This window comes from the organism of the source record quoted next, unplaced genomic scaffold, assembly GCF_019419815.1.
Source record: "Pyrus x bretschneideri cultivar Hongxiangsu unplaced genomic scaffold, Pyrus_bretschneideri_v1 Contig20, whole genome shotgun sequence".
NCBI classification, from domain to species: Eukaryota; Viridiplantae; Streptophyta; class Magnoliopsida; order Rosales; family Rosaceae; genus Pyrus; species Pyrus x bretschneideri.
Window position 1 is genome coordinate 3,280,136 of NW_025999502.1, and position 114,089 is coordinate 3,394,224.

The 114,089-nt window shown below is 36.8% G+C and overlaps 10 protein-coding genes across 25 annotated transcripts; 3 read left to right on the forward strand and 7 right to left on the reverse strand.

The window, feature by feature from the left end:
- Positions 1-14,989: 14,989 nt before the first annotated feature.
- Positions 14,990-16,586, reverse strand: LOC103940388 (glyoxylase I 4). 2 transcript variants are annotated; one of them, XM_048583707.1, is made up of 4 exons: positions 16,488-16,586; positions 16,222-16,407; positions 15,978-16,083; positions 14,990-15,392 (listed from the first exon to the last, which is right to left on the reverse strand). In XM_048583707.1, the coding sequence occupies exons 2-4, from the start codon at positions 16,374-16,376 to the stop codon at positions 15,135-15,137; spliced, it is 519 nt and encodes a 172-aa protein (XP_048439664.1). In that variant the 5' UTR covers positions 16,377-16,407; positions 16,488-16,586; the 3' UTR covers positions 14,990-15,134. The 2 variants fall into 2 exon arrangements, with proteins under 2 accessions (XP_048439664.1, XP_009348777.2); XM_009350502.3 differs by having other exon boundaries at positions 16,222-16,559.
- Positions 16,587-40,730: 24,144 nt separating this feature from the next.
- Positions 40,731-43,262, forward strand: LOC103940387 (uncharacterized protein At2g34160). The gene is made up of 5 exons (XM_009350501.3): positions 40,731-40,903; positions 41,073-41,121; positions 42,081-42,143; positions 42,230-42,294; positions 43,006-43,262. The coding sequence occupies exons 1-5, from the start codon at positions 40,781-40,783 to the stop codon at positions 43,099-43,101; spliced, it is 396 nt and encodes a 131-aa protein (XP_009348776.1). The 5' UTR covers positions 40,731-40,780; the 3' UTR covers positions 43,102-43,262.
- Positions 43,263-45,603: 2,341 nt separating this feature from the next.
- Positions 45,604-48,363, forward strand: LOC103952621 (pentatricopeptide repeat-containing protein At1g52640, mitochondrial). Of its 2 annotated transcripts, XR_007258266.1 has the most exons (3): positions 45,604-47,438; positions 47,735-47,783; positions 48,195-48,363. XR_007258266.1 is itself a non-coding variant. In XM_048583771.1 (2 exons), the coding sequence occupies exon 1, from the start codon at positions 45,827-45,829 to the stop codon at positions 47,402-47,404; it is 1,578 nt and encodes a 525-aa protein (XP_048439728.1). In that variant the 5' UTR covers positions 45,604-45,826; the 3' UTR covers positions 47,405-47,438; positions 47,735-48,024. The 2 variants fall into 2 exon arrangements, 1 of the variants encoding a protein (XP_048439728.1); XM_048583771.1 differs by lacking the exon at positions 48,195-48,363 and having other exon boundaries at positions 47,735-48,024.
- An 850-nt stretch (positions 48,364-49,213) lies between these two features.
- Positions 49,214-53,185, forward strand: LOC103940385 (O-fucosyltransferase 13). Of its 2 annotated transcripts, none has more exons than XM_009350498.3 (6): positions 49,214-49,504; positions 49,864-49,943; positions 50,278-50,348; positions 50,445-50,533; positions 50,807-51,028; positions 52,337-53,185. In XM_009350498.3, the coding sequence occupies exons 1-6, from the start codon at positions 49,374-49,376 to the stop codon at positions 53,067-53,069; spliced, it is 1,326 nt and encodes a 441-aa protein (XP_009348773.2). In that variant the 5' UTR covers positions 49,214-49,373; the 3' UTR covers positions 53,070-53,185. The 2 variants fall into 2 exon arrangements, with proteins under 2 accessions (XP_009348773.2, XP_009348774.2); XM_009350499.2 differs by having other exon boundaries at positions 49,443-49,504; positions 50,255-50,348.
- An 8,566-nt stretch (positions 53,186-61,751) lies between these two features.
- LOC103931500 lies at positions 61,752-62,771 on the reverse strand. Its single transcript, XM_009341012.2, has one exon. The coding sequence runs from the start codon at positions 62,769-62,771 to the stop codon at positions 61,752-61,754; it is 1,020 nt and encodes a 339-aa protein (XP_009339287.2).
- Positions 62,772-70,617: 7,846 nt separating this feature from the next.
- LOC103940384 (pentatricopeptide repeat-containing protein At1g52620) lies at positions 70,618-74,882 on the reverse strand. Its single transcript, XM_009350495.3, is given in 5 exon segments — positions 70,618-71,314; positions 71,437-71,558; positions 71,660-71,775; positions 71,884-72,619; positions 72,621-74,882. Coding segments are annotated over 2 exon segments (2,454 nt in total). The 5' UTR covers positions 74,534-74,882; the 3' UTR covers positions 70,618-71,314; positions 71,437-71,558; positions 71,660-71,775; positions 71,884-72,078.
- A 533-nt stretch (positions 74,883-75,415) lies between these two features.
- On the reverse strand, positions 75,416-79,393 carry LOC103931482 (pentatricopeptide repeat-containing protein At1g80150, mitochondrial-like). Of its 12 annotated transcripts, none has more exons than XM_048584065.1 (5): positions 79,130-79,393; positions 77,484-78,960; positions 77,305-77,376; positions 76,041-76,093; positions 75,416-75,816 (listed from the first exon to the last, which is right to left on the reverse strand). In XM_048584065.1, the coding sequence occupies exon 2, from the start codon at positions 78,906-78,908 to the stop codon at positions 77,709-77,711; it is 1,200 nt and encodes a 399-aa protein (XP_048440022.1). In that variant the 5' UTR covers positions 78,909-78,960; positions 79,130-79,393; the 3' UTR covers positions 75,416-75,816; positions 76,041-76,093; positions 77,305-77,376; positions 77,484-77,708. The 12 variants fall into 12 exon arrangements, with proteins under 12 accessions (XP_048440022.1, XP_048440023.1, XP_048440025.1 ...); XM_048584066.1 differs by having other exon boundaries at positions 79,096-79,393; XM_048584068.1 differs by adding an exon at positions 76,980-77,047 and having other exon boundaries at positions 77,484-79,393.
- On the reverse strand, positions 79,059-81,125 carry LOC125477009. Its single transcript, XM_048583744.1, has 3 exons — positions 81,030-81,125; positions 80,042-80,513; positions 79,059-79,129 (listed from the first exon to the last, which is right to left on the reverse strand). Exons 1-3 carry the CDS (start codon positions 81,123-81,125, stop codon positions 79,059-79,061), a joined length of 639 nt encoding a protein of 212 aa, XP_048439701.1.
- LOC103931483 (signal peptidase complex catalytic subunit SEC11C-like) lies at positions 80,900-83,952 on the reverse strand. 2 transcript variants are annotated; one of them, XM_048583767.1, is made up of 8 exons: positions 83,771-83,952; positions 83,147-83,259; positions 82,832-82,903; positions 82,456-82,491; positions 81,973-82,018; positions 81,667-81,754; positions 81,275-81,332; positions 80,900-81,176 (listed from the first exon to the last, which is right to left on the reverse strand). In XM_048583767.1, exons 1-8 carry the CDS (start codon positions 83,847-83,849, stop codon positions 81,126-81,128), a joined length of 543 nt encoding a protein of 180 aa, XP_048439724.1. In that variant the 5' UTR covers positions 83,850-83,952; the 3' UTR covers positions 80,900-81,125. The 2 variants fall into 2 exon arrangements, with proteins under 2 accessions (XP_048439724.1, XP_009339269.1); XM_009340994.3 differs by lacking the exon at positions 83,771-83,952 and adding an exon at positions 83,534-83,736.
- Positions 83,953-106,803: 22,851 nt separating this feature from the next.
- On the reverse strand, positions 106,804-108,051 carry LOC125477082. Its single transcript, XM_048583893.1, has 2 exons — positions 107,595-108,051; positions 106,804-107,341 (listed from the first exon to the last, which is right to left on the reverse strand). The coding sequence occupies exons 1-2, from the start codon at positions 107,749-107,751 to the stop codon at positions 107,160-107,162; spliced, it is 339 nt and encodes a 112-aa protein (XP_048439850.1). The 5' UTR covers positions 107,752-108,051; the 3' UTR covers positions 106,804-107,159.
- Between the last annotated feature and the right edge of the window lie 6,038 nt (positions 108,052-114,089).

The following is a 114,089-nucleotide window of genomic DNA, read 5'->3' on the forward strand; positions in this document are numbered from 1 at the left end:
ACAAGAAACCTTAGTCAATTTAGGGACAGCCCTCCGCCAAAATTGCATCCAATTACTTATCTAAACATCCTAATAGTAGCTAAGCATTAAGATATAGAGACAGTTTAAAGCACAATGATTAATAATTCAAAGTATGCATGCATAATATCATAAGCAATTAAATAAAAACTACATATTCATGCTAAGGCTCAAGGCATCGCCCTAGCAAACGAAACTAGTTACTAACAACCATAAAACAAAATATTATTAAGAATATGGATAGAAAACACCTTGAAAATAAACTTGAATTGTTAAAAGCTCCCCCCCCCCAAAACAACAAAAAAACTAACCTAATGGCTAAAAAGCCTTATTTATACTACTACAAAATAAAATCCTTCCTAGAAAAGGTCTTAGAGTAAAACTAGGAAACATAATAAAATAGAAAATAAAAGGTTTCCTATTTAAACTAAAATTCGGACTTCTCAGAAAATCACACTTTTGACTTACCAAATCAACTCCGATTTGGTCCCAAAAGGTTTTTTTTATTTTTTATTTTTTATTTTTTTTATATTTTTAAGCTGAAGACGTCCCCTACAAATTTTCAAAAGGAATCTTCCTCAAAATACGCCATCTTAATCTCCAAAATACCCAAAATGTCTAGAAACGTCAATCTAGGAAAATTGTGTGCTGGGCCTTAATTTCACCATCACGGTCAAACAGCTTGGTAGAAAAATCTGGAATTTTGATACAATCATCTTGAAAGGCACACAAACATCCTCCAATTGGAATCACTCCAATATTCATCTGTTTGATGACTTTTTGCTTTAGAGGAAGTCGAATGTTCTACATTGAAAATATAATCCAAATTATCAAAATTCTACCAAAATAACCTATAAATTAATACTAAGATTAGGGAAAAATATGTAGTATAACATGGACTCATCACTCTGGTTCTCCGATTTGAGGTTCGAGTTTAGGGTCTGGGACTCTGGGTTCTAGTTTTGTGTTTGGTGTGAGGTTGGGACGAGGATGGTGGTGATTTGGTGTTCGAAGTCGTCAGAGAACGAGGTGGCTATGTTGCTTAGGGAAAAGTGAGCCAAGAGAGAGAAGAGAAGGATGAGGGACAGAGGGAGAAATAAAGGAGAGAGAAGCGAGGGAGTTTGACAGAGAGCAGAATGAGAACGTGAGAAGAGGAACCGGGGGAGAAGGGAGAGGGGTGTGGGTCCACTAGGCACACACTCCAACTCCAAAAATTTAATGACAGATAATTTCAAAAAATGTGAAGAGAGAGTGGCTGGTTACTTTAATTTGTTAATGATCACAAGTATATATCTTGTGTTCTCTTGATTAAAACACACACACACACACACACATATATATATATATGTATGCCATAGCAAGACTTGCTCAAAGAGCAAGTATGGCCAGACTATATACGTGGAATTCCGCTTCCTCACCCTTAAGAGCAACTTAAGTGTTGTAAAGGTCCCCTTGGGCAACTCACTATTGAATCCACCAAGTAAACAATAACTGCATTTTGCATCTCCACCCTTAAACTGAATAGTCATAGCAATATGCAATAAAATATTAGTATTTTTTCCTCACCCAATCCATCATACATCCCCATCACCTTTTCCCTTTTTCCCCTCATTTGACTGATTCTCTCTCTCTCTCTCTCTCTCTCTCTTCCTTTTTCTTTCTTTCTCTCCCTCTTTTCCAGCTCACTCTCGTGAGCTCTCTTCCTCCTTCCTCTTCTAACCTTCAACAAATCAAGCTCAAAAATAATATTTTTGGAATCCCTGTAACTCAAGGAACCTAACCATGGTCTTGCATGCAGCATCGGTGCATGGTGCGAGGTCCTACCATTGAAGCTGAGAGCTTGAGCTTTCAATCTCGAACCTAGGTGATATTTCTATCACTATCTTGTTTTCTTGAGCTTTAAACCCTGTTATGTTGGAATTCTTGTGGTTTAATTCGAGGGCTTAATTCCCTGCATGCATCACATTCTTTTTCCAGATTCCGACAAAGAAAAATGGACAAATTCGAGCCGGTCACCCTGACGTTAGCCACACATAACACAGCCCTCAGGCTCTTGGGCTACCAATTCGAGCCGAGCCTCTCGCTTGGACCCCCCCCTTTAGCCCATGCGCTCGCATGGGCTGGAGCATGCAGCTGGGGCTATTGGGATGGGGAAGTTGCCGGTCTATAGGACTAATGGTCCCTGTGGAGTTGCTCTAATCAAATCTCATCTAGGTCCCATTATTAACAAAACTAATAAATAAAATTTAAATGTAAAATAACATATTCTCTCTTCCTCACCTCTCCTCTGCACTCTTTTTCTTCTTGATGGACGGAGAGCCAAAAAATCAAGAATTCTTAAATTTTTTGTTGGTTTGTGGACTCTTATTCAAATAAATTTTGACTCCATAATTTTTTCAAGAACTAATCCAGTTGATAAAGCCCTATAATTTGACAACAGAAAGGATCGAATAAGAAAATAAATTTAGAAAACATCCGTTTGATCCAAGCAGTGGATCCGCCAGGTGATGGTGATGAAGCGTGTGTGTGTGGGGCACCTTGATCAATAAAAACTAATACTAAAATATGATTTGTGTCCAGACTAGTGAAGGAAGACATGAACATTGTGCCTATAAAAGCAAATAATTTAAATATATTAAAATAGAGGGCATGGAAATATTTTTTGTGTTTTTGTAAATTAAAAAAAAAATTAGAATTACAGATATCCATAAATAGTGACACAAACTTTTGTGTTCAAATTTTAATAGGCACCAATACACTTTTGTTTAGACACAAACTAATGTGCTTTTTTTTTTTTGTTGTTCAAAAAGCACATTTGTGATAGGGTTTAGGCTGCCCATTTGTGATAGTTTTGTGTTCATTGACATCTAAGAGCACCAATACATATTTGTGAAATTAAAAATGGCACAAATCAATTGTGTTCTTAGACCATATTTTTTATAGTGTTAAGCTACTCATTGTATGACTTAGTTGAATTTGACGTACTAAAAAAAAAAAAATGGTCGATATAATCAATATATATTTCTTTTGGTTTTAAATTCAATATCACTTTGACTTGACAGCAAAGTTATGAGTGTCAAGGCTTTTTGGACGCTGCAGCAAATGACCTTTTCGTTCTCATTATCGTTGCCGACATCCAATTTGAGACGAGGGTGAACGAGGAGTGTTCTCATCAGGAGTATCTAGGGATATCTTGGCATATTTTTTAGGATTAAATATTATCTTATTAAAGTTGTAATCCTATTAGGATAAGGAATTAATCTTCCATACTACTATAAATAAAGGCATAATGAGGTAGAATAAAACACACCTTACAATTACACATTTATCTCTTTTTTTCTACTATTGCCGCACCCTCTCTCTGTCCTTTATATGATTCAGTAAATTAGGCCTACAACAAAACCTTATTTCTTTGCAATCTTTGATCAAGGTCCTAAGGTTTTAATGAATGTCATTATTTCAATAATAAAATATTTACATATTAGCATAATTAAATAAATTTCTAAAATATATTAATTTAGTATTAGAAATGTTACATTTGGTATATTTATATTTATGGCTATACTTTGTATCATATATTTTTATTTTTAGTTTGTAACCAATTTTAATTTGGAACCCTTTTTTAAATTTGTACTAAATTTCCTTTTAGTTTTAGATTGTACCCATATATTAATTTCTTTTTGTGCCATTTTCTTAAAAGATCTGTTTGCAGTCTAGTTTATTTTTATTTTTATTTGTACCCATAATTTATCCATAATGTAATCATTCTACTTTATAAATGTACCACTTCTTCATATGTAAAATGTACCAATTTTTTTTTTTTTAAATGTGAAATGAACTCTTTTTTAATGTAAAATCTACAAATGTACCCCTTTTTCAATTTCAAATGTACCCTTGTTTAAAAATATAAAATAAAACTTTTTATTTCGTGAAAAACTAAAAAAATCTGATAAGTGTAAGATGAATTATCAATCTTTGTAAGATAATAGGGAGAAATTAATACTAAAATTTAATATTTTATCTTTCAATTAAAGTATTCAAATTAATAAAATTTTAGACCAAAATTTTATTCTAAGATTTTGGTACAATAAAATTTAAATCAAAATAACGTATCCATATGGTTGTAGGCATAATTTAGGCCATCTCCAACTAAGGGCTGGCCAGATGGCTCGTTTTAGCCCTCTGGCCCTCCAAGATATTAATATTTTAATGAACAATTCAGGGTCATATTTGCCTCCATCCCCAACCAAGGGCCAAAGGTTCATAGGGCTCGTTTTAGCCCTGTCACAAAAAACCGTCTGAGGGCTATAGGACCAAACATAATTTATTATTTAAATTTAAAAACAACAACTTAAATTTAAAAACTACAACTTAAATTTAAAAACGACAAATAAATTTAAAAACTACAAATTAATGGTGTAGGAATGGTGAAAATTTTGTGAGGAATGATGAATGAGTAGTTTAGATATTTATAGGAAAAAAAATAGAATTTTTAAGAATTAAAAAAAAAAAAATTGGCCCTAAAGAAAAAAAAAAAATTTGAATCCAACGGCTAGCTGACTAGCCGTTGGATTCAAATTTTAGTTTAAGCATTCCAGTCGGTTATAACTGACAGGAATACATTTATATTAAATAATACAAATCTATTCCTGTCGGTTATATCCAACAGGATTGGTGTATTTTCTGGCCAGCTAGCAAGCCTTCAGCCCTTTGGCCCTTTTAGATTTCGTGGGGCCCTCTCAGATTCCATGAGCTCTCTGACCTAGCCTTCGGTTGGAGATGATTTTTGGACTATTTTCAGCCATCTAGACCCTTCGGTTGGAGATGACCTTACTGAACAGTTGTGGAGGCCAGAGAGAAAGGGAAGTGCGACATATAGTGAGAGAAGAGAGAGATGTGTAATTGTGAGGTGTGTTCTATTCCACCCCATTGTGCCTTTATTTATAGTATTAGGGAAGGTTAATTCCTTACCCTTTTAGGATTATAGTTCTAATAGGATATTAACTACTAAATGGAATATTCAAAGATATCCTTAGATACAATAAGATTTATACAATCACATTCTTAATCTAATAGGATTGTAATATTCCCCCTTGAGTGTGTAAATACTCAAGTGAATGGCGCATTAGGTCTTCAGCGATAAAGTAAGTACAGTTGATGAAGTCATCGGCACAATGAGCGAATGTGAGTCTCAGATCAAAGGAAGAATGCATAAAAAGGTATAAAACTCACAAAACCTTGCTATGGTAAAACCCAAGGTAGGATAAAAACCCATAGACTAAAGAGAAAAGTGAGAAGTTGCATTAAGTCAAAACTATACGTCCTCTGGACGCAAGTAGAAGAGCTCACAAGGGTATGATTAGCCCAGGATGGGTGCCTCATCAAAACCTAGTTAGGTAGCAAAAACCCAATTGGAAAAATGCTCCTAATCATAGGGAAAATAGTACATTAAGATTAAGTGAGTATACTTCCGAATACTTCCCCTGAGGTTGACATAACTTCCAAATGAGAACTACAAGCATTGCATATGAATAATTAGGCATACTAATTCCTTGGACAAACTTTTGGAAGGTTGACTTCGGCAATGACGTCGTGTAGAGGTCGGCAAGGTTGTTTGGGATTGGTTTGCATGACTTTAATCTCCTGATACTTTGCTGATGTAGATGAAGACACAATATGTCTTGGTGTTGACTTTATTGATGTATAATGGCTTGGTCAAGTCGATATATATGGCATAATCTTCATGGATCAGGAACTCAACGATGGATGAAAAACAGCAAGTACTTCGAATATGCTCAACGCATGTCTCACTTGTGGCATAGTGAAGTAAGGTGAATCTTGAACAATTTGAAGATTTCACAACTAAGGTCATATCATGGACCTCCAAGATATTGCGATATTCCTAACCGTAAAGACATAAGCTGTTGGGGATTTTGCCTTGTGCGAGTTTGATAAGTAACCAGTGTCAGCATAATAACAAGGCAAGCACCATTCCGAGGATCAAGGGGTTAGATCTGCTCTAGATGGATTAGGATTTGCCTAAATTCGTAGTACCTTCAGGGTACGACATTAATACCAATTTGGTGGTTACGTGTAGGCACGGTGCTGCATCTTTACCAATAGATCAACATCGAAGGAGATGTCTTATTTAATACAACGAGCTAAGTACAACGAAGCGTAAAGTTGAACTTAGATATGGAATTTCGGATTCCATAACTTCTTTAAGGGTCTCATTTGCATATAACGTATGGACGATCATAGGTATACTCAAAAGTAACACCATTGGTGTGTGGTTCGACTGGTTAACCAAAAGATCGTCAAAACAACACTTCAACTTCAGGTCAAGGTATAAATGAGTTTTCCCAAGATCCTTCATGTCAAATTCCATCTTCAGGTGCGAGGCAGTTTTCTCAAGTTCTTCCAGAGTTTTAGTGAGATTTGTGTCAATGATGTAAACTACAACTCTAACAATTCGGAATAAGACTTCATAGTTTAACACGCAAGGGCATTCATTTATATCCCTGACTTATCAAATAATCACTTAGACGGGTATACCACATCTGTCAGATTGTTTTAATCCGTAAGTGAACGCCTCAAACGAGTTGAGAGAGAACTTACATGTAAATTTTCGTATCTATATCCCCATGGATAAAACACTAACCATATTTCATAATGCTGCCATCAATCACATGACGTTTTAAGAGAAACCTTGTGCCGTAAGGCGTGCATCATATCGCACTGTTTCATTCTTCTCATTACGCTTCCTTTCCCACTTCTAACACATTAGGGTTACCTTAGGCAATGTAGGAACGATAGGTCCAAAACACACTTTGGTAAGGAATTTGACCTAAATTGTAATTTTGGTTGTCCAATCAGTTCTACGTTGTCACTTAATCAACGGAACACGGTTCAATATTGTCGCTTTTTATTTATGTCGATAGCTACCATATAAGTGAAAACATCATCGATGGTAACCTCATTTCAATTCCATTAACTCATCCAAACTAGCATATTGGACCAAGAACTTCAAGTCTCGGGAGTAATTCGGATTAATCTCATAAGATGGAAATGATTTAAGACAGTGATCAAGTATAGATTCATAGTTGTGTTGTGTCTTCCTCTTTTAGGGAAGTAAATCCTATGAATCGAGTGATATGTTATGCTCCAGGCCAAGACAGATTGATTGGCTATCCGCCGGTGTACCGTACCATCCAACAAGGGCTTCCAAACCGTCCAATATGGGCAGCACACCCTTCGAGGATATTGACTCGACGTCCGTTAAGTACGTTTATCATTGCAGGCATGTTTGCTACTGGTATGTGATCTCATAACTTTAGCTAGATCAGAGGAATGCATCTGGAGCAATATTCTGAAAGTTAGAATTCATCACACTTACTTATCATACTTGTGCGGTATGGGGATCGAGATGATGCATAGTGGGCAACAGCCACAAAAATTTGGGTCGTTATATAGGAACATTGACGTTCTTATCTCCCCCTAACGACATGAAGACTATCTTATTAAAGTGATAACCTGCAAATGAGTGGTAAAGAGATCGCATGCTAGGGCTTTGAGAGAGAGCTAGTGTGAAGGAGAATCATAATCGACAAAGATTCACTTTCTTCTTTGAGGATCCATATTGGTACGTTCCGGCGACACAACTTGGCACATGGAATGCATACCCAAATAAGTAAATGCAAAAAACGTCAGGTTCATACCCAGTAACCAACTGTAACGTCAAAATGGTTGGGTGGCAATGGGCCTTAAGGCGGACCAACGTAACTGCGTACAAGATTGCATAGCCTTGGGCAGAAACCTAAAGCTTCATACGTTCACCAAGGTTTGGGCGATCATTTAAATTGCGTTTTATGTTCACTAGGCGAGGGTATTTAGGGTGAACGTTTGCCAAGGTCCGGTTGATCATTTAAATTGCGTTTTATGATCACTAGGCGAGGGTATTTAGGATGAACATGGGAATTCGATGTTCAATTATAAACCCAAAATACATGCAATACTTTATCAAAAACCATCAATATAAACTCTTTGTCATTATCCAGTCTCCTAGACTTTAAGGGATAACTAGGGTGGTGAACCCTTAATCGGCCAGGAGGTTTAGCAGCAATGTGTGTGGACAAACATGTGACCAGTTTGTTGATTCATCAAACAAAACCATAAGTATGTATATGGTCCGCATTTTGGTTGGATTAAACCACATAGATTCCCTTGAATCCACTGTGAAAAAGGGTGATTTCGTATCTTTGCGAGGAATGATATGGAAAATCAATTTCCCTAATGAGCAGGCTTGGCAAAGTGTGTTTGTAGACACAAGATCCTTCCTTTGGGTAAAGAGATGCGTTGTAGCATCATTGTTCGACCTAAGTGTCCTAAATAGTCGTGCGAAAGCAAGTAAACTGCTCAATCACCAGGCTCCAGGCCGGCCACATGTGGTGTGTTCCCAGTTGGGAGACAACCCATTGGCCCAAATCAAAGCTTTAGGCTCATTTTTGGAGGTGGTACAAATATAGTTCACTCTATTTTCTTCAGTGGTTTCATTCATGATCATTGTCATCTCGAATATCCTTAAGAAAACTCAACGACGTTCTTCTGGAACATATAGAGTCTAAGGTCTCTGACATGGTAATTCAGTACCATTCATACAACGAGGAGCGTGCCAATGCTCTTAATCAAGTTGGATAGACCTGAAGTCATTGCTAGAGATGTGATTTAGGTGTAAAGTTAGTGTGCGTAGTGTTGCATGCATCCAGACAACTAACTTTCCCACATTCTTACCTAATCACATGTTTAATTGAATTTGGTCACATTATACAAGAAACATGATTCAATTAACTCTTATTTGAGGACAATATCAATAAGATTATCTATAATGAAAACAAACACCAAACATGAATTTGAACATAGAAAAATGGTCATAAAGTAAATCTTTTACTGAGTGGATTCAGCCAACAAGGTCGTCCATGTCAAAATTCTACTCTTTCAACGATGTTTGTTGGAGCAAAATCAATCTCACATACTGACTACAAGAATGGTACTCCTCAACAACATTGGTAGGGGCACGAACATGTGCATAACCAATGATCTATTCCATCGAGACGGAAGTAGATTATGTAGGGTTGAGGTTCGGAAATAATATCCCTTATTCTTGAAGTTTTAGGCCTTAGGTGCCAAGGATCACGCTTCGGGCATGATGCCACACCTTGGCAGACTTTGATTCTACCATATGTTGTAAAAACAAACTCGAAATTGGATTGTGAGATAGATAGACCCATAATTGGGTTCGATAGGCTCCAACCGAAGCTAAAGTTTGGTAGGTCTTTGCCAAAGTAAAGAAGTACCGTTCGGTAGACTCCATCCAAACTGAGTTTATACCGTTCAGTAGACTCCAGCAGAAACTGGGTCTAGACCTTTCTCTCACATTTGTGGTAGTAATTAGATCCGAGAATTTGGTAAACTTCCACTTTTTACACTGCTGTTTCAGGGGCGAGTTAGAAATATGGAAGGACGAGAAAAGTATTCTCTAGTCAAAATTCGATCGGATTTATAAACTTCAGAATTATACTCATTCATGGACCTAATCATGGTGTGCTTCAGGCAATGCCTTTCAAGATTGGATAGTCCATAGAAGCGAGCCAAAGAGCCATGGAATCCTTGTTCGGGAAGTACTTCTGCTTGTAATGCTTTGGGCATAAGTCTTCGAATGACGATCATGGCAGAGGCTTATTCAACTCTTCCTTGCCATTGTTAGCTTCAATGGTGTCTCAACTTCCTTGATTGTCAAGTGGAGATTTACGTCATGTATCATGGAAAATTAAACTGTGACGGTTCGACAATCCACTGAATTAGAGGGAACAAGATTATGATTAGTGTTATGGGAATGAATCATCCATAATCACCAAAGTTAGAACATTCAAGTTCTAAGACATGGTTTTCATGATAAAAATCGGATTTTCATAGGTGTATTTATTTTATGAAAACTTCTGGCTTCAAAGACACTGAATTTGAAACTACAGGTTCAATTTAGTTTGCGTTTAGTTCATAAAAGAGAGGTTTCTGCAAGAAACACAGAATGCAATATGCTAATTTAGGTGGAGTGTATTTGAGTTTCTTTGGGAACTCAAGTGTGAGAACTTCGGGACTACGAAAAGATGCCAATGGTTCAAAGTATACATATAAATTATTGAATCAATAATGTGCAAAAGTGATCTCAAGTTAATAATTTTAGATTAATTATCAGATTAATGGATTGCAGGTCACTTTTAATTAATTCAATAGATCGGGACCATACATGGTCGATTGTGGAAGCAAAACTAATAAAAACATGCGAGTTACAATTATTTAAAACGCCAAAAAATAGCATTGGATTCGAAAACCATAGCCCAAAAGGGTTTGGGCTAGTGTGCTATAAGCAGGGCAAAGCCCTAGAGGCTTGGGTTAGCTACAAAAGCAGCCCAAAAGTGGCAATAGGTCATGAGCCGAGACCAACGTGGGAAGCAAGCCCAGCCGAAGCTGGCTTATGGGTCAGCTCACTGGAGGCCTAGCGAAGCTAGGGTCGTGGGACAAGCCCAACCTGCAGGGTTGGCTGTGGTAGCAACAGGCCGGGGCTTTCTCAAGCCCAGCAAGCAAAAGCTTGCGAGTTGTGGGCTCAGGATGGTCTAGGTGTTTGTTCGACACCGTTTCCTCCACACGGCTGGGCTTCAGGCCAGTGTCGTAGTGCTATGGTGGTGCGGCGGTGATGCCACAAAAATCCCAATTTTCCCTTCTTTTTAAATCCATTTTTTTAAACAAATGGTATTATTTACAATATGCTGAATCTTGTTAATATTGAGAAATTAAATGAAAACAACTTCAAAATTTGGAAGCAACCAGTTGAGATGAATTAGGCCTATTGGAATTCAATATTGCTTTCAAACTTCCTCAACCATCAACACTTAACACTGTACAAGATTGGGAAAATTTTGCAAAGTAGGAAAGAGCAAATCAAATGTCTCTTCTCATTATGCATAAAGCAATGGGGTACATATTGAACATATCCGAGGAGGCATACCTAGTTGTGGTTTGGCCAATGATTACATGACTAAGATTGAAGAAAAGTTTAAGAAGTCTAACAAGACAAAAATTAGAGCATATCTTTCGGCACTTATCAACACCAAACATGGTGGAACCAGCAGTGTTAGAGAGCATTTGCTAAAACTTGTTAACATTTCAAACAAGTTGAATGCCTTGACATGTAAACCCTAATGGACTTAAGGAATGTATTGACTGTTTTAAGGACAAGACCACCAACTCAACTAATAAAACCAAACGCCAAAACAAGCAATGGTCTCTTAGAGATCATTCAGAGGGATTGATGCAAGGCGCAGCAGGTAGAAACGAAATAAAATGACATATAGGATTGATAGGTAGGGTCCACTATCTCCTAGTGCGAGGAGAGGTCTAAGAACCCTATAAACTTTAGTTCTAGTACCAGCTTACAACGTAGACACTAGAAAGAACAAAGATGCAGACTCTTAAACAAGAGAAAGGCACATAAAAGCGAGCTTACAACTCAAATATCAATATGATAATTCAAACAACTTAAAGTGAAAAATATGAAAAGACATAAAAAATAAAGGGTCTACAATATAACTCCTAAAAAACTAAAAGATTTCATAAAATGTCATTAACCTAGGAATTCCATAAGCCACAAATTTAAAGCTAGATACATGAATTATAAGTCTAAAAATGCATGTATTATATTACAAAACTTAAATCCCAGCTGCCAGTAATTTTATGTAATAATGCATTTAGTCCTTTGCCTGCATCAGTAATGTATGTGGACCATTTTCAACAAGAATAATATGTGGAATTTCTTATTTTCTTCCCTTCATTGATTATTGTTCAAGGTATACTTGTTTTTTATTTTTGAAAAATCACAATTTTGAATTGTTTACTTGAAGTTCAAAAACATTGAAAAACTATTTAAATTTCCAACTCTCAATGAAAGCACTACTTGTTGAAGTCAAATTCATGCACAACCGTTGGTACACGAACAATCGCCGGAAAGCATACAAGTTAACACAAAAAGATTGTAAGAACCTAGGCATCGGTGAGTTACCAGCCAAAGACTTTCCAACGATCAAAGTCAGAACAATATTTTAAACTTCAAGCAGTAGGCTGAGCATATAGAATGTGATACCTTTACTTTGAACTATAGGGGCGTGTTGTAGTATTCGAAGAGATTCTTTATAGGGACAGAATACGTATTAAAGGGAGTATTTTTGCTCACCATCATTTAGTGTGATGTATGCTCACCACTCTATTTATCACCGTTAGATGAGTTTGAATGTCGAGATTTGTGTAGTAAATAGGAATAAATCTCAAAATTCAAATCATCTAATGTTGATAAATAAGATGATAAGCATACACCACACTAAATGGTGGTGAGCAAAAATACACTCTGTATTAAAGCTAAAAGAATCTTAATAGGAAATCTGGCAAAATATGTTTTTCCTATTAAGTGTGTAAGTACTTGCAAGTGACCTTTATCAGGAATTCTCAAAATTCATACACATATAAATGCATAAAAAGTACAAAAAGTCTCCACGGAGTCGATTGCATATGGGCTATAGTGTGTAGAAGATTCTTGATGTTCAAGTGACCAAAAGCTTTATTAGTTACACTGTTCTAAAAGTTTCTGTCTAGCGCCTAGGTTACCGCCCCAATTAGTCTGTAGGTGTTTGAAAATTAAGAAAGTGCACCTAAGCACCCGTCTAAACTTGCCTAGGCACACACCTAGGTCGCGACTCTCACTTAAGCAGAAAATCAATTACTTTTATTTTGCATTTTATTTTTACAATAAAACGTACGAGACTTATTGAATACTATGATGAACACTCATTATATGTTTGTTCCTCACATTTTCAATATGTTCTAGTACTGTATAATCTATATATAGTTTATTTTGCAATATACTATTATGAGTTTTTAAGTATAAATAGACACTTATTTACATAACATATAATAAATTTACTGAAATTTACTTAATCTGCCTAAACCCTTGCCTAGCCACCTTTGTGATGAAACAATAAAAAGATCGCAAGCACAAAACAAATTTTTCTAGCAATATGATATGCACATGAACTCCCTAAAAAACGGTTTTACACCCATAAAATATTTTCTCTCTAAAGCATATGTGATTTCACTGTGTACACCTTTCACGGCAACACACTAAACTACACATAATATTTCATGCGTAAATCCTAGCACCAAAAACTTCAAGTCCCATGGGCTTTATTTCCAAAGCCTTATCCTGTCACTTATTCCACTACTAAATTGCGGCTAAATCAAATCAGACCCCAATTATAGATTCCATACAGCATGGGATTGAAATGACACTTCAAAACTCTATGCGCAGAAGAGTTTTTTTTTTTTTTTTTTTTTTTTTTTTAAACAATGATATTATCCACGTAAAAGGTGATAGAAGTAGGTTAAATTTTATAATAGGTTAATAATAATGTAGTTTATATTCGTCTTTGATAAAAATTAAACTAAGACTTCTCAGTTAAAAATAAAGAAAAATATCACTAAACTATAATACTAAGTACCACTACGACCATCTCCAACCCTTGACCAAAAACCTAAAAATTTTTAGCCCAGAAAATTTAGGTTTTAACTTAGAAACAGCTTTTCTGCTCCAACCCTTCTAGCCTAAAATTTTAGCCCCAGATTATTAAAGAATGAATTTAGACTAATTTTTTTTCTTAAAGTAACTTTTTTAAAATAAAAAAATTATATTTTAATTTTATTTTATGAACATTTTAACCTAAAAATATTTAGATTCTGACAAATACTGATAAATCACTAACCGACACTGTGAAACTCGTTAAACACTATGAAAAAAATATGAAACAAATGAAAGATTTTTTTTTAATCACTTTAGCCGTTATATTTAAATTTGGACCGCTAATTTTTTTTTTTTTTTACGATTAAATTTCATCAAATTAGATCTTAACCGTTGGATTCAATGAACTTATAATATATAAAACTAAATAAAATATGCACATATGATGCGTCAGTCCCACTACATATTTGAGTTTTAGCCCATGATTGAAGAAGGCCTAATGGCACTGGCAAACCAACTAAGAATGCAGGTAGGGTCTCTTACGTCTCGCCCCAATCTTTATAAATTAAGATTGTCGCTTAGCTATTGTAGAGCAACGATCATCCGCTAAGCTTAATCGATCCTAACATCTAATAGGTCTTAATTTACCTACTATTTTTAATTTTTTACAAGTAATACTATTCATATCATATTTTTGTATCATATTTTCATACCATTTTAGACGGTATTTGATGTGGACAACCATATCATTTGAATTAATCAGATTTTTAAATTTAGTTTATTATTTGATAAACTAATAATTAAGAAAAACTAGTTAATTAAATAATGATTATGATATACGAAGAGTCTTTCTTTATTTTCTTGGATTTTGCAAATTTTTCAAATGATGTGACTGTCCACATCAAATGTCACTTAAAATAATATAAAATTATAGTACAAAAACATGATATGAATAGTATTACTTATTTTTTTACTTTTCAAGTCTTTTCTTGGAAGTTGAAAGAGAAGTTTCGATGGCAAAAATAATAAATAAATAAATTTCAATATTTCACATAAAGAAGTGAGGTTTTCTCTTTGTACTTTTACGGTCTGATCGATCGCAACAAGTGTCGCACTAGGGCCAAGTTGAGCAATAGAAAAATTGATTTAATAAATAAATATGAATGTATAGCTTGATCTGATGATGCAATCACCTTAAAATAATTCAAATTTTGCACCCAAATCAATCCATATCACCATCTGCAACTCTCAACACACAAAGAAAACGAAAAGAGCAAAGAAACAAAAGCAGTGATGTATTGGTCTCACAATATGCTGGCCAGCTCAGAAGATTCCCACACCTGACACAGCTACTAAAATAACCATTTTCAATTAATTAATGTCTTGTTACAAAAACCCACATAATAGTAATACATAGAGCACAAAACAACTAGTAGTACATGGTAGTAGTAGTAGTAGATCTTGCTTCCTCTCATGAATCTTATTGCCACACAATTACTTACTGCTGAATCACTCTTATCTGCGGCTGCTGCGGTTGCTGCAACATAGGCAGGTTGACAAGGGAACATGCCCGTGCCATCCCGCCGGCGATAGGAACCACGGGGAGATTGTCGCAGTCACATATTTCAATCATGAAGCCATCCGGGTCATGGAAGAACAACTGATCAACGTGAATGCCACCTTCTTCCACCATGGATCGCTTGTATTTCAGTTCCATCTCCTTCAGCTTCTTCTCAACGGCTCCCATGCTCTCACACTAAACGCCAAGACCCAAGAAAAAAGTTACAAACTTTAGCCACCAACTTATACAGTCTGATAAGAAAGGAAGGAGTCAATTTCAATTTGCCTTTTCTTCTCTCATTCTACCAAAGTCCTAGGCAACCTCTTTATAACTTCTTACCTTTGTAGTTTCTTTGTTATTTAATTAAATTTCTTGATAATTTTTTTTTATAATTATTAAGTTGTTGAACTGTCAATTGGACAAAGATTAACTTATTTTATTTCGACTTCAGGCATATTAGTAACGTTAAACTGCAGATTTTACTTGTTAGGTATAACTAGCTTAGCTTTCTTGTCTTTGTCTACATCTTTTCGTTCTTGCTTCTCGTTAAGATATAATAAGGCTTAAATTTGAAAATTTCATTAACCAAAAAAAATTAGTAATCTTCTATTCTTCTTGAACTATTTGAAAAGGACAACCTCCACATCCAAAGATTAGCAAGCAAATTAAGCAAAAAGGTGAACGTCGAAAAAAAAAATTAAGCAGCAAGAACAATTCAATCCAAGAAGAATTCAAAGCATAAAGAGGAGAGACAATAGAATCTAATTCAAAATTAATTACCTGAAAAGAAATATGATTATCCTTAGGATTAATCTCAGTTTTCCTGGGCATGTTCTCTGGATCCTCAGATTGCAAAAGATGTATTCCAATTCCATACCCAAATAACCTACAACACATCATATGCAGCACATTCATCATAACCTCATAAAAATATTAATTTCTTGAAAGAAAATTCCCAAGAAACCAATCTTATTCAAAGTGGGAATTAATTAATTTTCTATTTTTTATTTTTTAGGAAAAGTACCATGCCCCATCAAAATCAAAGGAGCCAGGCCTCCTAATTGGTACAAAGCCGAGGACATTCTGGTAAAAGTTTATTGATTCCTCAACTGATCGGCAGATGAGGGAGATGTGGTTCAAAGATTTCAGATGTAGAGGGTTTGCCATGCTTTCCTTCATGATCGATGCTGCTGATCAACGTGGCTTCAAACTACGAAATCAGAAAATGAATCAAAAAGCGAAAGAACTGAACAGGATGCAAAGTTAGAAGTGGAGAGATGGAGGGAGCACAGGAATTTGGAAAATATATGAGGAGGAAGTTGCCGAGGCTGCCACGGCAAAAACACTGGACGATGTTTATAGGAAGAAATGGGAAGCTCTTTATATAGAGGGCTGATAGAGCTTCATGGCTGCCATGTGGCCCTCTCATGCAACGTGTCGGATAGTTATGACTCTGACACGTAGATTCGACGTTGCTGATGACTAGGAGAGGGAGCACCAGCGATGATCAATTTTTTTTTTTTTTTAATTATACATTTTGAAAACAATGTTCATGTGTAAGTTGTCTATAACTTATATGATTAGGAGTGTTTGTGTTTATATTTAAAATTCTATGTTCGAATCTCTCTCTTTACAACTTAATATAAATTTATCTTTTCGTTTCTCAAAATAATGTTATGCCGTTATTTAGCTCCAAAATATATCAACCATTTTGTTTGACATTTATAAAAGTGCCCTTTTTATTCAAGATAGTTATATATATATATATATATATATATATATATATATATATTAAAGTACGACAATATATTAGTTCTAGAAACTAATAATTTAAATCAAAACAACCTCTAGGACTCACTGATTGTAAGTAAGTTTACAAGTGTCATTAAATAAATAAAAATTGACACACCCCGACCCAGAAAGTTCACTTGGACTCTGAATGGAGCTGTGCTGGCTGACACCTGGAAGGTGACGAAGCCATAAAATGTGATAGAGTGTAGAAAAATGTGAATAATTTGAACCTAAATTTTTTTTTTAATACCAGAGTGCATTGTGAGCGTGAGTGAACCCATTTCACGCACGATGTCAAAGCATAAGTAAGGTACAGGAGTGTGGGTAAGAATCATACCCTCAGAAATATCCATCAATACTAAGATTCGCCACAAATCCTTGTCGATACAAACTCAGCAGCTAAAACCTAGAGGGCACCAAACAGAGAGTGTAAGTAAGCAATAAAACCAAGCTTCCCAAAGTTATTACCTCTCTAAAAGTAATGCCCCTAAATGTAAAACTCATATCGTTTTCCATAAGACAATACAACATATATACATATATCCAAACCATACCCAGAAATGGCCAGAATCACGGTTTGCCATCAGCTCCACCATGCAATAATAAGTATGCCAAATGAACTTAATCAATACAAAATGATATATCAGTCGGAGTCATCTAATATGACATGTACAACTTATCCATATCTCATCAATCATGGCTAGCATATAAGTCGGAGTCACCTATAGTGACCTGTACGACTTATCCATATCTCATCAATCATGGCTAGCATATAAGTCGGAGTCAACTATAGTGACCTGTACGACTTATTCATATCTCATCAATCATGGCTAGCATATAAGTCGGAGTCACCTATAGTGACCTCTACGACTTATCCATATCTCATCAATCCTGGCTAGCATATAAGTCGGAGTCAACTATAGTGTACGACTTATCCATATCTCATCAATCATGGCTAGCATATAAGTCGGAGTCACCTATAGTGACCTGTACGGCTTATCCATATCTCATCAATCATGGCTAGCCAATAGCTTAATAAGTATACTTGCACACGAGTCGGAACCACCTAAAGTGGTTTGTACGACAAGACTGGGTGTAAATAAATACGCTCAAGTGCTACGATCACGTGAAGACTATGCGAATAATCGCGGGTCACCTACGAGTCGGTACCACCTAAAGTGGTCTGTACGACAGAACTGTGCACCTACCTTGGATCCAAGGTGATCGTAAGGTGCGGAAGGTGAACATCACGTGAAGGACTGTGCCCTGGCAACGGGCTGGAGCACTAACACCGGGATACAGGTTTATGAGCTATATTATATCTCAACACAATCATACTCACTAACATCACTAACATCAACATGTACTCACCTGAGACTTACCTAGGCGTCTGCGGCGTCATATAGCACTTCAAAGCATTCACAATAGTCAGGTCCAGGTAATGTCCATATGAATATGCCATGATGCAATCTAAACCCAAACATTTCATGATATTCCCAAAATATATATAATACGGCGTAACATGTACAATCAATAACACCCTACTCCCAAACTATTTACTTTTGAGAGTAATCATTAATGATAAGCCCAATTAGACCCTAGTTACATTAACTATCATACTTACCTTTCCTTACTTCAATTTACCTTTCCTTACTTCAATTTCTTGATTCTTCACGCATTGATTTATGATCAACATTTAATCACCAAATCATGAAGCTAAATCTCACAATTCCCACCAATGTCCCTCACATTGCTCAATTCACTAAACAAGGCTATTGTCTCAATTATTTAATCTCATTTATTATATGGCTGCATCTAACGTCTTGTTAGACTGCCTACGTATCCTAAACAGGGATCAAACTATTCGTAGTTCGAAATGATTAATTGTAGGTAACAATCATAGATCACTATAGAAGTGCTTGTGGAACTATCAATTATATGCCTATGAAAAAAAAAAGGCCCACTCACCTGGAGTCCACGCTATGATTATCTTGCACGCATATCGAGACATCACGATTTATCGTCGCCTGCGACCAATTATCAACTCACGTCTCAAAGTTTTTACCGATAGAATACATAATTTACATAAAACATATCCTCAAGGACCTTCAAGAATAATTTGAGACCCATTGACCAAAAGTCAACTGTCGATCAAAGATCGACGGTAGGGTCTACAACCCTGTATAGCTCGATTTGGAAGATCCACATATCAGATTTCCAATCTGCAACTCCCAACAATCCACAATATGTTTCTAGAATAACATATTAAAATTTCATTACGATCCAACGGTTGGATCTCCGCCATTTACCCAAAACCAAGTGGACGTGAACATTTATTTTACTAACTTACAAATTCAATTCAGGAAGATCCGTACATCGGATTCCCGATCCATAAATTCCTATGATCTTTAAATATTACATATTATAATGTGTCCAAGTTTGGTGACGATCCAACGGTCGGATCGTCGATTCACATTTTCATTAAGCAACGTATCGTAACGAATTTAGGTTCCACCGATCAACCTATGTCATTCAAATAACAAAACTGAATTCAAGAAATTTGACATAGCCTAAAAATAGCATTGGCGGTCCACTGGCCACGCGCCGACTCGCCGGAAAATCCAACTATTTCCAAAAATTCTCAAACTTCACAGATGTGAAGATCTCAGTGAGTGGAGCAACTTTCATACCTGCCATGAAGTCCAAAAGTGGATGGAAGATGGTCAATTTTTCCCACAAAGCCGCAGGGTGCCTAAAACTTCTCGACATCGATTTGTCGTCTACGGTGGTCCAACGGGGTCAAGGTTGGTTGGGTTTTGCTCCTGGGATGATGGGCTACAAAGCCCAAGTGGTGGCATTGGCCATCGCTTTGCCGATTTGCCAAAAAATCGAAAAGGGTGGCCGGAGCACTATTGATTTTTGTCAACTTTCGTGGCCTCAAACTGCCACATCCCATGGTTAATCAAGGTGGTTCTTGCATGGGTTTTGTAGAGGGGAATGAGAGCTTCAAGATGGTGGTGGTGGCATCGAAAAACTCCACCGGAGTTGGCCGAAATCGGCCTTGAAAAATGGGTAGTCGGAGAGGTGTACAGACGGAACCCACGGGAGCTTTTCCTCCCATTTTTTTTTCTTTCTTTCCTTTTTTCTCATTTCTGATTTTGGCTTCACCCCACAAAGTGGGGATTTAATTTAATTAACACTAAACCTTAAATAACCAATTTCGAACGTCCGTAACTATACTGTTATAATCCGAACTAGCAAACGGCTTTCGCCTATACGTTCTTACCAACGAGTACTACAAGGATATGCTAAAAGAATAAGTCTCACATCTCTCAAGTCGATGGTCAACGGAAGTCAAAGTCCTTACCTCTAGAGCAATTTCGTAAATTCACGCTTTTAAAATAAAATAAAAACGTAAAATTTGGAACGAGTTGTCACAAAAATAGTTACAAACATAATCTTCACTTAATAAAAATTCAATTTTAAGCAACCAAATAAAGAAAAAAAAGTTTCAAAACTCTGACTTTAAAGTTTCACTTGAATATATAGCATTATTATATAATAAAATTGAAAAAAAAATCGTTTTTTAAAGTGTTATTGTTGACACTCCTAATATCTCATTGTGCACTCTAAATTTTTACATTTAGAAAGAAATTTTTTTTATAATAAAAGTGCACTATAAGATTTTAAAGTGCTAATAAAAGTTTTTTTTTTTTAATATATAACATTATAACATATAAATATAGGATACCAAAATTTTTTTGGAGCCCTTTAAATTTACGGGCCCTATGCCATTGCACCTTTCGCTTCACCTCAACGCCATCTCTACCGTTATTACACTAGATAAAATGATTTACAACTTCATATAAATTATCTCATCATTTGTCAAAATAGTATTACGTTGTTATTTAGCACCAACATACATCAACCATTTTGTTTGCCGTTATTACACTCGATAAAATGATATACTACGTAAATTGTTGCTTAGTACAATGAGAATTTCAATACAAATATTTGAGGCCGGAGTCCCCGCCACGTAAGCAGCACAACATTTTTATTATTTTTCTGTCTGTTGCTGCAGAATTCACGGGGGTTAACATCACCTATACTATAAAATTGGTTACGAGCTTTTGTGGAGGTCCTACTCTTCGGTGCACAAAGTAGGTGTTTTTCAGGCAAGATAAACATGGTGGAAATTTGAAATAGCTTTCTAGAGTCTTCCTTCGCATGGGTGTCAATTTTTTATCGATGAAAAAAAAAAAAAAGAAAGTGTAAACCAATCAGTTCATAAATAGGTGACAAAAATCGATCTTCCACTGGGGCCTTGTTGTCTTCCGTTGTTATAATTTGGTGGGAGTTCACTTTTAGTATCGTTACGATTTCAATTGTCCCAATTTTAATTTTATGATTAAATAACGATGCAACATGTTATTTTTTGCATTGTTTTTTCGTTAATTAAATGGATGAAAAATGTAATTACATCATTTGTTAAACTACAAAAAATGAAATAGAGAAAATTAAAATTACAAGAACTATTATATCGCTTCTTGTCCTAAAAAAGAACGCATGAACCAAAAGTGAATTTCAACTAAATTATAGGAACCATAAATGCATAACGTTACACTTACCAATTTGAGACCTTATACGGTTACTATTAAAGAGGTGGTACACATATGATATGAAAAACATAATAGAAGTAGCATTTTTGTTAGATATGTGTTATTATTCTCATTTCGTTTACTCACCTTATCTGGTTTTTACGTATTTATGACAAGTTAAAAATTAAAACAGGTGAATTGAACAAGCAAAAGGGAGGGGAGAATTTCAATTTGAGACCATCAGGTCAGAGTCAACCTTGAGGGGATGTAAGTGGTGCCACCTCACAGGGTTCCAGATTTTGTTTTTCTTCCTGTTTGTAGAAAAATATATAAATATTTGTTGTATACATATCATTGAATGGATTTGCAGTGTAGTGGTTTTCATATTTTTTACCATGCGCCGTGGTGTTCGATTCTTGGAGCTGTTTATGTTCACAATCAAGTTCGAACCATCCTTACGATTACAAATAAAACTAATACCACTATGCTAAGTAAAATTTGTAAACACAGTTCGTAAGTTTTTATTTATATGCACAGGTTCAATCTTGAAAAATAAAAATTAAAAAAAATTCATGCAACAGTTCGTATGTTTTTTTTTTTTATTTTTTATTTTTAATAAACGATATTATCTACATTAAGGGGTGGAGGAGTAGGCTAAGCCTCACATTGGGTTAGCAATAATGTGGTTCAAATTCGTTTTTAGCAATAATCAAACCTAAGACCTCTCACTTACGTTTAACTTTTGCACAGAGCCCCCAAAATCTTAAGGCGGACCTTGCTTCATGTAACATTGGCTTATTATTTGGACCATATAACTAGTATTTCTAATGTTAGAGGATGTCTCCAGTTTGAATTTGCCATATTCCAAATGAAATAAAAATAATTGTTTGATAAAATTAGAAAAGGGATTGGGATGAAATAGCTTGCAACTTGGTTTGCCAAACTAGCACAATTGACGCATGAAGGGTCTAAAATGATCCTTATAGATACCCATATACCGACACTTTTGGAGCTATCGATGTGACTGTGTTTCACCCATAACTTTAATATTACTCACAACTTTAATATTTCATGTTGGTCAAGAAAAAATCAAGGTATTCTGCCAATTGAAATGGACATGATTAAATTTTGAGTGGTCTAAAAGGATTTATGACCAAATTTAGAGCCAAATCCATACCTTCCTGCCTCAAATAAAGTGGAGTGATCATTGTGGAGCAAAAAATAATCAAGAAAATTATAGAGGTGGCACGTAGACTTTTGGGTGAAAATAACAAAATTATCCTCAAGGCACATCGGGATTCCCACGCGCATGCAACGGACAATAACGGCTCAATCAAGAAAGAGTCAAAGGTGATCAAAATGGTATTTATTCAAATCCCTCTCATCATTCCTCATCAAATCCTTATTCAAAAGGAACTCCCAATTTTCTTATTTAATTTAGGATTAATTAATTGCCATGTCAATTGCAAAATATTATTTCACATAAAATCTTGCAATTATTTACACAAATCCATCGTATATGGCCCGCCACTACTCTCCAAATAGGGTCGGCCGCTCCCTTATAAATAGCCTTATTCTCCCACTAAAAAGCTAAGTTATTTGCGACCCACAAACTCCTAAGCACATTCTTTTCAAAATTCTAACTTTGGCATTGAATATTCTTCGGCCAAAGCCCCCCATTCATCATGGGCGCATGAAGCTTTTGGCCTTAATATTATGTGTTCTTATTTTATAAGTACATTTTCTTCAAATGAGAGGATGGCGGAAATTTGTATCCACAATCATCAACAACTGGAAAGCTAACCTAAACTCTTTGATAACTTGAAAACATGTCACATTCATTTGAATGTGAATGGAACTTAACCATTGGTTTAGATTCAGAAGTGGACCATGAACACAGTCTTCAAATTGCTTACGCAGCCAAGTAATATTTCCCCTTGTTTGACAACTTACAACTGTGAAAGACGAAAGTGTCCAACTTTTGACTCACAAATTAGGTTTTGAGGTTGAACTTGGTCATGAACAAGAATTAATTTCAATTTTTTCCAGAAAGTGCTGCATGCCGTTCAGTGTCCTTTCCCCTAGAGCTCCAAACTGGAGTCAAGGACTCGAGGGTAATGAAATCCATAATTACGACTGGCTTAAGAGGAAACAAACTCTGTTACCAACGCCTAGGGTGGACAGCCACGTCATTTAATTTAATCTGATTTTTTTTCAATTAAAAAAAATTAAAGAATTAAAGAAAAAGACCCAAAAACCTAGCAAACGTGAAGCTCCTGGACCTCTCCTCCCTCCCCCTACTCATCCATAGCCACTGTCTCCCCACAACCCTTTCAATCGTATTAACCCATTGTTTTTTACCATTGAAATTCCTTCCTTTGCATTATAAAAGTGCATCTACCATTGAATTCCTTTCTTTGTTGCTGTGTATCCTTTGTTGCAGACTAATCAACAGAAAAAGTGTATGTTGTTCAATTTTCAAACCAAACTGCTGTTCATGACGAAAAAATAATGACAGATGCTCTTAATCACCAGTAAATAAAGCGAAGAACTTTGATTCGAGGGTGATGGGGAGACGGTGGCTACGGAGGAGTAGGGGAGCGAGGAGAGCGACGGAGGTTTTTAGGGTTTTCTATTTTTTTCGTTCTTTTCTATTTTTATAATTCTTTTAATTGATAAAAGAAAATGACTTATTTCAAATTATGTAGATTTTCACTTCGCTGTCACATTAAATTTGTGACACAAATAGGTGATAAAAATAGTATTATTCGATTTATCATGTTGTATTTTTACAATCAAGGGACCATATTAATTACATGGCATATATAATATAACCATAAACTTTTCACTCAAAGGGTTTTATGTGTACGTAGGGCTTCCCAAGTGAGCAACACTTTGTTTTTATGTTATATCTTTTCCAAATAAACGAATGCAAAGTATCTGTTTTCGATTGTGGAATGACACTTCAGATTCTTACACACTACGGAAGGATACTTATATGGAGCACAGGGACAACACATATGAGTAATATGCAGCAAAAATGGCATTTAGAATTTTTTTTTTCATGCGAATTACTTTGCCTGATTATTATGAAAAAAAAATTGAAGTTATGTCATAAAACTAATTGTCAATAAAAACATGTAGCTCGTTATAAGAATATACAAGTTGCATAATTTTTCAACAACACTTCACATTCTCACTTATTTATACAAGTTCCATGGAATCTAAACTTAAAATTCAGCTCTTCATGTTGGTTGAATCATATTATTGTATTGAGTTGAGAATATGAAGTTTAAAATTACTTGAAACCATATTATATATGGTACATCTATATTTATCTAATACAATACAATACAAGACTAAAATTTGCTACCAATTGGGTAATTTTCTCTCACATTTTCCTTATACAAAAGGAAATTAGGTTAGCTCCCGTTTACTTTTGGTTGACCTGTCATCCATTATACACATTTTTCAATGGAACATGATGGACAGTTGGAGTGCAAAATATAAATATGCTTTATAGAAGTATATTATCAAAGTACTCGATTGATCAGATGCCTTAAGGCTTTTAAGAACTATCTAGTTGGCCATACTTTGTACGAAGTGTAGACTATGAATGATGAATCTAAGTGCCGAAATCAAACAAAGTAAAATCATCTCGCTATGTTGAGAAAGCATGCATGCATGCATTATAGAAGGGCCCGCCGGGGGGTGGGGATTGTACGTACTGTTTCAATTGAAGCACGGGGAACATATAAAAAAGGGATGATTCAAGGACAGGTTCTTCTGCCTGAAAACGTGAGGAAAATATATGTTTCACCATAGATTACTTGGTAATATGGAGAGTAATCTAATCTTTTATAAGCTCAGGCAAGATCCCTCATTTTATCAATGTGGAACTCATTCTCAACATGCCCTCTCACGTGTGACGAATTTTCAATCCTAGCACGTGGACAACACAATGGAGTGACGTGGAGCATGTGTGACCGTTTAGCTTCACACGCAGGTCAACTTGCTCTGATACCATAAAGCGTTGAGGTTCTACCATAAAACAAATTAAATATAAAGAGTACATCAATGTCTTATAAACTCATGCAAGGTTCATTCTCCCATATCATTCTCAACAAAACGAATTAGGACCAAAGAGGGGTAGGACCAGAAAGTGGAGTAGTCGGGCCTAAGAATTTCTTGGACTCAAGGGAATGGTAATTAAGAAAAGAAAAATAAAAAGGGGCTTTTGGATCTAGGTCTAAAAACATAGGTAGTTTTTGGGACTAAGTCCAGTTATCCAATTACATATTTTGATATCAATTTTGCCCCTTTAGATAACAATATTTAAATTCTTTAATTTTTTTTATCATTTATTCAGTTTTTAAATTTTGAATATTTAAATACTCAAACTAAAATATTATCTAGTAACTACCTACTATTTATGAAGAAAACAAAACCGATATAATCTAGTAACTACCTACCTATTGCATAGGAAGAAAAATGCTTTATACCTACAAAGCAAATATAATCTACCTGCAAAACAAAAATAAACTACCTATTGTATTGGAAGAAAAATGCTAGGAACCTACATGGCGGAACATAGAAATATAGATATGATATAATATACCTTCATTAAATGAACGAATTTGGAGGGAAGAACACAAAAATATCACCCATGAAAAGAAGAGACAAAAAAAGAAGAGGATTGATAAAGGGAATTGTTTGGAAGAAGGAAAAAAGGTGAGATGAAACGGACTCGGGGTTGAGGTGATTTTATGGCTATAACTAATCCTACAATTAAGGGATTAGTTAAACAACAAATAATCCCATAATTAAGAAAATTTGCGTATTTATAATAATTCGTAAGCCTAAACGGTAAATATGGTACAGACCACAAATAAGCATACGTGGAATCTTAATTATTGGACCTATTTCAATGAAGTGGACTAATTCTACTAATGGCTCACAAAATTGGATCTATATCAAGTTATCCCAAAAAAAAATTAGGATTCCATCCTTTCCTCACAATGTTATTTGATTGAAACCTTATTGGTTTTCAAATTTTTATCAAAGTCCTTTGACTTTGTCCACGATCACTATTTAATTTGCCAACTCAACATTTTATATCATTTTTTTAAATAAAACAACCTAAAATTGAGTGTTTATCTCCTAAATTTAAGGCAATTAATTATCAATCTAAATTTATTATATTCATAAATGTTACATTCTATTTCTCACTTTCTTTCTGAAATCATCTCTAACTATTCTTGTTTCTTTGTCTTCCCCATAGTTCCAACTCCCTGTGTTGTGCAACACCTCCACTTAGTACAGTCATCAATTTTTTTTCTTCTTTTTAGTTTTTTTTTTTTTTTTAAAGAAACTAATATTAATATTTGTTGTTTAATATTTGGTTGTCTACACTTATATATCACAGGTACAATTAAGTTTTTCTACACATATTTCTTTGGGTGCAATTTTCTTTTATTGGTTAAATTTCATTATATATATTCTATGTGTACAATATTTTTGGGTTGTTTTACTATATGTTCCACAAAATATAGGTACATTTCATTTGGTTGTTGCATTTTATGTACCCATATCCCTACATATCATTATATGTGTATTGTTTTTGGTTGTAAAATGCATCCATTTGTCAATAGATCACTTTTGGTACATTTTATCCATCTTTTATGAGGATTATAGGTAGCTTACGCATACTTTCATGGGCACTATATTTGTTGGAATGTATATGGGTAATTTTTTTTCATTGATATGAGAATGTATTCATGTGGAGTTTGCTATTAGATTCTTTTTTTTTTCTTTTTTTTTTCTTTTTTTAAAAGAATGTTTCCATGTTTTTGGGTTTGAAGAATTTATCAATGTTTTGTGGTACATTCTTTTTGATTGATTTGAGAATGTATCTATGTGGAGTTTGTTATTAGGTTCATTTCCTTTTTTTTTTTTGTTTTTTTTTTAAGAATGTATCCATGTTTTTGGGTTTGAAGAGTATATCAATATTTTGTGGTACATTACTTTTTTCGGTGATTTGATGAATGTACCCATATGTATCAATAATTTGTCTTATATGTACATAATTTTTTTATGGCAGACCATGATCTTGTAGTGACTTCTAAGTTGTGGACCAGCGTTCTTCCTAGGTTAGTGGTTAATTGCGCTAGCATGATTTCTGAGGTTCTGGGTTGTGAGGCTGTATTGAAGATGGCGAAGATTCTGATCATGATGATTTTTAAGTTTCTAATCTATCTTTAACATTTCAAATCCCACAAATTATGTGTTTTATTTAATATTTCATAAATATAGGCAATTGCAAATTATGATTTTAAAAATAAAAATAAAATAAAATAGGTGACATGGAAATACATTTACTACTAGTATGCTGAGGTGTACAAAAATCAAGAACCTTCATAAAAAACTGAAAACTAATAAGGTTTCAATCCAAGAAGATTGATGGTTAGGAACCGCATACAAAGTGTCTCTTAAGAAAATAAGCTAATTTTGTACCTTGCCAAATTATTGACTGAAAATTGATGTAATATATACTACCTGATTTAATATTTCTTCAAGACGAAGGAACTTGGACAAATTAATGCCTCATGACACTAATTAAAGACGGGATAATATTTGTATTCTTCTTTAAGGACTCCTACTTGCAAATAATATATCTTTACAATAGAAATTTCATAATAAGAACCATTCAAAATCTTAATCCACATTGAAAATCATGTCTACAAAAAATCATTGGAATGTAATATCATCATTCCTCCAAATATATCATATAAAACAACGATAAATATACATTATAAATAAGGAAAACTAATAAAAAGGGCTTGAAAACTTTGAGTTTTAACAACATAGACAAAATAAAGGGTAAAGTGAATAGTATCAGGATTAACTTCTTAGTGTAAAAATATGGTTTTTCGTTACGTGCACTAATGCAAAAAAAACCAAGGGAGTCTCGGGGAGACGGGTGATGATAACCTGGGATTCGCTCAATCAGGGGCAACGGAGGCTCGCTCACGTCGTTAATTGTGGATTCGCTCACACGACTAAGCCAAATGCTTGATTTTAGAAGGAGAAATCACTCTCTTCAAATGCACAAGGCAAATACAATTTTAATTCATTTAAGTATGTCATTCAAGGCTTTCTAGTACAATATTTATAAGCGTTTACCAATTAATAGACTTTAAGTTTTCATGACACCCTTACAACTCCCAAAATAACTTAACAAATTCTTAAGTAATTAAAATACAAAACCTTTGTTATTCCAAAGCATGTTAATGGTTTAAAATTGTTTTCTCCAAGTCTACCTCCTGCATCATGAACAGTATCGAAAACTTTTCGTTAAAATTTATTTTTAAATAAACTGGGGGGAATGAGAGAGGAAAGCAAGCATTATCTTTTATGATCTGTAATCATATTATTAATTAATGTTTGAAGAAGAGAGTGGCTAAACTTATTGTAAAACGGGGCGGGGCCCATAATTATTATAACAGGTATTATATTTGCTGGCATCGCTGCGCTGAAGAGTGAAGAGCGTGGATGGTGAACCCAAATTAAAGAAAGCAACTGAGCTACATGTATGGTAAGTCGATTAGTTAATTTAAGTATCCATGTGCAAATCGGAAAGGGATCCTCTCCGGATCTCTTTCCACCTAATCTATTAAGTTTGTGATTCGGACGGTTGAAATTTAATTCAACGGTTACAAACTTGAGATCCTTCTAAAAATTATAATAATTGTAATCATTTGATCATATTTCAACGATTCGAATCTCGAACTTGATGGATTAGGTGGATCCCTTTCCGTGCAAATCATACCTAATCGTAAAATTAGCAATAAAATTTTAGGTTGAGACGAAATGAGTACATGGACTTTTATATTAATAAAAATTTACACAAAGAATGAAAAAGAAGAATCGTATTTTACTTTTAAGTTGAAAGTACCCAGCTGTTGATTGCAAGTACCTACTACTTGCATCTTTTATGGGAAAATGTACTCATTGAAGTCATTGATCCACATTCTGTAGGCTTTTTATTTTATTTTGAATATTACTTGCATCTTCGGAAAAGAATAGGATTTTCTTCCCTTCAAATTCTCTTCTTATTTAGTTTTTCCTATTTTGACAGTGATGCTTAAGTCCGTCAACATCTTGTATTGACTTCCTTATAAAAGAGAAACAAAAATGAGTTCATGAGAGTGGGAGTAGAGGGCAGGGGAGGAGATTTGGAAGAGAGAGAATTATACTACATAAATAGACGATGCATATCAATATGTTACGTAGTATTCATAATGTTGATTTATCCATATATTTAGATGCATAAATGATTTCTGATTCTCATGATTTTTTGTAGATGTGATCTTCAAATAAAGATTAAAAAATATAATTAAAGTGTCATAAAGCTAATTAGTTAGAATAACGTGTTTGCATAACAAAGAAACTTAGAATTAACATTAGAAGCACAACTCTAAACCCTGCACAAATATGGTTTTTTAGGGGATGATTACTGGCGCAACCCTAGGAAAAAAACAGATAACTAACTTTACATGGATTCATATTATGTCATATCTAAATATAGGAAAATTAACTTAACAGTTATGTATGATTTTGTAGATGTAGAGTTACGCCTACGCCAGTCAATCAAGACTATGAGTCCTGAAGTTGAAACCGCCCTCCACATAAATTAGATTATTTTAGTACCTTGTTATAAAAAAAACACATATAATGTCTTGGGAGTAATGTGAGACTTGTATTAATTAATCGGATTAGGAAAAACATCAATTTCTCTCAAAATTTCTGAATTTCTATTTTAATTCATATAATATTATATTCGTACATTATCATATCGATCATTCTCGAGACTTAGGGCTGTCTACACCTTTTTATGTATTTACCAATAATAACTCTGCAATCTCATTCGATCTCGATCACTTAACGTACAATCGATCTGCTTATTGCTCGAAAGATCTTTGAGTAATCGTGTTTTCTAAACTTTTGCGCCTAAAATTTTACAGTAGAGACAAAGCAGCCGCCCCTCCTCATTCACCTTTGAAGCGACGTGGGCACGCGGGCCACATAAAGTGCATGTGGCCTACGTACTGTCCTCTACGTTAGTAAAATATGAGCAATTGCATGCGACAATGCGAGTGCGTTGCATAAAGATAAAAGTGACCTAAGTTAATTTTGTAATCATACATAAAAGCTTGAAGAAGATTATCTACATTTATTATCCTTAATTTATATGTTTGTATTGTCTTGCTTCACTAATAGGCAGTTGCAATGACACTTTTGTGATAACCATTACAAGGTGATTCAGTAGTTAGGAACGAATTTCAAATCCGAATTTTACACGTTGTGTTCTGAGTTTAATTTCTGATGCTAGTGAATTATATGATAGTTGTCACATCCCGACCTAGGCCTTCACCACATCCTGGGATCAACTCCACCGTAGCACGATATTGTCTGCTTTGGACCCTGGCCACGCCCTCACGGTTTTGTTTCTGGGAACTCACACTAGAACTTCCCAGTGGGTCACCCATCCTAGATTGCTCTCGTGCGAACTCACTTAACTTCGGAGTTCCGATGGAACCCGAAGCCAGTGAGCTCCCAAAAGGTCTCGTGCTAGGTAGAGATGAGAATATACATATAAGGCATTGTGTGACAGCTAGCACGCCTTGATTTTGATCGGGGTGTGTCAGTAGTGGCTAGAATGATGCTAAAATGTCTTTGTGGGTCTTTTCAACCTTCGAAAAAATGACTATCATGATGAAATCACCAGCTAGTCTCATTTTGTAATGAAAATGGGCAATGACACTTTTGCGACTGATATATGTTGTGTGGTTATGAGTGAGTATGTAGAGTTTATCCAATCCACATACTTACATGAAATCAATAGAAATAATATTGGGGGCTATAAGTTTGAAAAAGGCTACGATGTATAATCTTAGTGAACAAAATAAACAGAAAAATAATTTAATTATAATGTCACTAAAACAATGAAATAGCTTTAGTAGCATTTTTTAATTGAATATTGAAGTAGCTTTAGTACGTTTTGGCATGATGTAAAATCATACACTAATGCTTATGATCATGACTTAAAAGTTTTTAATTATATATGCAGAAACACAAACAAGACACTTTACTTTTTTTTTTTTCTTAGACAAGTATCAACCTTCAGTCAAGAGTTGTGGCTTGATGCTACACAAGGTAGGACTTTACTCTGAATATAGTATGGTGCCCGGATCAATTAGTAGTAAATTATTTTGGAATTAAGATATGGTAAAGATTACGTAAAGGTCGGTACTATATATAGGCGATAAGTTAAACTTCTGCAGATGACTAGTGCAAAGTTGCAAAACAGGTCACAGGGATGTGATGTTGAAAACCAATCGTTCAGGATGAGGCTTTCCATTTTAAACTATATAAAACATTAAAACTGTTGGCATGAGATTTAAACTTGGTGTGTAAGTGCATCACACAGCCACTTTAGAAAGCTTTTAAATTTAAATCGGTTCCTTTGCACACATGGGACTGTTTTGTTCCTCTGCACAGTACACATAGCATTTTCAATGTTGAGAAATGAGACCTGGTGATAATTAAAGTTCAAACCTCACCACTAACGAACAATCTTAATATATTTTATCTCGCAAAGTATCGTTTCATTCAACGTGAAACTAGCTTAGCGATGTATGTGGATTTTCTTCTTTTTTATTAAACAAAAACGAAATGCTAAAGACTAAAGAGGGAATGAAAGTGTATGCTTCGGTGTTTATATGACAAATAAAAAGATCAAGTTTTGGAGTCCTTGTCAACCTGCACTACCGTTCAAGCCAGTAGTGATTCAAACAAATTCCTATTGACCAAGCGCATGCGCAAGCAACTAATAGAAAATGGTTGAGTTTTCTTTAATTAAGTGCAAACCAGCTGGTAGGCTTGTTGCAAGGACAAATATATCATCAAATTAGAAACAAAGCAACTGAAAAATAAAAACACTTAGAAACAAAGCCAGAAAAAAGAATGAACAAAAACGTTGTTCGACCCAAGGCTGCTGGTTGTTATGATTTCAACATGGCATGGACTAGATTAACCTTAGAAAGTATGATGGTACGAGTGAATTTTATCGTTTTTCGATCTTTTCGTTGTTGAGAATATTAGTTACACCTAATTAGATGTAGGTGATTAGGGAAGACATACTAAACCTTGCCCCACAAATGTTTCTAGTACATATAGATAGAAACTAGTAAAACTAAAAAAAATTATAAACAAACATGCAATGCAAATACAAAATACAACTATTTAAGTTGCACAAATCTAGTTTTCAAAGTGGTAAAGTCAGTAATTGCTGTTAGTGTCTGAAAACTCATTTTTCGAAGTCGATTTTGATGAATATCAAACATGACATTTCTTGTTCTGTTGTGGAAAAGTCAACACCATATGAATAAATTCAAAAGAATTAAGAAATGAAGACTTTTATAGAGAGGGATTGAAGTAGATATGTAGAGAGAGCAAGAAAAAGGAAAATTGTATTCTTATTTAATGATATTGAAATCAGTCCAATACGAGGTACAGTACAAGCATATATATATAGTAACACTCCGCCTAAGCATTAAGCAAACCTCTCTACCAACTATCTAACAGTAATACTCGTGTTACATGGTTTGAATTTAGGATATCTGGGTCTATAGGGTTAGTCTTTTCGCTGTCATTGTTAAATTAAATTGGTGTGTTTTTTGTTTCTAGTTTTTTTGCTTCGCATGTATGTCTTAGTTTGGTTTCGACTATCCTTATCTTATTGGTATTCTTTGACAGAATAGATATTTATAAATATTTTGCATATCATTTTGATGCTGGTAATGTGTTGTAGTTTAATTGTTGAACACTTCTGGGTGATGATTTTGAAATATAACTAGTGTTGGCTTTTTGTCAAGCATTTACTTCATTATGAGATGATATTTTAGGTCATTTTCTCTGTACTAATTGACTTCTCTTCACCTTTCTTGTTGCACAATTCTTTATGTAGCGGTTATTATAATTTTTAGTTACTTTTGGTTGACAAACTAAAACTTTAGTTACCCTAACAAAGGAAGAAGAATAGTGGGATTTTAATATAATTAAATTTTTAGTTTCAGGAGAAATGAGTGTTAGATATTTATCAACAATCAATGACAAATATATATGAGAAATGCTAAGGAGACTATCTCAAAGTGAAGCTCTCTATAAACTCTCTGCCACATATGTTGTCGGCACAATGTTTTATAATTTTGACACAGAAATTGTGCCCTAAACATGAGGTGACGAAGAGTCTATGTAGAGTCCCACTTTTGAGAGTCTCCTTAGTATTTCCCAATACACACACACACACAAAGATATATATATATATATATATATATATATATATATATATATAAATTCGAATATGCTAATAAACAATAAATTGCAACTAAATATATTGACAAAGTATGAATAAACAAAATTAATATCAAACATATAAAATGAAGATCGAGACTTGCGTATCCGCAAGGTTCTTGAAACAAAAATTCACCTCTACTTTGTACTTGTAGTTCTATAAGCGTCTGCTTCACTAGGATTCAACAATACAAACTAAGATTCCAGCACTGGAAAACTTAGTTTCTGGCATATTTCTTTATGGTTCTCTTAGTATGCTTAGTATTAGAAGGAAGAGTGATTTGTGATTTGAATGATATGCAGATGCATGTATTTATAGAAGTCATATACATGTTCGCAACATATATGATTTTGAGAGGCAACTGTTCAACATAAAGGGTGTGTGGCTTCATCCTTTCCTTAGACTTTTCCAAACGTTCTTAGATTTCTTTGAAAGAATTAGTCCGTTGAAAAAAAAAGGGATTAATTAAAATCTGAAAATAATTTAATAAATTAAAAACTAATTATTGAATTTAATACTAAAACCGGAGCCCAAGAGCCCATCTTTTGATAATTAAATATATTTTAATAATATATATAATTATCACACCCCAAAGCTCAAACTCAAGATTCAAGTCCAAATTTGCTATCTATAGTCCATCTTTTTAATCACTTGGTAATAGGGGTGGTTCGGTATGGGATCCCATACCGAAATTCTTGTCCCGATTCCCAAACCGAAATTTTCGGGAATCCCAAATTCAATACTAATCCCAAACCAAATTTTCGGGAATCCCAATTTTTCGGAAATCCCGAAATGCTTTTGGGCTTTTGGACTAAAATTTGACATATTATGCTTTTGGGCCTAATCTGCCAATTTGTTGTTTCTACTAATCTGCCAATCAAATGGCAAGGCATGTTTCTACTAATCTGTCCTACTGCCCACTGCACAAATTTGACATAGTTTCATAAATTAAGTTTCAATCTGCCCACTGCCCATCCATGCACAAAGTTTCAATCTACCCACTACACATGCATGCAATAAAAATAAATTAAGTACCAAATCCAAAAGCAAAAATAATAGTTACAAGCCAAGATTTTAAAATAAATAAAGTAACAAACCCAAAATAAAAAAAATTAGTTATGAGCCAAAGTTTCAATAATTAAGTTACAAACCAAAAGCAAAAAAGCAAAGCTTAAAGTTTATAAATATTGTTGGCCTCTTCGGCCCCTTCGTCCCCTTGATCTTGTTGATGCTTGTGGTTGCTCCCTTCTTGTTGGTACTTGCATTTTTCCCCTTGATGTTGATGGTTGAGCCATTCCCCTTACAATGGATGATCGTGGAGGTAGTGATTGATTTTGATGTTGTTGAACTTAAACTTGAGGTGGTCAAGGAGGTGGAGGTGGCATTTCATTTTCTTGTGTTGTATTCTCCTCACCTCCCAAATTAGCCGTGCCTAAAACAATAAATCACAAATCATTTACATTGAATTATAGTCTAATAGATAATAAATACTAAGAAAATAAAAGAGGAAATCAAATTGTTTACTTACTTCTTTCTAAGCGTTCAAGCTCTTTGTAGAAATGGATTTCATCAAGTTTAGGCTCCTTGTAAAAACAAAATTCCTTTCCTCTAAGTCAATCACTAGTAAACACTAAAGCCTCAACCATTTTAGGTGTTAAGGAAGTTCTAAAAGGATCAACAACTCTCCCACCAAGACTAAAGGCATTCTCACTAGCAACGGTGCTACTAGGAAGGGCCAAAACATTCTTAGCAACTTTACTAAGAGTTGGATATTGAGCACAATTTCCTTGCCACCAATCCAAAAGATTGAAACCCTCATATGTCAGGCTTTGATGTGGATCATTGAAGTACATATCCACTTCATTGGCTATCTCATTTTGTTGTGCCTCCGCTCTTTTTCGTTGGATCTTCTTTGTCATCCTTGAAGCAACATCAATATCTACGATCACACTCCCCACATCATCTAGTACAACACTTTATCTTTGCTCCACATTTGAGGTAGCACTACTACTAGTACTACTACTACTACTACTACTACTACTACTACTACTAAGGACCACTCCCTCCTTGTATGCATTATACAACTCAGTTACATAGCCTTTAACCCTTACTTTCATCTCCCTTATTTTGTCCCATCCATAGCCGAGCTCTTCTAGATTTGTCTCCAACATATCAAATTTGTACCTAGGGTTGAGTGCTTGGGCAACAAAGAGAATAGGATTCACCTTTTCAATGTGACCCCAATATTTGTCAAACTTGAGCTTCATTGAGGTAGCCACACTTTGCAAAATGGCATTAGAGGCGTTTAAAATTTGTTCTTGTATCTCCACTTACAAGGCAATCACCGTGCTAAGTATTAAGTGTGACGTTGGAGTAAGGGTTGCACTCAATGTCAAGGTGGCATCATAAAACTTTTTAAGAAAGTGAGCAAAACTTATTGACCTTTCCCAATCATCCACCTCCGGATGACCCACCTGCTTGGCCTTTGTTGTCACTCCATTAACCTCTTTTGAGACCTTCTCTTTGAAGTAAGCAATAAAAGAGTCACACTCAAAGGCCATCTTAGAGAACACTTCTTTAAACTTGAAAGCACTATTAAGCATCTCATACGTGGCATTCCACCTTGTGACAACATCAAAAGGGATACTTGACATCCTATCAAATCTCAACAAGACACAATATTCCCTAAAATACTCCAACCTTGCCGCGAATGAGTGTATAAACTTCACACAATTTCTTATGGCATCAATCTCACAACTAAGCTCCATCATTCCATCCTTAGCTATCAAATTGAGGATGTGACAAGCGCACCTCATGTGCAAGTGAGCCCCGTCAAGTAAAAGTGTACCATTTGACTTGAGTCTTCTTTTCATGTATGCAATAGCGGTGTCATTTGCATTAGCATTGTCAACGGTAATACTAAACACCTTGTCTATGCCCCAATCGTTCAAGCAAACCTCTAGACATCTTCCAATATCATCACCCTTATGAGAAGTAACTTGGACAAAGTTTAGGATCCTCTTATGTAACCCCCAATTAATGTCCAAAAAAAGAGGCCGTGATGAGATGTAGTTTATCGTTTGAATTGAGGTCCAAGTGTCAGTTGTAATACTCACTCTCAACCCTCAATCACACTTTTTATTTTAGCCTTCTCTTCAACATACAACTCCAAAACCGCCGCCGCCACCTTATGCTTATTAGGAAGTTTGTACTTTGGATTCAAGTCACGAATAAAATCTCGAAGGTCCTCTTGATCAACCACCCTAAAAGGCATCTCCACTATTATAATCCACCTTACACATCTCCTATCAAGTCTTTTTTGATTGAAAGTGTGAATGACAACCGGACCTCCCATCCTCGCTTGTGTCAATGTAGGTTGCTTCAGATCCACATTCTCAAAGAGACTAGAACCCGGACATTTCCTTAAATGCTTAAGAATTCCCATCAGTCCATGAATTATAGGGTGTGCCGGTACTAAGAGTTTGCAATGCTTGCATTCGGCCATGAAAGATTTCTCCCTATTATTATCGGTGATCGATACCCTCTTAGCAACATTCCACGCCGGACTTGGACCTTTTCTCCTATTGCCCTTTTTTCCAAAGAGGACCCTCCCATTGTCTCACTACTTCTTCTACTTCTTCTACTTCCTCTTCCCCCTATTCTTCTATTTGTTCTAATGCAATATCCTTTTCCATATCCGGATCATCATCCCAACAATCTTCATAATAATTAGTATGCAAATAAGCTTGAGGTGAGGGATTGCCTAGTTGAAGGGTACCACTAGGTTGGGTTTGTTTTTGTTTTTCTAATACTGAGTCCATAGGTGTACTAGATTGGCTACTAGACTCGTTCATCCTAACAAATAAAATAACAATGCATATTAATATATCACAACCATAGTTCAACAGATATCCAAATTCCAATAAATAAATAAAATAAATGGTTCAAAAATCTGAGCATTCAACATAGAAAATATATGGTTGTGAGAAAAAGAACTCAAAATATATAACAGAAATCAAACGAAATCTGCCTATTCAATACTTTCATGGCATCTGCCTAATCTGCCAATTTGATATAATCTCATACTTTCATAGCATCTGCCTATTCAAAAGCAATCTGCCAATCTGTCTGTGCACAATAGCATTCAAAAATCTGAGCACAATAGCATTAAAAAATCTGAGCATTCAACATAGAAATATATTCAAAAATCTGCCAATCATGTCTTGTTTATGCTAATATGTGCACAAATATGCCAATTAAATGGCAAGGCCCAGTTAAGTATTTGCTTAGAATATGCCAATATGTGCATAGAATTACAAAACTTGATTTGCTATCAAACATTAAAGCAAGACCATGTATCTAAGATTCTATAGCCAAAACAAAAATATTACCTGACGCAATGTGTGACTAATTTGAAGTTTGAATATGTGGAATGATTAACTCCTCAGTTGCTACAGCAGTGCTAAACCTGCTAACACTTCTCCCTGAAGACAACCAGGAAATCAGTCAGCCTAGATAATCACTTGTAGTAGTGCTTAATAATTTTCTTTATTGATTAATGATCAATGATAGCAGTTTAATTTATTACGTGTAAAGGTGCACCAGTGAACGCTTAATTCAATGATGTGTGTGCAGGTGTGAAGAGATTTACTTATTGTCGCAAGTAAGACTCCAAGAAAAAAGAATAACTTCAATCTATTTCTCCAGAGTGTAAACTCAAGGGTATTATTCTCATTAAACCCTTTGTTAGTTAAGGTATCGCAACGAAAGTGCAGTTCATTAAGAATTGAGTTGAAATTCTCCACTTCCAAGCTATGATATTAGAGCCTAACAATTTGAACTAGCCATCTAGAAAGTTGAAGAGTTTCCCTGTATGTATTATGTGAACATGAAATTAATGGACTAACATAGTGGGGAAACCTAGTACCAACATTCTGAACGAAGCGAGCAGGATGCAACCAGAAACAAAATTAGTTTCTGTTTGTAAGGATATAATACATTTCAAGGCAAAGAAGCTTGCATGTCTCATTTTATGAACTTATGACTAAGAACAGTTACACTCGAGAATTAGACTACCAGGCAGGAATCATATAAGCTAAAGTAGCAGGAAAAATGTTAAGATGTGAAAGGTTAACAGGTGAAGGCATCGTGGGATAGTATACAATACATTCACCTGAAAATATTAGGACGCCCACCTCTAAAACACGTTTACTGGCAAATGATAAATGTCCATTTTGAAATTCAGATCTTAGAGCTTTAACTAGATCAAGAGAACCTTCCCATAACTTTAATCCCCCTACAACCCGCCAAAACCAAGTACATAGCATCACACATGGTGCCGTAGTGCATCATCAATAAAAGAAACGATTTTTAAAAAAGAATGTGATAAACTCAATCAAACATCATTTTAATTATTGAATATTTGAATGACTACTAACAAACAGATGAAATGGAAGAAATGTATAAGTTATTAACACACAAAAAAAAAATTGCCAATGGCATGAATAAATTAGGCCATCAACGAGTCTATAACCAGCCTCGAGCCATTCAACAATCCCTACTGTCAAAACACTAAATTAATTACCTAATTTGGGTGAGAGTGAAACTCAGACTCAGTGTTGGATCGAGAGTTCTGTCTATGAGAGAAAATAGCCTACGAGAGAGAGATCACAAGAGTCGGAGATGATTCGTGAAGGAATCGTGAAGGAAGGTTGGAGAGTTCTGTCCTTGATGCTTTGGCGTGGCGGTGGCTGGGTGGTGATTCGTGAAGGAAGGATGGGCTGCTGAAGAGTCAAGACAGTTCGAAGGAAGGACTGTGTGGTGAAGGAAGGCTGGCGGTGCCTGCACTTCAAGTTCGATGGAATTGGAATAAATGGAACGAAAGTGAAATGGGGGATCCAACCTAAAAACAAATGAACGGCACAAATTAAATCTAAAACAATGAACGGTTGAAATAATTCTCTTATAATTAAAAAATAATATATATATATATATAATATTTATTTCGGTTCGGTATGGGAATACCGAAAAATGAAGATGCAAAACTGAATCCTGTACCTGAAAATTTCGGTTTGGTTCGGGATGACATATCGAAAATTTCGGGAATTTTAGTTTGGAATCGGGATTTTTTCAGTTTGGTTTGGGATTTTTGGGATTTTTTTCCAATCCTACTTGGTAAGAAGAACAAAGTGTTAAAAAATGTGAGAAATTTTTGGTGGTAAGCAATGTGGGACAATGAGATAGAATGAAGTTTCTACTTAAAAACTTCAACAATGAGAAGGTCTAAATAAAAAGGTAAGTCATAAGGTTGTAAACATTTCTAAATATTTTTTCGGGTACTTTTTGTGCATTAATGTTATTGCATGATGATATTGTAAGAAATGCAGTTTTATTTTCTACTGTTAGTGTGAAACAATGAGTCATATAAATTTGGCATGGCAAAGTATTTCCATTTATGAAGTGAGAGATTTTAAATTCAATTCTGGTTAAAGGCGAATTTGAACCATATTATTGCAAACACATTATGAGATTAAGCTCAACCTGTATTTTCCTTAATGGATAATATCGTTTGTTAAAAAAAAAATTATTAATTGCACGGATGCTTGCATCCTTATCTCTTCGGACCGTGTACAGTTTGGTCCATTTAGGCCCATATATAAGAGAAACCCAAACAAAACTTATTAAGAGAAAACAATTGTAGAAAGAGAAGCCAGAGATAGAGAGAGTAGTCAGAACGGGATTTAGGGTTAGGGTTTTTTGAAGCTGTTCACGCAGTTGCAATGGAGGAGATAACTGAAGGCGTGAACAATATCACCGTCAATGCCTCCGATTCGCACAAGAAGAACCGAATTCAGGTATCGAATACCAAGAAGCCACTATTCTTCTATGTAAATCTTGCCAAGGTAAACCCTATTCTCTACCCTGTTCGTAATTCTCTGCTTATGTACGGATATTTACATACGAATACATACATCTATGTATACATATGCTTGTATGGCTAATTTGCTTTCTGGAATTATAGTTCATTTATTTCTATAAATCATATGCTTATGGCACTTTATTGATTTGCAGAGGTATATGCAACAGTACAATGAGGTGGAGCTCTCTGCTTTGGGAATGGGTATGACATTTCAGCTGTTTCCATCTCGTTATGCTGTTGAACTTATAACTCTGTTTGTGTCGATATCTGTGTGTTGTGTGATGTATCAATGTACTGGCTCTGGACATTACTCTGAAATCAAGGAAACATTCAGGTTCCTAATCAAGTTGTGGAAGATAACTGGAATGTAGCGTAATTTGTTTGTATAAGTGTTGGTTGGGTTCACTCCATTTGACAAGTTGAGCTATTAGTTTCTGCACAATCCAACATTATTTGCTTTTTTATTTTTTTCTGTCTGGTTAAGGTGGAAAGAGAATGTTTATTAATTTGTTGAGCCATTCTGTCAGTAATAACCTTCTTTCAAGTAGCGAGAAGTTGAATAGAAACATTGGAGTGTTTGACATTCCTTAGACTACTCTTTCAGATTGTACATGCTCCAATACACCAGGTTGAAGGAATTCTTTCCTTGGAGGTGGAGCTTATATTTCACTAGATGTCTTTATCTGGAAAGTAGTCTTTTGGCTCCTTCCAGTTTGGTGGTTGCTTATGCTTTGGTTTCCTTGCTCATGTTTATACCATGGTTATCAAGGAAATAACTCTTTACCATTTCAACATATACTTAGAAACAGAACTACTTCTGATTGGGACCTAGACAACGCTTCTGGTAAATCTATTTAGTTGGTAGTTGCAAGGGAAAAATGGAAGTGTTTAGCGAACAAGTTATCTGAAGTAAAGCTATGCCAACTAGAATGGTTACTTCTAAGTTAGAGTTTATGTTGCAGAATGTGATTTCCAACTCCCCTACCCACTCCCGAAACAGGGGATTATGAATCCGGCCAAATGTTGCATTCCCAACCCATTATTTTGCAATATTTGGAACGGAGATGTTTTTATCATGGATGTTGGAGTTCTTGACTAAAGGTTTGATTTGTTTAGTATTAATGCTGATGCAAGGACTAATTTCTGATGTACCATTGCAGCTATTGCCACAGTTGTCACAATCGCAGAAATTCTGAAAAACAATGGACTGGCTGTTGAGAAGAGTGAGACTTCTATTTTCCTTTTCCACTTTTCAGAAAAGAAACTATCAAATTATTAAATTTACTTATATTATGGAATGTAAATGCAGAAATCATGACATCGACTGTTGACATAAAGGATGATTCTAGGGGAAGACCGGTGCAAAAGGCCAAGGTATGTCAATATGATATTTAGAATAAGTTTTAAATCCCATTTGAAACATGTCTATTTCGATCTTCTTAAAGAATAAGTCAGATGTATAGCAGTGAAAGAATGGAGTGTTGAGTGGAGAGATCCTTTTGCACTTATTGTTGCCCCTTTGGATTTGTTTTTCATAAACATCAGTGTGCGCTTATATTGTTGGGCTATCTGTCATGTTAAAGTTGTTATCTGTACATGCCAGACTATTGGTTTTTAGAAAAGCAGATATGTGGCATGAACGGCAAAATTATGCGGCTCATAAGTTGATGCACTCTTTTGGTGATTGCTAATTTGAATAAGGAATGTTTACTGTGTAATCGATCATGTATTTATCTGTTGGCAGTGTGCCATTGTGTGAGATTTAAGGGAAAAACTTGTCCATTCTACGTGTATTTTGAGTTTCATTCTACCAATAGGGATATCATTTCATATCTTCTGTCTGGTTATTTGCAGTTATTTATGACCTCATAGCAAAAACCTTTTTATCAAATTGTATCTTGGTATCTATTTAGTATAGGACCTATAGTTTGTTTTCTGACTTCTTCAGAAGAGTAGTAGTACCTTATTTGTGAGGGCTTCTAGATCAAGTCGTAGAGCACTTTACGGTCACATTCATGACAAGAGATTGGAGTTCTTCCTGTCCCCTACCAAGTATTCCATATTGATTTATTCTTTTGGTTTTAGATTGAGATAGTACTTGGGAAGTCGGAAGACTTTGATGACTTGATGGCCGCTGCAGCTGAGGAGAGGTTGATTGCAGCTGCGGAGGAGCAAAGCTGAAAAAGGTTCCTTGTTCGGGGCTTCGCTTACAGTGTGTTTGGCTTGAATTATGTACTCTAAAGTTGGTTCTGGAAATAAATTTTGTTTAAGTATATTATTCAAGCATAGAATATGTTATGGAAAAGGCATTTTCTATATGCTATAACCTCTTTTCGTCGATATTTGTCCGTTTGATTGCTTTATATCTGTAGGCTAAGCTGCTCGTTAATGAGATTAGTATTTTTAAAAATCTAATCAAAGACGCATAAGCAAGCTAGAATAACTGCATTAACAGGTAATCTTTGATTTACTTGCATTTCGGTTGGATTGATTGAAATGCATTCCTGGGGTGGCCAAGAAAATCGGCTGGCGGACCAAACTGGCTTAAAAAAATTTTGGTTTTAGTAAAATAAATGCATGTTTTATGATCAATCAATTTTTTGGTCAGAAATTATGATCCATCTGAATTACATGAATTGTTGCATGAGTCGAGCAATTTATGCCTCCCAATAAAGTTTTAAAAGGCGCTAGACACTCGTCAGGCTGGGGTCTAAGGATTAGGTGAGAATTTAGGCGGATTTAAATAATTTTATTATAAATTATATAAATTAATTAAATTTACTACATAATATATAAAAACATTGAATAATGTCAGTTTTTAAAAAGAGTAATATGCACGTAATTGACGGTCCAACGCTTAGGTGCCACCTAGATTGATTTTTAGAACATTGCTTGCAAATGTTTAATGGACAACAACAATTGGTGTTCTATGTACAAGGGATAATATTATTTTTTTAGAAAAAAAAAATTAGGACCTCATCCCTTGTTTATAGTGTTCTTTAATTCAAATCTTATGTGTTTTCAAATTTTTATCAATATCCTTTGACTTTTGTCCACGTCAACATTTGACACACCAACTCCATCTTTTATATTAATCTATTATCTTTCTCAAATCGAACCTGAAATTCGATCGTTATATAATTTATTATACCCATTTCTACTTTATGTAGATGACACATTGATTGTATTTTAGGATATGTCTCGAATTCAAGAGTTAAAGATGCAACTGAGTAAGGAATTCAACATGAAGGATCTAGAGGCTGCACAAAAGATTGGAAAGCGAATTAGGAGAGACCGAGAAGGGGAAAAAATATGGTTGTCACAAACAAAATATATTCAGATTATATTGAGCATTTCAATATGGACGGAGCGAAGCCAGTGTCCACTCCATTAGCAGCTCATGATCAGTTAAGTGCGCGAAAATGTCCAACAACAGAAAAAGAGTTGGAAGAGATAGAAAAGTGCCTTATGCAAGTGCAGTAGGATGCCTTATGTATGCAATGATATGTACAAGACCTGACCTAGGTCAAGGATTAAGTATTGTTTCAAAGTATGTGGCGAACTCAGGAAAGGAGCATTGGTTTGCTGTTAAATGGATTCTTCGTTACTTGAAAGGTACAAAGAGTCTAGGAATCTTGTTTCAAAAACAAGAAAATGAAGCACGTGTGCTAGATTATGTGGATGCTAACTACGAAGGAGACTTTGACAAAAAAAAAAGGTCCACTACAGGTTACGTTTTGGTTTGTGGTGGAGGAACGATCAATTGGAGAGCTACTGTTCGGTTAATTATAGCATTGTCTATTACTGAAGCGGAGTATATTACGCTAGCAGTAGCTAGAAAGGAAGCAGTTTGGCTTAACGGTTTAACAAGAGAGTTTGGAATTAGTAAAATTTCATGGTGATTAGATGTGACAGTCATAGTGCTATTTACTGAGCAAAGAATCAAGTGTTTCATGAGAAATCGAATCATGTAGAAGATCGTTGTCATCGGATTAAGTAGAATCGAAGGAAGTTACATCGAGAATGTTCATACAGCGGAGTACGTTCAAATTACTTGACTAAACCAGCTACAGTAGACAAGTTCAAGTATTGCTTGAACTCGCTTAGATTTTACAGCATGCAAAAGATTGGACAGAGCACCTTCTAACTTAAGGTGCATTGAGGCAAGAATAATTTTGCCCAGGTGAAAGTTCTTGAAGTTTTAGGAGTTGCTTCAATAGGTTTGAAGATATTATGGGATGCAGTAGTCATCTCTTGGTTTTGACTCACCAGGTCAAAGATTGTTGTGATTTGGCTCATCAAATATCAAGGCCAAACAGATTTAAGTTTACAATTAGTGTTGAGAAGGGAGAAAATGAGTGTGCACATGTTATATCCCACATGAATTGGGAAATAGTTTTTTTCTTCGTAATTCCAATCATTTTAGGATTAGGAAATGTGCTGGTTTTTCTTATTCTAAAAAGATTTAAGAATCATATACTCATAAGATATATAATCATCGGTTTATGTACTATAAATAGACTTGTTAGAGGTTGATTATTCACATGCATAACAAAGAGAATACAAGATATAGAGTCAAAAGTTCTTGTAACCGAATTGTTATTCTCTATAGTGCAGGTGATCTCTCAAAAGAGATCACATGAGTACTAGTAGTAGGACAAGGTCTGTAATGAATGGTTCTACTTTTTGTTAATATTGGGCTCCAAAAACAGTCACAATTGGCAAAACAGAAACTGTAGAAACCGTGTAAATATTCCAAGCAAAAGCGCCAATATCGCAATTTAGCTTAAAAGAAAGCCGGGGTTGCAATCCGATCCGGTCTGTCGATCTTACGGCAACACGAAGACAAGCAAAATCCACAGTGACACTGCTGCTTCTTCTTCTTCTTCTTTACCCACTCACCAAAATGTCCCTGAGATCTCTACCCTCTAAACCCAAAACCCTTCACTCTATCTTCCACTCTCTTCTCTCACCCTCCAAACCCAACACTCACCGCCACCCCTTCTCTTCTCTCACCCACCACAACCCGCCATCTCCACCATCACCGCACCTGGTAAGCGAGTTCTCCCGCATCCTCAGCGACCACAGGAACCCTCACCACGACTTGGAGCTCTCCCTCAACGCTCTGTCTACCCAAATCTCCACAGACTTGGTTGAGCAAGTTCTGAAACGCTGCAAAAATCTCGGGCTTTCTGCACACAGATTCTTTCTTTGGGCTAAAGCAATTCCGGGTTTTCGACATAGTGCTGAAAGCTATCACATTTTGATTGACATTTTAGGAAGTAGCAAGCAATATGCTGTGTTGTGGGATTTCCTCATAGAAGTGAGAGAGTCCAAGTGTTGTGAGATTGGCCCGGAAATTTTCTGGCTTATTTTTCGGGTTTATAGTAGAGCTAATTTGCCTCGCGATGCCATTCGAGCTTTAAATCGAATGGTTGAGTTTGGTATTAAGCCCAGTGTTCATGATCTTGATCAGCTTCTTTACACATTATGTAAAAGAAAGCATGTCAAGTATGCCCATGAATTTTTTGATAAAGTTAAGAGTGGGTTTGAGTTGAATGCGAAAACTTATAGTATTTTGATGAGAGGTTGGGGAGACGTTGGTGATTCGGATGAAGCACGTAAGCTGTTTGATGAAATGACTGAACGAGGATGTTTGGTTGATGTGCCTGCGTATAATAGTTATTTGGAGGCTCTGTGTAAAGGTGGGAAAGTTGACGAGGCGTATAAGATATTTCGGGAGATGGGGTCGAATGGAGTTGTACCGGATGCTTGTACCTATTCGATTTTCATTCGTGCTTATTGTGAGGTGGATGATATTCATTCAGTTTTTAGGGTGCTTGATAGGATGAGGAGATATAATCTTTTGCCCAATGTGTATACTTACAATTGTGTTATCAAGAAATTGTGTAAGAACGAAAAGGTGGAAGAGGCTTACCAACTTTTGGATGAAATGATTGAGAGGAGTGTTATGCCGGATACGTGGAGTTACAATGCAATCCAGGCTTATCATTGTGATCACTGCGAGGTTAATGGGTCTCTCAGGCTGTTATCTAGAATGGAAACAGACAACTGCATGCCCGATCGACATACTTACAATATGGTGCTTAAGTTGCTAATCAGGATAGGAAGATTTGATAGGGCAACTGAAGTTTGGGAGAGTATGGGGAAGAGAGGATTTTATCCTTCTGTTTCAACATACTCTGTCATGATTCATGGCTTATGCAAGAAGAAACGTAAACTAGAGGAGGCTTGTAAATACTTTGAGATAATGATCGATGAAGGTATACCGCCATACTCTTCTACTGTTGAGATGCTGAGTAACCGGATTAGGGGCTTGGGGCTCCTCGACCATATTGAGATACTTGCAAGTAAGATGGAACAAAGCACTTCTTGCTCAATACAAGAGTTGGCAAACTTGATGAGAGGTAATAAAGCTTATGTAGCATCGAGAAGTGTAGAGAGTGACTTTGAAAGTGACTGATGAACCAAAGGTCGAGTATTGGATGAATTGTAAGGTGTAGTCCTGTCCTCATGCTACCACATCTCGATTTGTCTTTTAATATAGGTATCTTTCTCTTGCATGTCTATTTGTATAGGCATGCTTAATGAAACTTTTGTTACTTGGTATGTAAACTAGTGTTGCTGTTATGCTTTGGTGGTCAGTCTTACAGCCTGCTGGCAGTTACGAATCTTCCATGATATTTTGCTACCTAAAAATTTGTATATAATTTGAATCCCCTGGGTATAAACATTGCAAAACTCTTGAAAAGATTATGCGGCTCTATCTGAAGGTGCATGTGCTGATTTGCAGAGTTATACGCAACAGTACGATGAAGTGGAACTCTCTGCTTTGGGAATGGGTATGACATTTCCGCTGCTTCCATCCATTATTCATTGAACTTATAAGTCTCCAATGTGAAGATATCTGGGTGTTGTATTGTGTGCCATATCAATGTATCTGGTTGGACATTACTCTGAATCATGGAAACATTGAGGTTCCTAACTACGTACTGGAAGATAACTGAAATTTAGTGTAATTTGTTTGTATATGTGTTCGATTGCGTTCACTCAATTCGACAAGTTGAGCTACTAGTTTCTGTACAAGCTAACATGACTTGCTGTTTTGTGTCTATTTGTTATTATCTGCTTTAGGTGGAAAGAGAATTTTTACTAATTTGTCGAGCCATTTTTTTGTACAACCTTCTTTGGAGTGGTGAGAACTTAAACCTATCTTGGGAGTTTGACATTCCTTTGATTGTGGACTATTTCAGACTGTAGGTGCTCCAATACACCAGGATCAAGGAACTCTTCTTTGAGATGGAGCTTATACTTCAACAGCAGATGTCTTTATCTAAAAAGTAACCTTTTGTTGCTCGTTACAGTTTGGTGATTGCTTATGCTTATGAATCCAGTCAAATTCAGCACATTCCCGTTCCTTTATATTTGTTTTCACTTTCCAAATCCTTTTTATTTTATTTAAATGAGTGAGAAGGCAATTTGGTCGATTAGGGAAGACGTTGCTTTGCTTGAGGCTTGGATGCATTTTAGTCAACCCGGTCACATGTTAGAGATTGTTGAAAGTAACTTTCTTTCCTTAAAATGGATGAACTGAGATGAGTAGGGAGGATGGAGGACGTTTGGTGTGAGTAGATGTGGTGATTTGAAGGGGTTTTATGGAGAAATAAAGGATCAGAAGATTGGATAAGGACACATGACACTATATGAATGGTCGATAATTTTATCAAAAATATGGATATATATTATTAATGGATAATGACACATGGCCTAGACAAGAGCAGTTAAAAACTTAAAAATCTCATTAAAAATTTAACGCAAATATGACACGTTGATCCAATTTTTTTGGCAATAGAACTATTATTTGAGTCATTTTATAGAACAAACATTACCACGAAGGGGGAAAAAAATAGCACACCAACAAAAATAGAAATCTTTAGTTTGAAAACCATAAAAACCAAAACTTGAGTTCGTGTAGAGAAATTTTTGTTGGTCCTTCTGTGTTTTGTTACTTTCCTTCTTTTCAAGTAACTTTGAAAAGCAACTTAAAGATAGTTTTAAAAATCTACTATGGAAAGGACTAAACTTTAAAAATAAGTAGGCTTATAAATATTTACCAAACAGATTATCGTGCTTAACTCTAAAAGCAAAGCAGGTTTTTAGAAAATATATAAATTAAAGTAGACTACCGCTTTTTAAAATAAATAAAGAATAAAACGTAAAAATAAAGAATAAAAAAGCATAAAGAAAACCGGTGCGCAATCCGGTCTGCTCCGGTCCACGTTCCAAATCACCGTCACTGACATCCTCTCGATCGATTTTATAGCACAATACGAAACAGGCAGATTCCATAGTGATGCTTCTTCTTCTCCGCTCGTATTTCTGAGTGCCATTAAAGAGATATCCAAATCGAATCGGCAGAGCTGAGAAATGAGATGGTGGCGATTTCAGTGAGGCCCGCCTTCATCGTAGGAGTCCTCACACTCTCTCTCGTCCTCGCCGTCCTCCTCTTATCGTCCCCCACTTCCCCTTTCTACAGAACCCCTCTCTTTCTCAATTCACCCATGTATGTGCTTGTTAGCTCTTCTGCAACTACTTATTCTTTTACTTTTTTTATCTTTAAATTTTCGACTGGTTTTATTGGTTCAGAAGTTGCAGGAAAGTTTAGATCTTGAAGAGTCTTCATATTGTATGTATGAGAAAAGAAATAGAGTCAAAGGTCTTCCATGTTTTTGTTGTATTAAAGGGTGATTTTTTTTTTCTTGGGTTTGGTATATTTGATGGTGTCTGAGTTGGGTTGCTGTTAAAATCTGAGAAACGAGAATTACGATGTGATTCGAGACTCGTTTGAAGTGTGGATTTGCGGTTACTTTGGGACGAAAAACTGCAAAAAGTATGAGTTTCTGATTGACTTTGTGAATGCAGGAGCAAATTGGATATATGGAGTGTTGGGAGGATGGTAGAATGGAGACCTTGCAAGTGGTGGCTACAAGGACACCTCACTGGTACATTCCAACTTATTTTGCTTCCATTGCATTTGGCTTTTCTAGCTATAGATTCGTTCAGCCCGCCCACCATTGGGTTATTTAGAATCTTGGATTAACAATGAGAAACTAGAGTTAGCAAGTAGTATCTCTATGATGGTTTTGTGGACTTTGTATGGGTTTTGCTTGTTATGTTAAAATGTGGACATGACAAGATTTTCAAATAGTTATGATATTTGACTGTGATCGATGGGAATAGAATTAGGATTGAGGTGAGGTTACTGCGTAGTTTTTTGATATTCTGAGTCAATCTTGATTAACTATCATTGCAGACAATTGCATTGGTTTTCTGCAGCTCTGCCATCAAAGAGTAATGGATTCATTCGAGTGGATTGCTATGGGGGCCTTAATCAGATGAGGAGAGATGTGAGTGATTGAAGCAACTTTTTGATTGCTTGTATATATGCTCGATTTTACATTGCCACTTTGCTAAGCCTGAAAAATTATTTATGTGGAGTGCAGTTATGTGATGGTGTTGGTATTGCCCGTCTTTTAAATGCAACCCTGGTTCTGCCAAAGTTTGAGGTGGCTGCTTATTGGAACGAATCTAGGTAATCGGTGTTTTACATATCATTTACCGTGTGACGTCTGGAATATAACCTCCTGTGATTCTCAAAATTTTGAATGAGGACATCCTTTAATATTTTTTTTGAAGCAACCAAACAAATTTTGCTGTACTCAAACAATGTTATGATGTTTCTGGTCATGACCCCTTGCTAAGACTAAATGGCTACTCCACTTATTGGAAGATTTAGCATCTTTTTCATTTTTATTTTTTGTTTGTGCAAACAATAACTTCATTTAACTCTTTGGTTTCACCTCAGTGGTTTTGCAGATGTCTTTGATGTCGATTACTTCATTCAACAGTTGAATGGATTCATCAAAGTTGTCAAAGAGCTGCCATCAGAGATTTCATCAAAAGAACCTGTCCATGTAGATTGTAGCAAACGAAAGGGCCAATTTGATTACATTGAAAGTGTTCTTCCAGCCCTGTTAGAGCATCATTATATTTCAATTACACCAGCAATGAGCCAAAGACGGGATAGGTATTTAAATATGCTCTTTGTTCTCTATGGGAGTTTGGGATTACAATTGAGTACTTATTACTGTGAATATCTACCACCCTTTTGGTGAAGGCCAATATATGTGGCCAAAAGCTTGTCATGAAGGTGTAAAAGTTTACCAAGTCTACCTTAGTTTGTTAACCTAGGGTTGTTAGAAAATTAGGTTTTATTTCTTGTTTAGTATCTTGCCGTTCAAGATTTGGAATTAAATGTTGATTAGTTATGTGAATTTGTTAAGCTTATTTGGTTCATGATCAGAAATAAAGTTTCAAAAACTAAGACACGGTCCAGAAATCTTGATTTTTAACATCTAGAAACAAGTTTTGTATTGCATAAAAAAATATTTTTTGGGATTTCAAAACTATAAAATGTAGTTGTTATGAGCTTCAACCATAGGGCTGAGCCTTGGAGCTTGAGGCATAGAATTTGGTGCCGGGTCCAAGGTCAAAGGTTTGAGATTCAAGGCGCGGGTCCAAAGACTTTGACTGAAGACTCAGTTTGTGGCTGTTTCAGACAGTAGTTTGCGACTCGGGTTTTAAGTCTAGGGCTGAAGTTTGCATCTGGGGCTCGAGGATTAGGTCTAGAGTCCCACATACCTGGAGGACTCGGTGCCTAGGTAGGACGTGTCACAGGGGTAGGAGCTTGGAGTTGAGGTCTCAGGCTTGGATGTCAGTTCATTTTGGAGGGTGTTAATATACACATTGTTGGATGTATAAATGTACTACATTGTTTAGTTTCGGCTCTGCCCTTGGAGCTCGGGCAGAGTTCTCGTCTCTGGTCTGGAATCTGAGATTCCAGGCCTAACTGAGTTTTCTGTGGCTCGGGAACGAAATCCAGAGTCTGGACCTCAGGCCTCAGGTCTATAGTGCATCATCTTGGCCGCTGTCTTGGTGTTGGGGGGCCAGAGTTCAATTCTGGTGTCCATGTGTGCCATAAGGGCTTGGGCCCAGGTTCAATGTTTGGGGACGAGACTTCGTATGTGATGTTGGTGTCTAAGTTCTTTGGTACGATCTTATAGAAAATGTCTTTATTATGTTTTCAGGATTGCATGAGGAAATCTTTTTAGATTCAGTCTGCCAACACTATTGTGTAGATTTCTTGTATCTTTTTTCTTAAGAACAAAAAGTTATTTCTGGGTCCTAACCAAACAAACCCTTTTTTTACTTTATTTTATTTTTTTATGGTTTTGACTGTGTAAACAAGTCTTTGACGTTTGATGACTAAAAACTACAAAGTTGGCATTTTGATCTTACTGTTTGCTAATACTTAAGATGTCTTCTCCTTGTGTAGGTATCCTCAGTATGCAAAAGCTTCACTTTGTCAAGCTTGCTACAGTGCATTACGCCTCACTAAATCCTTGGAGAAGGAGGCCTCCGAGCTTCTTGAAGCCATACCCAAACCTTTCCTCTCACTTCACCTTCGTTTCGAGCCTGATATGGTAGCTTACAGTCAATGTGCATATCCATACGTTTCTCCTTCCTCCATTGAAGCCATTGAGGCAGCGCGAGGAGATAGAAAACCATGGACCGGAGAGCTTGCCCAGATTTGGAGGAAACGAGGGAAATGTCCTCTTACGCCTAATGAGACAGCCTTCATACTCCAAGCGCTATCCATCCCAACGAACACAAATATTTATCTGGCAGCTGGGGACGGTCTAATGGAAATGGAAGGGTTAACTTCTGTTTACACGAATGTAGTTACCAAGTCTAGCCTTCTTAGCGGTGAGGATTTCAAAAGCATGCATGGGAACACGAAAGCAGCGTTGGACTACTACGTGTCGATTAATAGCGATTCATATATCGCAACATATTTTGGAAATATGGATAAGATGGTTGCAGCAATGCGAGCTTTTAAGGGCTTGTACAAGACACTTTTCTTAAGCAGAAGAGCTTTTGCAGAGTTCACTTCTCAAGGTTTGAGCGGGAAGGAATTGATGGAAGCTCTATGGAAGGCCCACAGAGATGATTTTGTGATGGGGAAAGGATCAGCTTTGCCGGATTGCTTTTGTGAGTTCAAGTTATGATTTCTGATGTCAATTTGATCTTTGCTTTTCCTTGTATTGTATTATTCCCCTTAAATTCTTTTATGTAACTGCTATTAATAACAATTGGGTGTTATTGGACCCACCACATTGTTCTATTTCCCACGCACATTATAATCTCACCCATTATTAAAGTTAAAAAATTAAAATGTGTTGTAGCCTATTTTATCTGACAAAGGAAATAGGGCCGGCGGCAAGGGTATAGAAATTGAGAGAGATGTGTTTGTAGAATTGTAGGAGAATGTGTGTTATCCCTCATACATAGTGCCTTTATTTATAGTAGTAAAAGGAGAGAAGAAATTCCTTCATCCCAAGGAATACAAGTTGTAATAGGAAATGATAACTAGAATCAAATCTAATATAGGATTTACACAATCACACTTAAACTAGGAAAGTTTACAATACTCCTCTATGAGTGTGTAAATACTCAAGTTAGATTTAGCATCATGCAGAAGTTGAGGAAGTCGACTCATCGACACTGATTCTAAGGAACAACGCTTACTCTTAATAAGGTATGAACTTGTATAAAGAAGTAAGTCTCACTAAAAAAACCCTAAGGCTATGGCAAAAACCCGAGTAGGGACAAAATCCATAGTCTAAGGAAAAATGCGTGAGAAATGCAAAGTCAAAAGAACGTCTATGGAACGTCATCAGGGATATGATCAGTCCAAGGTGGGTGCCTCGTTAAAACCTAGTTAGGTGGCAAAAACCCAGTGGGAAAAAAAATGCTCATAATCGTAGGGAAAAAGAGTACATTAAGATTAAACAAGTATCTTCAAGATACTCTCCATGAGTTTGACACAATTCCAAAGAGAAATAGCAATGTTACAACTTAGAAAGTTTACGCATACCAATTTCATGAACAAGCTTCTGAAACGTCATCTTCGGTAGTGATTTGGTGAAGAGGTTGGCCATATTGTCTTGTGAACGGATTTGCGTGACTTCAATCTTCTGATGCTCTTGTTATTGATGTGAAAAGAAGAACTTCAGCGCAACGTGCTTGGTGTTGTCTCTTTGATGTAACCTTTCTTAAGCTGTTCGATGCATGTTGCGTTGTCTTCAAAGATTGTCGTTGGGACATCAACGGTGAGATAGAGATCGTAGGAGCTTCGGATATGGCCCACTACTGCTCTTAACCAAAAGCATTCCCAAGTTGCTTCATGTAAGGTGAGAATTTCAGCATGGTTAGATGAAGTGGCAACTAAGGTCTGTTTAATTGACCTATAAGAGATTGTGATGCCTTCAACGGTAAAGACGTAACCTGTTTAAGAACGCGCCTTGTGTGGATCAGATAAAGTATCATGCGTTAGCGTAACCAACAAGGTGAGAATCGACTCAAGAAGCAAGGGGTACGGCATCACTCGAGGATCCATAGGGATAGAACAAGCCTAAATCCGTAGTACCCTTAAGGTAACGGAAGATGTCTTTCACGCTAGTCCAGTGTCTGCGTGTTGGTGCATTACTGTATCTTGCCAAAAAATTAACAGCGAATAAGATGTCGGGTCCAGTGTATTGAGCTAAGTACAATAAAGTGCCTATCGCACTTAGATAAGGAATTTCAGGATTCAAAATCTCTTCATCTTCCTCTTTTGGACGGAAGGGATCTTGTTTTGCATTTAGCGATTGAATGACCATAGGAGTACTCGAAGGCTTCGTTTTATCTTCATTAAAGCGGCGCAACACCTTTTGAGTGTAGTTCGATTGATGTATTAGGATTCCATCCGAATAATGCTTTATCTCGAGAATGAGACAGTATCGAGTTTTACCTAGATCTTTCATCTCAAATTTCAACTTCAGGTGTGAGGCAATTCTCGCGAGCTCTTCAGGAGTTCCAATGAGATTCATGTCATCGACATATACCGCAACAATTGCAAATCCGGAATGTGACTTCTTAATAAACACACAAGGGCATAGTTTGTTGTTCACATATCCATGACTAGTCAAATACTCACTTAAACGGTTATATCACATTCTTTGGATTGCTTCAAACTGTAGAGTGAACATCTCAGTCGAATTGAAAGCGTGTTCTGGGTTTTGGAAATATTTGAACCAGTCAATGTAAGTCCTTCGGGAACTTTCATATAAATTTCCTTATCAAGATCTCCATAGAGATACGTAGTTACTACGTCCATTAGCTGCATACTCAGTTTTTCGGAAACTACCAAACTGATAGGTAGTAAAAAGTAATCACATCTATAACGGGTGAATAAGTTTCGTCATAGTCAATCCTGGGGCGTTGTGAGAAGCCTTGTGCAACAAGACGAGCTTTGTAACACACAATTCGTTCTTCTCATTACGTTTCCGAATGAAAACCTATTTGTAGCCAACGAGCTTCACATGTGGAAGAGTACGAGCTACAAGTCCAAACACCTTAACTTGGATTGCTTGTTTTCAGTTTGACCAATCAGTTCTACGTTGACATTCATCAACGGAGCGCAGTTCAATGTCATCTTTCAACATGATCTCATTAGCTACTGCATATGTTAATGCATCGTCAACAATCATCTCATTTCTACTCCATACATCATTTAAGCTAGCATAATAGACTGAAATCTCACGATTTTTGGGAGGAGGATTCGTCTCTTCAAGGACCCTTCCATAATCTAGAATTTCCTCATAAGTTAGATAGAATGAGTAAGCGATAGTCGGATTCACAATAGGTTCTTCAGGACTTTGTGCCGTGGATTTCCTCTTCTAGGGGTGTGAATCCTTTGAACCAAGAGGTCTACCACACTTTTGTGTAAGGGCAGATGATTGGCTAGCCGCTAATGTATGTGGATCACCAAGATTGACGTCCCAGGCCTCCAAGAGGGAAGTCCGTCGTACATTTGGTACATCTATCTTTGTAGGCGTATTCACAGTTGGAATATGTGATTTTGTCACGCGCGCTAGATCGGTGAAAGCATCTGGCATGCTCTGAGCTATGCTCTGGAGATCTAATATGCGATGCACTTCAGTTTTAGATTAATCGGTGTGGAGATCTAAATGAGACAAAGTGAGGATCGTCCACGATAATTCGCATTGTTCTTCAGGAACGTTGACGTTCTTATCTCCCCCTAACGATGAGCAGATTGTCTCATAGAAGTGACAATCCGCAAAATGAGTGGTAAACAGATTGCCCGTCAAAGGTTCTAAGTAACGAATAATTGAAGGAGAATTATATTTGACATAGATTCTCATCTTTCGCTGAGGCCCAATTTTTGTACGTAAGGGCGGCGAAATCGGCACATATACCACATAGCCAAAAACGCGTAGATGCGATATGTCATGTTCACATCTGGTAACCAATTGAATAGCACTACATGGTTGTGTCGCAACAGGCCTTAGGCATACCAACTTTGCTGGGTGCAATATTGCATGGCCCCAAGCAGGGATCGGGAACATGGTACGTATGACCAACGATCGAGCAATCATTTACAAGCGCTTAATGAAAGCCTCTGCCAGGCTGTTCTGGTTGTGAACATAGGGTACAAGATATTCAACTTAAACCCCAACTGACATGCAATAGTCATCAAAATTTTTTGATGTGAATTCTCCAGCATTATCTAATCGAATAGATTTGATCGGATAATCAGGGTGGTGAGCCTTGAGCTTGATAACTTGAGCCAACAGTTTGGAGAATGCAGCATTTCTTGTGGACAACAAGCACATGTGTGACCAACGTATGGAAGCGTCAACCAAAACAATAAAGTATCTAAATGGTCCGCAGGGAGGGTGAATCGGTCCATAAATGTCCCCCTGAATCCGTTGTAGAAAAATGGGAGGATTCGAACAAATGTTGTCATAAGAAAGCCTAGTAATAAACTTTCCCATAAAACATGTTTGACATGCGATTCTTTGGATCGAACCTAAACTTCGGGTTAGTGGATGCCCGTGTGATGATTGGAGGATACAACATATCGCTATTCGTCCAGGATGTCCTAAGCGATCATGCCAAAGTGTAAATTTCGTGCACGGTCCCAGTTGTAGGGTCGGCCACATAGTGGCATTCTATGGGGTGTATGGTCGTAGTATACAGACCACTCGCGATACGCTCCATCTTCTCTAGAATACGCTTTTAGCCATATTCGTAGGAAGTTATGCACATAAATTCAACTTCATTTTCTACGTGGGTTTTAGTGTGGTAATTGTTATCTCTAATGTCCTTCAAACTTAACAACATTCTTTTGAAACATGGAGAATAGAGTGCCTCAGAAATGGTCAAGATTGTACCATTAGATAACATTATACGTGCCTTACCGTATCCTTCTATTAGGTTGGATAGGCTTGAGAGGATTGTTAAAGTTGCATTCTTAGGTATGAAGTTAGTGAAATAGATGCGTTCATGCAAAACTATGTGCATGGTTGCACTATCTGCCAAACAACTAACTTCCCCACTAGTCATACCTAGAATGAAAAATTAATTTGAATCGGTCACATGCATAAAAGTTCTAAAAACAAATATCATTTCAAAATAATTTGATTTATTCAAGGATGGTAATTAAGAAAACTTAATATCCAAAAACAAATCACCAACAAATAATCCAAACATAAAGAAAATTGTTCAAAAATCAACCAAAAAACAAAGGGGAGTTCGGCCATTAGGTGGAATTCGGCCCCATTGTGCAATTTTAACTAACTAAAATTGTTTATGTCTAAGATTCTAATCTTCATGGGAGTGGTATCCTCTTGAAAGTCAGAAACCTCCATCTTTGTAGTCTCCGGTTCGTCCACTTGCACGAAGTTTGATTCAAACTTCTTACAACGAGAATGATATTCAACTACAACCTTCTGGGGAGCTTGGCAAACACGGGACCAATGGTCCTTTGAACCACAGTGATAGCACATATCCGCATCCATGGTTTTAGGTGCTTTGCCCTTATTCTTGAAGTTCGGGGCCTTGAGAGTGAGGTTTGAGCGCTTCTAGGCTTTGTTTCCTCCCTTGGATGGGCCTTGACTCTGTTGACCTTCGCGGGGTAGCTTCTGGCCGCCCCTACCACACCTCTTTTGGTGTTTTGGGCGTTGGTTTGTGCTATAGTGTGCTTCAGGCACAACAGTCGTTCCAGTAGGCCGAGCTTGATGATTCTTCATCAACAGCTGGATTTGCTTATCAGCGAGAAGTAAAACAAAGATCAAATCCGAGAACTTAGTGAACTTTTGAGCTCTATATTGTTGCTACAGGACAATATTAGAAGCAGATAAGGTCGAATAGGTATTTTCCATGAGATCCTCTTCGGTTAAAGTTTCGTTACAAAACTTGAGAAGTGATTGGATTCAACAAATTTTAGAATTATATTCATTTACAGACTTAAAGTCTTGGAAGCATAAATGTTGCCAGTCGTCTCTTGCTTTAGGCAAGAATATGTCCTTTTGGTGATCAAAACGATTAGCCAAAGCGACCCATAGTGCACTTGGATCCTCCTCAGCAAGGTATTTAGTTTGCAAGGTGTCATGGATATGTCTTTGGATAAAGATCATAGTAGTGGCTTTTTTAGCTTCACCAACATGATTGTTCGTCTCTTCTTCAATGGTGAGATACATGTTCCTATCACAAAATAGATGGATAAGATGTGGTAAGTGTAATAGAGAAAAATCAATCCATTCACATAGGAGTAGAACATACAGGTTCTAATAGACATGTATTGGTTTAATTTTGCATGAAAAAACTTCGGGGGTTCATGGGTGATGTTTTTAAAGAAAACTGCAGGTTTTCAAATAAGGCATGTTTATAAGAAACTTCAGGTTTCAAAATAATTATGAACTTCAAGTTCATATGTTCTTGCAGGCAAACACAAATATATACACAAAAAGATGCAACAAAAATATGCAAACATAACTTCGGGTCTATAGTTATAATTGGATTAAGTATTTGGACTTCGGACCAAAATTTAAAGTGTGGTGAAAGAAAAAATATAAAACTCAAATTGTCTAAAAGTATTAAACAATGAAGCTCGAGGCCCAAAAATATAAGCCAAAGCCCACGGGGGCTGAGCAATTTTGGTCCGTGTGACCAGGCCCTTTTCTATCCCCTTCCTCATTGAACAACCATGCAAAAAAATTGAAAGGGAATTAGGCTCTAGATGGTAATTAGAATTTAATTTAGAGGGTATATAAGTCTATTCGGTTGAGTTTTTTACTATAATTGAAATTTTTCATAAAAACTGACATTTATGAATTGAGTAGCCAATTTTGGCTATAAACGATAAAAAACCTTATTAGTAGAAGAAATTGTCCATTTATTTCGTTTGGATGCTTTTTTATTTGTTCTTTGTTTAGTGCTTTTGATTAAACTTATATTTCTTCTTGGTATATATTTAGTACGTTATTTTAATAATTTTTTTGGTACATATTTGGTACGTTTGTATTTCTTTTCTCATGAAAATCTAAGTGAAGAAGTCTACCGATTTCATTTATTAATGTGGATATGGCTTGGAAGAGTCCCGTTTGTGATGGACTCGTAAACAAGTAAGGGCACTTCCGTCTCCAAACAACAGCCTAACAGCTTCATCACATTGCGATGGTTGAGTTGTGAAATCAAAATAAACTCTGCATTTGGTACGTTTATATATATTTTTGGTACGCTTATATTTATTTAAAAAATATATATTTGGTACATGACATATATTATCTGGTACGTATTTGGTACGTTTATATTATTTAAAAAATATATATATTTGGTACATTACATATATCGTCTGATATCTTAAAGAACATAATTTTGTATACTTAATGAATAGAGTGAGTACTGCACGTTAATGTTTATAGAGACTACAGCAACAAGCATAGTTAATTCAGACTTCTTTGGCTTATCACAAACAACTGGGCAATTTTGCTCTTTGACTTCCTCCAATTTTTCTTTTTCTATATCCGTAGCTGCAAAAAAAGAATCAGCAACTTCAGGAGGGATTTTAATGCCATTCCAAATAGAAAAAGTGCCTACAAAATCTAAAAACTAATATTATTTGCAATTTGAAAACTAAGGAGGTAAATATCAGTTTTATCTTTGAATTTTAAAATTCAAAAAATATACCCCAGAAAAATACCGAATAAAAAACTCTCTCCACAAACTAAATCGACAAATTAGAAGGCAAAAGATCATAGCTTTTCTCTCTAAAGTACTAAAAAAATGCAAGGCATTCTAATTTTCTCTATATTATTGGGATGGAAGTTTAATTTTGTTTCTCGTATTGGGAAAGTGATCCTACTTAATACCCAAATCATATTCGGTCGTATTTCCTTGTTCCAAAACTACAATTTCAACTCAATAAAATTTTAACAAGTTTCCCCCGATTTTTGCCCTATAACTAGTGATTATGGGCGAACTAATTCAAATTTACTTCTCATTTCATGGGACAATACGTGTAATCCTAAACATTTAGGAGGATTTGGAGTTAAGAATAGTGAATATTTTAATCAAGCAGCTTCGGGAAAGTACCTTTGCTGTAATGTTTTTTGTTTTCTTTTGTGAACAGAGGGGCTCCTACAAGATCTGATAAAAGGTCTGATTTAGCTGTTTGGAAAAGAATACTGATTGATTGTTATTTCGACCTCTAATTTGTTCATCAGATGCAAATTTGATTTTGAACCGTAGAAGTTTCACGACATCACAATATTGAAATTTACAAAATTTATGGAAATCTATCAAAATCAATGATAAAAAACTCACAAACTCTATTTAAATCCACCTAGAATTCACTTGAAATACACGTGGAGCTTATAAAACTGAATTAAACTCCTTCAAACTTTAAGGCTTTATAAATCACTGAAATTTACTCAATTGAATATAAGGAAAACTAAAAACAAAGGCTACAAAATTTTGAGTTTTGACTATGAGGACAAAATAAAGGGTAAAGTAAATAGTACTAGCTTTTCGTTAAAGTTCTCATGAATATACCCTTCTTAACTAATCAAGTGTTATATGTTTTTAACTTCCCAACATAGTTTTAATCCTGAATATTGCTACAGTCAGTCAGCCACCCATTCAAGTACGAGCGATTTAGTCAGTCCTTGAAGGTTGGCAGAAAGATTATGTTCTTACAAGTTAAGCTCTTTTTCTATTAATGGAGTTTCCATTGACCAAAAAACTGCAGCAAGACTTGTTTGCATCATCCTGCTTTTATCTGTGCACAAACATGAACATCCTGAGAATGTTGTTTGGGTTTGAGGTCACAATGGTTTGTGTTTGTTTATCTGTATATCATCCCTGCATTGATTGCGGCCTAGCTAGCGTCACCAAGTTGGTCATCCGGCGCCTTCATGGATGGAGGGCTAAGAAATCCGGTACACTTGGAGGTTTTTTGTTTTCCTTCTTTGGGATTCGGTGTGGAAACTCTTTTGAAATTGAAGATTATGGCGGAGAATATGGAACCAATCAAGAAAGGCCATAAGAGAAGGAAAAAAAAAAACAAAAACAAATACAAAACATCCAGATCCAGCAGCAAATATGGAATTGCTCAAGCAAGCCTCAAGGTAAATACTGAGATTTTCTGCTTTCAGTGGTAAACTGCTGTTATTACTTAAACTTCAATTCACACATGTGGTCACTAGACAGATAGGAGACCGCCGAGCAAAAACGAAATAAAGAAAAAAATACAACACAGAAAGAAACTAGTTGCCACTGCTGACCAACAGATATCAGTTTTACTAAATAAATAAAAACTTCGGTACTTTTCTTCTTCCTATGTACTAGCTCGCGGCTAATTCCTCTCCACGGGCTAGCTGATTAGCACGCTGCTGTGGTAGTCTAGGAACAGGTGTCGGCCACCACGGCAGCACATACGGGAAGAAGTATATACTCGTAATAATTTCACTCTTTTCAGCTATCATTGACCACTCCCTTGTTTGAATGTTGCACATAACAACATCTTCATTCACACGCAGATACCAAACATCCTTGTTATTCGGGTCCACACTTGCCATTATAAGTGGATACGCATTATTGTGGTACATTTCGGGGTCCAAGGAACAAACCCTGTGTTCACTCAAACACAATTTCCCATCTCCTTGATTATCTTCTTCTTTCAACTCCCAAACATACAAAGTTCTCCTGACAATGTCCAACTCATACATATGCAGACGCCCTCCACACTGATCACCTAAGCACTGAATGGAGTGTTTATCCATAGGCTTATCAAATACAGTGAAACGACATTCATCATCAACACTGCTGTCTTTACTAGTGATAGTGATGTTATTGTCGTTGAACAGATCCAACCCAATAACCAGAAGACGGCCCTCAACGTGATTTGACCAATACAACCTTCTGTTGCAAGCAAAGCCAAAGCGATCAAACATAACATGATGAAGTTTTCGCGGGCATGATATTAATGACTCTCTCCATTCTCCCGTCTCAAAAGAGAATACCTCTATTATAAACTTATCGGAGGTAAGTTCCTCATCACTAGGAGGAAGAATTCTAACAACCTTGCACCTGTACTGAGCATTAAGCTGCACGACATGTCGTCCCTCCTTATCGCCTTCCTCGTAGTTATAGTAGGGCACATCGCAGACGAATCCCACGTGTGCAATCTCGTTGCTTCGGGCAGGGGCAGGAGGAAGCGCAACCCAGCTCAAGGTGTGCGGATTGCATATGTAGTACGAACGAGCAAAATATTTGTGGTCGGAGCACAAAACCAAATCATTATACGTCCCTGCCACAAATGGACCTTCTTTCAATCCGTGGAAACTCTTGAGTCTTTCAAACATCGGAGTTAGCACCCTTGACGATGACGATGACGATGACGGTGTCAGTCTAGAAAGTAAATCTTCTCCTTGCAACGCTTATCAGAGTGCGTATGATTGGCGTTTGCTTATCAATTTGGAGACCTAGAAAGCGGCCGATGAAATAAGATTCCGAGATGAGAGTGTGCCAACGCTTGGACACGCACTTGCATTGAAAAACGAATCTATTGCTTGAAAGCCGAGAAATTATTTCCGCCAACAAAGCATCGGGGATATCAGCAATATGAGTAGCACTCATCACTTTTGATGATGGTGATGTTTTTGATAGTTTTGAGCGGACATATTCAGAGACCGGTGCTCCAACGGACGACTGGGATCTACTTCTTCTTTTCATGGCAGCACAAATATCTTTAAATCTACTACGACCTCCCTCCTGTCTCTACGTTATGTTATATAGTGTTTCAAAGACGCACAAAAACAGCTAACTGGGAATATAAAAATCTGAATAGGAAACGACTTAGTTTCCGAAAAGAAATACAAAAAGGGGGAAAAGATTATAAATTGGATTTGTGTTTAACGTATTTTCTTCTTCCTTAAAGTTGATATCTATGGGGACTTCTTAATCAGTTAGGACTTCTTGTTCCACGAGTATTGTACTTCACCTTTTTTATTTTATTTTATTTTATTTTATTTTTTATAATACGACCATATATTTTACAGGGAGATGGAGAGTTAGGCTGAGCCACACAATAAGAACCTAAATCAGTTGTACTTCACCTTTCTTACTCTCCAAAGGAAATTGTGGTCATCTACCATTCGATGCTAATACGATGGTAACGGTAGATTTGTATTTTGTATTTTTTCTCCACCGTTGAATTAAATCCAACGGTGAGTGACTACGGGACTCTTTGATGTATATACAAAGCCTTTTCGGATAAATCAAAAGCTCTTTAACCAAGTTTGGCAAAAAAGTTTGAACTTACAAGGGCTTTCAGAGGAAGCAAGCAATTGCAAGTGGATTTCCAATAAGCGCTTAAACTTTTACTTTAGCAAAATTTCAACCTTCTTATTCATAAAAGTACTTTAGAAAATCACTTGCAACGTGCCAATTTACATATTCTAAACCTTATGCACTAGATTTTGTTAAAAGAGACACCAAAGAATCCGGTCCCTCATAGATTTAAGATTCCTATTATGATTCTGTGATTGTATACCTATATGACAAGTATTGTTGTCTTGCACCTTACGAAACATATCTGTATATATAACACTCTTGTGTGATTGATATGATTATTAAATTTACAATTCTATAGATTTAGAGGATGTAGTCAACTTAGGATTTGAGAGGATTTTAATAGATTTTGATAAGGGATGGATTTCATAGGATTATATAGACTTCTACAAATCCATATGGATTTTGAAGATTCATATAACACATTTCTATAGATTTTGATAGATTTTACAGTGTTAAATCTTGACCGTCAAATAAATCAAATGACAATAAATGTACCTAGGTCATAAATCTAAAAAATGAAGCTGCTTTCTATGCATGCTCTGGAGCTGCATTTCACGTTTCCTAATTTGTCAACTAGAAGTATCAATTACTTTGTATACATTAATCAATTTCATTACTCCATTGAATTACAAGAACTCATGTTAGTCCAGTCTAAGATATATGACTAGTTGACCGGTTAAAGTCCAGCAATATAATTAGGATTGTTGTGCACTAGAAATCCCAATTCAATGCCAATTCCAAATTCCAATTCCACACCAATTCCGTCTCGCCCTAAACCTCTCGCCGATTCATGCTTTGATACCTTGGTTTGTTTTGCACTAGAAATGCTACAATCAGTCGTTTAGGTTTGTTTGCGCCAGTTTTATCAAAGCATGGGGAAAACCCATAGACTAAGAAGAAATGTGAGAAGTATGCATAATGTCTAAAACAAATGTCAAAAATGAAGAAAATAGTGACATCCTCAACAAGAGCTAGTATTCTTTTCACTTTTCACCTACTCATGGTGAATCGGCAGAGCAATTGACACGACTTTTTTAATCATATGAAAGTGACATCCTGGTTCATCGATGTTCAATAATTTGTATTACCACCTCAGTTGAATGGAGCTTTGAATGGACAGCTGTCACCCAAAATTGTTGTAAGTTCATTATGCAATGGTTCTCCTCTAATGCTGTAGTTAACCCTTTTTTTATACTGCTGGGTAATTAGCGTCTATGATTTTGATTGTTTGTTCAATGATTTCAGATTTGGTGGTGAGGAACAGAATGGTCAGGGAATAATGGCAAAGTGATCCCCGTTAGATGTCATAAAATGCTTGTACGGGTAATTTAAAATATTTAATATTGATGAAACAAGTATTTTAATAATTAATTTTATATATTATCAGATGCCGTTGATTATATGAAGGCCTATAACTTATGCAGCTTCGGAGTAACACATAAGAATATAAGATTTGCCATTGGATAATTTATTTAGTTAGGTGCTCCGAACGTAGTGGCGTTCTAGAATTCAAATAGCCGACCCCATTTAGTAGATAAGGCTTTGTTATTGTTGTTGTTTAGGTGCTCAACCATTAGTTGATCTTAACTCGAAACTTTGGTGGTTTTGAACTACTAACCTCTGGGAAATAGTAAGTGTCGTTCTTATGTCGCAAACTTGCCACGTCTTCTCGACCATTTTCTCAAGCTCTTAATGAACCACAAGATTAGAAACATATAGGGTTTATATTGCACTGCAGAATGCATAAGAAAAAAAAAATAATAATTGATGACTAACATAGTACATGCTGAATGGATGGAAGGTAAAACGAAAATTTATCTGATGTGGCCGGGGAGTGGCTTGAGAATACCCTAAATTTGGAAGATAGATAATAGGATATGCTATTCGAACACTAATGAAAAAATGGTGGCTCAAATGTTGCTTACCCACTTGTGTATATCTGCATGCTGTTTTATTGTTGTGTATGTTTACTTCATACATATCTGCAATTTTTCCTCTTCCTCTCACACTTTATCTTCTTCCTTCATCTCTGCAATTTTTCTATTTCACCTATGCAATTTTTCTACAATTCTTTTTGCAATTTTGTGCAATTTTTTCTTCATGGCAGAGAAGGGGAATTGGAATTGGGTTGTGAAGGAAGAGGAGTAAGAGAGAGTCCCGGAAAACAAGATTACAGGAGTATTGACAAAAAAACAAAAAAAAAAGGATTGGAGGAGAGAGGTTAGCTGGAACGGAAAAGAGAGAAGAATAAAGTGGAGAGGAAATAGGATTGGAAAGACGCGAAAAGGTGCGGCTGGAGACTTTTGAGTAGTTGGGTTTTGGGATAATCTTGACTTTTTATTTTAACTTCATTTTAGTAGATTTATGATCTAGATACATTTATCACCATTTGATTTATGTGCATTCCGGGGAAAAGAAATAGAAGTTGAAAGTCTGAAGAGGATGAGGAGTTGCTGCATCATGAGCTGGATCTTGTCCTTCCGAAGTTATTACGCTTGTATGCTTGGCATGAAATCGTAGTTCTCTCTTCAGCTCCTGGAATTTGAGTGTCAGAGGAGATGAGAAGATTGTTTTGATTGCTCTAAGTTATCACACTGATTTCTCACCAAGTGTTCTGCCTATCCATAATTTTCCATTTCTATCTCCGTTTGGTTTGCGGAATAAATTCTTTGAGAATGTAGGCTTGTTTGGAATTTCATAACTCATAAGCACTATGGTATAGTAGTATTTATTTTCACTTGTAAGTGAGAGGTCTTAGGTTCGATTCTCGTAAATGCAAATTTGAACCAAATTATTATAGCTAGCCCATTGTAAAATTTAATCCACTCTAATATCTTTAATTTAAATAATATCGTGTGTTTAAAAAAATGTTGAAGTTTTTATTAAAACACCAAGTGCTTCCTAAAGAAGCATACTGAAGTTCTTGAAGCACTCAAAACTGCTTGAAGAATCAGTGCTCAGAACTGCTTGAAAAAGCATCTAAGATCTATGTTCTTATGCTAAATGTAGTTAGTGGTGTTTTTTAGTTGTCAGAAACCGATTGGGTGTGGACTTCCATGCCATATTGCAAGCTGCATGGAAGGAATTGTCCAGTTAAAACTAGAGAATGTTGACATTTTAATATGTAATTAAATATAATATTCTTGTGGCTGTTTGATGATGAAGAAAATCAATGTTTTTTGGCTGGTTGGAACTAACATAACCTTATAAGAACAATTCCTTACCATTGGCCCATCAGGCTTAGAATCCAACTGATTGTTCAAGAAAATTTGACAAATGTTTATAAATTAAATGGCAAGATGGAGATTTTATACAACAATTTAATTCATCTTTCTTGTCTTTAAAATGTGGATTATTCTTTTGTTTGAAAGACCAGATAGATATGCCGAGAGTTTAGGGCATGGCGGGAAGTACTCTGAAAGGAGCTCTCAAATGCATGACGGTTTCCTCTTGCAAAAAGATAAATTTCATAGAGATACTCAAAATGAGGATGGTTATGCTAATGAGAGAAAGGTTCCAAGAAATTCTAAGGAAGGTGGTACCCGAGGCAAACAGTCAGTGCCCTTGGATCCCCACTATCAGAAAGACTGGTGATATGGCTGGAAAGATCAAGGGAAGTGCACAAGTTTCCAGCCTGTTATTGGGTCCTTCACCAAACGGTAACAGCAGAAATGGTGCAGCCGCATCCACTGTCGTTAATGGCAGAGGCAGTAAACTCCAAAGAGAGTTTTCAGACTTGGACGAGCTTCGTGAGCCCTTGCCTGAGGAAACGACAGTTAATAAGCAATTTGAGAGAAAAAGTTCTTTGAAGCAGTCAGATAACAAAATGAGCACTTCAGAGAACCGGGTTTCTGAATTCAGTAAAGTGAAACGTGCAGGAAAGGCAAATTTTGATTTGGGTAGGCCATCCTCTCTAGATTTAAACTCTAAGTTTCCAAGTAATCAGGAAGGCTTGAATAAAAAGAAGAAGTACAGAGATATCATTGAGCATTTAACAAGCTCTCAACACAGAGGTGTGCAGTCTGAGTGGCAACACCCATCACGAGTAGATCATCCTGATGTGGGGCGTTCGTTTAGCAAAACGGTGGGTCTTAGTTGTAAATCTAGACAGAATGAGGCTGGAGGCAGACAAGCAATTGGTGTGGACTGAACATGGAGAAAGCAATAATAAAGCAAGCCGAAGTGCTTCTCAGCAGCACGACTCAAAACGAGGGCTAGTTTTCCACCCCATACGAGAAAGTAAAAGACGTGCATCCAATATAATGGCGGATTCGACCGACGTACAAAAGAAATTGTTAATGAAAATATCTCTATTAATTAGTCAATACTGTAAATTGATATTGTAGTTATTTACTTTCTTGTTTAGTTTCTGATCAAGCCTTGTTTATAGGTGATAGTTTAGGATCCTATTGACTGTATCATTGTATAAAGCTGTAAACCTAGTTGTTGAATGAAATATATCGAAAATCATAATCCTATTCTATGCTTCTTATGATGGTACCAGAGCGATTAATATCTGGGAAAATAAAAAGCAAACAGACAGACACCAAAACAACCCTAGCAAAACATAGCCATGGGTGATAGCGCAGACATGAAGTCAACCTCCTTAGGCATGACTTCGCATCCAAAGTGGGAGAGTCCTAATCATCCACTTTATCTCCACCATTCGGACCAACCTGGTGCAGTTCTTGTGCCGCAGCCATTAGTGGAAGACAATTATAGTACATAGGTTCAATCCATGACCATGGCCTTACCGGTCAAGAACAAATTAAGGCTTGTTGATGGGACAATCAAGAAGCCAAGTGAAGATGAACATGAAGAATTGCAGCAATGGAATCGATGCAATAATCTGGCTAAGACGTGGCTCTTAGGATCCATGTCAAAAGAAATCTTAGGTAGCGTCATCAACTGCAAGGATGCAAGGCAGATGTGGCTTGATTTGCAAGAAAGGTTTTCTCATGTGACTATTGTTCAATTGTTTCACATAGAAAACAAGATTCATAACCGTGTGCAAGGTAACATGACGGTGAGTTCATATTTCACCAAATTAAAAAGCTTGTGGGACGAACGTGACGTGCTATGTTCTATTCCTGCATGTAGTTGTGATACGAAGAAGGAAATCATCTCTTATGTTGAAACCCTTCTGCAGTTTGTTTGCTGCAATTGGCTTTGCACGAATTGAAGAAAGGCCACAGGAAGAAGTAAAAGAAGTTGACAGTGAAAAGTTAGAGTGAAGAAGAAAGAACAAAAAAGAAAATAGAAAAAGAAAACAGAAACAGAGAAAAAAAAGGGAAAATGGAGCAAAGGAAGAGAAGAAAAAAAGGAAAAAGGAAAGGAAATATTTGGTTTTTTGTTTTGAGAGGCCCACACGGGCAAGAAGGAAAAGTGGTGGACTTTTGTTTTAAAGGCCCACACTGTTTGGGTATTTGTGTTGTTATTTACTATGATTACTCGAGTGTTTGGATTTGTGACCACTTGAGTGATGTTGTGTACATGATGAATTGGATTTTTTGCTAGTTTGTTCGGAAGTTCACAATTGGCACTGGGAAAGTTTGCACTAGCATTGGTATTTGTCTTGCACTGGCATGGAACCTTGCACTAGCACTATTATGGGAATCTTGCACTAGCACTAGCATTGGAATCTTGCACTAGCACTGGCATTGGGGGGGGGGGGGGGGGGGGGGGGTGGTGTTGGAAAATATTAGTATTTAGGTTTATTTTAGTATTTGGGTTTTGCTTGTTAGTTTAGAATTTGGACCTAGCCCATCCGAGTTAGGATTTCTTAGGTTTAGTTCTCTATAAATATAGTTTGCAATTTAGTTTAAGAAATAAGTTAGTCACGATGTAACTCTTGGAGTTTTGTAACCATTTCGGCATTCTTGTTTGTTTAATAATATTCTTGTTAGTCATGTTCGTCGCGCACTTTGATATTCAACTTGGTATCAGAGCAGATTTGATCCTTCAGGATCAATCTACTTTGGTTGTTCTAAGTGGAAGACAAATTCTTCTCCCCATGTAGCATCGGTACCACATGAGACGACATCGTACATTTATCTACAGTTAAACGGTATACCGAAGCAAAGCGGATGGCCCCAGGAATGCATATGTAGAAGTTCAAAATCAGGTTGGGAGTTCCAAATCTTTGCCTGCTTTCAATAGAACAATCCCATGGGATTTTAAGTTTCAGTATTTGATTTGTAATAGTTTTGTTTCGAGGAATGGTTGTGATTGTTATAAATTCTAAAGTTGGTGGATGATACAACCACAACCATACTTAACATTTCCATGTAACCTATGGTGTGTAATTACATGTAACTTACGACCCCCTTAAGTTTAAATATACACAGCTAATGATCATCCTAAATGCTTGTAACATTTGCCTCTACATTATTTATTATGGTTTTTAGTCTATAAAAGGAGCTCTTGATACATGAATAAGATAATATTTGGGAGAAAATTACATTATCCTTCTCTACTCATTTCTCTCTACGAATTTTTGTCATTGAACTTCCCAAAGAAAATGTCATGGTAAGGAGCTCTTTTCAGCTAGTACCTTAGAAATTCAAACAAACTTGACTCACTAGAAAATATCAACGTTTCTGCAAGGAAAAGTTTCCTTGCCAAGGTGGTGTGGAATTTTTCCTTGCTTCTAACCTCGTCCCTTGGAGATGCTCTAAAAACACTCAAAAAAAAAAAAAAAAATCAACCAATTCCAAATGCAGTTCTCAAAGAACATTGTGATCTTTCACCAACTAGAAATATTGGAAGGTCAGGATGTCAGTCGATCCTCCTAAACTGGTAGGTTTACTTACTCTTGCAGTTATAAATAGAAAGCAATGACTCGTACATGCTTTCTAGACAATATCTTTCTTAATGGATTTCATTACTCAAAACAACTCAAAGTACACATCAATGAGACTTTTGGAAAAGAATGTGTATACAGTGAGTAATACAGTACTCTATTTTTACAAACAAAAATCTTTTACATCGAATAACTGACACCAAAAGGCGACTGAGAGATATAATATATTGCAGATGGATCATTTACAAAACAAAAGGAAGAGATATGCAAACCCAAATATATATATATATATTATATGCATATCAAGTTACCTAACACCATCTCTCATGCGTAGTAGTCCCCGTGTGTGGACAGATCTGGACTGTATAAGTGAATAGCCCTGTTCGCTAACTTGATTAAATTGTAAGTGAAGGAAGGTGTTTGAAGTCTTCGGACCACAACCTTCTGGACCAAAGCTCCTAGATGTCCGAGGACAGTTCAAGATGTCAGAGCTCTCATCAGCAGTTGTTTATGAGATTGCCTACATAGTTAAATTAACAAATGGAGCATCTGGATGGGAACTCCCTGTTACACTCAAAATCAAACTCCCAGGGCATGGCGGAACAGAAAAGAGGCGCCAATAAAGTCTACTCGAGAAGCCGAGAGGAGTGTGGATAAAGCTTATTGGTGGCAGTTTTCAGTCCATGGCAGGAGAAACTGGAGAAGTGATCTTTGATCTTTATAATCGTGACACGCCCTAGAAATGACCTACTGTTTAATCACAAATGAAAGCTTTAGCTAAAATTTCTAAATCCTAAGCATTATAATAATTTACATGTTGCAATTTGTTTGAGTGCATTTTGCTTATCTGGAAAAGGATGCAGTAAACATACCCACAACAGGTCAGAATTATTCTGGTCATGCTACGTGAAGCTGATGAAGATCTTAACCAATGTAACCACTGCCTTCACGGGTTCACCACCCTGCAGTATAATTGACAATAACTCTTCCTTGGCTGCCAACTGACAAAGAGGAGCATACTACTGTTAACACTATAACACTACGATACATTACTTTTCTAAAATAAGATAGAAAAGAAAGAATTTCCTTGAATACCTCCGACTCAAAATTCACATTTGCTCCAGTATCCTGCTAACATGTATGATGGATGTCGTTCAACTTAATTACATCTGATCTGCAGGTATATGAGTATTTACTAGAGAGGAACCAAACTGCATAAACAAACACCTTAAGGTGAGATTAATCTATGATAAGAAAACAAAACAAAAAAGCAACCTACAGATTAAATCCTGCATGTTCGATCTGTTAAGAGCACCTACCAAAAGATTTGTACATGGACGCACAGAAACTCATTTAGATCCCCGAGAACCAATTTCTAATGAAGTTATGATTGACTTATCAAGTCACCGGATGGAAAATTGACTTCACAGTTGTAGTGCAAGCCTACGTCTACTAACTGACAACTCACTTGCGAAGAAAACAAAGATGATGTCCTTCCCTATCTTTTTACGTCATTAAAGATCCACTTGTTGGTCTCGAGACATAAGGTCATTGACCAATGACTGCAAAATATGTGTAGCTTCAGATGCTCTCCCTTGATGTAAGTAATCATCTATTATACGTGAGAATTTGACAGCAGTTTGGAATTCCTGATCCTTCAAGTTAAAAGGGATGATACTCTTCCATTCCTTGGATCTTCCTTCCAAGCAAATACCATGCAGCAGACCAGCAAAGGAAAAAGAATCTAGAAGGATGTCATTATTAACATACTTTTCACACAGCTGTAATGCAGTTTTAACCATCCCATGATGGCAAAGGCAAATGATAATGGAATTATAAACAGCAGCCTTTTGAAACCATCCATCTGATATCATCCTTCTGAAAACCCCCAGAAAAATAGATTTTTCATTTTGTTGGGACTCGTTAACTTCCTTTGGAATCGCACCAGGTTCATTGTTTGTGAACCCATTTACCAGATAATGGAAGGTGACGTCATTAGGAATGCACTTGTTCTTCAGCATTAGTTCAAAAAAGGATGGCGGCATTTGCAAGGTTACCTTCCTTGCAAAATGTTCCAATAAGTATGCTATATGTGACTACATTTGGCTCCAAGCCAATGGATTTCATCTCTTTGAAAGTTTTTACAGCTCTGCAAGAATCTCCCTTGTGGCAAAACCCATAGATCAAGGAGGTGTATGTGACCACATTTGGCTTGCATCCCTGTTTGACCATCAGTTCAAAGAAACTTAGAGCAGCATCCAAGTTATGCTGCTTGACATACCCATCAATAATTGTAGAATACGTGAATCCATCAGGACGATGATGCACTTTCCGCATTTTCTCAAAGCAAGAAAGTGCATCCGTCATCATTCCAAATTTGCAGAAACCCTTAATCATAGCATTGTACCCCACAACACCGGGGTTTAGACCCTTTTCAATAGTTAACCCAAATATTTTTTTTGCTTCCTCAAGGTCACCACTTCTGATTAGCCCGTCCACCAGAGTGGCATAAACATATGCATCTGGTGGTACATTTTGGTCAAGCATCTGACCAAGCAGCAACTTGGCAGTAGGAAGCCTCCCCTTCTTACAAAGGCCACTCATCAAAACATTGTAAATGTGAGCATCAGGGACTACTCCACTTTCCATCATTCTGTCCCGAACTGTCATTGCAACATCGACTTCCTCAGAAACAACAAGTCCATGGATGAGAGCTCCATAAGAAACCAGATCAGGTTTGTATCCCCTCTCTGTAATCTTAGTAAACAAATCCAAGGCCCTTCTGTGCTCCTGTTGTCTGAAATAAGCGTGAAAAAGAGGAGTATAACTAAACTTATTTGGCACCAATCCTCTCTCCATCGCATGGTTTATAAACTGTTCAGCTTCCTTAACCTTCCCATCCTTGCATGAATTATGAATCAAAATATTGTAGGTTGTAATATCTGGCTCACAACCACTCTCAATCATCTGCTTTACTGCCTCCACTCCTTTAACCAAGCTACCATGCTTACATCTAGCATCGACAATATTATTACGTACTTGAACATTAATATGCAAGCCTCTCTCCTTCATTTCCACGAAAAGCCGATCAATCGCTTTAAACTTGCCTTCTTTGCAATACCCATTTATCATAGCTCCATAAGTTTCCAGAGTGGGCAAAAACCCCTTCGATTTCAACTCTTTAAAAATCACATTAGCACTTTCAACATCACCTTTTTTGCAATATCCATCAATAAGCGTATTGTAAAAAACAACATTTGGAACACAACTCTTTCCCCACCTATCCGCAATTAATTTTCTACCTTCCTCAACCTTCCCTTCCTTACACAACCCCTTCACCATTATACAAGTACTATAGTTATCCATACACAAATGCTCACCGCCACCTCTCTCAGCCATTTCGTCATACACCCGGCGTGCAACGTCAACTCTCCTATTTTTCACAAGAACATTTAACAACGAATTACACGCGAAAACACTCGGAACTACACCATACACCTTAACCACAATATCATACAAGTCAAGAGCTTTACCAACCATCCCAGAATCCGCATAAGCTCGAATTACAAAGCTCAACGCATCATGGGTCGGCTTTACTTCTTCCAATTTCACCTTATCCATCACCAAATCGATCTCTGAAAGCATCCGAAACCTCGCCAGAAGCTTCAAAAGCGAAGAATACGCAGACCCATCTGGAGAGCAGCAGTAGGGTCGCTTGAATGCCCAGTCAAAGAACTTCAAACCCAATTCTACATCGTGCACTCGGTCCAAAACGAAATGGGCAACGTCGGAAACAAGCGTTTCGGTTTCGGAGAATTGAGTTTCGAGAGATTGCTCCCAATGATGTTGGGTTCTGAGGATTTGGATGGTGTCATTGACTAGTCTCTTGACGTGGGGAGGTGGTGGAGAAGAAGAAGTGGGCTTTCGGTTGTGAAAGGGTTTGATGCGAGAGAGAAGGGTTTTAGACATGTGAGAGTGAAGAGGTTTTGGATTTCTTGAGGCTTTCTGTGAGTGAGTTTTCAGAGGTTTGAACGTGACGCTGCTCTTGGATTGGAATTACAGTCGCTGCACCCTTTCGCTTCAACAAAAAGGCGCTAAACTTAATTTTCATTTCAAATACCAAGGCTCCTGATATCAAAAGTCTCCACGACACTCCGGACACGAGACTTCGACGGAATGAATTCATAATTTTATTAACGTTTTTATTTAATAATATAATGTCATGTAATTTTTTTTTATTTTTTAATAATATTGTATTATTGAATTAACATGCTACAGTGAATTCGTTCTATAACTTATTCTCAACACGACATCCGCTTCTTAAATAAGATTTATTTGTCGCACCACATAGCATGGTTGAATACCTAACATTGAGTCATCGACAAGCATATCAACTATCCCATAGCCGTTGAAAGTAATCTATGTGAAGAGTGTGTACTAGCAGCCTATTGAATGGTTGGACAAAACACATGTTCAGGCCCTAACCGAGAATACATCTTATTGGCAAACCTTAACTTCCGAATTTTTTGTCCAAGTATTGTCTAAATTAAAAAAATGATATGCGTTTATACAACTCGTGCTATGTTTTAACTGGACAATTCCTTCCATGCAGCTTGCAGTGTGGCGTGGAAGTCCACACCCAATCGGTTTCTAACAACTAAAAAACACCACAAACTACATTTAGCATAAGGACTGATTCTTGGAGCAGTTCTGAGTGCTTCAAGAACTTCAGTATGCTTTTCTAAAAAGCACTTGGTTTTTTAGAGTGGAATAAGTCTCGCAATGGGCTAGCCATAATAATTTGGTTCGAATTTGCATTTGCAAGAATCGAACCCAAGACCTCTATCTTATAAGTGAAGATAAATACTACTAGACCATAGTGCTTATGAGTTATGAAATTCCAAAAGCCTACATTCTCAAAGAATTTATTCCCCAAACCAAACAGACGGAGATATAAACGGAAAATTTTGGATAGGCAGAACACTAGGTGAGAATTCAGTGTGATAACTTAAGAGCAATCAAACAATCTTCTCATCTTCTCTGACACTCAAATTCCAAGAGCTGAAGAGAGATCTACGATTTCATGCCAAGCATACAAGCGTAATAACTTCGGAAGGACAAGATCCAGCTCATGATGCAGCAACTCCTCATCCTCTTCAGACTTTCAACTTCTATTTCTTTTCCCCGGAATGCACCAAATCAAGTGTTATGAATCGACGCCCTGCCTGCTGCGCTCTGCTCCCCCTTGTTGCCTACGGCCAAGATTTTAATCAGATACATAATCCACTCTACCCAGAATATGAAAAACTCATCTACCAATCATTTCGCTAACTGTTACACATTTAACACCAATTCTCAATCAAATGATCCACTCGATCATAGACGCACACAACAAACGAAAGCACATGTACACGTACACTCACCACCAAATCTCAAACAAAAATGAAAACCTGTACATTAGATTTATTAACCTTACCCAAAGAAACTGTTCAGCACCTCGAGAGGCAGGGTGGCAGATGATTGGATTTTCTATACAATAAAATCATATCAAATAAATAATTTGATTATATTTTGGGAGAGAATAAAATGATAGTAACAAATCGGAATTCATGTACAAGCAAAGTCTAGCCAACTAGCCATGTGAGTTATTTCCTATCGACTCGTTTTTATAAAAAGATCTTGACGCTTTCATGTCCAGCTAATCCACATTATACAATGTGCACCATAGTAAAAAGCTTTCTCAACACAAAGTTTGGAATTTCAATCGATCTTTAAATGTTCTGGGGTGATGTCTAGGTGCCAGAACATGGAAATGAACTTCTACAGCAGGGGGAGGGAAGAGAAAAAGGTTTTCCTTCGCATTTGTGTTAATTTTTTAAAGGGATTAGAGAAATATACACACTACGAACAGGGCTTAGAGAAATATCTGTGTAACAAACACGTTGTACTCAAGTAAAGGCAAACACTACCAGTCCAAGAAATAGGAAATACGAAAAGGTAAATACTAATTGTAAGGCGAACTCACACTGTATGAAAATCATGCATCGACGTGCTAAGAAGGATATGCAGATATATATCAATTAAACATACACAACAATAAAATCAGCATGCAGACAAGTGGGTAAGCAACATTTGAGCCAGCATTTTTTCATTAGTGTGTGAATAGCATATCCTATTATCTATCTTCCAAATTTAGGGTATTCTCAAGCCACTCCCCGGCCACATCAGATAAATTTTCGTTTTACCTTCCATCCATTCAGCATGTACTATGTTAGTCATCAAACGATTTTTTTTTCTTATGCATTCTGCAGTGTAATATAAACCCTATATATGTTTCTAATCTTGTGGTTCATTAAGAGCTTGAGAAAATGGTCAAGAAGACATGGCAAGTTTGGGACATAAGAACAACACTTACAATTTCCCAGAGGTTAGTGGTTCAAAACCACCAAAGCTTCAAGTTAAGATCAACTAATGGTTGTGCACCTAAACAACAACAACAAAGCCTTATCAACTAAGTGGGGTCGGCTATCTAAATCCTAGAACGCCACTGCGCTCGGTTTGTAATGGTTGAGCACCTAACTAAATAAATTATCCAATGGCAAATCTTATATCCTTATGCGTTACTCCGAAGCTGCATAAGTTATAGGCCTTAATATAATCAACAGCCTCTGATAATATATGTAAAATTAATTATTAAAATACTTGTTTCATCAAAATTAAATATTTTAAATTACCCATACAAGAATTCTATGACATCTAATGGGGATGACTTCGGCATTATTCCCTGACCATTCTGTTCTTCACCACCAAATCTGAAAGCATTGAACAAACAATCAAAATCATAGACGCTAATTACCCAACAGTATGCAAAAAGGGCTAACTACAGCATTAGAGGAGAGCCATTGCTTAATGAACTTACAACAATTTTGGGTGACAGCTGTCCATTCAAAGCTCCATTCAACTGAGGTGGTAATACAAATTATTGAACATTGAAGAACCAGGATGTCACTTTCATATGACTAAAAAAATCGTGTCAATTGCTCTGCAGTTTCACAAATGAATAGGTGAAAAGAATACTAGCTCTTGTTGAGCTGTCCAGTTACGTAATCAACCACTTTTCAGTTTTCCCGTCCACCATCTTATTTCAACTCTTGGTCAGTATGGTTTGCAAAGCACCCAATTGTTTTGAAGAAAATGGAGGCGCCCTTTTTCGAACCAACACCATGATTGCCTTAGCCTTACCAAGCTCGTTTGCCTTCTTTAGGCCTTCAAGCAATGTACGAATGGTATCCACATTCGGAAACCAATTCTTTTGCATGCAATCTTTACACATAGTATATGCCAACTCAAAATCTCCTCCTTTACAAAGATAATGAATCATGGTCTGATATATTTTGACATTGGGCTTGTATCCCTTTCCATGTAGAGCAGAATACACCCTTTTGGCCATTTCAAGATACCCCGCCTGACAAAAACCTTTGATGACCAAATTATAGGTAACCTCATCGGGTGTTATCTCAATATTCTGCATCAAACCCATCAATCTATTCGCTTCCCAGGCTCGTCTCCTATATACCAGATACTGGATTCTAACATTGAAAGTCGCAAGATTAGGCAAACAGCCCTTCAATATCATAAGATTCCACAAACCATTACCAATTTCCCACCGGTTGTCCTTATAAAATGCTGACATCAGTGTTGTGTATGTAATGACGTCTGGTTTTATCCCCAACTTCTCCATCTGTACCATTATCTGATATGCTTTAACCAAAATACCCATTTCGCAAAAAGCCTTTATGACAATATTGACCGAATATATATCCAGTTCAATGTCAAACTTCTCCGGAATCTCACTCAAAAATGCCTCTATGGCTCCTAAATCACGGGTTTGAGTCAGAACCTTGAGTGCAGTGTTGAAAGATTTAACAGTCCTAGAACAACCATATAAATGCATATCACAAAAAGTATCAATAGCATGCTTAGTCATCCCAGCCTTACCATACAATGTTATAATCCTCATTATAAACCCTTCTCGCCGACCTTGGGGAAGGCTCTTCTGATGCTCAAGCAAATGTTCAATGTAATCAAACCGGTGAGCTCCAGCAAGCCGAGACACCATGTCTTCAAATGCAAACCGGTTCTCAATGACAAGCCTATTGTGCGTGTTGGCCTTAAACAAATGAAACAGCTTTTCCGGGTCTCTCTCAGCTTTAAGCTTAACCAGGGCAGGCTCTTCCAACGGTTTCGTATTCAAAACGCGATTGGACGCAGCTGCAGGGCAATCATTCGAGGTTATGGCAATGGCGGCATTACAGAATCTGCGACTTGTTCGCAGAGAGAGCATGTTTCAGGAGTTTCCCAATATTAATGCACATCCATCCATCAACATCGGCATTCTACACAAACCATTACGAATAAATATCGAAAACCCACTTCAAAATTTGAGGAACCCAGAAATACAAACGCCCAAAAGAACCAGAAATCACAGACTTTATCATATATTGTTCAAATTTTCAGAATCTGGAACATACCCATTTGCTGAGATTGAAGGGTTTAGGCACCCACCTGAAAGGAGCTTCAATGCCCGCGTGCAAAAGCAAAAACCCAGAAACGCAAACACCATCAATGAATCGTATATCCTCTGTAACCAATTAAATTACCAGAAGGTTAGAGAGTGAGAGAGGGAGGAGGTTTTAGCATTGGGGATCTGAGGGGGACGTTATTTGGTTAAGTGATTAGAGTTGGCTGGGATTCTCTGTCGGGGTGGGGGTTTTGGCCTCACTGGGGGTTTAGGTTTTTCTATAGGTTGGGTTTTCGTTGTGTTGTGCTTGTGGAGTAATTTTTCGGTGTACCCGGTACACCAAAAAAATTTGGTGTACCCTCACTCATAATGGTGAGGGTACACCAAAAAAATTTGGTGCACCCTCACTTTTTATACACCAAAAAAATTCTAATGAGTGAGGGTACACAAAAAAAATTTGGTGTACCCGGTACACCTAAAAATTTTCCGTGCTGTTGTGGACTGTGATGGTACAGCGTGCGGCTCCATGGTAAGGGAGCGTGGACTGCTCAAGTACACATTTTTGGTGATTGGTTGCTGGGACAGCTAAATTAAAATTATTAATGGGAACAAAGAAAAATGAGAAAAATTAGAAAAATAATTTCCCTATATCAGACATCGTGACAAGAATTGCAAAGACTCGATATGTCTAATGGTTAGAATCTTTCTTTTTAACCTAGTGCGTTTCGAATTCAAACTCTCTTCCTCAGTTTTTAGTGTTGATTAATGTGAAATCACGCTTATATTCAAAGAAATATTATGACATGAATCCTTCAAAAATATAAATTGTTCATTGTTTTTTTCCGTGAAAGACGATATGTATTTCATAATGCCCATGGGGCTAATTAGTACAAGGTAGAGAAATGTCCTCCATAGAAGATCATTTATAATGATAGGAGGTTCGTCAAACCAAGTACAATTTCCTCCTCCATGGAGGGCAAAACGAGCCAATTTATGGGCTACTGAGTTAGCTTGACGGCAGACATGGGCAACCGAAGCTTCAGTGACCATAGACAGTAAGACTTTGATGTCCTCGATGATAGGTCCAATGAGAGACGAATTCACCGAAGGCTCCTTCATTGCCGATATGATCTGAAACGCATCACTCTCGATAATAATCTTGTTCAAGTCCCTTTCAACCACCATTTCAAGACTCACTCTCATGGCCAATGCTTCCACCTGGATGCGTGAGAACACGTCCATGAACATGTAGGTAGCCGCACCCATAAAAGATCCTTCATCATTCCTGATGATAACTCCTACACCTCCTACGTAATTCTCCTTCTCCCATGCTCCGTCGACATTTAGCTTCAGTCTACCCGACGGTGGGCAAGACCAACGCGGAGAACCACCATGAACAACCTGTTGGGACGGAGAATTGTTCACCTCCTATGAATCCTTCAAAAATATAAATTGTTCATAGATAGGAAGAATGTTGTTGGTAAAAGCATTGTCCATCCATCTTATTACATATCCTCGTTGCATAAACAAAACATCATGTGAGGAGATCAATGATAGAAATAACACGTGGACGTGTAGATGAAACAAAAGGGTGTGCGAAAATCCACTTTCAAACTAAAATATTTAATGAGATTGGTGGTACCTATTTTAGGTAGGAGGGCAACTGGATACTTGATACTCAAGTACACGTTATAAAATACGTTCAATGTGGCATTCGAAAATTGGAACACCGTGATGTGATATTACAAATTCATGTGTTATATCGTAAACGGATGGTGGACTTATACACATTGTGGATCAGTAACATCACTTGATGGTGCTAAAATGTTACCGAAAAATTACTTGAAGCCAAATTTTAGTTGAGGAAAGAAGAAACTTCAAATGGAAGTTAATAACATTAACCAACTATTCTGCTGTAATATATCATGTAAAAGTGTCTTGTACAGTTAAGAACTTTAGAAGATTCGAGGGGAGGATCAGAGCTTCTGGCCGCGACGAACGGTTCATTTGAAGATCGACCACCCCGGGAGTTTGCTTCATTTAGTCCTTTGATGTTATAACAAGCAACCCCAACGCGCCAATTAGAATATACTGAACAAAAGAAACAGAAGGGATTAATTTGTGATTTGAATAAAATCATTTGTGTCTGCTGCATGTTTAATATGACCATTTTCGGAGGAGAAACAAACCTTAATAATAGGCTTTTCAGTCATGATAATTGTCACCCACCCGACATAAGGTAAAAACCTGAAAATGATAACGGATTGAGCAAAAGTGCGATAACAACATGAAAATGATAATCACTTGACTTCTATTTTCTTTTAAGAAGACGAGGGAAAAAAAGGGTAAGAATAAAGACGATAGAATTAGTCAATTAGGTATGGCTTAATTCGTTTCGCTAATCACTTTGGGTGGCTTCATTATGAATACAGTGAACGAAGCAATTAAGCTTCAAGACTATCACTTCAAATACCAATCCAGCAACAAAATATGATAGTTTACCCATATTCCATAGAACAGAGGCAATAACTCTTTTTGTTAATGGGAAACAAAAAACATGAGGCAATGGTAGAGTTCTTACCCTACAGCTCTGCCCATGATATGATGCCGTTGTAGCCACAGCTGACCGTTAGCATAAAGAAGCCTGTCATCCCCATAATTGTTATCTCCTGAAGAAACAAAAGATAGATAGGGGGTGAACATTTGAGTGAAAAAGGCATGTAGCAAAACATAAATCGGACAGCATGTTTGAAACAGCAGAAGTACTGAGGTAAAAGAAAAAAATATGAATAGTTTGTGATACATCTTTAAAGAGTTTTAATTATCAAGACTTTCAAGGATTATATCACACGTAACAAGTATTTACATCTATTCAAGAAATTGGCACCTTTTGTTAGGACATCAACTTCTCCAGTATCTTTTCGTTCATGAACCTGCAAAATCATTTATCAGCACTGTTTATTGGACCGCAGATGGTTATAATCAACTGATTGTGGGAAAAAGCAAGTGGGGTCAATCTGGGAACCATCTAATAGACTAACTCTACATCTGGTGTGCATGTGTGTGTGTCTGTGTGTGGACCTGGTTCCTTATTTGGTATGGTCCTTTTGCAGAAATCTCAACTTAACCTAATTAGGTCCAAGGTGTATGCCATGAAAGACTGATACTATGGCTATCATTTAAACAAAATGTCCACTCTTTGAGTTAATATTGATGCTTTTGATCGTACAACATGTTTCCTTGAGATATAGAGTTGTATATTTGCTGCCAAATTCATTATTCTATTCACGAAACTCAAAAGTACGACACCTCTTATTTCAAAAGCCAAAAGTCAACATGATTTAGCAATGTCAAAAAGTGTATTATTTACCTTAATGACGCGATGGACAATTGGAATTTCACGGCCCTGGATAAAATAGACATGGGAAAGTAGAGCATATTAGTATTTGCTTCTTGAAAAAGGAGAAAACAATACCATTAAATAGAGACACTCCATTATTTTCTAAGGTTTATTGATAGCACACATGCTTAATCAATATCAAAGAGAAAAGATACAAAAACAAGCACTAAAATATTCATAGTTAAAAGATAGGGATCAAAATTGTTTGAAAGAAGAAAATTTCAAAATTTGTGTACATAACTGGTTGCTTGCTTACCAAGCCTGATAATAACTAGGCATAAAAAGCTGTAATTACAATAAAACAGAGTGACACCAAGTTAAAACAAAATCAACAAAAGGAACTTACATCAATATTAAACACAACAATTTCTCCTGCACGAATGGGTTCTTTACTCATGTGCAAGAACAAAATGTCCCCCTGCAAAGCATATGAGTTATTACCATTAGTTAAGCAGCACAAGTAACTTAAGTAACATAGATATAAAATGATAAACCACATTGCTGAAAAGATGAATCCAGGGACAACAAAGAGGCATATCACCGATCGCTTCCTCAAATATGGTTACCATAAAATAATATGAATCCAGATATACAACAACTGGTGATCAAAATATTATTTGGTACCAAACCATTGAAACATTCAAGCATTATACTATCTCACCCTCTTGAAACCAGGTTCCATACTTCCAGACAAAACAACAACAACGGGAGACTCACTGCCGGTAACACACATTAACGCCTTCCATATTATAAGCGCAGATGTGACAATCATACCTGAAACAGAAATCACATACAAAAATGAACCATATAAAGTATTTGCCTGAAAAGTTATGAAACCACAACAACTGATCATTCTTCCAAAATCCAACTCAGATAACAGAGTGAGACTATCAGATATAAACTACTGAGTCATAAGAACTTGAATACATAAATTAAAAAGAAAATTGAAGAAACCACAATAATTGGCATTAGTTCTAAAACAATTGGCATTAAGTAATCAATAAAACCCACAAATAATTCATTCACAACAGTGATTATTAAGACATACCATTTAATTATGAATAATCTCAGTAAAGTGTCAAGCTTTACTCTCCTAAACCCCAGAAGACAAAACAAATAAGAGGTAAACGTTGGAAACATCGCAATTTGATTGCCACCCACATTTTCTCATCACCCACACAGATAATAGGAAGTATGAATTCCGAATCATAAGACCCAGAAAGAGAAAACGCTAAAACGAGAGAGAGAGAGAGGAGAGAGGGGGGGGGTTTAAGGGTTGACGAACCGAGACTGACGGCCTGAGTGAGGACCTGCCGAATCTGCAGGGATTTGATGGAGTCTACGCTCTCACCGATCCAACCCATTCCTTCTCTCTTTTGCCTTTTACCCCCTTCGCCGTCGTCTTCTCAATTTTGCTTGTCTGAGAGAGCTACTGCAAATAGACCGGCTAACACGGTTTGGCGGACAGATGATTCTGAAAAAAAGTTGCTTTCAATAAAAGTTAAAAGAGTTATTTTTGTGTTTGGTAAACTTTTTTTCATAGTTTTAAGTGAAAAAAAAAAGCCAAAAACAAGAAGCTGCAAAACTCAGTTTTGACAAACCGGTTTTTTTTCATATCTGTTTTACATAAAAGTTTATCAAATACTATAATACTTTTTTTTTTTCAAAAGTACTTTTACAAAAAAGTTTACCAAGCACTCTGCTGTTTTATTTCACAGTTGCTTATTTTCACAGCACAACAAAAGTAACTTTATTTCAAAGCACAGCAATACCAAACCAAAGGGCCATTTATTCGTATCCATAAATTTGAAATTTAATAAGCTATATCTTTTATATTCTACGAAACAAATAAATTTAGAATTTCAACAAAAATCAGAATGTATAAATTAATATGTATCAATTTTCTTGTTTGAATTATTAAATATAAAAATTTAAAATTTTCACTTGGGAAGAGAATTTGGAATTTGAAATCTCCAATTTCCAAATTTAAATTTCATGTAATTTATGTCATTTCCAATTTCTATAAATGAGAATTTAAAAATACAAATTCTGTATTCAAATTCTATTATTTTTTTAGGTTAACCAAATAAGAAAATTCACAAATCCTAAAAATAAAATTTCGTCATTTCAATTTCGTTAATTTTAAAATTCCTTAATAATCTTAAATTTTTTCATCAAAACAAAGTGTTAATCTTTTTGTTCCTTTTTAATCTTTTTCTCAAGTTATTTTTGTTCTGCACTAAAATAGAATTTTCAATTTTTTTTTTCAAAGATTTGAACCGATAGGGATGCCATATCAGCAAAATGATGTAGCAAAACACGCGAGTACCTTCTACACTCTTTCTAGTTGGGCGGGATGCCATATCACCAATAGGGATGCCATAGCGTTCTTCAATTTATATGAACTAAAGTTTTAAGCGATTTATCATATTAATTTTTTGAAACGAACTTAATTCTTTTATCTATTTTTATGCAGATGTCCCCATAGATTGTTCTGATCCCAGCTCCTCGTGTTTGGAAGGAACTTTGGATTGCAGCGTTGTTGCCGGGAATATTGTGATTTGTGACAGTGGTATTAGTCCCAGAGTGCAGGAGGGACAGGTGGGGAAAGATGCAGGAGCCATCGGTATGATTTTGGCAAACACATCTGCAGATGGAGAACAAACGTTTCTGTTTTAACACTTCATACAACCGTCACTAATGTTGGCCCTGCGGTTTCGAATTACGACGCCATAATTTCGCCGCTCAGAGGTGCTTGCTTATGTGAAAGTCGAGCTTCGGACGCTGAACTTCACAAGAGCAAATCAAAAGCTATCTTATCACCTTCATTACGAAATTCCTGCGGGCGGTTCCGGAATTCGGAGGGTTGGTGCGGGAGGATAGAGTGCACAGGGTGAGAAGCCGTACTGTTGTAGCGTGGCTACCTCCGCTGTGAATCATGCACTGGAGTTTTTTTTTTTTCTTTTTCTTTTTGGCATGATTTAGTTTCCATATGTGCTTTATTATGCTTTTGAATAAACAAATTTTTTTGTAATAAACAAATTTTTAATGTAAGGTAATCCATTTGATATTTCAGATGCAAGGGCAGCGGATTGATTGTTTTTTATCCCAACAACTTCAAAAAACTCATGTATATTTGTTTGTGTATTGTATTTAACCTCTATTAGTAGTTAAGGCAAACTAATTTACAACCTTATCCTCCTACTTCTTCTACTTTCCTATGTCATATTTGTCTTTCTTTTCTTTCTTCTTGTGGACGACTCTATTGTGTGCACTATGTGCTCAATGAAATACCTTAGTTGACAAGCCTTGACAGTCTTCAACATTACTTCACAGTATCTTGCATCCATAAAAATAATAGTAATCGTTGTCGACATATGTTAGCATAAGCTTTGGGCATATGTTGGCAGGAATTATGTGGGACCATGATTTTCTGGGCCCGAGACATGTGGCACCTTAGGTGGCAAGAAATACCAGAATTCCCATAGCACAGAATCGGAGTAGCCCTAGTCAGATTCGGACCAACCTTAGATTTGGAGTAGCCTTAGTCATATTTGGACCAACCTTAGTCATTTCTGGACTAGCCTGGGTATTTATCGAGATACAATCATTTTATGCTCTACATGACTACCATAGATATCCACCTACATTCATATTATTTCTCTTTACAAATCACAATAAACTTATCCTCTTTATGCCTAATAGAGGTCCTTACGCCACTGTCTATGCGTAGAGACGTCCATGGAGAACTCATCTCTCAACGCCCGACCATAGGCTATCCGTCAAGGATGGTTACTCCATTCTTTCATAGAACTACACCCATGGTTTGATTCTCCTTCCTGGAGATATGTAAGCAGTCATTTTCGGATTCAACACCACCCCCTAATCAACCCTATTCTCCACTCATTGGTGATCATGAGCATTTTCAACGTGGTTCTCGCCTTTGTCCACTGATGTATGCGAATTTGGTTCTAACAATTGGTGCTTTCATTTAGAGTGAATTCATATTTTCCGGTATAAATCAATCTATCAATATGTGATGTGAATCTACTTGGGGTAAAAAGCAATCAAATGAAGGAATTTTGGAGTAATCCTAATCGCAGTGGATTTATGTGTCTCTCAAGATGATTGTATCAAAACTTTAGAATTTAATTCGAAGCCATTTAAACGTGGTGAAGAAAAGAAGACCCAGTGCACAGCTTTTCCAATTTGACATTTTTGGACGTTTGGGGAATTTTAAAAGCCAAGATGGCATATTTCAAGGAAGGTTCCTTCTCAGGATTTGTTAAGGCATCTTAAACTTAAAAAAAAAAATAAAAAAAAAAAAAAGCCCTTTTTGAACCAAATCGGTGTTGATTTAATAGTAAAAATCATACCTGTAATACCCTGAAAATTTTTAAGCATATGAGTTTGATATTCTTAATTATGAATATGTGGAGAAAATAGAAAATAAATCGATTTATGATTATGAAAATTTAATTGAGGAATTTTAAAATTTTGTTACCGGAAGTTATTATAATTTACGTTGTAAAATGTATCGATAAGTGGAAAAGATGAAAATGGCCCTAGTTGGTTTTACTTAATTATATGAGGACGGATTTTATACTCATACATATTAGATTATCTCTTGTTAAATTTGGGTAGAGCTCGGTACTACGAGTGCATAGGCACAAACCGTTCATGAAATGGAGTTATAACAAAGGAGTTATTAACATTTAAAGTCAGGGACATTTTGGTAATTTTACTTCATTTTAGAAGGCTTCAGAAAATTTGGAGCAATGAGTTGTGCCACATGTGTGGATGGAATGAGAGGAAAAGAAGAGAAAAGAAAGAGAGATGGATGGCTAAGATGGAAAAGAGAGAAGAGAAAGGAGAGAAAAGGGTGGAGAAACTGCCGCATGAGAGGGGGAGGAAGGAGAGAAAGGAGGGAGAAAGAAGAAGAGAGGAACACGGACCCTCTTTGATTCGTTGACCTGATCTGAACCCATTTCTCTATTTCGGCCACCGTTGACGACGGGGGCGGTGCTAAATTACTCCTCACTTTGAACCCAGTCGTTCCCTCTCCCATTTGCACCCAAAAAACTGAAGAAATTGGTTTGATTTTAGGAGAAACCGCAAGATGGTGCGACGGGTTTAGCTTCGATTCATCAAAACCTGAAGCTAAATACTCAATTACCACCATCTATGTAGTCTCCTTGAGGCCTGGAACAAAGCCCATGCATTGGTTGGGGTGTCAGAGTTGTTTTGGAGTTGAATTAAGAACACCCAAATCAAGGTTTCTGGCGGTTCGATGGCGATTGAGGTGTTTCCCGATCGAATTGGACTTCTGCCCAGGCTAGGTATGAAATTGTTCCTCTCATTGAACTCTACTTGGTTGTAAAATTTGGTAAATTTTAGAGTTGGTCAGAATTTGGGATTTCAGTTCGCTGGAAACTGCATCCCACGGCAGTGTGTGGCCAGTGTGCCGATGGTACCATTTTGTACAAATTTTGATATTCTAAATACGAATTTGGTATCCATTGGATGTGTTTCAATCATTAGAACTAATGTTGGATATTTCGTTTATTTGGAATATAATAAAAAATGGATTAAGATTGAATGGTGAACTACGAAAGGCTTAATCCCGTTCAAGGCAATCTAACGGGAGTTAGATGCAGCCTTAAAATAACCGAGATTAATCTTTATCGAAAATTAGAAAGAAGAAAAGGGACTGGATGTTTAGTATAAAGTTTAACCTTATGTTTTGTTAAATAAATTTAGCTATAGGTTATGTGAGAAATTAAGAATTTATTAATAAATTGTGATTAGTGTTAGTTAATTAAACAAGAGTTTAATATTGGCCTATCACATAAATTAGTTTCCAAAATAAAATTTTCAGTAAAATTATCGGGTCGGGGCGTTACAATACCCGTGAGCGAAAACAAAAATAAGAACAACGACACAATTACTTGATGATCAATTGAAGAATCACGAACCCCAACTCCATATGATGTGAAGAAATAATGATGATTATTTCACGAAATGATGATTATTTCACGAAATGATCCGTGCTGAAATAACTCAGCGGATTATGTCTGTGACTCATAGACGCATCAACCTGGGTATATGTGATCCATCTTTCTACACTCTTTTCTTTCATTTTTAGAATATAAAATTGACTTTTGTGTGTGGAAGTCTGCTTATACCCGATGCTTATTTTAATTACGGTGAAAATGACTGTAGACTGTAAAAAAATTAGTAAGTTTAAACGACAATATAGATTGCATGATTGTCTGTTTAGAATGTTGCCCTTGACTGCATTCCAGGTAAATGAAGTTAAAATCTAATGTGTTGATGCTCAGTTCAGGCCAACAAATTGAATGACAGTGCCTAACACCCTACAAGGTGAATTAAAAAACTTTCGGTGGCAAAAAAATGACCTTGATTTGCAGTTTTGTTTGCTGAAAATGTGCCCTCCTTCAACAATAATAAGCTTCTGCTATACATGAAGAGATGGCGCAAATAGTTTCGCTTGAGCATTGAGAATTTCATTTAGAGAAATCCTTAGGAAATACCAATTCATGCTGCCCATCAAATTAAGTAGACCAGTGGCCACTTAAATTTCCTTATGTTGGTGCTTAGTTTCTTGTTTTTTTTCTTATGTTTGTGTGCATAGGAAACTAGGATGGCAGTTGGAGGTTACATAACATTGTATGTAGGGTGATCGGTGCTTGAAACCCTTCGGCGGATCGAGCGTTATCTGTCAATGCAAATGCGCATTGGCCCAAACTAATTGTTAAATGTTATTAAGCAACTATATGTGCTCATTACTAAGAATCAAGTTAATTTTTTTTTTTTTTGGCTATTGATAGAGAAATAGAATCAACAGGGAACTTACTTAGGAAATTCAAGAAATTAAGAAACAATTGGATGGGAATTTTTTTTTTTTTTTTTTGTATTATATATTTTCATAACGACTTTGGGTTCAACCACATGGCCCTAAAAGTTTGTCTTGATGATTAGAAATGTCATGGGCGCCCTACCCGCTTTCCTTTTTGGTAAATCTTAATACTTACTTTAAATATGTTAGGGTAAATTACAAAAAACGACCTCAATTATTGGTGTTACGATTAGGCCTGGCAATTCCTAACACGACCTGATAACCCGACACGACACGACACGAAATTAACAGGTGTTCGGGTCGACACGATAACGAATCGGGTCATTATCGGGTAACCCGATAAGCACTTGTTAAGATAATGGGTTGATTCGGGTATACACGTGGGTAACATGATACACGATAAGCAGAATATTATTTTTATAATTTTATAACCTTAAAAAAATAATGTAATAATTATATATATATTAATTTAACAATTTTATACCCCTAAAAACTATAATAAATATATATATATATTAAATTAACTATAATAATTATTGACACACCCCTGACCGAGATCAAGGCATGCTGGCCGTCACGTGGAAGTAACGTAACCATGTGCACAGTGCAGAAGCTAAATAAAATAATAATAAAAGTACGAATAAATAAAAACCAGCTTTACACAAAGTAATAACATACATGTGCAAGCGTAAGTGTGAAAAATAAAGTTCAGAGCACGAAGACCTAATGCAGTCCAGGAGAAACAACACTACATAAACACACCCGAAGATGGTTCTACACTGGTGGCAATCTGTCAGATATGCCGGGGAAATCCTCTGGGGAGCCACCAGAAGTGCTAGCCAACTAGAACCTGGAAGGGCGCAAAACAAAAGTGTGAGTGGGCAAAAATAAAGCTTTTCAAAAACCATTTCAAAACAAGATTCTAACCCCTCGCCGTAAAACCTGTATACTTCCCAGAAACATAATTACATATATATAATCAAGCTCGGAAAAATATGCCAGGCCAAATGTCTCTAATTATAATGTAAGTGCTCAGGAAATGTCAAATCAATGCCACGAATCTGTCAGCCGGAGTCACCTAACGTGACCTATACGGCTGAATCTAGAGCTCAAATCTCCAACTCACTAACTGTACCTGCACACGAGTCGGAACCACCTAAAGTGGTCTGTACGACAGGACTGGGTGTAATATAAGTACGCTTAAGTGCTACAATCACGTGAAGGCTGGGCGACGAATCACGGGTCACCTACGAGTCGGAACCACCTGAAGTGGTCTGTACGATAGGACTGTGCACTTAACTTGGATCCAAGATGAGCGTGTGGTGCGGGAGGTGAACATCACGTGAAGGATTGTACCCAACTCTGGACGGGAGCACTAACACCGGGGGTGCAGGTTATGAGCTCTCAAGGCATCTCTAATCACTACTGAACGTAAACATAAATCATAACTCACCTGACACTTACCTGAGCGTCCGCAGCACCAAACAGATATATACATATGCGACTAATAATGTATAAATGAATGGCAACAATAAGCATGGCATAAAAACGTATAAATGCTTCAATTCATTTTCTGGGAAAAACATAAGCATATAGGTATATACGGAAAACCAAAAACCCACTCACTGGTATGTAGAAGGGTCGTAACCCCCTTGCCTCGAGTGACCGCGCTCGTCCTCGAGATAGGTCTCACCTATATGCGAAATAACTACAAAAACGTTAATTTTAAAGCACATAACCAACCTTATCTCATACAATGCTCAAATGGGGTGTATGAATACACCAACGTGATCTACTCAACCTCAGGAACATCCTCACATTTTTAGAAAAATTTTCCACCGTCGCACGCGCCCCCACCCGCCGGCCACGCGCAGACACGTGCCTGGCACATTGACTGCGTCAGTTAACGCCGTCAGGAATATTCGGTCAACCTTAACAGATTCCGTTAACGCCGTTAGGAATATTCCGTCTAAACTGACAGAATATTTCGTCGTCTAAATCATGAAAATTTCAAATCTTCATATCTTCTTCGTTCTTCAACCAAATTTCACAAAATTGGTACCAAAATGAAGCTTACAACGAGAGGAACAAATCCATACCACTTTCAAGCACTAAAATCCATGGAATCTCATCGGGAAAACTCCACCAACTCCGGCCAACCTTGTAACTCACGATCCGACGTCCAAAACCTTCAAACGAACCACCCCGAGCCTCCTAAGGACCTCACCAAGCTTCCTACAAGCTTGAAATTCTCAAAAACACAAGAATTAACGTGTGCATGAACAGTGACAAAATCGGGGTATCCCGAGTTCGACGTGAAAACGAAGGTATCCTTACCTGAAATGGGTATGGTTGAACTCCTACGGACCTCACGAGCATGAATATGTACTTTGTTTCCTCGATCTGTGAAGATTTGGAGGGTTTTGGGGTGTGTTCGTACAAATGGGGATGGAAATGGGAGAGAGAAAGGCTCGGGACAGGGGTGCAGGGTAGGGAAAGGCTGAAGGAGGTGTGGGGGAGTGTGTGTGTGGCCCAAAACCTGCCAACAAAGTCCAAAAACTACCACACAACGAAATAACCACACTAGGGGCAAAAACATCATTTCACTCATACGGTTCGAAAATCCGGAATGGACTGTCACAATTATACCCCCAAAATATTAACTATCTATAATAATTATATATATATATATTAAATTTTGAATTAAATTTTATAAAAACTATAATAATTATTAATTAATATGCATCCATTGATTTGATTCCATAATTGATAATTCCATTTTATTCCCTATAGTGCCACCCTTTTTGAAGAAAAAGGGAGGGAAAATGAAAATGATAAGAAAAGTTGAATAGGAAACAAAAAAGAGAGCGAATTAGGGAAAGATGGGTAGGCACCGTAGGTTGCCGGAGGGAAAAGTGAAAATTATAAGAAAAGTTGAAAAGGAAACAAAAAAAAGAGGGAAAAATGAAAATTAATAGAAGTGGTGAGAAATATTTTTTTTTTTTTAAAGTTATTAACTTTTTATCACAAATATGACCTATCTCACTATTTTTATAATGACTCACGTGATGTACTACTCCGTGTACCAATCAATTACACGTACAAAATAAATAGATTTAAATCTACTTAATAAATATATATATATATATATATACACACACACACCCCATTGAACTTGATGGGATATGAATTCTCCGAAACTAATTTCAACGATCCCAACCGTTAAACTTATTTGTATATGCTTCGAGATCACATCAGCAAAAAATCGCAAAAAACAAACATTCAGAGATCAAGTAACGGGACAAAGCTTTTTGACGGTTATAAACAAAAAATCACAATTTAACGGTTATTTTAACTTCGATTTTGATGATTTTTTACAGCTACACTCATTGACCTTATATGAATACAATGAATGAATTTGATCTTCAATTTAAAACATTTACGCAAGTGGATACCACAAAATCTTATGTTATACTTGATGAAAGTATAAAAAAACTCTAAGTGTTAGTCAATCTATTGTTTTTATGGGATACGAATTCTCTGAAACTAATTTCAACAATCTCAACCATCAAACTTGTTTGTATATGCTTTGAGATCACATCAGCAAAAACTCACAAAAAAAAAAACATTCAGAGATCAAGTAACGGGACAAAGTTTTTTGACGGTTATAAACGAAAAATCATGATTTAACGGTTATTTTAACTCCGATTTTGATGATTTTTTACAGCTACACTCCTTGACCCTATATGAATACAATGAATGAATTTGATCTTCAATTTAAAATATTTACACAAGTGAATACCACAAAATTTTATGTTATACTTAATGAAAGTATAAATAAACTCTTAAGTGTTAGTCAATCTATTTTTGATGGGATACGAATTATCCGAAACTAATTTCAACGATCCCAACCATCAAACTTGTTTATATTTGCTTCGAAATCATATCAGCAAAAAATCACAAAAAACAAACATTCAGAGATCAAGAAACGGGACAATGCTTTTTTACGGTTATAAACAAAAAATCACGATTTAACGGTTATTTTAACTCCGATTTTGATGACTTTTTACAACTACACTCCTTGACCCTATATGAATACAATGAATGAATTCGATCTTTAATTTAAAATATTTACACAAGTGGATACCATAAAATCTTATATTATACTTAATGAAAGTATAAATAAACTCGAAGTATTTGTCAATCTATCATTTTGATGGGATACAAATTCTCCGAAACTAATTTCAACGATCCTAACCGTTAAACTTATTTGTTTATGCTTTGAGATCACATCAGCAAAAAATCGCAAAAAACAAACATTCAAAGATCAAGTAACGGGACAAAACTTTTCCACGGTTATAAACAAAAAATCACGATTTTACGTTTATTTTAACTCCGATTTTGATGATTTTTTACAGCTACACTCCTTGACCCTATATGAATATCATGAATGAACTCGATCTTCAACTTAAAATATTTACACTAGTGGATACCACAAAATCTTATGTTCTACTTAATGAAAGTATAAATAAACTCTAAGTGTTAGTGAATCTATTGTTTTGATAGGATACACATTCTATGAAATTAGTTTCAACGATCCAACCGTCAAACATGTTTGTTTATCCTTCGAGATCGCATACGCCAAAAAATTCAAAAAGCGAACATTCAGAGATCAAGTAACGGGACAAAACCTTTCGACGGTTATCAACGAAAAATCACGATTTAACGGTTATTTTAACTCCGATTTTGATGATTTTTTACAGTCACACTCCTTGACCCTATGTGAATACAATGAATGGACTCGATCTTCAATTTAAAATATTTACACTAGTGGATACTACAAAGTCTTATGTTATACTTAATGAAAGTATGAATAAATTCTTAAGTGTTAGTGAATCTATCATTTTGATGGGATACACATTCTACGAAATTAATTTCAATGATCCAACCGTCAAACTTGTTTGTATATGCTTCAAGATTTTATACGCTAAAAATCGCAAAAAAGAAACATTCAAAGATCAAGTAAAGGGACAAAACCTTTCGACGGTTATGAATGAAAAATCACGATTTAACGGTTATTTTAACTTCGATTTTGATGATTTTTTTACAGCTACACTCCTTGACCCTATACGAATACAATGATTGAACTCGATCTTCAATTTAAAATATTTGCACAAGTGGATACCACAAAATCTTATGTTATACTTAATGAAAGTATGAATAAACTCTTAAGTATTAGTGAATCTATTGTTTTGATGGGATACGCATTCTATGAAACTAGTTTCAACGATCCAAATACTTCGAGATCGTATACGCCAAAAATTTCAAAAAAACAAACATTTAAAGATCAAGTAATGGGACAAAACTTTTCGACGGTTATCAAGGAAAAATCATGATTTAACGGTTATTTTCACTCCAATTTTGATGATTTTTTAGAGCTACAGTCCTTGACCCTATATGAATACAATGAATGAATTCGATCTTCAATTTAAAATATTTACCCTAATAGATACCATAAGATCTTATGTTATACTTAATGAAAGTATAAATAAACTCTAATGTTAGTGAATCTATCGTTTTGATGGGATACGCATTCTACGAAAATAATTTCAATGATCCAATCGTCAAACTTGTTTGTATATGCTTCAAGATCGCATACGCTAAAAATCGTAAAAAACAAACATTCAGAGATGAATTCGATCTTCAATTTAAAATATTTATACTAGTGAATACCACAAAATCTTATATCATGATGATCGATGAAAATTGAGGATTTTGTAAAAGGAATAACATGCAAGCTTTGAGTTCCATTGGCAAGGTTTAAACTTTTGAGAAATGCTTCACAACCTTGAAAACAAAAACTCTTTCATTTTGCATATCCTTGCACATTTAATATTTTGTAATAGATTAGTAGTGTATGGATGTTTGTTTATTAGGCTCTTATTTTGAAGTGTAGATGTAGTACTTAAACAACAAATGTGTTTTAATGTTTTGAAGTAATATTTATGTGGCAATGTGTGGTATGTGTAAATTTAAGGAAAAAAAACATTTTTCTTAACGGGTCATAGTGGGTCATAACGGGGTAAAATGACCCGACCTGTTAAGGACCTGTTAAGATAACGGGTGTGACACGACACGACCCGTTAAGATAACAGGTGTTACACGAAAACGACACGAACACGACAGACACGACCTGTTTGCCAGGCCTAGTTACGATAGTATCATACCTCATCTTTTAAAATTGACAATGTCATACCGCATCTTTAGAATTTGGTCCAATGTTATACCTTCGTTAGCTTGTCCGTGAATTCCCTAATTAAATGCTAACCTGGCTTGATCTGGGGCCCAGTTCCTCGCCCATATGGATTCCACATGGCGCCATACCAATATTTTTCCGTCAAATGGCATCCACGTCAGAAAATATATTTGATTTTTTTTTTTTGGTAATTTGAATTTCAAATTTTCAAATTTGAAATTCAAATTTTCCAACCAAAAATTGAGACAAAGATGATCTACCATTTTAAGCACAGATTATCATCATTGACCTCAAAATAGAAAAATCTTACCCAAAAAATAATGATATAACCACAACAAAACAAGTGTATTCAAGCACAAACTACTCATCATTTCCAAGAAAAACATGAAATAGACCAAATTAAGCATAAAACCTGCTTAATTATCCTGAAATTCATAAACTTGTTCAAAAAACTAACATAATTCATCTAGCATCTCTAACCAACATTACAAAACCTACTAAATTCATAAAAACCTACTACATCATCCATTCAATTCACAAAATACGTACTGGATACATAAAACATGTTCTAACTTTACAATTCCTTTACAAAAAATAACCATCTGTGCAAAAAACATGGCTGCATTGCTTGGTATTTATGTGCTTGGTGCCTTTGGATGATTCAGTTATGGGTTTGCTTGGTCTTTCTCTACTTGGTGCTTCTAGGTGATTCAGCTACTAATTGTGATGGCTAAATCCAAAGTTCATTTAAAGACCAAGCAAGCTTTTTAACTAAATCCAAATGTTTTACAACAAAGGAAATGGTTAAGTTTTTACCTTTATTTTCCTTGTTCTTTTTTAGGTGCAGTTTGAGCTGAATTAGTTGATGATGATTGTCCTTGAGTGGATGTGGATGCCTACAAAGCAATTTAAAGGATTAAGAGTCTGATACGATGTTAAAGGATTTAAAAAACCACATAAAGTAGAAAATGTTACCTGTTTGTCCCCTTGGAGGAAGATGTCTATGATGGGTTCTTGCATTATGACCTTCCTTTTTGCATATGGTACATTTCAGAGTATCTTGCCCTTTTCTTCCTAGCTTAAGTGGCTAAGGAAGACCTTGAGGATTATTGGTTGGGTTTGTGGTTGTTTGTTCACCCTCATTGTCCCTCTCAGCAGCTTCCTTATTTCTCCTCCTCCTTGGCCTTCCAGGTTGTCTTGTATATGTAGGAGGCAATATTGGTTGGTTATTAGTTTCCTCCCACAAAGACATCTCATTCATTGGCATTACTAAATGAGAATACACCTCCAAGTATCGTGCATTTGAATAATAAGCATCGACATAGTCCTCCGGTTTTTCTCTCTTGAAATTTATGGCCGCTATTGCATGGTTGCATGAGGGATTCTTGTCAAGCCAAATTTTCTACAAGAACCGGTCTTCTCAACCAAGTTAACCATATATTGCTCCCCCTCTCCAACATCAACTTGAAATTTAACGCTCCTCTGACCATTGCGCAATGCACCTGCCACTTTGAATTTTGGCTTCCTCCAACTTCTTCTTGATTTTAGGATAGAGATCTCCAACTTTGTTCACCATTATATCCCTTCTCATCTAAATTCTCTTCATCAAAAGTGTGTGAATAAGGAGTAGCATGGTGACAATAGGTTTTTGTCTCGGCATAAGTATGACATCATTGAAACTTTCACCAAGATTATTCAGCAACATGTCACACTTGGGATATTTTTCAAAATGGGACTTGCTCCAATGATGTGCAGGCTTCTTCACCAACCAATTGTAGGCCTTTTCATCGAGCTTATTCATATCCTCCATTACTTTTTTTGAAGTAAAGAACTGTTGTTGTTCTGCTACTGATCACAAAGCATCCTTCAATGTTTTCCTTTTGAACAGATTTATGAAGTTGGTATACAAATGTTTCACACAAAATCTGTGGTGGGAATTAGGGAGGACTTTTTGAAAGACCGGAATTAACCTATTTTGCTGATCACTGATAAATGTCCATCCCCCTTGATTGACAAGCCCAACATCAATGGCCAGTAACTCTAAGAACCAAATCTAACTGAACTTACTCTCCATTTCTACAACTACATACGCTAACTCATGTTTCATCATTTGGGTCAATGCCAACATCACAAAGTAACTAACCTCCATGTACACTCTTTAAATGACATCCATCTAATCCTATCAATGGTCTGCAGCCTAGTTAAACCTCTTTTTGCAAGCCCCCAAGCACACATATATCCTTTGGAACCTCCCTCTATCCAACTTCACCTTCACTGTGCTTCCAGGGTTAATCTTTCTCACTTTCTCAGCAAGGTCCCACAACTTTATGTATTGCTCTGCATGTTTTCCCTCAATGATCTTCAAAGCCCTATCTAAAGCCCTGTAAGCCTTCCTCTTTCCATAATCGTGATTCCACTCTGATTCGACAGTTGCTAAAAAGGAATCCAAGGCCATGTGGGATTCAGTTTTATCCTGTCCATGTACAAATCAGTCAGCAAATGGGACCTCATGTTCTTGTTTGCCTAAGTTCTCCCACATGTATATTCATCAAGTATGGTCTTGATCTGTATGCTGTTTGAATCATACATTTTTCCAGCACAACATTTCCAAGGGCACCCTTTTGCACACTTTGCTGTGACTTTTAATTTCTCATTCCGAGGAAAATGGATTTCCCCATATCCATTCAATAGGGAGTACATGATGACAGCTCACTTGAATTGCACATGATCCCTGAAAACAAGCCCGAGTGTAAAAGTGAGATTCTTCATGTCTGTTTTCTCATTGAACTCTGGAAATCGCTTATGTTTTTTGCCTCCTTAATCATCCGAAGAGTGTACACTCTCAAGAGCATCAGAGTTACAGTCTAGATCATCAACCATATTTTGTTCCACATTTGCAGTATTAAGTTTTTCTTCCCTTTGCTTTTGTTCTCTTTCCCAGCTTTGCTCAAATTGTCTTGCACTTCTTTCCTCAGAATCCCTTTCGTCTGTTCGCTCAGAGTTCCTTTTTTTTTTTTTTTTTCTATGCTCAGATTCCCTTTCTTCCACAATACCATCAAACGTAGAAGACACTAATTATCATCATCACTCCCATATTCACTCTCTTCGAAGTCACTATCATCTTCTTGAGCAACTTCTTCATTCTCTTCTTCAACATTCCCCTCAAAACTAATAGGTACATCAAAGAATAATTTAGCATCCCCTTCCTACATCCCCATCTCCTACCTCAGTATCCCCTTCTTATACCTAAGTATCCTCTTCTCCTACCTCAACCACAGATTTCCCCTTATTCTCCTCTGGCCCTTCACAATTTCTCTCTTTCTAACCTTCCCAGAATCAAGATTTATTTCTCCTACCTCACACATGTTTGCATTAGTTGAGATGTGCAACAATCATCCACTTCTCGCCCTTCAATAGCTAGCAAGCCCCTAGATCTGATTGGTTTAACTACTGTTGGCCTAACATCCCCTCTGAATTACTTATCTCATCAATAACCAATTTACTTGGACCACTGACTTCCATGGACTTCAAAAACTGTTGCTCTTGGGTTACAGCTTCTTCTGTCATCAATTCTTCGATGTAAATCTCAATCATTTTATCTTTTGGAACAAAATTGCACATAGATTGAACACTTTGAATCGGCTTCAAACCATTGTAAAGGTCCATGTTGGGAATCTTGTAATAGTAGTCCATGAACCGCTCACTGTATCCAAGTGCCTCCACCATATCATCTATCACCAGCAGTGACATGAGGTCTTTATCACAGTTATCTATACATGACACTTTTCCCTCAACGTAGGCGTCGTTTCGTCGGGATCGTCGTGCGCATACCACCCCATGTCGAATCCTTCGATTTTTCTTCGAAGCCAATGGAACCCAAATGAAACCCCTGTCTAACACCAACGAAGCCAGGGAAGCGAGTCGACAAGACGATTTGGGTTTTTCGCTAAATTTCTAATCCGATTGTTCAAGATTTGGAGCCACGAGAACTAGGGTTAGGGTTCTTGTTTTTTTGGAATTGGGAATGGAATTAGATCAATAGGATTTTGGTGTATCGGGGGGGGGGGGGAACCAATTCAAAAGGCACACTTTACAACGTTCCCTTACCTTTTTAAAAATTTTAATTTTTTTTTATTTTAAAGGAATATCTACGTGTCATCCTGTAAGAAAGCCACGTGTATTGGGAATCTCAGCTGGATGTCATTTGCGGGAAAACATTAGGTGTGGTTTCGAATCCATCAAGGTGAGGAACTAGGCCCCGGATCAAGACAGGTCAGCATTTAACTGAGAAATTCACAGCCAAGCTAACAGAGGTATAACATTGGACCAAATTCTAAATATGAGGTATGAAATTGTCAATTTTAAAAGATAAGGTATGATACTGTCTTGACCCCAATAGTTAAAGTGATTTTTTATCATTTACCCAATATGTTAATTTGTCCCATTGATATTTGGCTGGCTACATGATGTGATGGTGCTCCATACCTTCCTTTACTATTTGTTATTGTCAACGTATTGGCTACAGGATATGAAACAGTAATTTTGTTGCTCGTATGTTGAACTGCAATTTTAGTTTCAATCCTTTGTAAATTGTGTAAAGATTTTTGTTAGTTCTACCACATGGATATGAAACCATTGAAATGTGGTTATTCTTGAATCTGCAGCCATGATGCGAAGTTTTCTCAGCGGCGGAGCTCGATGAATGCGCAACCGAAGTGGAGCGAATCGATTGTGCCTTCCGCAGCGACGATCGTTGCTCCTGGTAAAGATTGAAAATTTGATTGACTTTTTTGGAGAATTTTTTGGGTTTTACTGAAAATTCGAGATTTTTGCAGAGGTGGGGGAATATGCGCAATTGGCTAAAGAGCTCGAGAAGGCTTCCCCTCTTGAGATTATGGACAAGGTGCTTGAGAAATTATGAAACGATATCGCCATTGCTTTCAGGTTGTCCTCCCTCTCCAGTTTTGTTTTTCCTTTACCGCTTAATTTTGATTATTATTAGTTAATTGTTAATTGTTAGTATGTTTTACTTAATCAAATAATGTTTTAGTTAAGTGGCTGTTGGAGAGTGACAATTGCATAACGAATATTATTAAGCAATTAAAATGCATGAAATAAACATGTTGGAATAATGGTAGGCTAGTCAATTTTCTTGTTCAAAGTTAGGCAAGTTAGGTTAGTCAAGTTAGGCAAGTTAGGCAAAATTAGGCTTATGTTCTTTTTCTTCCCTATATATATGTTTCATCTTGTAATTGTTTCATTAAGCAAATATACAAAACCATCTTCAATACTCTCTCATGGCTTAAACCCTAGAACCCACGAAACCCTCGCAGGTTCATATTTTATCATGGTATCAGAGCACCGTTTCTGGTGACTCTGAATACCCCACCTATCTTCAACGCTTCCGCACCACAACCAACAACATCGTCATTATGAGTGATTCAGGAACCAACACAAAGCCATTAGAGATGGCTACTGATCTCTCGAACCCGTTTTTATTACACCCCTCTGATCAACCTGGGAACATCTTGGTCTCCAAAACCCTTCAATGAGATAACTACAACACATGGAGCCGTGCTATGCGCATCAGTCTAAGTGCTAAGAACAAGCTAGGTTTGGTCGATGGAACCATTGACCCACCTGCTGAAACAGATAAACAATTTGCATTGTGGCAACGATGCAATGACATGGTTCTCGCATGGATCCTGAATTCTGTACATGAAGACATTGCAAGCAGCGTTTCCTACTACACTTCAGCAGCAGATGTGTGGGCTGACTTGCGTGATCGTTTCTCTCAAGGGAACGATTCACGTGTTTACCAAATTAAGAGAGAAATTGTTGAGCACAGACAGGAGCAACAATCGATCTCAGTCTACTACACCAAACTAAAGGCATTGTGGGATGAATTGACGTCCTATCATGAGCCCTCAACATGCACTTGTGGGGGTTTGAAGAAGATCAATGAACGTGATGAAAAGGAAAGAGTGATGCAGTTTCTCATGGGATTAAACGAGTCCTATGCCGCAGTACGTGGGCAAATCTTGTTGATGCAGCCACTTCCCGACACTCGGAAGGCATACTCTCTTGTTTTACAACAAGAGAAACAAGTGGAGGTATCTCTCACTCGTCATAACAACAGTTTGCATGCGATGCATTTGACAAGCCATAGGGAATCTGCTGCACAACGAGGTAACTCCTCTATTAAATGCTCATATTGTGATAAAAAATATCATACCGTAGATCAGTGTTTCTATCTCAATGGCTTTCCACCGGGGCACAAATACCATGGCAAAAAGATGATTCCTCCTAACAAGAAGAAACCTGCGGCTAATCAAATAAAGACTGGCAGTGAAGTCGCCACAGTCACGGATCAGCACCATCATGAAACCAACGGTGACAGCCCCAAGTTCACTCCTGAAGAGTACAACCAAATCATGGCCATGCTCAAGAAAAACAACTTGGACGGTAATCCTCACCATTTTGCAAACGCCACAGGTACTCTTACACCTCTGTCTAAAATGTCAGGAGTATTACCACAGAAAAACCTATATTGGATCATTGATAGTGGGGCAACGGATCATATATCTCCTTCACCTCACTTGCTTCACAAGAAATCTATGTGTGATTATGTACAAATGCCGAATGGGGGAAAAGCCACTATAGAATCTGTTGGTTCCGTCCAAGCAACTCCTCTTCTTAAACTTGATGATGTGTTACATGTTCCAAATTTTCAAGTTTATTTGTTATCCGTTAGCAAACTCACTGAGTCTCTACAATGCATAGTGATTTTCTTTCCTACTTTTTGTGTGATACAGGACATGGCTACGAGGAGGACGATTGGCCTAGGCAAGCGATATAATGGGCTCTATTACTTGTCGTCAACACAAAATCCTCATTTAGCTCACAATGTCAACCGTCATTCAAACCTTTGGCACCGACGGTTAGGACATCCCTCCACCGGTCCCTTACAACTTTTGACCAAGCAAGTTCCAACTATTATGTTTGATTCTAGCCATTTGTGTGACATTTGTCCCCTTGCTAAACAAACTCGTTTGTCTTTTCCATCAAGCTTTATTTCATCTCAAGCACATTTTGATTTAATACATTGTGATATTTGGGGACCTCATCGAGTCAATTCTCATTCGGGGGCTAGATATTTTTTGACTATTGTTGATGATTATTCACGATTTACTTGGATCCATCTTATGCGTTTAAAATCTGAAACACAAGGGTTGTTACGTTCTTTTATTGCTTGGGTTCAAACACAATTCAATCGCATGATCAAGACGATTAGGGCAGATAATGGGGCTGAATTCATTTCTTTACGTTTTTTTTTTTATAGCAAAGGTATTGTGTTTCACACTTCTTGTCCTTCTACTCCCCAACAAAATGGGGTCGTTGAAAGAAAACATCGCCATCTTTTAAATGTTGGGCGAGCACTTCGTTTTCAAGCCAATTTACCTTCAATTTTTTGGGGGGAAAGTGTTCAAACGGCATGTTATTTAATCAATCGCTTACCAACACCACTCCTCCATCACAAAACCCCATTTGAGCTTTTACATTGTACACCTCCAGATTTTCATCACTTGCGTGTGTTTGGTTGCTTATGCTATGTCACAAATCTCACTCCCACACACAAGTTTGATCAACGTGCTCGGAAATGCATATTTGTTGGATATCCTCTTGGTCAAAAGGGGTACCGTGTTTATGATCTCACTACCCACAAATTCTCCACCTCCCGTGATGTGATCTTTCATGAGGACACCTTTCCCTTTGCTTCCCAACCCCCAGATCACCAACCTGACAGTGTTGTTCTCCCCCTTCCCCTTGATACTACCATCGACTCACCTGCCCCTACCACCACTACCATCCCCCTTCCATCCCACGACACACCACACGACCCACCTGCCCCTATCCATGCCACTAACCCTTCCTCGGACCCTCTCATCACCGAGCCTGCTCCCTCCCCTCTTCCCCTTGCCATTCGCCACTCCAACCGTCCTCCAAAACCCTCCATACGACTTCAGGGCTATCATTTATATCATGTACACTCTCTTGCTCCCAGTGCCACCTCCTCTTCCATGTCAGGTACACGTTACCCTTTATCTCACTATGTTTCTTATGCTCATCTTTCTTCTTCACACCGTTCTTTTGCTTGTGCTATTTCCAACATTGTTGAACCCACTACCTTTGAGCAAGCTAATAGTGATCCTGCATGGCAAGCCGCCATGCAAGCTGAACTCCTAGCCTTGGAACAAAATCAGACTTGGACTCTCACTCGTCTCCCTCCCGGGCATCGAGCTATTGGTTGCAAATGGGTTTACAAGGTCAAGTATCATTCAGATGGGCCTGTCGAGCGTTATAAAGCTCGCCTTGTTGCCAAGGGTTTTACACAACGTGAAGGTATCGATTACAAAGAGACTTTCGCCCCAGTTGCCAAACTTATTACCGTCCGATGTCTTTTGGCCGTAGCTTTTGTTCGTCATTGGTCTCTCCACCAAATGGATGTTCAAAATGCCTTCCTCCATGGAGATCTTGGGGAAGAAGTCTATATGCAACTGCCTCCTGGTCTTCGTTGTCAGGGGGAGCACAATGTATGCCGACTCAACAAGTCACTTTACGGGCTTAAACAAGCCTCTCAAAGCTGGTTTCACAAATTTTCCACTGCTATACACCAAGCTGGGTATCAACAATCCAAGGCCGATTATTCCTTGTTCACCAAGGTACGTGATCACTCATTCACAGCTATACTAATCTACGTCGATGACATGATCATCACAGGCAATGATGAAGAGGCCATTCGTGATCTCAAACAGTTTCTTCACACTCAGTTTCGAATCAAGGATCTGGGACCATTAAAATACTTTCTCGGCGTAGAGGTGGCTAGGTCTTCTCAAGGTATTTCTATCTCACAACGGAAATACACGCTTGACATTCTTGATGAAGCCGGCTTACTGGGTGCCAAACCTGCAAAATTTCCCATGGAAGAAAATTTGAAGTTATCTCTAACGGAAGGGCAAGTTCTTCATGATGCCTCGAAGTATAGGAGACTTGTTGGTAAACTTATTTACCTTACTATCACTAGACCGGAAATTTCATATGCAGTTCATGTACTCAGCCAATACATGCAACAACCAAGAAAACCACATTTAGATGCAGTCCATCGTCTCTTGCGATACTTGAAAGGGGCACCTGGACAAGGACTTCTATTTCCTTCAAAGGGGGACCTAATCTTGGCAGGATATTGTGATGCCGATTGGGCTCGATGTTCAATTACAAGGAGATCTGTCACGGGTTATTGCATATTCCTTGGAGGAGCATTGGTATCTTGGAAGACTAAGAAACAAACCATCGTTTCTCGATCTTCAGCAGAAGCAGAGTATCGTGCCATGGCCTCTGCGACGTGTGAGCTTACATGGATGAAATACTTGTTGGCTGACTTACGAGTTGATCATCATGTGCCAGCAAAACTGCATTGTGACAATCAAGCGGCTCTTTATATAGCAGCCAATCCCGTGTTCCACAAGCGTACCAAACACATAGAAATCGATTGCCATGTTGTTCGTGAACATATTCAATCAAGGGTTATCATGACAGCCTACGTTCGTACTGGAGCACAGTTGGCTGATATATTTACCAAGCCGCTTGGACAAGGGATGTTTCACTCATTACTTGGCAAGATGGGTGTGATTGACATTCACATTCCACCTTGAGGGGGAGTATTAAGCAATTAAAATGCATGAAATAAACATGTTGGAATAATGGTAGGCTAGTCAATTTTCTTGTTCAAAGTTAGGCAAGTTAGGTTAGTCAAGTTAGGCAAGTTAGGCAAGTTAGGCAAAATTAGGCTTATGTTCTTTTTCTTCCCTATATATATGTTTCATCTTGTAATTGTTTCATTAAGCAAATATACAAAACCATCTTCAATACTCTCTCATGGCTTAAACCCTAAAACCCACGAAACCCTCGCAGGTTCATATTTTATCAAATATGCTAATATTTCTCTTTGGGAAGCGTGTTCAATGAGTCATATGGTGATGAGGGAATTATGCATTAAGGGTGGAAATTTTTTAAGAGTCATAATATATTGTCAATTTAAACTCCTCCTAAGAATTATTGTTTGTAAATTAAATGAATGCCTCTGGGATGTTGTCATTATATAGATGATTAAGTATCTTATCGAATGTGTATGTACATGTACGTCATGGTATGGATTTAAGTTTTTCGTTTTAACTCTCGAAATTACTGTGCAATATTAATATATAATGTAAAATGAGGTGGCATTACAGATAAAAGATAGAACTTTAGCTGATGGTAAACAACATCTGGAAATTTGATGTGAGCCGGCTGACAGATGTATACATCTCTAAAATTCTTAAAATCTTTTTGAGTGATGTATTGGTCAAAGTTTTAGGTATGAAGAGTGAGTAGCAATATTCTAACGCAATCACAGTACAATGAATAAAATAATAAGCACAGTATTACAAACACAACCGAAAACTACTTAATATGCCCATCTCTTATACAGTTTTGTTACCAATTGATGCATGAAAACTATGAATCTATTTCATCATGCATTTTTTTAGTTAAGGTGCTATGTTTTTGTAATTTTTTAGACTGAGGAGGAGGAACCGAGGCTAAAGTATCTCCAATTTGTTCAAGAGGCTTCAACTCATGCTGTAGCTTGCTTTCACAAACCTCTATAGTTAGCTTCCATACAATATGTTGTATGTTTGGGATATCTCTACATCTTAATTTCTGCTCTCTCTGGTTGCTGCAAGTTTGTAATTTTACTTGCTAATTGATTATAAAAATGAGAACAAAATCTATCTATGATTTACAAATTTGTATTCGATTTTAGACGTTTTTCCAGTGCAAGACATATGTTGCACAAGCATGTAAATGGTACAAATTGTTTTTGGTTTTGAACAGTAAGCTTTTGAGTTTTACAATCCTTGCACAGGGATTGTAACTAAAGTGAACAAATTTAGTGTTTGAGGGATAAAGTTTGGTTCTCTTTAATACATAATATAACAAAGGCCTAGAAATTTTCTTTGAAGGAATATGCAAATGTTTGTTTGCGCATTTTGGCATGCAGTTTATATAAGGGGGCAGTTAATGTGTGTTATCTGCATTGTGATTCTGCTCCTAGCCTGTTGTGACTAGTACATTTAATTTCCCGGAACAAAGCGCAGACACATTTTCTAGTAAAATCTGTTTATGTGGACTCTTGATAAGCATCCTGTTACATTACCCCTTGTGATGTGTGCCCCAAATGTACTGTTGGACCCACTTGTCACTGCTTTCTTCGCGCGCGCGTTGCATCCGCTCGCCCATGCGGAGCAAATCTTTGGTCCATCAATATGTGATACTCTAGAATTTTTATGCTTTTGCCTTGAGTAGTGGCCCTGATGGTCCCCTATATGCTTTTGCCTTTCATTTGTTTCTTCTTTTTGCTAAAGACGTGCACCTAGAAAATAGCGACGCGTGATCTGGTCGTCATTGATCTATTACGTTACTCTTTAGATACTCGATCGATTAATGGCTGCTACTGCTGCTGCTGCATCTTCTTCTTGCTCTGGCTCTCCTTGGAAATACGACGTGTTCATCAATTTCAGAGGGGAAGACACTCGCAGGTGCTCCGTCAGCCACCTCTACAAAGCCCTGAATCAGAAAGCAATCAACACCTTCATCGATGCCCAAGAGCTCCGAAAAGGCAGCTGTTGACAAATCAATGAAATCTCAATCAGAACAAATCCCTAATTATTTGTTTACTTAGCTTTTTTTTTATGTATTTGCCTAGTTAGGAAGTCAACTCTAATTTCTATGGAGTCGATTGTGCATATCAACTGTATATATATCTCCTTCACGTATCAATGAAACATACAATTATTCCATTCAAGCATTCTCTTCTTGGTATCAGAGCCTAGGTTTTGAGAAAAAACACATAAAAAAACAAAAAGGAGACGAGACCGTGCTCTGTGCGGAAAACCATAACTAACAGCCGCGCAGCCAATTGTGCAGCACCGTTCGACCAGCGAATGACGCCGTCGTTGCTGACCCGAGAACCCGAACTACCAGCCACGCACCCAGTTGTGCAGTGCGCCATCCGACCAGCGATCGACGCCATCGTTGCTGATCCGAGTTCACCGAGCCGCTCCCTGCATCCACCACCACGAACCGAGATTCAACCCGCTGCCTGAAATTTGTCCCAGATTTCGACCTGCGAATCTGTTTTGCGTGCCCAGATTCGATTGAACCCAGACTCTGACCCGCTTGTTGCTGTTTGAAGAACAGCAGAAAAATGCTTGCTGTTGCAAAATAGGAAAAAAGGATTGATGTGCTGTTGCGGAAAAAAGGGAAAAAAAACTTGCTGTTTGAAGAAAAGAAAATGAGGATGGACGGGTGAAGAAGTAAAGAAAGAAGAAAAAAAGAAAAAAATAATAGAAAAAGGGGAAGAAGGAAGAAAACAGGAAAAAAAAAAGGGAAAAAAGAAAAGAAAAGAAATTTGTTGACTTTTGGGTCTCTGTTTGTCTTGTAGGACCTTTGTTTGGAAGTTTCGACCTTATCAATCACACGAACACATTGCACCAAATTCATCCAGAGCAATGGTAGTCCAGACTCGTGCACTAATTGTAAAAAATAAGGTAGCTTCTGAACATACATATAACGATGGTAATGCTTTAAGGATTTCTGCATTTGTTACGAATAATACATTGATAATTGATTCTAGTACTACTGAACATATGACTTGTGATTCTAGATAGGTACAAATCCTAAAACCATCCACCAAAACTATCGTAAGTGTTGCCAATGGTTATGTTGTCCCCATTATTGGGGAAGGCACTGTCTCCCTTTCTGATACTCTTAATCTTGATTCCGTACTTGTTGTTCCTTCCCTTAACTATAATTTATTATCAGTTGCTCAAATCACTATCGCCCTACATTACTTTGTGATTTTTTTGGCCTTTTTTTTGTGTTTTTAAGGATATTCGGACTCGCAAGACGATTGGTTATGGTATCAGGAAGGGCAAGCTCTACTACTTGGAGCTGACATCGAACAGTATCGGAATGTTGACTCAAGCTCTTGTAGTGGAAGGATCTCAGGGGGAGAAGAATAAAGCTTCGGAGGTTTGGTTGTGGCATTGTCGACTTGGGCATGCTTCTTTCGGTTATTTACGGAGGTTGTTTCCCAGCTTATTTGTTAAGCATGATGTTTCTAGCTTTAAATGTGGTGTTTGTGAACTGGCTAAAAGTCATCGTACTTCGTTTTCGCCTAGTATGACTAAAAGTTCTGTTCCTCTTATGATAATTCATTCTGATGTTTGGGGACCATCTAAAACTGCTACATTTGGTGGGGCTTATTGGTTCGTTACTTTTATTGATGATTGCACATGTATGACTTGGGTTTGTTTGATGAAGTCCAAAAAATGAAGTTACTTCTTTGTTTCAGCGATTTCACAAAATAGTGCAAGTACAATATAAGTTACAAATACAGGTTCTCAGGAGTGATAATGGCGGCGAGTATGTGAACAATGAGCTTCATGCATTTCTTGATCATCATGGTATTGTTCATCAATCTACATGTCCAAACACTCCTCAACAAAATGGGGTTGCAGAACGTAAGAACTGTCAGCTTCTGGAAGTTGTTCGTGCTTCCTTGCTTAAGGCTCGTCTTCCGTTATCCTATTGGGAAGAAGCTCTCACTTCAGCTGCATATCTCATTAATCGTGTTTCCTCTCGATCGGTTAATTTTCAGACACCGTTTCAGGTTCTTGCCTCCCATGTCGATATTTCTGTAGTTCCCAATCTCCCACCTCACGTGTTTAGTTGTGTGGCATTCATTCATCTTCATAAGCAGCAGAGGAGTAAGCTTGAACCTCAAGCCTTGCGATGTGTGTTTGTGGGGTATGCCTTACATCAAAAGGGATACCGATGTTATCACCCTCCAACGAAAAAGTTGTTCGTCACTGTGGATGCTGCATTTCATGATAATGATATGTATTATGGCAACCTCGAGTCTTCATTTCAGGGGGAGAATCAGACAGAAGTTCAAACTCTTGATTATAGTATCCCGGATACAGTTATTGTGAATGATTTGGATTCAAGTGGTGATGTCTTGGAGACAAGTGGTGATCATTCACATGAAACTAATGTCAATGACTTGGAATTAAATGGTAATTCATTGGAGACAAGTGGTGATCATTCACATGAAAATAATGTTGAAAACCTTGAAAGAGACTAGCCTACGTCGCCAAACAGCTCATTACCAACTTCTGCACCACCAACTTCCTCGCTACCCTCACAGTTGGCTTCACCATCTTTAAGCCCCAATAACCATAATCAATCGCCTTCAATTCCGGATGCACCACCACCACTACCATGTAATCTCCCTAACCATGTCAACCGAGGTATTCCTAAACCCACTTACGAAGCTGATCTTAAGTGAAAAACTAGGTATTTGGTGAATAAGCCCAACCCTGAGTCTAATGTGTTATATCTATTACGTAATTATGTGTCCACCAGTCACCTGTCAAACTCAAATAGGTCGCTTGTGTATCAATTATCTACTGTATCTATTCCTAACAATGTGCATGAGGCTTTAGTCGATCCACGTTGGTAAGCAGTAATGAATGAAGAGTTGAAGTCTTTGAAGAAGAATGCCACCTAGGAGATCACAGACTTGCCAACTGGTAAGAAACCTGTGGGATGCAAATGGGTTTATATTGTGAAGTATAAAGCTGATGGGACGGTGGATCGCTTCAAGGCAAGACTAGTAGCAAAAGGGTACACTCAAAAATATGGAATAGACTATACAGATACATTTGCACCTGTGGCCAAGATTAACACAGTTCGAGTTTTGTTGTCCTTGGCTGCAAATCTCAATTGGCCCTTACAACAGTTCGATGTGAAGAATGCTTTCTTACATGGAGATTTGACAGAAGAGATTTATATGGATCTTCCACCAGGATGTAATACTCCAAATAAATACAAAAGAAAGGTGTGTAGGTTGAAGAAATCTTTGTATGGTTTGAAGCAGCCCTCGCGAGCATGGTTTGGAAGATTCACAAAATCAATGAGAGCATTTGGTTATAGGTAAAGTAACTCTGATCATACTTTGTCCTTGAAAAGACGAAATGGGAAGCTTACTGCACTTATTGTGTATGTAGATGATATGGTGGTAACATGAAATGACCCGGAAGAACGTGTGACCTTACAGAGGTACTTGTCTACTGAATTTGAGATGAAAGACCTTGGATCCCTGAAATATTTTTTAGGGATTGAGGTATCGAGAAGCAATTCGGGAATTTTCTTGTCTCAGAGAAAGTACATTATCGATTTGTTGCATGAAACCGGCATGTCAACTTCTCAGCCAGTATCTACACCATTAGAGGAAGGATTAAAGCTTTGTGTTAATCCAAATCAAGTATCAGTTGACAAAGGAGATACCAGAGGTTAGTAGGCCGTTTAATGTACTTAGCACACACAAGACCGGACCTTGCTTATGCCTTGAGTGTAGTGAGTCAATACATGCATGATCCCGGAGAACAACATATGAATGCAGTGATGAGGATTTTGCGATATTTGAAGGGAAGTCCAGGGAAATGGATTTTGTTTAAAAGAAATAAGCATCTTGGAGTTGAAGGTTATACTGATGCAGATTGGGCAGGTTCAGTTGATGATAGACGCTTAACATCAGCCTACTTTACATTTGTTGGGGGTAACTTGGTTACATGGAAGAGTAAAAAGCAGAATGTGGTTGCCCGTTCGAGTGCAGAAGTCGAATACAGAGGAATGGCCCTTGGAATTTGTGAAATTTTGTGGCTAAGACTTCTATTGCAGGATTTGGGGATTAAAAATGATCAACCTATGAAATTATTTTGTGATAATAAAGCTGCCCAGACATTGCACATAATCCGGTACAACACGATAGAACGAAGCATGTTGAAGTTGATAGATTCTTTATCAAGGAAAAATTGCAAGGAAAAATAATTGAAGTACCATCAATTAGAACGAAGGATCAGTTGGCAGATATTCTCACGAAAACTGTTTCAAGTCATAAGTTTTCAAGTTTCTTAGACAAGTTGTGCATGAGTGACATATATGCACCAACTTGAGGGGGAGTGTTGACAAATCAATGAGATCTCAGTCAGAACATCTCAATCAAAACAAATCCCTAATTATTTGTTTACTTAGCTTTTTTATGTATTTGCCTAGTTAGGAAGTCAACTCCAATTTCTATGGAGTCGATTGTGCATATCAACTGTATATATTTCTTTTTCACGTATCAATGAAACATACAATTATTCCATTCAAGCATTCTCTTCTGCAGCCACCTTTCGCAGCTCCTGACGGCGATCCAAGATTTGCATGTTTCAATCGTAGTTCTTTTCTCAAAACTATGCTTCTTCCACATGGTGCTTGAAGGAGCTCGTCCAAATACTAGAATGTATGGATGGAAAGAACCAGATGGTTGTGCCCGTTTTTTACTAGTGGATCCTTTCGATGTTCGCAAAGCAAAGAGGAGCTTTGAGGAAGCTTTTGCCGCGCATGAAGGCCATTCTAACACCGACATGAAAGAGGTGCGGAGGTGGAGGTCCGCTACTTAGTCGAGCCACCAATTTATCCGGCTGGGAATCGAAAAATTAAGAGTAATATTTAGTTATTGTAGTTTCGTAATTTGGGATTTTTTTTTTAACGTTTATTATTAATTCTTTGTCATGTTTTCCTAGCAAATGTATGACCATGTATACGGTTTGCACTTGCTCTTGATCTTACTCTTACAATAATGTTTTTCTTATTCCACAGGGATGATGCCAAGCTCATTGAGGAAATTGTAAAAGATATTTTTCAGAAATTGATCCGCACCTCGTCAAGTAAAGACGATGACTTCGTTTAAATGGATTCCCACGTGCATGAAATGGACTTGTTACTTTGAAGCTGAATGATTGTAGAGAACTTGAGAGTCTTCCAAGCAGCATTTGTCACATGAAATCTCTTCAAGACCTTGATGTTTTTGGATGCTCAAACCTTGAGAAGTTTCTAGAAATTTCTAAGGATATGAATAAGCTATCTGAGCTTTATTTGGGTGGCACTGCAATTAAGGAACTGCCTGCGTCAGTTTTAAATCTCACCAATCTTGTTAGTGTGAGGCTAGATGATTGCAGAGAACTTGAGAGTCTTCCAAGCAGCATTTGTCAAATGAAATCTCTTCAATACCTTGATATTTCTGGATGCTCAAATCTTGAGACGTTTCCAGAAAATTCAGAGGTCATGAATAAACTATCTGCTGAGAACTTGAAAGTTTTCCAAGCAACAATTCTCACATGAAATCTCTTAGAAAATCTAGATGATTCTGGATGCTCAAATGTTGAGAAGTTTCATTCATATTTTCTAGCGGTTGCCACAACTATTGCATTAGTAATTCCTGGCACCAACCTGTTTTTCCAATTTGCAATAATTATGTCAATTGCAAAATTAGCTGGCCACAATAATTATATCAATTTCTACCATCTTTTGTTTTTGTTTTACTAAAATAAGGTGCTGATCGTGTAGCATGGATATGTTATACTAAGAAATTAAATTGATTTATTTTAAATTAAATCGAAATAATTGGAAGACTCATGGCATTATGTGTGTAGCTTGGAAGGCTAATGATGCACAATTGCTCTGGTGAAGAAGAAATTGCAAGATGGAAAGCTACAACAGAGTAAGAAGCTGCTGTGGGCACCGGTGTAGAACAAGAATTTGTGGCACAGGTAATTTTGCAAGCTTGGCATGAATCTACTGATTAAAACAAAAACGAAATTTGTGTTTCTTAGAAAACTCATATGCATTCAATTTTCAAAATGAAGAATTGGGCTTGAAGTCAGATTTCGTTGTATGAACTTTTGATTTGGTAAATTTTCTTAACGGATTTGATCAGAGTTGTGAACTTGGTAAATTTATGTTGTTGATAGAATGCCTATGACTTTTCATGGTTATCATTCCTTTAATAACTCTTTTGGTGATGATGTGAAGATATATGGTTATTTGATCTAAATTAATAGGTGAACATCTTTGTCCTGCAACTTTTTCTTTCAGCTGGATTGAACAATTCGTTCGCAGCATACTATCGTGCTTTGTCTATCCTTTGGTATGAAGCTGAAAATTGCAGTGTCTTTATCCTTTTGATTCACCCACTGTAAGCCTACTTAGCTTCAGCTGAAGCTCTTCAAGTCAAACTGTCTGCAACTTGAAGTTTAATTTAATTTTTAGAAATGTTTATTCATTTTTATTATTTTCAGCTGAAATAAATAGAAATGAACTTCAATTTGATGATGGAGATGGAATGCAGGGAAAATGCGGGGGAGAGCCTTCTGTTGCTCTCAAATCCAGCGAATCACGTCCCACCACCAGCGTTCCCCTGCTTTTCTAGAAGGTAAGCGATTCATCCTACTCGAAATGTACGAATGGATTTGATAGATT

What these genes read in the sequence shown, in the direction of transcription:
- LOC103940388 (XM_048583707.1), bottom strand. Translation starts at nt 16,376, where the DNA reads ATGAAGGAAAGCATGGCAAACCCTCTACATCTGAAATCTTTGAACCAC. An exon ending in TTTGATTTTGATGGGGCATG is followed by an intron (nt 16,084 to 16,221) that starts GTACTTTTCCTA and finishes GATGTGTTGTAG; the next exon opens with GTTATTTGGGTATGGAATTG. An exon ending in ATAATCATATTTCTTTTCAG is followed by an intron (nt 15,393 to 15,977) that starts GTAATTAATTTT and finishes CTTGGCGTTTAG; the next exon opens with TGTGAGAGCATGGGAGCCGT.
- LOC103940387 (XM_009350501.3), top strand. Translation starts at nt 40,781, where the DNA reads ATGGAGGAGATAACTGAAGGCGTGAACAATATCACCGTCAATGCCTCC. An exon ending in TCTATGTAAATCTTGCCAAG is followed by an intron (nt 40,904 to 41,072) that starts GTAAACCCTATT and finishes ATTGATTTGCAG; the next exon opens with AGGTATATGCAACAGTACAA. An exon ending in GCTCTCTGCTTTGGGAATGG is followed by an intron (nt 41,122 to 42,080) that starts GTATGACATTTC and finishes GTACCATTGCAG; the next exon opens with CTATTGCCACAGTTGTCACA.
- LOC103952621 (XM_048583771.1), top strand. Translation starts at nt 45,827, where the DNA reads ATGTCCCTGAGATCTCTACCCTCTAAACCCAAAACCCTTCACTCTATC.
- LOC103940385 (XM_009350498.3), top strand. Translation starts at nt 49,374, where the DNA reads ATGGTGGCGATTTCAGTGAGGCCCGCCTTCATCGTAGGAGTCCTCACA. An exon ending in CTCTTTCTCAATTCACCCAT is followed by an intron (nt 49,505 to 49,863) that starts GTATGTGCTTGT and finishes TTGTGAATGCAG; the next exon opens with GAGCAAATTGGATATATGGA. An exon ending in ATGAGCCAAAGACGGGATAG is followed by an intron (nt 51,029 to 52,336) that starts GTATTTAAATAT and finishes CTCCTTGTGTAG; the next exon opens with GTATCCTCAGTATGCAAAAG.
- LOC103931500 (XM_009341012.2), bottom strand. Translation starts at nt 62,771, where the DNA reads ATGTTTGAAAGACTCAAGAGTTTCCACGGATTGAAAGAAGGTCCATTT.
- LOC103931482 (XM_048584065.1), bottom strand. Translation starts at nt 78,908, where the DNA reads ATGCTCTCTCTGCGAACAAGTCGCAGATTCTGTAATGCCGCCATTGCC.
- LOC125477009 (XM_048583744.1), bottom strand. Translation starts at nt 81,125, where the DNA reads ATGAAGCAAACTCCCGGGGTGGTCGATCTTCAAATGAACCGTTCGTCG. An exon ending in ATCTTCTAAAGTTCTTAACT is followed by an intron (nt 80,514 to 81,029) that starts GTACAAGACACT and finishes AAGGATTCATAG; the next exon opens with GAGGTGAACAATTCTCCGTC. An exon ending in CCTCCATGGAGGAGGAAATT is followed by an intron (nt 79,130 to 80,041) that starts GTACTTGGTTTG and finishes AGCTCCTTTCAG; the next exon opens with GTGGGTGCCTAAACCCTTCA.
- LOC103931483 (XM_048583767.1), bottom strand. Translation starts at nt 83,849, where the DNA reads ATGGGTTGGATCGGTGAGAGCGTAGACTCCATCAAATCCCTGCAGATT. An exon ending in TGGAACCTGGTTTCAAGAGG is followed by an intron (nt 82,904 to 83,146) that starts GTGAGATAGTAT and finishes TATGCTTTGCAG; the next exon opens with GGGGACATTTTGTTCTTGCA. An exon ending in TTGTTGTGTTTAATATTGAT is followed by an intron (nt 82,492 to 82,831) that starts GTAAGTTCCTTT and finishes TATTTTATCCAG; the next exon opens with GGCCGTGAAATTCCAATTGT.
- LOC125477082 (XM_048583893.1), bottom strand. Translation starts at nt 107,751, where the DNA reads ATGGCGTCGATCGCTGGTCGGATGGCGCACTGCACAACTGGGTGCGTG. An exon ending in GGTTTTCCGCACAGAGCACG is followed by an intron (nt 107,342 to 107,594) that starts GTCTCGTCTCCT and finishes ATTTGTCAACAG; the next exon opens with CTGCCTTTTCGGAGCTCTTG.